Below are 144179 nucleotides of genomic sequence, written 5' to 3'. Positions count from 1 at the left end.
AATGTCTATTGAAGAAACAGAGTGTGCCCATGACATTGAATATCACACCATCATGCCAGTAAGAGGCACCTAACTGTAAAACTTCTTGTGTCCTTCACCATTTATAACAGTTGTTTTGAATGAGAAGACTAAAAAAGAACCAACAAGAGTTCAGGGGCAACATTTTTGTTATTAGGAATCAGCACTAAGATTTGAAGCCTTGAACCTCTACCATCACAACTGACAGCCTTCAAAACTAGCTGTGTTGGCTGGTTGTTAACACAGCAGTGCAGTATGGAGCTCTGGCTGCTCCCAGGGGCTGGGAGAGTGACAGCTCAAGATAGTGCCCAAAGGCAGGCAGGCAACAGAGGTAGGGCCTACTTGTAAGTTTGGCTTGGCTTTGGGGGTAAGAAGGATGTGCTACACCTATAATCTCTACCTTTGCCTTAAAGAAGACCCGTTCCACACTGTATCATTTTCCTTCACCTCATTTGGTACAGCTGCTGTGACTGGCAGGCTGGGCACAGGGGAAGCTGAGCACTTGCGAGACATGCAGCGCTCCTGTGCAGTTGCTAAAATTATCAAAGGGACCAAAAGAAACAGAATGGAAATAGCAATTAACATCTTATAGTTCCCCAAATGCTGATCAGCATCCTGTGTGAGGCAGAAGAGACACTCCTGAAGCCCAGTGCATCTCCCCTGCTGGACATCAAAACCCTGTTACAAACTGAAGCATTATGAGGGCTTCTAAAGGAAAGGCAGCAACAGCCCTTAGAACTTTTATCTCTTGTTGATACAGATATTCTCATCTTCACTCCTCTTCCTCCACTTTCCTTAATAAATGGTTTAAAACATTCAGTGTTTGAACATACAAAGCATTACATTTACACTGAAGTCACTAGGATTATCCTTTTGTCCAGCCAGAGCTTCAGCAAGGGCTTCCTGGTAACAAATTTTCAGACAGCAGAGAACTCTACCACAGGATACAAACAAAAGCACCTTCATGGTACATAAACCATCTTCCTAAAGAAGACTTTGCAGTGTGTTCAGAAGGCAGAGATCTGGCTCTTGCACACAAGCTGAGGGATCTATTTCAAATCATAGGACTCCTGACCTGCTGATGTACAATCCCTTTTAAAGTAGGTAATTTCTAACTCACTATTTTGAATCTTATTTTGTCAAACAACTCAAAGAAGGTGATTTCACAGAGAAACAGCCTCTGTTTGGTTTGTGCTCTCTCCAGCTATTCAGAGCTAGCACTTTGCTGAACTTACAGTTTACATGCTTCTTAAACTTGCTCAGCTTCTTTTAGGCAGCTATTAGTGACAATTAGTCCTTGTCAGCCTCAGGCATAGACACAACACCTACCATGCATCCAGATGCTTCCTTGTGCCTTTGTAGGCATTTCTACCTCCCACAAGAGGCTGACAGACACAAACACTGCTCACATCACATACCTACAAAAATGCCTCCGGAGGAAAAATAGGCTCTCAAGTAACATGTTTGCAGTTTGTGAATAGTGAACTACACAAAGAGAAATATCAAATATAAAAGAAAAGCCATGTTTCTTCTCCCATTTTCAATTTAATTTTTCTTCAAGGGAAAACTTTACAAAGATTGCATTCTCTTAAGTATGTCCCATGAGATATGGATTGTCTATTTCACCCCAAAATTGTACACTGCCTCCTAATTGCCTCATCTTCTGAACATTGGGAGCCCAGAGAAATAGAGGCAATAATGTGCAACTCCCTCATGTCCCAGCCTCCTGGAAACGCAGGAAGACTACTGGTGAGAGAAGAGGATGTCCTGAAGGTCTTATAGGAGCCAGTCATTGATCCCCTACAGGCAAATGTCCTGTGGAGGTATTGCTGGTGACACAAGGAGCACACCAGCCAGGCATCTTCATCCCAGGGCTTCAGGGCCTGGGTCTCCCTCTGGATGCTCCTGTATGCTCCTCCATTGCAGTACACCTTCCAAGACCCAATACTGCCTGGTCTTTTGCCATTTGCTGTATTAATATGAGCATTTCTGTAGAGGGGACCCTGTGAAAGCAAAGGCTGGTTTGATGTGGGGTTGAAAATGTCTGTTCAAAGAAGGGTAAATGTTCTGATGAATGTTAACATAAGTACTATCCTCCCAACACAACCTAGCTCCATAAAGAAATTCCTAACACCCCATCCAGGTGTGCACAGACATCTGGGTAAGAAAAACAGACTTTTCTTCCTCAAGAGACATCTTTCTCTGTAACCACACGGAGGGTCACAGAGAAAGCTCCCCCCTCTCCAGTACATGCAGGAGTTAAGCTTTCCCATCCCCGTGAGCATAGCCATCACTGTGCACTGCTGGAGGGACAGCCAGTCTGGAGATCAGAATTGGAGCAAACTCCCATAGAGCCAATAGCTTCTTTAGCACCAGCTTGATTCCTCTTGAGAAGGAATACAATAGGGCAAAAGGCAGCATCTGGTAGCAGCTCATCCTTTAGTACATTCCTGTAAATGATAGCAAAGAGGGGCCCAGGAAACATCATTGGGAGTTTGATATTTATTTCATTTTTTTCTGACAAGAGGCAGGTATCAAGGATAGGTCTCTCTTTGAAGCAATCTGCTGTAGCATTTTAAATGCAGCCTGGGATCATGAGCTGCAGCCTGGTTAGTAGCTAGCAACTGGAAAGAGCACACTTTTAAATTTGCAGACATGTAGGTCTGTCAAACTGAGAAGAGCCATCACATCAATTCAGAAACTTAGAACTGAAAAATAGTAATGATGTTTTTGAGGTACTGCATGAGGCCCAGTACAGGCAACAGCTTCTGAATGTCCACCCTTAGAAGAAGTTGGAACCAAACCAGTGGGTTTTAAGATGCATTCAGACCCTCTTTTCCTGTCACATTTACATAGGATGAAATTTCACAGCATCAATGCCCACAATGAAACAAAGAATAACTTTTCAAATAACCACTTACTAAAAAGCAGTTCAAGCTTCCCCACTGCTGATGCCTCAGCCTGTTTCCCAAATTGGAAAAGACCATTCCCAGCATCTGCATCCATGCCTTCAACATGGGCAGAATTAGACCATGACAGGGAGTGGAAGAGAAAAAACAGAAAGGATCATTTGGCACAAAGAATCACAGGAACTCCTTATTCAGCTCTACTAAGAGTGATATTCTAGATTTGCAGTAATATAGATCTATGAAAAAGTTGCTTTTGTAAATAAAATATCCATAGCTATTTGTGGATAAGTGTTAATGAAAATCTTGCAGCAGTGACTGGGTATCTTTAGGTTTCAGTTTCTGGTCACGTAAACTATTTCAGCCTTACTAGTTGTTTCTCAAAATCTGACAGTCTCAAAAGTGATTGATATTAAAGTGAATTGCTAATGTGGAAAACAGCCTGTGATGCAAAGGAATTAAACATTTCATGAAAGAAAAATGTGGAAATCAAAATAAATGGTGGGATTGAATGTACAGTCAAATATTCATTGCCAGAAATAAGTCATTCCCTCCCTAACCAGCAGTATGGACAACAACCAGGCAAGAGCCACCACAAAGAGGATTCTGGGAGTCTTTCCCTGTACCTCTGTGACTGTCTAACATAGCCCTCAGGGGATCATCCTGGTCACTAACCTCTCTGTGGGGAAGGGTAGTCAGCCTCTGTCTGGCAGGAGTAAACCCTATTTGCAGCTTTTCAAAAGGAGCACGAGTTCACATACTGGAGTCAGAATCGTTTCCAGGGCATTTCAGGGAGCTGTGCTTATTTCATTTCTGGGAAGTATCATCAAGACCCGGACTGAAGATCAGGAAGATGCAAAAGGAAAATGGCTGGGACAGGGATTTGCACATTGCAGCACTGAACAGCCAATGATGCAGTTTGTCTTCTGTACCCAGATAGGCAGTAAAGTAAGACACAGGGCACCATTCTGCCTCTGTGTGAAACCTTGCCAAGCTCTCATCTCAAGCACAGATATTCTCCACATATCAGGAAGGAAACAGTAAAGGGAGGGAAGGAACACAGAAGGGCAACTAGAATGATGAAAACGAGAGCTCAGCTGCTTTGCAAGGAGAACTAAAAATGCTGAGGGGGCACACAAGTAAAGCTTACAAAGTCATGAAGCAGAGGAAAAGTTACACTCACAAGTTATCCACCAAATCCTTCAAATATCAGAACTATAGATCACTCACTGAAAATAGCGGGGGATCAGTTTAGAATGTATAAACTGCTTTTTATTCCATGGGTTGTACTGAACTTGTGGAATCTGTTGCCATGGAAAGCTGTAGAGGCAAAAGGTTAAAGCAGGTGTTGTACCAGATCCTTGTCCACAAAGAGTTGCTGAAGCAACAGATCAGGACTTTCCCCTCTAGCATCCCTCACACAATGAACGTGGGGAGTGCAAGTGGAATGGATGGCAGAAAGTAGCTAGATTTGTGTGTTGTCCCTAAAGAGCATTACCGATTGCCACCATCAGAGACTGGTCTGACCCCAAAAGGCATTTCTTGCACTCTTGGAAACCCAATGAGATTTCCATCAGGCTTGACTGATTCCTGCCCAGCATCCAATAATAGCATTTGTTTTACAAAACACTACTTTTTGGGGGGTTAGTACCTGAGAAAATACTGTATTAGGGCAGATAGCAAGTCCTCAAATAGTTGTTTGTGGCTTTCTTAAACTCAACAGTTTGCTGCATCAGTTTCTCTTTTACCTGTTGTTTAAGAAAGTGGCTGGCATGAACTTTCAACCAAGTCTACTTCTTTTGGGCTTTAAGCTAAGACCTAACTTAGACACAAGGTGAACCTTACCTTCTCGGTCCTATGCCATGAAATTGTTCTTCCATGAGTCCTTTCGTCATCCAGTAGGGTTTGGGTTGAGTTTATTTTTTGTTATTTTTAAATTCTTTCTCTCACTCCTGTTTTTAGTAGTTGTTTGTCCTTTTCCAGCCTTGGTAGCCCCAGGTTCCAGGCTTGTCAAGCCCAAATAACTAGGCTGTCTGTACCACTACAGAAGCTCCTTTACCTTTTCCTTTCCATATGATCCTGTCATGATGCTTTTTCACAGCCCTCTCCCAGCTATGTCTGCCTGGCTGAACCACAGGCTATGGCCAGAAGCTACTATTACTGTTCCAGATCAGGTGCTCCTTTGCCTCAGCAGCTTAGTTTAGCCAAATGCAACCATATTTGCAACTTTATAAGGACAGCTCATGTTCTGATGCATGTTCCTTTGTGCCCAGAGATTTGCTTGTCTTCTTAATTGAATTTAGAGCCAGAGAAATATGTTTATAAACAATGTAATGTGTTATAAATATATTTTATATTGAACTGAATTTGTATTTCACTCTCTGGTAATGTTTATTAAACACTAATTTTATAAATATCATAAACCACACATGACATAAAAAGTAATAAAAATAGAGAGAAAGGAAAGTTAATATCTCAAATAAAATGTAAAGAAACACAATGCATATCCTTAATTCCATCTTATTATTTATTTCAAACTGCCCAAGAAGTCAACCCCAAATTGCCTACACTATTAGTTATTACTGGAAAAGTTGTCTTCTATTGTAACTATGGTGGGCACATCTGCAAACCCAGATTTGGAATGAATTTTAATAATCAGTCCTGAAAGAAAGTGAGCTTAGTCACTCTCAGGGCTACTTGCAAATATGGAGATTAAACATGGCATTTATTAAAGAAGTGTAGGGTTTTTTTCCTTTAAGCTCAGTGTCACAAGGAAAGTTTAATTCTACAGTTGACTTGTCTCAACAGAACATTATTAAAATTTCATAGTACATGAACCAAGAGATGGACTCAAGTCCTGACAGAGTAATGCTTGGTGTGAAAAGCAGTCAGGTTCTTAATAATATGGAGCCCCATGTGCTTTCCATAGTATGAAACCAACCATGTAAGTGCTTCAACTTCCACAGGTTTTTTTGGTAATAACATTCTGTTAATCCAATCATTTTATATTTACACAGTACAATACTATTTGTCAGATATTAGAAACTGGCTTTGAGAAACTGGCTTTTAATTGGGATTTTACTTTAATCACATGACATTTAAGAATAAAAGATGTGAAATAGTAATTTAAAGCAGCAGATGTGGCCATGCAGGAAAGCAAACCCTTTTTAAAAACCTAGCTGCCTAGTAAGAGCGTGGTCAGCTCTTCAGAAGTTTAAGCTAAAACAGCAAACTCAAGAAACCCAAAAACCCATCTTTCATTACCTACTTTAATGCACAGTCATAGTCTGAGCTAGTTTAAGTGCACAGGAATTATCCATGCAGCATAAATCTTTTCCATTTCATTCCAGAACCGATCAGTAAATGGAAAAAAAAATCATTTTCTAATCAAGACTGCAAGATGATTCCAAATCAGGTTTCACACTTCTGATATACCAATTGATGCGGGTAACGTTTAGCATAAGATAGCTCTTAGATTTTCACTTGCAGTTGTTTAATAGGTTTTCTTCTGCCACTGACAGATATTTTAGATTACTTTAATTTTAAGCCTTCAGCATATGCTATTAAGAAAGAAGTCTGACAGCAGAGTAGCAAAGAAAAGATATGACGACGTTATGTTACACGTTAATGGAGATAGGTCTGAGGTCACAGCTTATTTTGTGCTCTCGTGCCCCTCAATGCAATGGTTCAGGAACACTGAAAGTAGAAAAACTGAAAGAAAAGAATATGGAATATGAAATGCAGGTCATGGTAGGATAATTCTTCTGGGTTTTTTCTCACCTTCATAACTGTTTCAGCCATTTTGATGCCAGTTCTCCATCTATTACAGAACAGATGCAATTCACTGAGAGAATAAGGGCTATATGCTGCCAGTTAAGATGGAAGAAAAGGCCACAAGAGCCATTCTTCCATGGCTGTAAATCACAGGGCTTTGATATGAACTGTACAAGTCCTATCAAACATATACCAGAAACCGTCTGTGTATGAAAGGAAACAGAATGAAGAAAGGAAAAAAAGTACCAGAACCTAAATTTCAGTGATCTCAATTACATTTTCATTTTAAAATTTCCTCTCATATGTCCAGTCAAACTATTTTGTAATACTAGAACAGAGCGCTAAAAATGGATAGTTTTCTGTCTACAATCAGTGGGTGACAATATGAATATTGAATATCTAATTGGATTGTTCAAGATAACCTCTACATCAGCAAAAATAATTGTCTGTGATTAATCTAAGTCTGAGGAATAACAACAGCTGCACTCCAAGTTCTAACAATACAATTCATTTAACAGATTTACAATCTGTTGATAACACCTGGACCTAAGAGCAACAACCAAAAATCAATGTGACTATTAATGATTTGAATTTGACCTGACAAGAATAGTATCTACGTGGCATTCAACAGACTATTAGTTAAATCATGCAATCAAAAATTACCCAAAAGAAATAGTGTTTCAGAATATGTTGTGTTAATGCATTGTAAACATCTTGCTGTTCTCTGTCCGACAAGTCCTGTGCGAAAGTACAGGCTTCAATATCTGTATGCAAGTAAAAATCCATCAGGTGATATATTTTGAATATCCCTGTACCAGACCTTAAATTGAGAGCAAAACACCTCAAGTGGAAAGGTGTAGCTTTTCTTTTAATACTTAATCCATCATTCTCTACGTGACATATGCAACATCTCCACAAGTACTGGAGACTTTCACAACAGAAGGTTGATTTTTTACTTTATTTCCATGCACTTAATCAAAAGTCCCACCTGAGAACAGATTCACCAGAAACATTTCACGTGGCAATAGGAGCCAGAAAAAAAGCTGCACAAATGCAAATAGGGCTGAGTGAAGCAGATACCCAAATTTAGGAATCTTGTAATTTTATCTACTTGGAAGTGGTTGCTTTTACAACAGTCAGCATTCAACCGCAATTCAAACAGAAAGACTATAAATATATTTAGAGTGGTGACAGCTTCAGATTCAACAGATACAGGAATTCAATGTCTGTTTGAGATATATGGTTGCAATTTCAGCTGTGATTGTTGATGCAGATAAGACTATTGCAAGCCAAATATCATCTTACAAAAATTACGTTCAAAAGAGTTCATAAATATCTCAGTTCACTCACCCAAATTGAATTATATCCTCTATGCAAATAGTGCAGTTAGTAATGATGAAGATGCTTTCATCAGCTCACTGCTAAGGCAGTATACTTCTGTGCTCTCCATCACTTTACAATCTGCCTTTTAATCCTAACAGGACAAATAATGCTTGGCTGATAGGTAAAGGAATTAGCAAAGGAATTAATTTAAGAAACCACAGATTAACAATTGTCATCTGAAATCTTCCTAGTTTTGTGTTGGTACAAATTGTGTAGATGTGTACCAGAACTCCACTTGTCTACTGATTGAATGAGATTAAAGACCTTCTGTTACAAAGTGAGAGCTTCCTTTCATTAACAGGATACTAAGGAGGAAGCTGACAATATACTCTGCAATGTCCAGTACAGATAGGCTGCAGATTTAGTGTTATTTTAATCCTCCCTACACAAAACCACTCCATATGCATATGCACTCTGAAACATGTCTGGCTGGGAGCCCCCAGCTATCAGTATTCAGAGGGGTACAACATATTCTGCAGGATAATTCATATGACAGTTCTTGCAAGAAGTAACTTTGCAACAGCTCAGAAGGACTTTCAGTTTTCTTTCTCCTTTTTTAATCAAGTGATGGTGTTGTGGTTTAACCCTGGCCAGCAACCGAACTCCACACAGCTGCCTGCTCACTCCACACCAGTGGGATGGAGGAGGGAATCAGAAAAGTAGAAGTGAGAAAACTCGTGGGACTATTTAATGGGTAAAGTAAAAGCCATGCACACAAGCAAAGCAAAACAAGGAATTCATTCACCACCTCCTATGGGCAGGCAGGTGTTCAGTCATCCAGCCAGGAGAGCACAGCCCCATCACACTTAATGGTACTTAATGGTTACTGGGGAACACAAATGCCATTACTTCAAACGTCCCCCCTTTCCTTCTTTCTCTAGCTTTATATGCTGAGCATGACACCATATGGGATGGAATATCCCTTGGGTCAGTTGGGACCAGCTGTAACAGTTGTGTCCTCTCCCAACTTCTTGTGCACCTCCAGCCTCCACACTGGTGGGGTGGTATGAGAAGCAGAAGAGGTCTTGATTTTGTGTACACAGCAGTAACAAAAACATCTCTGTGTTATCAACCTTGTTTTCAGCACAAATCTAAAACACAGCCCCATACTAACTGCTATGAAGAAAAATAACTCTACCCCAGCCAAAACCAGCATAAATTGAAAATACAGAATTACTTTCCAAAATAGAAAACCTCAGAAAAAGTAATTACAGTTGATCTGAAAACACTGTAAATCAAAAGATTAAGAAGAATCTTTTCTCAAGTTTTCTTCACTGTCCTGGTGAATTCAGATTAAGAAACAAAACCTCTTGCCTATCAGACAGTCAACTCTTCTATCCATAATAAATATGTTGTTTCATTATAAAGTAGCTTGGCAAGTAAAGGAATCCTACTTTGGCACATGTTGCCCTAAACACTACCAATCAGACAGACATGTCTCAAAGACAAAGACTTTTAATGCACCATCCCTGCAGTAACTTGAAAAGTAGATGCTTTCTCTTCTTGCTGAGTTTGGTTCCAGGACTGGATAATCCTGCTCAACTTTGGGCTCCTTTCAAAGACTAGGAGGGACTCAGTGCCTCTCAAGGATAGAAAAAGAGGTATCATTCAAAGACTAAGGCTTAAATTCCCATTCTTTATCTCCCTACATAAGCAATGTTTTATCATAGCAACTTAGAAGGCTTCTAGGTAGGTGCAATGCTTCTTCAGCAGCAAGAAAGATCACGGGCTCTGAAAACAGGCAGCCTGTTTTAGTGCTGTAAGCATGGTCCTTGCAGTGTACAAGCTATCCAAGTGGTCTGTGAGACCAATCTTGCAGTGTACAAGCTATCCAAGTAGTCTGTGAGACCAATCTTCTAATGATCTGAAATATGATGAAAGTCAATCTTCACCCCATGCACTCCTTCAGCACCAGGTGCTGCATCACTTGACAGCTGGTATCCCACTCATTAGTGTGATCTGCTATTGTCCTAATGAGTCCACTCACTTGTCAAGATCCCTGGATCCTCTGTTATCTCAAGCATTTAATCATTGCATGCTATTTAAAACTGCTCTCTCAAGTAGAAAATCATGACTCAAGATGATTAATTCACAAGGGAAATGTTTGAGTGGTACATTTAATTACCTAGACATTCTCAATTTATATCTATAGGGAGATAAAACCATAGTCAACACTTCCAAGAAATGAAAACTTTTCCTGGGTTTGTTTTTTTTCCTTTCAGCTGATTTCAATTGCCAAAACATTCCAGTTTTCCCAAAGCTGGATAGTTCCAGCACACTGTCAGCCAAAGTACCCACTACAATGCCAGTTTTTTTGATCAAACTCAAGAATAATTCAGCTGACACATCAAGATTTTCACCAGCTTAAAGCTGAATGTTACTTCACTAAAACATGATTTTGCATCAGAGAGCAATTGCTGCTGCCTTTTGTCAATAGTGTGATTTTAACATGAGCAAAGTCAGTAACTACCTGTCCCCTATTGACACAGAACAAGTAGAACTTTCCAAACTGAATTCGCTGCTATGCTTCAACTCTGTCATAGAAATTTTTAATATCCTTCATAGAATCATAGAATGGATTGGGTTGGAAGGTTCCCCCTTCTGTTGTGGACGGGGGCACCCTTCACTAGACCACGTTGCTCAGAGCTTTGTCCAGCCTAGCCTTGAATAGTTCCAGGGACGCGTCATTGTATTGGGTTTGCTTGGCCAGGTTTTGGTAGTGGGGAGCATTACAAGGGTGGCTTCTGTGACAAGCTGCTGGAAGCTTCTCCCATGTTCAGAAGAGCCAATGCCAGCCAGTTTCAGGATGGACCTACTGCTGGCCAAGGCTGAGCCAATCAGGAATGACAGTAACGTCTCTGTGATAACATATTTAAGGAAAAAAATGTTACTGTGCAGATGAAAACTGCAGCCAGAGAAGAGCAGAGTGAGAACATGTGAACAACCACGTAGACATCAATGGTCATGTGGAGGAAGGTGGTTCAAAGCACCCCTGCATCATATTCCAACAGCTTGGTAGCATTATATTACCCACAAATGGATACAGCAACTGCAGACATGGCATCCTCCTGGCTCTGAAATGTTGAAGAAATTGGGTACTTCCATATCCCCACAGACCAGCACCTCAGCTCTCAGGGGTAGCCCAAGAGATCAGTCCTCTCCTGCCCCGGTCAGAGGGAAAGGAAGCCTCAAGCACCGGCCACATGGTGAACTCTGGTTCTTTCTGTGTGACCAGGGGGAAGACATGAGGAAGTGGGATGGTGAACCCACCTCTGAGCTGGAAGCCCGGGTAAGTGAACTGAGAGGGAAGAGAGCTGTTGAGAAGGGGTCACCCAAGAAGGCTGTCCATGTAGTTGCCTCAGAGACACAAGAAAGCAATGGGCGACCTCTCAGACATAAAAGGACTGAAATCAACTCCTTTTTATCCTGGTGAGGGGACCTCTGGTCTGGCATCACGAAGGTCAGATGGTGAATACTCTGACCAGGAACAGGAATAGAGAATCCCTGCCTTCAGGCAGGAGGAGGAAAGAGATAACTGGGCATACTGGACTGTGTGGATTCGATGGCCTGGCACATCAGATCCACAGAGGTACAGAGCTTTGTAGACACTGGTGCACAGTGTACACTGATGTCATTAAGACACAGGAGTGCAGAACCCTTCTGGATGTCTGGAGTGATAGGGGGTTGCCAAGAATTGCCTGTACTAGAGGCTGAAGTGAGTTTAACAGAGGACTGTAGTAGAGGCAAGGACCCAAACTGCATTGGAGGACACTATGGCTAAGATAGGGACTCAAATCACAACTATAGTCATTGCCCCAGCAGTGAAAAAAAAATAAATTGATAAGGCAAGCTACAGGTCCATATCAGTGATTAGTAAGGGAGGAAGAAGAGGAAGAAGGAGAATCAGGAGATGAGATCAAAAAGCTGGTCCTTCAACAAAGAAATTGAAAGGAGTGAGACAAATCAAACAGGAAACTAAAGTTAGTTGGTCCCTGACCTCATCAGAACTTGGAGACTTGTGGAAAGATTACATCTGCCAGCCAGGTGAACGGATTCCTACCTGGCTGCTTCGATGCTGGGATAATGGGGCTGATAGTCAGCAATTGGAAGGTCATGGAGCCCAACAGCTGGGATCTCTTGCCAGAGATCAGGACACTGAAAGAAGAATTGGGAAAGAAGGAGCAATTTGGAGTCTCTGGAGATGGCTCCTCTCAATTGTGAGGGCAAGATATCCATTTAAGGAAGATCTTATGAACTCCCCAGGAAAGTGGACCAATGCAGACAAAGGTATCCAGTACTTGAGAGAATTAGCAGTGCTGGAAATTGTTTATAGTAATCTAAGAAGTGATAACACCCCTAAAGATCTAGAGGATGTCCCTTGCACAATGGCTATCGGAGGAGAGAGAGGTGGGAGGGAGGTGTTTTAAAGATTTATTTCATTTCTCATTCTCCTGCTCTGATTCTGTTAATAATAAATTTAATTAATATCCCCACTTTGAGTCTATTTTGCCTGTGATGGTGATCAGCGAGTGATCTCTGCGTTACATTTTCTCTTTTCTGTCCAGTTGCAGAGGGGAGTGAGAGAGTGGCTTCAGTGGGTACCCAGTATCCCACAGCTTCTCTGGGCAACCTGTTCCAGTGCCTTGCCACCCTCACAGTAAAGAATTTCTTCCTAGTATCTAGTCTAAACCTACTCTCAGTTTCAAGCCATTCCCCCTTGTCCTGTCACTACATGCCCTTGTAAAAATTCCCTCTCCATCTTTCTCCATCCTTCAGGTACTGGAAGGTCACAATTAGGTGACCCCCCTAAGCCTTCTCTTTTCCAGGATGAACAAACCTCTATATTTATATACAGTAGGGTAAATATTAATGTTATGCTCCTTCAAAAGTACTGCTTAGCAGTTATATGTCTTTGCTATAGTAAAATTTTGCTTTGCAAATGAATTCAGAGCTTAGGAAGAATAATATAAAGTAGGTTAGAAGAATTCCCTCTCAGTTTGATTTAATAGCATACAAAGCTTAGGCTCTAACCACAGTTAGCTATTATCCTTTAGAGTATACATTTGGTTTGAAAATATAAGATAAACAGAAAATAATTACACATGCTGATGGGCAATTTTAAACAGTTTTATCATGAAAATTCACAGGTTTATGCAGCTCTACAAGTTGTCTTGTCTGACTCTAATAAACCAAAGATGCAACTGTTTTCCCCTGCAGCAGTATCACAAACAAGTACTCTAAAATCTGTTCATAGAAGACAGACATAAAAAGGAACAAGGAATAGCTCTTAAGGGGAAGCTTTCCAATCATTTTCCAATTAAAATCCTAGTTCGGAATGTAGATAATGAGAACACTAAGGCAAGCGCTTAATTACTTTTTATTTCTGTGAAAATTGCAAGGTATTTTCAGTGTAACTGTTATATCTCCTCTACAATATTATTCCAAAGGCACTAGGAGGAGCTCTAATTGTTCCCCAAAAGAGACTAATTACCAGCTAATAGCTATTAAAGTAGGCTCAGTTTACTGGGTTTGTTAATGCAGATTTTGCGTAAAAGGTTCAAAATACATCCATAGCACAGAAACACAAGTTTATTACTGGAGTTAAAAAAGACCTCCTACAGAACAAATGTTATCAATGTTTCTTGTTACTGTAGTCTCTCTCTCTACATATTTATCTATCTATATATCTGTTCACACTGTTCATCCTGTACACATACATTGTGTGTTCCCATCAGAAGTTGAGTGGTGATGGCTACAGGTGACTTGGCCTCCCAGGCTCATAACACATGCCTGAGTGGATACATAATGATGCACATATATTATATACAATTTTTTTTGTTTATTTTCAACAACACTATGTTGACCAGAGGTAAAAGGCAACACTTTGTAGAAACCCAGTTTGAGATAGGCATTTTAATAATGTCTTTAACTCATTAGACATGCATATTTAAGCTGGATGTGGTTAGGTACCAAAAACTGCATTACAGTTACCATAAGTTGTTACCTCTACACAGCCACAAACACCTCCTGTGGTTAGCAGTTTCCTCCTTGCAGCCCAAACATCACCATCCAGACCACATCTACGGTGTCATGTCCACACTGCACTTGCAGTGCTTAGTATCCATTCTATGATCTCAGGTGTCTTCATCTCACCTGTGCACTTCCTTAGTACAACACATGCATTGCATGCACCATTTGCCTGCTCGTGTCACAGAAACAGACACCTAAAGGAGGGCTCCTACCTGTGTGCAGCACTCTCTGCAATGACATCTGCACTCACCTTGACCAGTGTATGCATTTGTCAACTGACCACATTATGGCAAACCTTAAGGGACTGGGTGAATACCAACAGCCCCAATCCTGAGTGCATCCGCTTCCCCAAATATGCAGAGGTTTTGCAGTAGTCCCCAGGATAGTTTCCTAAAGGAAATTACTACAATTTCAAATTGAAAGGTCAGCACCATGAAGTGAAGAGCCATTTGTACACAACTCAAATGCTGAAAGAGGCGGTTGTCACAAGTACAAAAAAAAGGTTTCAGAGGTCCAGTTCCAGATGTAATTTGTACCTCAAAGATTAAAAACTCTGCAGCTGGCACTAGTAACAGTCCGGCAGCCATGAAAGCTGAACAGAATCCTGACAGTCCTGTGGAGATGATATTTCCACCTACATTCAGAGGCAGAAGGTATTGCTACACAGATCTGTGTTTAAGGAAACTGAATTTTAAAAAAACAGCCGTGGCGGCTGTTATAGACAAGGCTGAGAGATCAGTGAGGCCAACATCTGCCCATGCAGCTTGAAGAGGTCAGCCCAGTCAATAACCCTAATTCTGAAAAAGAATCTCCTCTCCAGCTGTTGTAGCACCCATTTTGGGAATTTACAGCACAGATCCAATCACCTCTACCTCAAAAGATGGGCTCTAAGACATCCCATCCTGTACTGAGTGTAAGAGAATCTTACAAGTGCAATGAAATGCCAACATCAGGGCATTTCAATGGCTGTATCATTCCAAGTGTATCCATTCAAAAGCCCAAGACAAACATTTTCTTTCTTCAGTCCAGCTGATGATCACTAAATGCTACTCCCTCAACAATGTGGTTTTCCTGCATTCTACCTTCATCTTGACATCAGGTATCTCACCTCTGCATCTCCCTTCAGTATCCAGCAGGAATCTTCTCATGCATGAGTGACTTGGATGTTTCGTCCAATTCTGTGTTATCTCTACGTTTTTCTAATCTGCCACTTCTTTGGCTAGATAAGGCTACAGAGAGACTGTGGCTTCTGCTTCCACTCAGCTTGAGCATCTTGATCATGCTCAACATTCCCCCAAATAAAGAGGAAAAATAAAGCTGCTAACATGCCACCTTGTCATACATCAAGGCAACATTCTCCTCCTCCTTTGCTACAAGTCCTTGAAGTAGTTAACTTGACAAATATCTACAAATTCAACTTTAACTATATTCAGTAGACACTACTCCAACCCACATTGTTCCAATAATTCTGAAAATATATGTGCAGAAGAAGTTAGTCCTCTTAGGCAAGTAAGCCTTTCTTTACATACCTTGGAGTCAGTGGATATACTTGACAGTCCTTACAGCCTACTGATTTCACATTTGCAGATCTGTTTTTGCAGCATCTGGAAGAACATGGCCATTGCCAGAAGTCAGGAGCTAGTACATGTCAATGAGTGATGCAAATTTTTATTTTGTCAGCTGAATTGTTATCTATGGTAGCACACAGTGAGGAAGCAGAGAAAGGGTACTTCCCTAAAGAAATATTTCAGATGTTTTGGATGCTTGTGACACTGAGCAAGAGCTGGAGAGAGGGAATTAGAATCACTTTGTGGTGTCAGAGCTGTCACATAAAACTGAATTTCAGGCAGGGGAATTTAGGAATGGGAAAGATAAAATGAGCTGTTTGTAGGCAGGTCAAAGGATAACACTCAGAATATCAACAGTATGAAACTGTAGAAAATGACAGCCTTTGCCTCCATCTGTCCAAACAGATTTCTGTGCTGAGTTTGGTTTTGGCAGGGAATAAAGAGCTTAGACAGGGACTCTAGTATTAAAACCTTTTCTCTTAAGTCCAGAGCTGCACTTGAAGTCTGTTGATGAGGATAGCCTTTCCCTCCAGTGTCATTGCACCACCCTTTGAAGCCAAAACTTGTTGCAGCTGGCAGTAACACAGTGCACACATACAAATAAAGCTAAAAAGGACAAAGGAATGAGTTTTCTATGTTGACTACCCATGTCTTCAGTAACGTCCAGGGACTCTACCTGGTGAATTATTGAGTGGTTTGATGCTGTTTATTGACTTCAATAGCAATTTTAGCACTAGCATCACACTTATCAACTCCAACTTGAGCTGCTCAGTATCAGCTTGACTTGTTACATGTCAGTTATTTTCAAGCACTAGCAATAATCTCACACTACTTAGACTTGCTTCAGTGTTGCTTCTTTCCTCCTTCAATTTACCAGCAGAACTGCTTCCGGACTTCCATTTTAGATATTGGCTGGCCCAAACATCATGGCTTCTGTTCCTAAAAACCAATTAGATTCCACAGCATCATCACTGCAGGTTTTATTCTGATGTCTGGTGTGCAATATGGCACAAAGATGGCAGCACAAATGTTGCCAAATGTAACACCATAGAAGGTTTACATGAGTGCTACAAGGGTATGAATTACATAAAATATCTTTAAGAACAGCATAAAAGACAAAGTCTTCAAAATAGTCATCACAGCCTTGTAGGTGTCCTACCCAGGCCTCTCATGAACAATTTCATGTATCACTAAGTTCAATCTATGTAATGATGTAACTTTTTATTGATCTGCAGGGGGAAAAAAATTGGATTTTCAGACTATTTCATACTATGCATTAAGTATCAGCTGAATTTTGTCATTGACTGGCTTACGTTCATCAGTCTGCACTACACACAGCTGCCACAAAATCATACTTGCTGAAAAGTTATGTAATTAGATTCTGTTCAAGCACTGCTGGTATTCTGGGTATCTTCACATCATCCTTTTCTTTTGTACAGTAGATAAAAACATTAAATAATTTCAAACAAGTGATTGAGCATTTATTTAGTATAAAACCATTGTTTTTCTATTTTTCCAGATTGTCGTGCCCTCTCTCATGTCACCAAGCTGTTAGCTTTTTCAATTTTGCATTGGGGTCTCCATAATAATATTTGTTCCATGCTGACATTGAAGTGCCAGGCCCTGAGACAGGCCAGAATTGACTTACAGATGAATCCTGTGCTGTCCCTACTTGATATAGAAAAATGGGTGAACCTTATACATAGCTTAGTTAGACTGCTTGTGCTAAATATGAACCTTACACATAGATTAGCTAGACTGCTTATGCTAAGCATTATTATGCCAAACCATATATTTAAGGAACCTTTTGCTAAATGTTATCTGTTAAACTGGATGCTTAAGAAATTGTGGTATACTCTTGTGACTGTCTGCAAGATATTTTAAGGACCTTTAGGAACCTTGCCCAACCGAGACCTGGGTTGTGGCCAAACCCTGGTCTTGGGTAGTTGGGAAGACTGTCACCAGATGTTTTCCCATAACAAAATATACAAGTCATTCTGACTTGCCAATACAGCCCTATAAAAGCTGGACCCCCTCACAGCAAAGATGGAGACCTCACCTATGAGTGGACACACCGTGTAGGACTTCCCAGTTACCGGGAGTGGTTCTCCAAACCTTCACTGTGATCGGGGCTCCCCAGCAAATGAAGTGGTCTGGATGATGGTAATGTATTAATGGGGTAACTGGTGATGTATCTTTCTTAATCACTGTTCTTTGCTTGTATAGTAATGATTAGATGCGTTACCCTGCTTAGTTTGTTTGTTGCCAAAACGGTGCGTGTGCTAAGCTTATTGCCATATTAAATGCATTATTTTGGTTTTGTGTTGTCTTAATACTGCTAGTAAAGTAAGACCCTTCCCTCTGTTCCTGTCTGTGTCTTCTCTATCGCCCATCAGTTAGTAAAATAGACATTAATACAAATGTTTTCTAGTTTGGAAAGGAAGAATTCAATGAGTTTTCAAAATATAGATAGAGACTGGGATATGCAGTTGAATGAAGTCTGTGTGAGGAAAACAGGACAAAATAAAAGTATCCTTTTTTGATTCAGCAAGAGGCAGTGCCCACCCATCACTGCCCAAGAATTTAGCTGCTCTAGGATCTGCCTCTTAGACATCCACAAAATTAATTACTTCTCCAGTGAGATATACCATTGCTGGATATACCATTGCTGCCTCTGCTAAAAGTTATGTCCATTGTGTCTGAATCACACAATGCATCTGCATCGGCTTTGTACCTGTGTGTGCTCATGAGCTGAGATAGTCCTTCACAGGCTACATATCATGCAGTTCTTATTCCCATACCTCCACAGGAACAAGACTCTCACATAGTTACCATCATTATATCGCCACTAGTCAGATATCAAAAGCCACATAGTCATTTCTAGCTTTATGCAAGCATTTGGAATCAATCCATTCAGCTGACTGTCGTCCTTAACCAGCTATTAGCTCTGGAGAAGGTGCAAGAAGCAGAACATGTCCATATCAAGCCATTAGCAAACTACAAAGCTACCTGATACTGTGTATACTATTCTTGCATAGGCAGGCAATTAACGTCAGTAGGAGAAAGTTTGAAAGCTTTCCATAAATAACACCAATGCTCCAGGAAGCAAGGATCAGAAAGTAAGTGCTCAAATGCATGTTCTGAATTCAACCACAAATACATTTCACCTTAACAGAGACGGAAGCCTTTGTACTGCTAGTACAAACTTCAGTCTTTTGTACCGATAGACTTTTACACCCACTTCTACCCCAGTGCATAGAGATCATTGATATTATTGACATTTCACATCCAAAAGGTGTTTTAGGCTTAGCCAGCTATACTCCAAATATCTCCTCACCCCTTCAAAACAGTGGGGAGTGACTTAGTCAATAAGCAAAAGGTATGGAGTTTTGTGAAAGAAAGGATCACAAAATCAACAATATGGGGCTTAGGCATGGTCACATCCAGCACTTACAGTAAGGCAAAGCAGTTCCTGCAAAGCACCATTATGGAGAAATTCCCACAACCCTTTTTAGTAAGTCAACATGCTGGGGTGCCTCACTGAAGTGCTTCTATGCTGATGCACACAGTAGGGGAAAAATGCAAAGAGTTATAGATCTGCGTGCAGTTACTGGCCTGTCACAATGGTGGGATACATGCTCCGTAGGAAGAAGAAGCTGACTGAGCACTGGCACAGGTTGCCTGGAGGGGTGGTAGAATCTCCCTCTTTGGATACACAGTCATAGTGCTGGGCAACCAGCCCTAAGTGGCCCTGCTTGAGCAAGGTGGGTGTACCAGATGACCTCTAGAGGTCCCTTCCAACCTCAACTATTTTGCGATATTTTTTGCTTCCCCCTCAGCTTAACTGAGCTATTGGGACTTTTTCTCATTGTGGTGATACCTTTCTTTTCCTCAGCTGCACAGACACTTTGGGGCAAATTTCTCCCCAGTATTTGCTCAGCAAAGCCACAAGTATCAGATTATGGCATCACACAAATGAGTAAGAACAGATCTGCCTGATGGTAAGGTTTGATCTGAGCAGTGCAAGCTTCAGCATTGCTTCCAGGAATTATTGTCTCAGGGACTTCCTGAGTCAGAAGCGAATCTTTGTACTTAACAGTCATTGACATATTTCTCTTCTATGAATTAATCCAATCACTTTTGGAACACATTAAATCTTTAGCATCCACAATGTCCTGTGATGTTCCACAGCTGAATAGCATGTTATGATGAATTATATTTTCCATTTGGGTTGAACCTACCATCAGCTATGTGGCTTTGACACCCACTAATTCTTGAACAGAATGAGGATGCAAGAAGTTCCCTATTCAGTTTGTGCCATTCACAGCTTTATACAGGCATAACCCAGACCAGTTCTCTCTTTGAGATTGAAGAGCCTGGATAAAGATTCAGCAAACTGTTCCTCATATAGGAATCATTCCATTCCTTGATCAGAAAATCAGCCACCTATTAGATTGAACATTTCCAGTGTAACTATGTTCTTTTTGAGATTAGAAGACCAATTATAAAATGTTCAAGATGTCAGTACACCATAGATTTATACAGCAATATATCCATTTAGTGATGAACAGTTCAAGAAAGAAAAGAGCACAAGAAGAGGATGTTGCTGAGAGAGGATGATGTTAATTGCATCTAAGCTTCACAATGGAACATGATGGCTTTAGAGCTGTGAATAAGCCTGGGAAATGCAACATTTCTACACAAGGCAGTGAAAAGGACTCTTAGGACAGAAACAGCAGCTGCAAAGAGAGGAATAAGTAGCATCCAGAAAATTTGTTTTAACCATTCATGAGATAAGTCACAGCCACAGTGTTGATGTTCAAGACCATACAAACAAAAGTTACAGCTGAAATATTCAATGACTTTTCAACTGTTTGTACAACAAAATGTGAACATGTGAACAAAGACCAAGTGAACTTTTGGTCCTCCATGTAGAAAAAAAAATGTATTACAGTCCTATTTCATCAGCAAATATAACAAACAGGAGACCAAGAAACTTTATTCCTCAGTTACTTATTTTCAGAAGAACCCAGAGAGACTTCAGATTTTTAGGAAGACCTAAACATCCTTGACTCTACCACAGCACACAGGCACGTGCCATTTACAAAAATGCTGGCTACTCCAGTGTGTAGCAGTACTGTGTTTGCTTAAAATTTGGCAACCACTCAAAATTTCCTTATTCTGACTCCAGAAGAATAGGTCTTCTCATAAAATTTCCACATTTCTTGTATTTTCAGATTGCTACCTTCATCAGCTCTATGCTTCCACTGTCTGCCAGAGCAACTGAAGCCTGTAAAATATCATGTTAGCATGGAATAGCAGGAGTCACTGGACTTTCCCGGTAACTATCTCCAAAACAAGCTCATATTATTCAAAGATGTATTCATCAGCAGGAAATGCAGACCTGACAGCAAACACATGGTGCATGAAGCTTTTCCAAATAAACAATGATTTTAATTTGCTAAAGATAGCTCAACATATTGTGGCAATATCAGGAAGCAATACTCACTCTGATTATTTTCAGTAACATCTGTAAGCAATGTGCACACTGAGCATTTTTGCCCTAATGAAAACTTTCAGGTCTAACACAAGAAGTAAAATAGAAACTGAAGATCTCAAAACAGAACCCTCAGGTTCACCTCTGATGTTTACAGAGGAAGTGAAAAAACAATGCAAGATTGAACAATAAACACAAGGCCAAATAGAGGGATTATTGCAGTGAGTGTAGTGAGGCTGATAAATGAGGATAAATTCAATGAACTTTTTTGTTAACCCTCTCTGCACTAAGAGGATAATACGGATATGCTAACATGGGATGTTTAAGTTTCATTCATGAATTTTTCAATAAGTAAATAAAAAAGAAGGAACAATAATAATTTTGCCATCAAAAACAGACTTTACATATTTTTTTAAAATTCCTAAAGAAAAGGAAACTGACAGAAACAATGATAATGTCAGACCATTGTGATCATAAATATTTTATTAAACTCTTCTTGCAGTCCTAGCCTTGTAAAACCTTGTACTTGAATATTGCTATTTAAATCCAATCACTTCAGTTTTTGTCATCCTTTGGCCAGTATCAGAGTAAATCACTGCCTGCAGGTAGTTTTGGATTATGATGTACCTGAAACAAGGTATATTTCATCCAGAAGTGTTTGTAAATAGTTTATCTGGGATTAGTTCTGTAAAATCAATCTGAATTTTAAGAATTTACTTAAGATTTTGACAGGAAAATGAGCAAGATTTACACGTTCCATGATCCAGATCTGGATCTGTAGTTAATGTTCCACTACAAATATTCTGTCCTATATACTTAATTTTAAAAAAATTCCATTTTTGGTGGAACGATGAGAAAGATAGCTAATTACAGTTTCTTAAATTAAACTAGCTCTGCAACAGATATTTTGGAGGAGTTGGCTATGATACATAATGCTTCACAGTCTCTCTTTATGACTCTGTCCAAAGTCAAAATCTGATTAATTGCACAGTAAAAACCTTGAACAATCTCCAGACAAACAGAAAATACAATATGCCAAAATTGGTTGAATCCAAAATCTTTCAGTGCACATATTTCAAAATAGCTCAAAGCACAATTTTTTACCAATAAAAAGACTAAATCAAATTATAATTGATCAAATAAGGACAAGACTTATTTACAGCCATTTACAACCACTGTGATCAAATGCAGAAAAGTAAAGCTATAATAGCAATACGGGGGATTTAGACTTTATTTCAGTGGGGCAAGCAATACAGTCACATGAAGAAATGTATTCGTAATAAGAGTGAAATCATTTTAGCTAATGAGTATTAAAATTAACTCTCAGCTTCAAAGACTTCTTAATCATGGCCAATACATTGACATAGTACCTTCTATCCACTGTTTTGTGGGAAAAGGTTAGCAAAATGCAACAGCAAGAAGCTGCACAAAACAAGGCTTTAATATGATGCATGTCAAAAAATGAACCAAAAATGAATAACCTAAAGATGGTGCAATACGTTTGGAAACTCTGACAGACTGCAAAGCAATGCCATTCAGCAAGACTGGACCAAGATATTGTTGCCTGGCTGCTGACCCTGCAATTTGGGTGACTAGGTGAAAACTTCAGAGAACTGAGAAGCGATACTAAGTCTTTGAGTATAACATCAGCAGACATTAAGACTTTCTGAAATCTGTCAGCCACTAACATACATTAAGTCCATGTGAAAGAGGCTTTTTTTTCCAGTGATTTTCATAAATATCCTAGTAGCTTTTAAAACTTCAATTATTTTTGCTTCACTGATACTTCAAAAAGAGTTCTGGCAATAATAATTTTTACTAATCATCTAGGTCCAAAATCTTTACTTATGCTCATTCTTACAGAATCACAGAATATGCTGAGTTGGAAGGGACCCATAAGGATCAACGAGTTCAACCCTTAGCCCTCCCCAGAACCATCCCCAAAAGTCACACCATGTGCCTGAGACTATTGTCCAAATGCTTCTTGAACTCTGTCAGCCTTGTGACCACTTCTCTGGGGAGCCTGTTCCAGTGCCCAACCACTGCCCAAAAGGTGAAGAACTTCTTTGTAATATCCAGCCTAAACCTCCCCTGACACAACTTCAGGCCATTCCCTCAGGTCCTGTCACTGGTCACCACAGAGAAGAGATCAGTGCCTGTCCCTCTTCTCCTCACAAAGAATTTGTAACTGCAATGAGGTCTCCCCTCAGTCTCCTCTTCTCCAGGCTGAACAGACCAAGTACCCTCAGCCCCTCCTCATACGGCTTCCCCTCAAGGCCCTTCACCATCTTTGTTGCCCTCCTTTGGAGACTCTCTAACAGCTTAATATCTTTCTTATATTGAGGTTACCCAGATTGTCATGAAACAAAAGAATCCAAAAGCACATGGGTTGGACACAAGCCCTTACTGTGCATGACTGCTGAGAGATCAGAAATGAAATGTAAATAATTAATGAAAGCCTGAGAATTTTTAATCTACAACTAAGGAATGAGATTATCCAGCTGTGAGTTTGGGACTGACCTCTTTTAATAGAATGGATATATTTGAGATTTGGGCTTTGCAAATGAGCCATAACTAAGGAAAAGAAACTTCTGCTGTGAGAGGAGAGGATTATGGTGATTTGGCTGCTGTTCATGAGATCCTCTCCAGCGCTGCACAATTTTTGGGGGGACTAAATTATTCTGGGATGAAAAAATGAGTTATTATTCTGAGAGTATTTATAAAGGTTGATTTTATGGAAAGTACAACTGCTGGCCAATATATTGACAACACAGGAACTTCTGGAATACTCTTGCAGTCTCCAAATACTTACTCCTGTCATTATACCCTCAACTCATGCATCTAAATATGAACTAATTTTAGCTTGATAATAGACACGGGGGGACAGTATTCATCAAAAGGTTGAGACCATACATCAACAATAAGTTACACTTCACTGATTACAAAAAGTTAAAAAAAGAAATTGAAAGTCTTATTGTAGAGTATATTTGCAGGAACCAAATGTCACTTTTTATCATAGAGGAAGGAGGATGTCAGACTTCCTTAAAGTGTTAAACACCAGTTATCGAATGCACAACTAGAAATTCTTCAAGGAAATCACCATGCTTTGAATAGTAACAGAAGTTCATAGGTCTTTTCTATAAGACTCTCTCATACAGCAGACAAAACCAGCTCAAATAATACTGTTAAAAAGTACTTGTGACTGAGAAATTAAGTTTGTGTCATGTGGGACTGCTGGCTGACTAGCCAAGTGAAAGCAATGCTGCATTCTTCTATTCCAATACACACCCTCTGTAACCAGTGTTGTTTAAAGATATTGTCTACATCAGAACTGTGGCTGAGTCTTCAAGCAATTCAGAGAAATTTGCCAGGCAGCCTACAGATGGATTTCACGTTCATTAAGGAAAGAAAGAAAGAAAAAAAGAAGACAAGAAAATAGATCAAATACAGACTTGCTATTTCAGGGCAGGGGGGCAGGAAGGAATAGTTCTACTTTCCTCTTACTTTTTAGGAAGAGAAAAGAAAAATAACTACAAGGTACTTTGTCACTCATAGTCTTATTCACAATGAGTAAGACACATGAAATTCTCACAGGAACAGTTGCAAACTTTCTGAACCAGCAGCAGTGAGTGTTGCTTTGCGCACAATTTCAAAACTCGCAATGTACCACCAACCAATTAAACCATTCTCCCCTAGGAAACAGCAAAAGTGCTTTACAGGCTGTGTCTATGCTAGAAAATAATCCTAAAAAGCAAGTCTGGGAGTAGCCAGACACTTTATCTGCATATTAAATACCCCAGCAATTCAAGTGGCTCAGTCTAGAATGAAACTTCAGAGTGATTGGGGTAAGATACTAGCAGGGATTGCTTTTCAGAGGTTGTATGGAGAAGATCTTGCTAATATCACATCACCTTACTTGCCACAGTCCACCACTTGCCTGTGCCAATAGTCTTGAGGCTTCCTGAGCTCAGACACATCTCAATACTATATCCTAAGGCACCCTATATTCCACCTTCCCGTCTTGCTGTAGAGTCACTAACCTAGCAGATTGCAAAGGGCCTTACCCATTATTTTGGGGCAGAGCCTGTCTTTGCAGCCATAGCAGGGGAATACCAGAGCCCAGTGTTACAGCCTATACCAGCATCACAGAGAATAAAATGAATAGTAAGCTACTAACACAACAGGGAGGATGTTCAGATGCCTTTCCCTGCTATGATGAGCTGCTTCAGCTGCATGCAGATGCAGAAGCACTTGACTGCATGTTCAGTCATCTAAGACCAGGTCTCTACTACTATGGAAACTAAGTACTGGAAAGGGTGATGTGGCCTCTATGTCAGGCCCTCAACTTGACCATGCTCCTAGCAGAATCCCATCCTTCCAGTCAGGCCTGCCTCCCTTTCCTCTATGCAAAGCCTCTCAGCTTCCACAGCGCCAAACTTCTTTGGTCCTGACACCTCTTTATTGGCCCTCCCCACATATCATGTGAGCAGTGGCTTGGGGACACTCATTCCTGAGGCATCACAGTGTTCAGGTGGACACAGCCTTGACCAACACATATGAAGGCCTCATTTTCTTTTCTGTTTAAGAATTCAGCTGAGACAAAGTTTATTTAAATTAATATTTTTCCATAGTAAACATCTGGCTCATATTGTTTTCCTATAAAGACATAGCTACATAAGAGCCACTCATGTATTTCAAATAAATGTTTCGTTCTCTGTGATCCTGCAGGGCCCATTGCATAGTTCCCCTCTAGCAGGTCCTACCAGGAGTTAGTGGACAGGCTTACTAGTGCTGTAGGTAACCAGCCCCTGATATGAATTAAAGTGCTATTCAGCTGAAGTGAATGCCAAGTGAATTCTGAGAGAGGCTTAATTACACTGGTGATACTGAGTGAAACAATAGGGACCTTGTACTCAGTACTCAACAGAGTGCAAGAGAAAGAAATAAAATTGCACTCTTTCATTTCCAGAGTTGGAATATCACCCACTGATGTGGTAGGAAGCCTGCCAGAAAGCCAACCACTGCCAGTATTGATAACACCAAGATAAATGCCCATTAGTGCAAGCAGCTGTGCTACTGGAAGCACTCGGTGCTGCACTCTTGGTGCCAAAGGCTCTGTTGTCTTTCTCATGAGCATTTGATACACACGTCTTCTTTGGAAAGAGGCAAAAACATGGAGGACTTGGCACACTTGTGGTGAACATTAACTAAGATATTTGACTGACTTTGTTGTGGCTTGTGGTTTTTATCTTACTACTAAGATAAGAACAGCCAGCGTAAATAGACTTGATGTCACCACAAGCAGTACAGGGACTACATGAGTGTGCTATGTTTACATGCTCAGTGTCAGTGACAGCACGCTATCACATTATACTGCTCACACAGCAATGCATTTACTGAAGTGATTTAAGTAGTTTTCTGCCAACTGCAATGTAATTTCAACACTACAGTCAGTTACACACAGTCAATGGAATTGTACCATTAGGAAGTTTATATAACACAATGCTTTTCAAATCAGGTTAATAATGCTATATCACAGTATTTGACAGTGCCATTATAATTTTTTTGTCAGCATTGTGGAATACCCAAGACAATCACTAGTGGGAGCAGCAACAGGGATGGCAGGCACCTGGCCAAGGTGCAAGAGGGAGGGGACTGGTGTTACAGCCAGACGTGGCAGCAGGGCTTGACCTTCTTGCCACATGGAGGCCCTGGCACGAGTCCTGTCTTGGGGCAGGCACCCCTCGTGCCTCCAGAGGACCACAGGAAACAAACCTGCCAAAGTCAAGCCAGAAATGTCTTAGGGAATAAGAGGAGTTCTCTGAGGGACAGGAACAGGAGTAGAGAACAAAGACTGGAGAGACTGAGAAGCTGGACTGAGAATATAAGGAGTCTATCATTGAAGAAAAGAGAGATGCTAAGTTATGCTTTGAAAATTATGGACTGGGGTTAAACCAGAGGGATATTCCCTTCCACTCCTGTTATTTGCTTCACCCTTGATTTCTATCACCCTTCTATTGGTGATAGAAATTAAGAATTATTGTGAAAATAGAATAACAGTATTGCTTGATACTAGCAGCATACTGTTATACAAAGCCTTGCAAAAAATAATTAATGCATTTGATACAGTAGGTAATTTGTTGAAATATTCATGTACAGTAAAATTTATTGGGTCTAAAACTGTTCCAAATATCAAGAGAGAAAATATCAACCAGAAGCTCCTTGAAGTGACAAGAGACGAGTTTGAAGCACTTAAACACTAAGCTTCCAAAGGAAATTAATGAACACTACTCTTACTACCTTAACAAAGGAAATAAAGAGGATAGGCCTTACCACTGTCATTGCTGACAAAGGCTAAACCAATTTCAGTCAATACTTTAAGAAAAGTACTTGACTAATTAAGAGCATTACCAACTAGTACTCCTTTATTTTACTTTGAGAATGTTAGTAGATTGAACTTTTTTTCCAGTTTGAAAAGGCAAAAAATAGATAAGCAACTAATTTAGAGAGATATCCTCTTGGTAAATGGAATGGGAAGTTTTACACTATTTCAGTGGTAAGCTAGGACCTGCTATGTGATAGCTTAACTTTTACATTTCAGTTACTTGATACAGCACCAAAATGCTTGGACAGGTATAGGAACACTGACTGTCTAATTATCAATCATTTTAGCTCCTTGCAAATCCAGTGAGTGCTCCTTTGAACAATTGCTATATTTAAACTAATGAAATGGGCTGTTGTAAAGAATCATAGAAGCAAAGAATGGCTTGGGTTGGAAGGGACCTTAAAGATCATTTAATTCCAACCCCACTGGCCATGGGTAGGGACACCTTCCACTAGATCAGGTTGCTCAGAACCCCATTCAACCTGGCCTTGAACACTTCCAGGGATGGGGCATCCACAGCTTCTCTGGGCAACCTGTTCCAGTGCCTCACCACCCTCACAGTAAAGAATTTCTTCCTAATATCTAATCTAAACCTACTCTCAGTTTGAAGCCATTCTCCCTTGTCCTGGCACTACATGCCCTTGTGAAAAGTCCCTCTCCATCTTTCTTGTAGGCTCCCTTCAGGTACTGGAAAGCTGCAGTTGGGTCATTCTAAAGCCTTCTCTTCTTTCATGTAAAAAAAATTACTTTGATTTATAGCTAGTGCAAAAACACCTACTGGACAACAATGTATCCTCTGGAAGAACTAAAAACAGATCTATTAAACCTAAAAATATTTGTAGAAATTAGAAAGCTCATATTTTATAATCACAGGCCAACCCAATAAGATATTTTTTCTATAAACTGACAAAGTAAATACTGAAGTAATATGAATAACTGTCTATATAAGGGCCAAGAATCTTCTTCCTTACTAAAACCAGTGTATTCAATCGACCAATAACTGAACAGACAGAGAGGGGGAAAATTACGTTGCTGGATTATGATTTAATGTGGTGCCACATTCTTAAATTCTGCTTCAGGGATTTACACTCATTTGCATCCCTATCTTTATTTGTACTCTTTATAAAAGCTGACGACAGATAGACGTTATGGTACAATAAAAGAGACCCATAAAAATCAAATTAAAAAAGACAGACAAAACTCTAGACACAGGCAAAATGCATCATACTTGGCCCTGTAAACCCACCGGTGCTGTATAGTATTAGCTCTAGTTATTAAGAAAGAAGTGAAATAATCCCAAGATGAGCAGTGCTACTCAGGTCAGACACACTGTTGGCATCTATCTGGTGAGCAAAGCCACTTCTGCAGGCATTGTAGTGTACATGGGATTGTCTACACTATAAGAAAGCAGCGTAAGTAAAGGTAGTACCTTCTAGCAGACCAAACGTTATGAAGCTGACCATATTGCATAAACCAACAGCCCTATTATATCCTATTATATCCAGGGTCCATATATTTCAGCCACTCTGAAAGTGCTGATTCCTTCTTACTCATTTTCATGCGCTCGGTGCTGTTTTATCTCAGCCACAGGGATCTCCTTTTTAAGCCTACATCACCTTGCTAGTTATCATGGCCAAGTGCTACATCCCCACAGATCAGCTGCTTCCTCTGGATCAGGTGGCCCTTAATCCTCCTCCTCCCAGCTCTCTTTAACATAACCTTGAAACCAGTGAACGAGAAATTTAGGCTTTATGTTGCACCTCCTGAGAAACCAGCAACAAGTCCCACTTACTAATTTTCCAGTTGTGTTTTTTTATTTAAAGGTCTGATCAGCTTTAGGAAAGCAAAATTCCAGCTCTTCAAGGAGCTAGTCAAGATGATCCCCAGGGAAACTGTCTTCAGGGACATGGCAAATTTTTAAGGACATCTCCCATGGAGCACAAGAGTCAGGGATCCTCAGGGACAAGAAACTGGGCAGGGAAGGCAAGAGACCAGCATGTCTGAATCAGGACCTGCTGGTCAAACTAAAGGGCAAGAAGCATATGCGCAGGCAACAAAAGCAAGGACAGGTAACCTGGGAAGAATATAGGGACACAGTCTAGTTGCATAGGGATAGGGTGAGGAACACCAAGGTGAAGCTGGAGCTGAATTTGGCAAGGGATGCAAAGAATAACAAGAAGGGGTTCTACAGATATGTATGTTAGCCAGAGAAAGAAGATCAAAGAAGGTGTATCCTCTGATAAGCAAGGCTGGCAAACTGGCTAGCAGATGAGGAGAAGGCTCAGTCTTCAATGGCAACCTCTCTTCCCACATCTCTTAAGTGCATGGACTGTAAAAGGAGGACTGGGGAAGCAAAGTGCTTCTCACTGTAAGTGAAGATCAGGTTCATGACCACCTGAGGAATCTGATTGTACCTAAGACTGTACCTGATCATTGTATCTGATGAGATACATTCCAGAATCCTAAGGAATTGGCTGATAGTTGCCTGTGATACTTGAAAAGTCATGGGAGGCAGGTGAAGTTCTAGCTACTGGAAAAAGGGAACATATCTATCTTTAAAAAGAGTAGAAAGGAGGACCCTGGGAATTACCAAGCTCTCAGCCTCATCTCTGTGTTGGGAAGATCACGGAACAGATTCACCTAGAAGCTAAGGCACATGCACAACGGGAAGGTGATTCAGGACAGCACAGCTTCACCAAGGGCGAGTCCTGCCTGACCAGCCCAGTGGCCTTCTGTGATGGAGCGACTATATCAGTGGACAACGGAAGGCTACAGACGATTCCCATGAGGCCTTTGAGATGATCCTCCATGACATCCTGGGTTGTAGGAGTCGGGTTTCAGGAAGGGTGCCGAACAGCACCCTGGGAGATGTAGTTTCCCAAGTACTCTATCACATGGACAGTGAGATACCCATGGTGATTGGTTGTTAAGGTCACGTGGTGTGACGTGTTAACCCTTATATAAGCTGTCGTCTCGTTTGAATAAAGAGGATTTGGCAGTGAACCCCCAAGCTAGCTGCGTCTGTATGGTTTATTTACTTATTATGTTAATAAGCTATACTGGGTGGACTGTTGGTGGATAAGGAATTGGTTGGACCGTCACATCCAAAAGGTAGTGGTGAAGGGCTCAGTGTCCTGATGGACATCAGTGACAAGTGGTGTCCCTCAGCGGGTTCTGTACCGAGACCAGTGTTATCTAATATCTTCATTAATCACATAGACAAAGGGATTGAGTGCACCCTCAGCAAATGTGCAGATGACACCAAGCTGAGTGGTGTGGTTGACACACCTGAAGAATGGGATGCCATTGAGAAGGAGCTGGACAAGTGCAAGAAATGGGCCCATGGGAATCTCATGAGGTTTAATAAGACCAAGTCCAAGGTGCTACACCTGGGTCAGGACAACCCCTGGTATCAATACAGGCTGGGGGATGGACAGATCAAGAGCAGCCCTGCCAAGGGGACTTGGGGATGCTGGAGGATGAGAGGCTGGACATGAGCCAGCAGTGTGAGCTCACAGGCCAGAAAGCCAAACGTGTCCTGGGCTGCATAAAAGAAGGGTGGCCAGCAGGGTGAGGGAGGGGATTCTTCCCCTCTGCTCCACTCTGGTGAGACCCCCACTTGGAGCACTGCATCCAGCTTTAGGGTCCCCAGCACAGGAAGGACATCAACCTGTTGGAGCAAGTTGAGAGAAGGGCCGCGAAGATGATTAGAGGGATGGAACACCTCTTCTAAAAGAACTGAGATTGTTCAGCCTGAAGAAGTTAAGGCTCCAGGGTGACCTAACTGCAGCTTTCCAGTACCTGAAGGGAGCCTACAAGAAAGATGGAGAGGGACTTTTCACAAGGGCATGTAGTGCCAGGACAAGGGGGAATGGCTTCAAACTGAGAGTAGGTTTAGATTAGATATTAGGAAGAAATTCTTTACTGTGAGGGTGGTGAGGCACTGGAACAGGTTGCCCAGAGAAGCTGTGGATGCCCCATCCCTGGAAGTGTGCAAGCTGGATAGGGCTCTGAGCAACCTGGTCTAGTGGAAGGTGTCCCTAACCATGGCCAGGAGAGCTGGGACTAGGTGATATTCAGGGTCCTTTTCAACCCAAACCTTTCTATGATTCTATGAAGTGAAAGCTTTGTCCCTTTAACAGAAGCTGTTTAATCAGCTGGATACTGGCAGAAAACATCCTGAACATCATCTTCAGTTTCTAATTTGGAACCACAAAGTGCATCATCAGCTGTTCAGCAGGAAAGAGCTGAAAACTTACTTGGGCTTTAAACTACCCATTTGCTCTGTTAACATATAGACGTATGGCAAAGCAGTGCACCCCAAAGGATGATGAGAGGGGAAAAGCAGGCAGAAAGAAGACGAATTTCAGGAAAGATAAAGGGAAAGAACTCCAGGGACAGGTTTTCTTTTGAGCAAATCCAAGTCTTCTCTGGCCTTCCCTAAGAAAAACATAGTTTCAAGCAGCCTTAGTTTAACTTAGAGGGTCCACAGAACCAAAGGATACCTGGACTGTATACTACTGTATTAGAAGCATACCCACCACTAGGTGTCAGCCCAATTTAAGATACGTACAAATTTCTTTAAATAAAATCTCACTTTCGTTATACTTTAATCTTTTAACTATATAATGGAAATCTTCATGCATATTTATATAACACATGTACATTTATAACACTCAAGCTGACTTTAAGGAACATATCTAATGACAATTTCAGAAAAGCATGTCAAAAACCTTTTTGAAGCTGAAGTAGTACACCTGCTTTCACAAAGCTACATTTCATAGAATCATGTAATCATTTACATTGGAAAAATACTTTAAAACCATCGAGTCCAACCATTAACCCAGCCCTGCCAAGTCCACCACTAAACCATATCCCTAAAGGCTACATCTACATGTCTTTTAAATACCTCAAGGGAGCTCCACCACTTCCCTGGGTAGCCTGTTCCAGGGCTTGACAACCCTTTCAGTGAAGAAATTTTCCCTAATATCCAATCTAAACCTCTCCTTGCACAGCTTGAGGATATTTACTCTTGTCCTATCACTTGTTACCTGGGAGAAGAGACCGACCTCCACCTGGCTACAATCTCCTTTCAGGTAGTTGTACAGAGTGATAAGGTGTCCCCTGAGCCTCCCTTCCTTCAGGCTAAACACCTCCAGTTCCCTCAGCTGCTCCTCATCAGACTTGTGCTCCAGACCCTTCACCATCTCCATGGCCCTTCTCTGGACATGCTCCAGCACCTCATTGTCTTTCTTGTAGTGAGGGGCCCAGAACTGAACACAAAATTTGAGGTGTGGCCTCACCAGTGCCCAGTACAAGGGGATGATCACTGCCCTGGTCCTGCTGGCCACTTGCTGATATAGGCCAGGATGCCACTGGCCTTCTTGTCCACCTGGGCACAGTGCTGGCTCATGTTCAGCTGTCTGTTGACCAGGACACCCAGGTCCTTTCCCCCTGAACAGCTTTCCAGCCCCTCTACCCCAAGCCTTCCATGGGGCTATTGATATCCAAGTGCAGGACCCGGCACTTGACCTTGTGGAACCTCACACAATTGGCTTTGGCCAGCTTCCTCTGCAGAGCATTCCTATTGTCCAGCAGATCAACATTCCCACTTTGGCACCAGCTTGTTGCAAACTGACTGAGGATGCACTCGATTCCCTCATCTATCATTGATAAAGATATTAAACAGGACTAGCCCCGGTAGAGAGCCATAGGGAACCCTACTAGTGACAAGCCACCAGCTGAATGTAGCATTCACCACTACTCTCTGGGCCTGGCCATTCAGCCAGTTTTCTACCCAGCAAAGAGATGCCTGTCTGAGTCCATCCGTTTGGGGGTTGTGAAGATTATGCACCTTCATGTACAGAGAACAGTGAACAAGCTCTGGCCTATGGACAGTACTTCATCTTTTTGAAATTTAAAGCCCTGACAGTTAAAACATGAGTTGAAAAGGTTAAGATAGAATATCTGCTCTGCCAGTGTTTTCTGAAGCAATGAATCCATTAACACCACAGAGCCCCTGCTGGTTACGAGATAAAAGCAGATGGACAATTTATCAGCATTTTGTCCAGGAGAGAATCAAATAACTGTCATATCACTTCTGAACAGGCTCTGCCTGAGCACTTTCTGTCATTCAACTTAATACTACCCACTCTCCAACTGCAGGGTTAAAACAGACACAGTGGGGATATAACACAGGAAAAAAAAAATTCAAGGTATTATGCCTTCAGTCATAAATATGCACGGGATCTTCAAAGCAGACTTCAAAAACAAAAAAGGTGTTTATGAAGTCTCCTATAATTAAATTTTCATTCTCCTCTCTAGGGAAAGTATGATGACACAAAACTGAATGTGGAAAAATGGACCTGACTGACATTTCTTTCTGTCAGAAAGAGCTTGCAAAGAAGAGTCCTCAGACAATACCTAACACAGCATTTGAAGGCTCATCAGGTGATGTAAAGCACTGCAAATAAAACAATGGGAGAGCGGGAAGAGGGGGAAAACAACAACAAAAAAACCCCAAACCAACAACAAAAAAACCCACTCAGAACAATCCCCCCAAAAAACCCCAAACTCATTCCCACCCACCCATCCCTGCAAAACAAAACAGAAAGAAAATCCAAAAAGAGTCTCCCCCAAAAAAGCCCTACAGAACTAGAAATGGTCCAGGGAAAAGAACTCTTCCAGAAAAACACCTTCCTTTCCAGCAATGCAGAAACAACAACCTACAATCTTTCCTTGCACACAGCCTCCCTCTCCTGTCAAAAAGATGAAGCTTCAGTTCTGAAATAGGCTTGTATTACACTGCGACACACAGTCCTTTCACAGCTGACCCAGAGTCCCTTTCTGCTTCCTGATATCTCACCTTATCAGCATCCTAAAACATTCAAATCAGTGTCAACACCAAAGCTAGGAATGATGAAGAACTTAGGGAAATGCTACACAATTGATAGCAAAAGCCAATCAGAGATGGCTGATATCAAGGACAGACTGAATTAAAACACGAAGTAGAAAATTTTATTTCAAATATGATAACGGATGTAGCCAAGAGGGGGAGAAGGGCCCAAGACAAGAAAATGATTTTCAGAAGAGACATCAGAGATGACCAAGAACAAAAGGCAAAAATGGCCCCTTTACAGTCCCAAACAATCTGGAGCTCCAAGTGGGATTTCATTTCTAAACCTAATCCTAGGAATGGGATGAGCCTCATTGCCAGACGTGGGCATAACCCGGACAAAAAAATTTCTTGTGAGGCTTCAGGTGTGTCTTCTAGAAGCTTGCCCTTTCCTTTGGAGTCCCCTTTGCAGCCTTACTCCCACAGAAGCTCTAGGATTTACCCTTCTACTAACCCTAGGGATGGGCACAGAGCTTTAAGCCATGTTCTCAGAGGTGTAAAGCTGTTGGCAGCCCAAGCCTTCCCTTGACAGTTCTCTTCAGCCCACACCACGTGTAACTTGAGGCTTTGCTCTGCTCCTAACCCTAGCCCTTCTCTCAGCCTCAACTCTCAGACTCCAGCTCTGACTTAGACCAAGTAGGTCTTAGGAAAGAGGTCTTTTAGCAGCCTAAACCTTCTGTTGGTGCTCTCTTTGCACAAATAGTCGAAATGAAGCCCTAGACTTTGTCCCTCTCCTAATTGTGTGCTATGAACAGACATAAAGGTGGTCTAGTTAGGAGGAAAGGAAAGTTACTAAACAAAAGAAAATGTCTGCTGAAAAATACTGACAGAGAAATGCCAGCCAGCCTGGGAAACAAGAACCAGCTGCTCTGCAAGGAGACCTGAGCCAGGAGCCAAGTGTGAGGCAGGCAGCAGTGACCTCCCCAGTAAGAACAAGGCAATTCAGTGCCAGAATGGCATCCAGAGACAGATCTGGGCCGATATTGTCCAGTAATCACACAGTAAGTCCACAGTGGTGAGGCAGGTCCAAGGCCAAGCCAGGAAGCCAACTGCAGGCCCAGGTCAGGACTAAGGAGCTCTCCTACACAGCTGTAATGCAGAAGATGCAGGGGCCAGCAGTAAAGGCTCAGCTTAAAAGTAGGTCCTAAGGGAAAGCTTCAAAGTGCTTTTCTGATGGGGCACTGGAGATCTCACAGATGTAGAACAGCTGAGCAGGACAAAATTGCTGAGAAATTGGGATGGTCAGGAAGATAATACTAAGTGACTGTACATGTTAGTACACACATACTCCTGAGCAGAAAAAAGTCTGGGGGATTTTTAAGTCAAATAAATACATAACTCAAGCCCATCTTTTCCCTTATGAACATTACTTGAGTGTTAAAGATGTCAGGAAGGTAGGTGAGGCAATAAACTTTTGTAAGCATTGTTTATATATTGTGTGGTCACTTTCCCAGCAGAATTATAGCCCACTGTGCAGTTAAAACAGGCACATGAATATGCAGTCCTAACTGCAGAACAATGTGCAGGTCTGGGAAATATTTACAGAGGCACAAGGCTTTGGCTATTACAAAATTGGGATTTTTTTTTTCCACTAGCATCAATGCAAGTTCTAGGTGAAAAAGCTTCACCTGTGTAAAGACTGGAAGTGCGCAATGTCCTATGAGCAGATCTGGCACAAAAATCCAACACCAGTGCATCATGTATGTGATCAAAGACTGAGAAGGAACACAGGGCTCCCTGTTCTATGACAAGATCTATACAGAAATGCATTGGTGTATACCAAATTACATTTTTGCTGGGTGGTCAAGCATGGCAATGGGCTGTCCAGAAAGCCTTTAGTCCATGGAGATATTCAAAACCCAACTGGACACGGGCCTGAGCAACCTGCATTTAGTGACCCTGCCCTGAGCAAGAGTTGGACTGGGCAGCCTCTGGAATTCCTTGCCAACCTCAGCTCTTCTGTGATTTTGAGATTTATTATTCTTGAATACTGACTTTGTGATGAAATAACAAATGTTGAAGTCTGAAATAGGTGTATAAAACTCAATGGTCAACAAGAAAGCACTTCCAGATCCATTTTACATAGAGATAAAACTTAAGCTTAGTCACAAAATAGAAATCACAATGCCACATTGTCTGGTTAGATATATGGGAATTAGCTGTAACAACTAAAAAAACATGGACGCAATATTAGTTAAATGTTAGTAAAAACATACAGCCTTCATAATAATTTCTTTTTTTCTTTGAGGTTATGCAAACTTAAAAAAACGGAAGTAAAATTAACAGTTCAACTGTCACAAGAGGTCAGGTCACAACAGTCACAGATCTGTTGAATATATCAATATGAGCAATTGTGTTTACTTTGCTGACTGCCCCATAAATTGCACCAAAATCAATTTAGAATGAAGATCAGCAACAGAAGGGCAGTCTATTTCTCACCACCACCAACTCACAGTCCTGTCTGGACAAAGCCAGAAGCAACCTGCTGACAACTGCACACAGAAGTTCTGTTCTGTGTACTCCAATATGATGTGAAACAAAAGATGAAAATCTTATTATCACCAACTGGTTTAAAATGACAATCTAATTTGGAATTTTGCCCATCCACTAATCATACAGTCATGTGCACTGTAGATTTTACTACCATTTATTACTGAGAAATGCAAAAGTGCCTGATTAACTATTGTATTAGCTCTTCAGAAATTCTGTCATCTAACACAAGCATACTGACAGATGTCAGGAATCTCAGCATTAAGAATTCCAAATTCGACAAACAAAAGCTTGTCATGTGTGGTCTGCAGCTGAACAGAAGGGAAGATACTTCAGATTGGAAGGGATGTTTCTAAGTCTCCAGTCCAAGCAGACTCCAGATTGACTGCTCCAGGCAGTCAGCTCTGAGGTTAGGCCAGCTTCATCTGGGCTTTATCCAGCCAAGTTGTCAAAGCATCCAAAGACACAGACCTAACAACCTCTCCAGGCAACCTGCTGTACTGCCTGACTTGTCTCAGTGAAACACTCATTCCTTATATCCAGTCTGAACCTCTCCTTTCAGTTTATGCCTGCTGGCCTTCATTCTCCTACCATGTACCACCTACATCTCCTGGCTTCACCTCCTCAAAGGTACTGGAGGTTGCTCTTAGGTTCCCCCCACAGTTCCCTTTTTTGGGTGCAGACATTCCTTCAGTCTCTCCTCACTGGGCAGGTCCTCCTAGTCCACGGCTGGAGGAATTGCTGGCCCAATGCTGAAAACAGATTTCACTTAGATTGACATCCTCAGTAACTTTCTACTGTGTGTTCATAACCCACCTGTAACACAGAGAACTACTTCACACTGTAAAGGTACGACAACCAAATAGTAAGAGGATCCAAACAAACATCAGTTTCTATTACAGATATAAAAGGCAGAAGATAAATAGATTATGTGGAAGCAGGCATATGCAATCAGCAGAAAATAAAGAGCTTGTTTAACCACATTTGTAAAGAGCAGGAGTAAAAACAAACAAAGACAAATTACTTGCTTATGCAGACAAGAGCTTCTTGCCCTCATGCCTTTAAAATTTTTGCTTCTGGACATCACAAAAAGGAGACTTGATATTTTTGGCATTGCACTTTGCCATTTGGGACTCTGGGGTAATTCTTCCTTATTCCTAACCTATAACCCCCAAAATATCTGAGAGGACATTTTGCTATGTTTCAACCAAGTTTGTGTTGCTCACAAGCACCGTGTAATGGGAATTTTCTTTACTATGAGCAAGCTACCAGTTGAAAATGAAACACTGAAACTCCTAAGCTTTGTTTGGATCTGTGACCCTACTATATGCACCATTTTCTAGGGGAAAAACAAGCTTAGTCTGGGAAAAATTCCTCATGAATGTTAAGTATAGTTAATGCTTAATAGACACCTAGTGGTAGTCTCAAGTAAGATTAAGAAAACTTTAATGTTGCATTCTCAGTAGTTAAACCCAGCCATAAGACTCATAAAAAAGATATTGTAGATAGTTAAAGTTGCTGTCTCTTCACTGAAGGCAAAATGAAAGAAAACTGAAGGTCAAGGAAGAATGGAATTGGCTACCTGGGAATAAAACTGTGTAGCTTCCAAAAGGCTGAAGAGCAGCTCATCATGACAATGCTTTATAGAAGAAAAGGAAGTAAAACAGTATCACTTCGATTAAAATTTATTGGGACTCCCACTTGCATAGGTACAGTCAGAACCAAAAGTGTGAGGCCAAATCCATATCACACATAATCGGCTTCAGAAAGGGTCAGTTCACCATATCGACAGGTTATTGAATATGTGTAACTAGTCGCCTACCATAAGCATACAAGGCTAGTACATGCAGACAGTTTCATCAACACTACCTCTTTTCTCTCAGAGAGGAATACCATAGGAAAACATGGGAACTATCATTCCCTCTGGATCTGATGGCAAAGGACCACGATCATACATAACTCGTACAAACACTAAGTAAAGGTAAAATGGTATCAAGATCAAGCCTATGAATTTGTTTGCAAGATTATTAGGCTACTGTTTATGAATATGCTGAGCAGGACACTGTCCCTTCCTGGTCCTACAGCTGAGGACAGTAAGGAGGCACAGTTTAAACCAGATGTCAGACGGTCCCATGATCTGCAGTCCCTCATCCCATAGCCCATATACTGACTCATTATCCCCATGCTCTCATGTCCAGGCAGCACCAATGAACGTTTTGAAGGTTTTCTGAATTCTTACCCCCATCAACTACTACATAGAGATAAAAGAAAGTTCAGTTACAGCAGACCCAAACCTATCATTTCATTCACTTAGGAAGTTTCTGTATGGTCAATGTCTTCTCCATTTATGCATGACATTATGCTAATTTCAAGAAAGTATAACAATATGCATTATGCATTGGATAATGAGGCCATGGAAATTGTTCTATCAAGCCAGAAGACTGGCTGATCTGGAATTATAGCCTGTGGCCAACAAGAAATGCTTCAGAGAAAAGAATAAAAAACCTTGAGTGAGACTGGAAAAACTGATTAAAAGTTCATTCCTCAAAGCACATATCTTTAGCTCTGGAAATTTTTTTGAGTATCCTGTGCTCCTTTAACTCTGCTAAACACTTGTACTGTAAGGCAATGAGTCCTATTGCCCCATTAGGATATTGTGAAGTCATTGTTCCCTTTTCATTCATATCACATACCTTGACTTTCAGTGTAGGGCTAGAGTAATGGCTGTGCTTAAGCAAATGAAAATAGGTAACATGCAGAGAAATAAGAATGTCCTGCGGGAACTGTTGTGAGGCAAAAACACAGTCCACACTGTTGAAAAAAGTGATAGGAGATCAGAAAAAGGAATCAGAGTCGCTTCTAAGCATGAGTGGGTACCAAGCAACACAAACTTATGCAAAGAAAAATAATCGTTCAATGTTAACAAACAGGTAACAGTGAATACTACTACAATATGGAATTATAAATATATTTGCTTGTAGATTTGAGACTGAACGCAGAAGTCTTTGTATAACCTCGTCTTTGCTAGCACTCATAGAGGTTTTTTTGATCTACACTTTACTCTGTCATAACTCTTCCCAAAAGTGTGACTCCAATAAACACACCATCATAGTAAGAAAATTCCTTGCTGCTTTTATAAGGGAGATGCTGTGTTAATACTTAAGACACTGCCACCGTCCATGCCTAAGCCACACCCCAAACCACACTGACTCAGTGAACAAAATACACAGATGATTCTGGCCACCATTTTCGCTTCAATGTAGATGTTTAATATTTTTATTCAGGTATCAGACTGACCTTAGGGAACACATTGTCCTCTTCAGGGGAGCTCATCTCCAATTCCTTCTTTCTCTACCAGATCATTGTAACGTGCACATCAGTTCTAGGGTGCTTACTTGAGGGCACAGTCATCAGTCTCCTGTGAAAGGCTGCAGCTCTCAGAATGAGATGATGCACACAAGTCACAATCCCAACAAGCACTTTGCATCCAACCACATTAGAGGTGCAGCCGCACTACCGCTTGCTCCAGTTCTCCAAAGGTGTCATGGACTGCTGCAAATCTCACCACACCTTCCTAATACATCAGATACAACAAATGTGGCCAAGAACCAACATTTGTTCACACAACTGCAAAATATTAGTGACATAACCCAGATGAAACAGCAACCAGAAATCATCTGCAGGAACCATAACTTTACGTATAGCCAATGACCCATGTAGACCTCTGCACAAACTAGAATATTCTTGAAGGTGGTTTTAATGTGTCCAAAACCAGCTATTTTGTGTTCTAGGAAAAAGCTGAACTAATTAAGGACTAATTAGCATTTCCTGAGCAATAAGTTAGACCAAAACCTTGTCATTTGTGAAAGTTCTAATAAATTTTTTAAGACAAGGATTTGTTTGTTTTTTTGTTTTTTTGTTTTTTTTAACACAGCACAAAATTCAGGTCACACCAAAGCAAAACTGCTAAGAGTAACAAAACCCACTGGAATGTTTGCTTAAAGTTAGTAATCCTCACATCAACTATATGACACAAACTGTAACACAATACTAAAGCCAGTAAATCCAGTGTCAAATTCAGTGTCAAAGAACTTCAACTACACGTGTCCCTAGCTGTAAATTACTAGAGTGCACTAAACATTTATTCATGAAAAGGAGGTTTTAGATTGATTTTTTAAGTCTATTCTTAAGTCTCATTTAAGTGTAAAATCAAAGTTAGCTTCACTAGAAGCAGAATTCATCTTCTGTATCTGTGGTACCACTTCCGCAAAGCTTTATACATCAGCATGATGGGGAAAAAATACTCTTATATTCCACACCAGAGAGATAACTCCCATTTTGGGGAAACAGTTCTGTGGCCTTAGTGATGCAACTTTCTGTTAGCCTTCTTTGAGTGCTATATGTTTTCCTGATATACTACATATTTATATCTATATACTACTACATATTTATAGATACTGCAAGATAACTCAAATTCATTCAGTTAGCAACTCCATTTTTCAAGACTTAGGGTACACAACTGCTATCACTGCTTCTGCTGACTCCTATGAAATGTTAGCTCCAGCAAATCACAAAGTCTTTGAGCCATTGCAAGGAGATGTATTGACAAGTCAGTCTACAGTGAAAACCAAGCACCAGTTAGAGATGGAGTGGCCCTTTGTTGGTCTTAATGGTTAGACAGGACATTCACACTCACAGACGGAGCATTAGAAAGAGTGCAGAAATATATGGAACTTCCAGAGCAGAAAAATATTAAAGAGGTGCTACAGAGGTAAAGGGCTTTGCCCTTTTCCCATATTCTGATGAGAAAGACATTCAGACAATCACACTTTACTATGAGAGCTCAACCCTTCTGCCAAGACATCAAGACACCACCACTCAGTCTATAACCCCTAATCACTTCTACAGATAGGAATGATATCTTCACCAGATTTTTCCAGGAAAGTCCAAGAAAACTGTACGATATAGATGCTTACCAAGACTACCTTGTTCTTTCCACTTTCCTCTGATTTAATTAATGCACTGCAGAAGTGCATTAATTCCCAGATTCATAGAGACTTATCAGAATTTGGCATCCTCTCCAACCAGTCTCCAGGGAACTACCACCTGCAGAGGAATGAAGCTTGGGAGACACATTACAAGTCTGGGGCTTGAGACTCCCGATCTCAAGTAGCTGCTTCCTTCATTTTTTCAGACACCTCAGAAACACTAGCACAATTTTTTGTTCTTTACCAACACAAGCGGAAAGAGGAGGAAACATTAACCCAGGCCTCAAATTGTCTAGCTCAGGAATCTACCATTTCAACGAATTATTTACTTGAGGAGCTACAAATGGTCCAAGACAGCATGCCAGCTGTCTACAGCACCATGGAACAAGCTGGGAGACTGCAATTACACAACATTTATTATAAAGGTGGGTAGAAGACAAACTGATGATTTCAGACATCTGTGGTTTCAGGCAGGAGTAACAGGGTAGAAGCCAAAAAGGACCGTGTTTGACTGACTCTGGCTGGCCACCAGGTTACCACCAAAGCTGTTCTATCATTCCCCTCCTCAGCTGGACAGGAAAGAGGAAGCATAACAAAAGGCTTGTGGATCAAGATAAGGGCAGGGAAAGATCACTCAGCAATCACCATCACAGGCCAAACAAACTCAACTTGGGTAAACTAATTTATTGCCAAACAGATTAGGGGAATGACAAATTATAATGAAACCTTAAAACCCCTTTACCTCACCCCTTGAGCCTTCTTCCATGGCTCAACTTCACTCCCTCCCACAGGGTGCAGTCCTTCAGGAACAGACTGCTCCAGCACAGATCCCCTGTGGGGTCACAAGTCCTGCCAGCAAACCTGCTGCAGCATGGGCTCCTCTCTCCACAGGTCCTGACAGAAGCCTGACCCTGCATGGGCTTCTCATAGCATCACAGCCTTCTTCAGGAATCTTCCTGCTCTGGCATGGGATCTTCCCTGGGCTGCAGGGGGACAGCCTGCCTCATTATGGGGTCTTCCCTGGGCTGCAGGGGGACAGCCTGCCTCATTATGGGGTCTTCCCTGGGCTGCAGGGGGACAGCCTGCCTCATTATGGGGTCTTCCCTGGGCTGCAGGGGGACAGCCTGCCTCATTATGGGGTCTTCCCTGGGCTGCAGGGGGACAGCCTGCCTCCCCATGCGGTCTTCCCTGGGCTGCAGGAAAATCTCTGCTCTGGTGCCTAGAGCACTTCCTCACGGGTCCTCTGCACTGACCTCGGTGCCTGCAGAAGACAGGGTACGTTCCTGTCACATATTCTCACTCCTCTCTTCCAGCCTGCTATTGTGCAGACTTTAGGAAGAATACATCAAGCATATGTGAAGCAATGAACGTACGCAGGGAGAGAACCACCTCGATTCCAAGCAGCAATCCCTCAAATCTCAGCCTATCGATACCGCCAACAGTCCGGACGCTTTCATAGAGGGTATGTGCAGTGCTGGGCGGACCCCGGGGTCCGGCTCGGCAGCTCTATTGGGCCGCTGTCTCGTCAGTCACCGGGCAGGGGGAGCTGTCGGCGGGTCTGTTCTGTTTGCCGGGCGCTTGCGCGATTCCCGCGGGCGTTTCCCGGGGGGCGCGCTGTGCCCGCGGGGCCGGCCCTGGGCCGCTGCCGTGTCCATGGAGCGGCGCCGTGGGAGGGGCCGGAGGCCGCGGCAGGGGCGGCTCGGCGGGGCCGGGTGACGGCACTGCGGGACTGCAGCGCGGGACAGGCCCGCACCGCCCAGCCCAGCCCAGCCCAGCCCAGCCCAGCCCAGCCCAGCCCCGCCGCGTCTCCGCGGACCGGCGGATGGGGTGAGGGCAGCGGCTCGGCCATGGCCAGCAGCGGCCCCGAGGAGGGGGAGGCGGTGGCAGGGGAGGAACAAGCCCTGAGGAAGCTGGTCGTCCGGCTCCAGAACGTCCAGGAGAGGAAGCGGCTGGAGACTCTGGTGCAGACCCTGAGCGACCTGCTGGAGCTGGCGGCCCGGCAGAGCGGTGAGCGCCCTGCCCTGCCCTGCCCTGCCCTGCCCGGCCCCGCCGAGAGCCGCCCGCCCGCCGCTGGTCGCTAACGCGGTCTGTCTGTGTGTCTGTCTGTCCCCCACAGCTCCCCGGCTCTTCAGCGGCAAAAACGTCCACGTGCCCGTGCTGCTGGTGGTGGATCTGTACCCGGGAGCGGCGGGCGTGCAGCAGGTCAGGACCGGGCAGGGCGAGGGCCGGGGCCGCTCCGCGGGATGCGCCGAGCGCTGCGGCCCCTTCCCGGGATGGAAGTTGTTGTTCCGCTTGTTGATTTCTCCTTAACTTGCTTTCTCATGGGCCGCTTCGTGAAGTGTTGTGATCTGTAGAAGGGCGCTGTCACCGCTGGCATTTAAAGGGACCAAGTACTCCAGGTCTTTGCAGACGCCACTTGGCTGCGTCTCTGTTTGAACGGCAAAAGGAGGCGAAGTAGGAAATAAAAATTAAGCGATGTGAATACTGTGTGCTGTAGGGTTCTGAATTACCAAGAATGTTATCTAATATAATTTTGACGTGTCAATATTGAATTTTGCCATGGTTAGACAAAGTTCCGAAAAGCAGAATTTTACAATATGTATTCATATACGTGCAGCCCTATCCTAGAGACTTGTACTATCACAGCTTTTTAAAGGGAGGAGGGAATCTTTTAGCTAAGAGTAGGTTCTGCAATTTAAGGTTCTGCCTGCTCCTGTAACTCAGCACTGGCCCATTTGGATTAGGTGTGGCACTTGCACGATTTGATGTTGTACTTACGGTACAGCTGCCAAACTCGTCATACAAAACAGCTCCATCCTAGCAAGCATTTATTAAATTTCTGACTATGATATGCTTAGAGGATGTTTATAAACTCCAGGCTTCTTTAGAACTCATTTTCTTTTTATTATTAAGCCCATTCGTATGGTAACAGTGTTTTTTAACATGTTTTGTTTTTTCAATTCACCTAGAAGGCAAAACATAAATTACATTGCAAATGCCTCTTAAATAGAAGTATATTTTAAGGGGGTTTGTGTTTTGTTGTTTTGGAGGTTTTTTGTTTGGGTTTTTTTTTGTCTGTTTTAGCTAAAGGTCAAAAGCTCAAAATTCAAATTAAAATATAAAACTGTGTTTGTGTAGTGATTAATCTGGAATAACAGTGATTTGAGGTTTTCTTTTAAGACTAAATATTTGTGCAGTGTTTGGAATTTTTACTTATTTTACTATTCAATTGTCAGGTTGTTAAGAAATACAGAAAAATGAATCAGCAGTTATTTTCAAGATAAAGCATATTACATATATATAACAATTTACAAAACCTCTGCCCAGAAGTTTAGACTAGGAAGTAAAACATATGAAATCCAACCACACCAAGCAGTAGGTGTGAAATGACAGCACAAGACTCTCAGAATTGCATAAGGAAGATAGTGATTGTTTAATTTACATTTTAACTGTGCTGAAATACCTCATTCCAAATTAATGCATTTAAAATTTATTATAATCTTCTATCTGCCTACATTTGCAGTCAAACAGTGTTTCAGTTTAGAAGTTCTGGAGCTCCTTTGTATTACTTGTCTTGTACTGGAGTATGAAATTCATAGCCAGTGCAAAGCTCAAATCCTGTTCCTCATAAAATGTCTTAGGCAACTCTTCCTTCACATTCAGTTCTGCTATTTACAAACATTCACAATATGTTAGCAGAGCTCTGTCTTGTTGCTTCATTCACTGTTATTTGTTTACAGTCTTTGTGAATACACAATTCTCACTTTACAGCAGTGATGAAGTAATGAGGTCCTGATTACAGTGAAGTCTCTTTGCACTACCAATGAATTTTCATTGAATAAATGAATTAAACAACCTCTTTTGCTTTCAGCATTGTAAAAAAATTGTCTCACATAAGAGAATAAAGGCAGTAAGAGACACACCTGAAGTGAGAATTTTCTTTACCTACCCTCCTTAACTAGTGACAAAGCATAAGGTGGTGCTGCTGCTCCACTGACTTGTACAAAGTAGGTTTCCATAGTAGATCAATATTACAAGTACTGGTGCAAGTCAGACTGCAGGCATAAACCCTGCAAGCTTCTTCAGAGGTAGGAAGGTACCAGTCTGGAAGGTCAGTGGTGCTCGAAAGTAAAATAGGCGTCCTTAAGTAAATATGGTTGTTTTCTGCAGTTGCTTTGGCAATGACTGGAGCAGCTTAGAAACTCTACAGCAAAATAAGAGTACACTTGAGTAAAGAGCAGTCAGCAGAGCTTTATTGTCTCACATAGAAGAGGTGACCTAATGTAGTATAAATTCATTGCGTGCTAGAAACAGAAGGGGTTTGATTTAAAAATAAAGAGTTTCAGTGCTGCCACCAACTGTTTCTGTGGGACCTGTTTGAGTGTTTATAAGGACATCTTTATTTACTTTTCCCCCCTTCCCTGTAACCTTCAGGATTTCTATTATTTAAAAGACTCTGACTTTCTTACATAGTTATTGAACAGCTAATAAGTTCTCTGTTATCTCAGGTTGTGATTGTAATATTGAAAAATAGACTACGTATCAGCAGGGCAGATGTTTCCATTGGTCTTCTCTAGATCCACCATTTTTATAGTTGTCAATAGTTGTGAGTCCTAACAATCCAAATAAAAATGTTCAATGGGAATATGAATTTCATTAGAAACAGTTTTAATACAAAAAGGAATCTTCTAAAGTTATTAAGCAAGTTTTCATCAGATTATGTATTTTATAAGAACAGTTAGGATGTCCAGAAGTGGGACTTCTAAAAAGAAATCTTTTCTAAGAAATACGCAGTTTGTGAATTAATAGTCACCTCTACAATGTTTCTGAGATTTGTACCTGACTGACTGTCACTGATAGACTTTTATCTTGGGGAGGACTGATGCTTGGCAAGACTATTTGTTGTACCTACATTTAGTCAGGGCTCAGTTATGCAGACTAGCCCAGTCATCCTGACTGTCCATAGTACATGATTTGTAGCTCATGTAGAGCAAGCCAGCTTGCTTTCCAAGGAAGCAAAGAGCATGGAAATTGGCTTGTGGTGAAGATCAATCTGTAGGCATTAAGATTGTAATTTGGCTCTGCAAATCTGAACTCAAGCAGAAACAAAACTACTGCAGATAGCATGAGCATAGCCCGTGTAAACAAGTACGTAAAAGACAGAAGCAGAATTCTGATTCCCAGGGAGCTACATCAGCTTTTTTCTACTCTCCAAAGCTGTCAGCTGTCTAGATTGAAGCCTCTGCTGTTCCTTTGGGTGACTCTACACTACCAAACCTGTAATTCCATGTCTCTAGTCTTACTGATTGCAGGGTTAGGGATCATGCACTTTCTGTGAACTTCACTGTTAAACTCTTTGAAGGTAGCCATTTACATTCCTGTTGTTGGCTGTCCCATCTTGACTCCTTTGCTTTACATAACTCTTCTGTGGAAAACTGATCCAGTTACACATATAGTTTTTGTGCCATACTTATCTTCTGTTTTGACCCTATTCTTAAAGTACACAGGCCTGCTTCCACCTTTTTATTTATTTATTTATATGATCAAGGAAGCTTTTATTCTTTATTATAATTCCTCTTTGTAAAATCTGCTTCGTCCTGGCTTTTGACATTTCACTACTTCTCTTTCAATACAGAGCAGATTTCTTGCTCATCAGTTAATTATTTGCACAGATTTTGCTTACTGTGTCCTCACTGCAGCCCATTTGATCATATCAGCCTGTAGGCATTCATAAGACAGCAGCTTTCTCCAATACAGAAGATCAGAGAGGAACATTTTTAGGTTTGGCATTATTTACAGATGTTTGAAAGTCAAAGAATTTGCATAGAATGAAACATGTAGTTATTAGGAACAAATATATTGGGATTAGTATTATTTCATTCCTTATGAACTCAAAATTTCCACTGCCTTCATTACATTTTGAAAGCACACAGTATTGATGATTGATAGCAAGCATATGAAATATGTGCTATTGTTTATGTATCTCATCCCTATTTAAAACATTGAACACCTTTAAAAACCTATACTTTATCCTTATAATTTGCAATTAAATGGCAAATTCTTATGGAAACACACATTCTTCAATAAAGGTGGACTTGCAATAGTGCAGAGCTTTTTCCTAGCCTGTGATGATGTACTGTGGATTCCATCATGTTTTTCTGTCTGTCAGTATCTCATATAACTGTGTGCCCTTTATCCTCAGGCAGTGCTGAAGCAGATTGAAAGTGGTGTGTTCCTACAAGCAATGCATTCAGAATCATCTTATATGTTTTACCTCCATCTTTTAACTTTTCATGCCGTTTGTCTTGTCTTGTGTCAATTAATTTTCCTGTAGTGATTTAACTAGGTAACTTTTCAAAACAGCTGTCTTCCAAAAGTCAAGAATATTAGAAGATAATGTATAAATTCCAAGCAGAGAATTCTAAAATAACTGCATTTTCGTTTTACAGATGGGCTGGTCACTTCTTTGTAAATTAATAGAAATTTGTCCAAGCACTCTACAGAACCTAGCTCCTAAGGATGTTGGGAAGGACTGGGAAGTCCTGAGTGTCCACCAGTAAGTATTTTGTATGCAAAGAGTCTGTCAGAATGCTTGATTATTGTGGCAGCATATATATATGCAATGAAATGTATTTATATATAGTTATTACATCAACTTCTTTTTTTGTGAGTTTCTTCAGCCTTCAGAATGGGAAAGTCACTCAAGCAGGGACCTTATCTGTGTATATAAATACTTGATGGACAAAGTAAAGGAGACTGTGCCAGGCTTTTCTTAGTGCCACTCAGTGATAGAATGAGAAGCAATGGGACCAAATTGAAATACATAAAATTCCACTTAAACATAAAAAAACACCCCAAGCAACCTTTTTGACAGATGCAGTATTGCCTGGATGGTTGTGTGTGTTCTTTCCAAATGTGAGGAATTGTATCCACAAGCCTAAAGTAATGTAAATCAAGAAGAGGAGGTTTTGTCACACCTAATATTATTGTTTAAAAATCAAGTATTTAAACTGATTGCCTGAACTACCTGTGAAGTCAGTGGACATCATAACCTTCGCAAGGGATGGTTTGTTCCATCTTTTTGGTGAGTTATCCTGGAGAAAATTGTGGTTTGGACTTGCTCTTCTCTGTCCTTTAACTGTCAAGGGAAGCCTAAGCAAGTGGTTTCTGGATGTTTGTGGTTAGATGGGATGAAAACCCACATAGTTTAGCTGAGTGGTTGTCCAATAGCACAAATGCTGATTGTAGGTGTAGGTACGATACAAATGGGGGTTAATTTGGGCCTTGGTTTGATGTTCTCTTCTTAGACAGATTGCTTCCTTCAGGGCTGATAATGACAGCAAGCTGCAGCCTTATAACCAAGTGAACATACCTCTCTAGTCTTCACCAGACCCTTCCTTGGATAGGATAGCATGAAGATGCATTTTGGCTTCTTGGGGTTTTGTTTATTTGTTTGTTTTCTGGTGGCTAGAATACATGGTTGGTAAGGGAATGAACTCCCTTGAAAGATGTGTTGGCAGTTTTTGTTGGAAAGTAAAAGCCATTTGGGTTGCTTTTCATGAGCAAGAAATAACTGAGCTGAAGCTGTACAAGCTAGTTATAATTTCTTTGAGAGCTTAAAGGCTTGTTAATTGACTGAAAGTTGTTCTGAAAGCTGGAGATATTGCTGTTCATTCTCAGGTCCCAGAAAAATTTTGAGGGCTGATCTTTCCCAAAGCCTCTTCAGAGCCTGCACAGTGCGTGTGGTTGAACAAAGCATCCATTTCAAACTTCACTGAAGATCTGATGATAGTATTGCTGTACACAATACCTTCCCACTACCAGTTTTTGCCAACTGTGTATCCCTGTCTGACATGTTGACAGTTTTACATGCTGTGGAGAAACTTAGTGGGGGAGTGGGCTCAGACATTTTTGTCAGTGCCAAAGGCAGAGCAAGCCAGCTAAATTATATCTCATGTTCCCAGTGCATGGATTGGACCAGAACTGTAGTGAAACAACACCACAAAGAATATGTGCTGTTTGCAGCAAGGCAGGAAACAGTTGTGATAGAGAACAAAAGGTCATTTTTTTTTCATGAAATTTTACCTTTCGTGTGTGTGACTGTTTTAGGAGAATAGAAATTTTAAGCTAGAAGAACTGTTTCTTTCTTGTGTCTCAGCTATGATCATTGCAGTCATGTTTACAAACAGTAGTTTGCTATTGGTTTAGGTGTTCTTGACAGACAATGCGATAAATAATTAAATAGTTGCTGTCACTTGAAGAGAAAGGAAGGAAATTCCTTTTAGTGTATTTGCATCTTTTCTACAAGTTTAAAGAGACTTCCTGTTTTGTAATCTCTTATGTTAAACTCTCATACAGTAGAAGAGTTTAGAAAATTTTACATCCTCCTTCTTGGTTATACTTGAAATGGGAGGGTATATGCAGGGAATTTTCTAAAGATAAAGGATGTTATATCTCCCATCAGATTTTGCCTTTTGTGTCTCCTTTGGTCATCATAACTACCACACTAGTGCTACAACAGAGGAGAGAGAAACTAGCAACATCATAGTATGAAGGGAAAACAGTGATACATTCATTCCAGCTTATAAAATTAGACTTCAACAAGACAAACAACATCATTGCCAGAGTTGGGGAGTGAAATTAGAATGAAACTTTAAGTACTGTTTATGCTCTTCAAGACAGATCAAGATTATGAACTGAAGTATCACGAAGTACTGCACAATCCATTTTTATTAAATATGATATATACAATGACTCACATTTGAAGTTTATTAATATTGCAGTTCTCTAAAATAATGAAAAGTAAAAAAAAAAGTTTCTTTAGGTGGGTTTTTTGTGTATGTGTGTGTAAATTATCCATTTCTATTTAGTTTTTAATTATACAGTCTCTTTTTTTCCCTTCTTTTGAGATATGCTTCATTCAGTGTGAAAGCTAATCTCACTGTTACTCTTGTAACATTAAAATTTTTTTGAAAAAGTATTAACTTTGCTTTTAAATTTTTATTTATTGAAGAGGTGTTACAGATTTTTGGTCACTGTTTTACAGGTGGTAGTTTGAGCAAAATATGTTAAAATATCGACTGAATTTTAGGTGCCCAGTTTGATACATGCCCTGACTTTTGCAGTACTTGGCATTGTTTGTCTCTCTCTGTTTAACAAGTCAGCTGTGGTTGGCTGTGCTGCAGCATTTCTGAGGTTTATGTTCGTGGGTCTCAGGCTGGGCCACACAGAAAGCAAGGCGTGTGAAATCAGCAGTGCAGGAAATGTTTCTTTTTAGTGATTTGTCCAGCATCGTGTAAATGCTGTTTGGTTGGATCCTTAGGTAAGGTAGAGTTCTCCAAGATGCTGTTCAAGTTCTTTAACTGGGAAACTGCTACTTCTCTTCCAACAAATCCATGATTGTTCACTGTAACTGAGCTCTTGCTACAAACAGAGCAGTGCCCTACTGTCCACAGCCCAGTGCTCTGTAGAATAACCACCTCCTGGATGACACTTGTCCACTGTAGAATTAATATATAACTAGCTGAAAATGAAAATAAATTTGATAAATTATACAGAATTATTTTAATGAAGTATGATCATAGTTAAAATTTCAACATTATTTCATTGCTAACTTGAAAAAAATATAAATCGAAATAAAAGTTTTTTTAAAAAATTAATTGAGAGCTTTTTAAGCTTTTGCTAATTTCTGTAATTATTTCTGGATTTATGTAAATGTTAGATTAAAAAATTGTATATGTTAATATTTCTTTAACCATAACTCTTTTTCCCCCCCCTTTTTTTTTGTTTTTAATTTTTAGGCAGATTCTTAAAATGCTTACAATCCACAAAGGAAATACAAATCTTGCTGTAATAGGACTAAAAGCGTTAAATCTACTCCTCACGTCAGGTATTGTGTGTTTTACTTTCCTAGTTTGCCTAAGCCTTTAAAACACAGAGCTGTGATATAAAGTGTGTGACATGTCAGACCAGAATTTCCTCTGTGTTTTATTCCATGAAATCGCTTGTCATTTGTACTTGTATACAAAATACAAAGTACTGTTTTGCACCATTTTTACCCAGTTAAGTGTGATTGCAAGGCTGAGAAGAACATGACCGATTCATTATGTGAACTTGTTATTAGCATAGACACAAATACTTGCTGTTAACTACTTAAGTAAAATAAGTAAGAGCTTTTTCTTACCAAAGTACACATTTGGTGACATTCTGACTTGCTTCCTTTAGCACTGGCTACTACTTTTGAAAACAGTAAGTTATCTCTGACTTTTCTGTTTTTCTGCTCTGCAGAGAGAGACCCAATCTTACCATTCTTGATCTTCTGTTGTAATTAAAGAGACAACCTAAGGGAGAGATTCTGCTCATTTTATTCAAGCGAGCATATAATATTATGTGATACAGGTCTTGTTATAAAGCATTACAATAATTAATAATAATAATAATAGCAAAATCTGGCTATTGATGAGTTAACTGTAGTCTTTTAATTGTGAGATATTGAAAAGGGTCTGGCTGCAGCTGAAACACTGAAGCAGGCATTATGCATTCTGTTGTTACTGCTGTAGCTTGAAAATTGTCATGAAATGGATCTTTTTGCCTACATGTGCTATGGAGTTAATATTTTTTCAAAATTTTTTTAGTATTATAAGAGCAATAGTGAGTTTGGCTTTCCAGTTTCGGCCAACAAAGAGGGTGAGAGGGTGAGAATGATACAGATGGACTAATTTCATGGTTCACTGTAGTTGACAGGCACATTTCAAATCCCGTATTGTTTTCCTCACAGTGCAGTCCTGCCCCCTTTCTTCCATCAGCTTTGCTTAGTGAAACTTCTTAGCTGCAAAAGAGGGGGGGGTCGATGGGTTAATTTTCTACCAGTTTAGAGAGGTGAACTGGCTCATTGAAGAGTCAGAGAAGTACCAAAGCAGTGCAAGGTGGGAGCAAGAGTGGAGAGGGAAAACTGTCTTTTTGACAGTAAAGTTTTAGAACATCAGTTCTGTTGTAAAATACTGCCTTAAAAGATAACTTTGTTATGGGTTATACAAACTTGGATTTGAACAGGTGAATTTTAAGGACAATATTACAGAATTTTAGATTTTAATGGTTAAGTACAGTGCTTCAATGGAAGTTGAGAACTAGTCAGTGCAACATGTCATCTCTTCTGCTATTCAGACATAATTGCTTTCCTGCTCTTGGAAGAAGAGGTGGATGTCTTTTCCTTGGTATTTAATGCCATGCACACCTTCCCTAAAAATGAAGAGGTCCAGCAACATGGATGTAAAGCATTACACAAACTTTTTGAGAAAGGTATTTATATCTTGTAGTTTATCAAGTTAGAAAAATGTATGGATTGGGAGGGGATGGCAAATGTTGAAATGCACTAAATGAATTTTTGCATTCCAAATTGGTTTGTGTATTATGTCTGTTCTTTAAATGAGTTAGCACAAAACAGACTTTCCAAGCAATATCACAAATTTGCTAAATTAGAGCAATGAATATATCATCTTTTTAAAAAATCAAAATGTGTCTTTATTTCTTACTCTAGATTTAACTGAAAAGAGAGGATTCAACATAGTTCAGTAACACTGGGATAAAGAGTAGTGACATTTGGTTTTAATTCTCAAAACCAAGATTTAAAACAGGATTGAGTATTTAAAGACTGGTAAATTTTAGTAACGTGAACAGTTCTAAAATCAAGCAAAATATTTGTACTTTAAAAAATACTTGGTTCTGCTTTTGATCATGACAATGCTAAAAGATTGTGTATCCTTATGATATTCCTCTGTTTATTCTGAAAAATGAAGGCACCATGTATTGAATTTCTGCAAAATTCTCAGGAACTGTGTGTGTAATGGCCAGCAGTCCCCTTGTATTGTCTGAATTGAGTTTCTTGTTTCAAAACAGTGAGAAATGCCATCACTTGGTGTACTCCTTTGTTTCAAAGATAGTCTCCAGTCCTTCAGATTGGTTCCTTTTGGCGCCATTTTATATTGCTTTTTCTAAGTTTTTCTCCCACACGTGTGTGCTTGGAATTATCTTCAGCGTTCCTTCCCCTCTTCCACTTTCCCTAAACACTTTCGTCCTGCTGTATTTTCTCTTCAGCCTCCATAAAAGGCTGAATGTGTTAGATTTTCTGTGCCTGTTTCTTGTAAGTGCCTGATTTTTACAGATCTGCCTGGTCTTTTCTACCTCTGTGACACCTTGTCACAGTGTAATGTGGATATTTGCCTAGCCTTAGCTTGAACCAGACTCAGAAAATGATCCTGCTTATGAAATTTAAAAGGTGCTCTTTCTCAGCCTGGGTCAGTTCCCTTATCTGGCTCATTGCACAGCCATGCAGTTATGTCAGTGTGAATAACAGGGGCCAGGAATGGAAAAACCTGAAGCCATTAAAGTAACATACTACTGAAGCATGGCTGAAGTCTTTATGGGAAGAAGTCCATTAACAAAAAAAATTTGAGAAATTAAATAAAATCGTGGAGTATGAAAAATGACATTCCATCAATTTTTTTTCACTGTATGCTTAGCTTTTCCCTCACTTACATACTGTCTTGGTTTGGAATATCTGATGTTCGTTCCAGGAAAAAAGGTAGAAGATTTTTTCTAAAGTACTGATTCACAGGATAGCATTTAAAAGTCAGGACTCAGTTATATGAAGTGTAGGCTATAAAGTAGCTCACTTTTTAGTAAAAGGAATTGTGGAAGATGGTGTGTATGGAGAGTACCTTACTTTTGGTGAAACGCAAAAAATAAATATAAGGAAACTTGATAAAAACAATTGTCTTTTCTCCTTAATCATTTCCTCTTATTTCCTCAAAACACACTGTATCTCTTGTTTTTCAATTTAGTTCCAGAAGAGCAGCTGACTGAATTTGTGGAAAGCAAAGATCATATGATCATACTGAAAGTATTTAAAGAGTTTCCAGAGAAAGAAGAGGTGATTCTTCCTGCACTTTATTCATTACATTCCTTAGCTGGTCCACGTAAGTATATTATTAGAAGTTATTTTCAATTCCTCATCTCCCAGAGCAGGCATCAGCTCACATTGTCTGTGCTTGTAAACAGTAATCTTTGTGTGATTGTAAAAAATCAGTGAGAACTGGTTGGGAGTTGCCAAACAAGTCACTTTTCTGTTTTCTTTGGGAAATACTTTTTTTTCCATGGGATGTTTTTTACATTTAGCCATTGATACAGATATCTCTCATATACTTTCTTCTGCCTGGAGTAAGTAGTAACAGAGATGCTTATCACGACTGTAGAGACTGAAGTTCAAGATCCTGCCCTGTCATCTTTAATACTTGAAAAGTAAGATATATTTATTGACAAAATAAATCTTCAGTGAGTTTGGGTAGCAGGTAAAGAACACTTTTGGCAAAGTCTGTTCCACAAGGGGAAAATTGCCTGGGCAAATTCAATGACCAGGCCTGGGAAAAGATGTCTGAGCTCAGACACCTGCTCTAATCATTCAGTGGTGGCTGCAATGTCAAGCATTGGTAGCACTATGCACATGATAGTCTTAAAGTGTCCTCAGGTGTTGTGCAGTAAGACTGGAAGAAAATGTCTTTGTTATGTTTTGCCTCTGATAACAGCAGTCCCTGTTCTGGGCAAAATTGGATCCTGAGAAGTGTACTTGATTTGCGTCAGTTTGTTAACAGCAATTTGATCTTGTTGACACAGAGGCAGTTTTTGTCAGCTTCCTGCTGGTAGTCACAGTTTTGAGAAGCATAGAGCAGAGTTCTCCATGTCTTTCATGAGGTACATAATATTGTGCCTCCTGCAAATGTTTTGCCTTACAAAGCCTTGCTCATACATCCTGTCTGGCTTTGTAGCAACTGTCTTGGCCCTGTGGATGCCACTAAACAAGAACCACATTTCATCAGACCCACATTTCATCAGACTCCAAGATAATTAGTTTCTGTTTCTCAAACTTCTTGCCGTTCCAATCTGTGTTTAAAAAGTTAGGTATTCCGTGAGTTAGAAATAATTTTACCCTAGCCCAGAAGTTATTGTTGTTTTCTGGGAAAGAAGATGCCAGATTTTAAGTGCTTTTCAAAACAGTAAATAAAAGTAACAAGAGAAGGGCATGAAAAAGACCTCTGTAAAGTAGGTATTTAGTACTCTCATTTCTAATATGAAAGATTGAAAATAGCCAGAGAAACAAAGACAGCTTGCACATGAATGTGCAAAGCAAACATTCATACTCTTGGTTTGTGGCATCCCACAAAAACTCAACAAAATATATTTCTTTAAGGCCACAATGGAGAAGTTAATTCACTGTAAGTAAACACTTTAACTTATCCAGTAGTAAAACGTCTCCCCACACCCTGAAGTTCCAAATGAGTACCTCACTATGCCTTCTTTCACTACTACATACATAAACTTTGTCCCAGCTTACATGCCTTGAGAAATTGAAGGGTAAGAGTTTGTTCCAGTATGGTACAAGAACTCTTTTAAATCTTAGTAGCCTCGATGGCATGAGAAAATTTCTTTGCTGCTGACTGTCCTCCAAAATCTGTAGTGGAGTGATGGGTGACAGAATGTTAGCCATCTAAATGATAGGCACAGGGAGCCAACCAGGCTTCTCCTCTTTTTACTAGGGAGAAAGAGGCACCTCAAGAGGACATTTACCTAACCCTAAACAGGCTGTATGTTACAGTTGGGATGATACACCATACAGAGTGCTCAGATCTTTTCATCACTTACTGAGAGAACCTAAATGACCACGTTCTGGTGGTTAAGATTAAATGAAATCTGTTCCACCTCCTTTTCTCTAGCTTGTTCTGGGAAATGGTGACTCCCTGCGAATGTACCATTGCTTGAGTCTTACAGAATTTAAACATTCATTTCATTGTGCTCCCTTTGTAATAATAAATTTTGGAATCTTCTGAATGTTTTAATATGTTCATAATTGTCACCTGCAAAATTATATTCTACTGTGAAGTGATGCAATACTGTGGAATATACCTTTGAAAGGGTGATTTCAGTTGAGAATGACATGATAAATCGCTGTCATATTAAAGCATTGTAAAAGGTACCTTCCTTCACTATCAAATAGAATGCTTCAGAAGTGCTTCCTTCTCAGCTTGCTTTTTCGCCTTGAAGGTTATCATTATTTAATATTCAGAGATATATTATTTTGAAGATCTTTAAAAAGACTAATTATCTTTAATAATACAGTTGTGAATATTTTTCTCATGTTGCATCCAGGAAAGCCAAGCTGTTGAAAGAACAATTAAGAAAGTTTATAGACCTCAGCAGAATAATGCTAGCTGCCTTGGAGTCAGTGACAGGACTCCTTTTCATTCATTGGGGTCAAGATTTTGACCAAGATTTTTTGGGTTCATATTCTTCTTATACCCTGGGTAGACATGCTCCAAGGATGTTTTCATAGACTGTGTTTTAACTACCATGATGCTATTTTGTCTCTAAGTAATACATGTAGGATCCCTCTGTCCTCAGTAGGACTGGATGCATTCTGTCTTTGTACTGGCTCATGTGATTATCCTGTTGGTTTCTGTATCTGGCTTGAGTAATAAGCAGTAAATAGGTTGAGAGTGACAAAGCACTGACACAGTTTTCTTGGAGGGGTTGTGAAATTGCCACCCTTGGAGATACTCAGAAGCCATCTGGCTGTGGTCCTGGGCAACCTGCTCTAGGTGGCCTTGCTTGAGCACATGGATGGTACAAGGTGACCTTTAGAGCTACCTTCCAACATCAATCCTTCTGTGATTCTGTGAAATACAGGATTTGCAGTGACTTTCAAAATATTGCAGGAACAGTAGATGAAAATTTCTGTACCCTCAGTACACAATAGGTGAACAGTAGAATTAATTTAAATTAAAATAATAACTTTTTTTTTTTTTAAGAAAAAAGTTACGTAAGATTAGTTGTGAGGAGGTTCCTGTTACATGGCCTGATATAGAATAGAAGAAATCCATAAATGTTAATACAAACTTTGACTTTAATGAATTATTTCCAGATGTTCATAGTTATTAATATCTTCTCTGGCAATACCAAGAAATAAAGCCACTTTTCTCTCAAGTTGCAGGGCAAAAACTGAAACATAGTTGCAGTTTTCTACATAAATCATTTAACTAGGTCTGAATTTAACTAAGGTCTGAATTAGAATCCAATAAACTTTTCTTTTTTTTTCTTTTAATTAAGAAGCAATTTTTGTGTCTGTTTCTTTCTTTAGCCAGTAATGTCGAAGTGCTCATGTCTGGAGATGTTCGCTGCTACAATGTTATAGTGGAAATGATGGAAAGTTTCCCCAACAGTGAAACAGTTCAGGAAGTGAGTTGCTGTTTGTTGCACAAGCTTACTTTAGGTAAGTTCACAAAGTTGTTTATAGTCAGCTTATTCTGTGTAAGAGTTGGAGTTTAATGGCAGCATTACAGGCAACAAGGCTACTAAAATTCCAGTTAATCCTCAGGGTGGTGTATAGATCCATGTCTCTAATGATGTAAACATCCTGAGGTAACACTGGCCACAGTCAATATGGTATCCTTTTGTGTTAAACATTAGTTAACAATCAGAAGATGCCATGAACGACTCAGGTGGAGGGGAAGTAAAGAGGCAAAAAAGGGAGAGAATATAAGAATAGGAAATCAACAGATCCCATTCTGTATAAAGTTACTGTAGAAAGGAAGAAAGTTACTTCTGGATTTCTTTTTTTGAAGTGGAAATGCTGAATGTGTGGGAAACAACTGGTGCTACAGAATTACCTGGAAGGTGTTCTCCAAGTCTGTGTTTTTCTTCCTGGCAATGTATTTATCTTCTGAGACCTGTGCTGCCTTCCTGACAGTGATGCTGCCTGTCTTGGGGCCCCCTGTGCTGCAGCAGTGAAAGAACCACTGGGTCCTGGACTTGCCTTAAGTACTTCGGTTGTCTGGGCTTACAGGGGCTAGTGTTACATCAAGAAAAATTATGCCAGTGGCAAAATGTTGTGCCTCTTAGCAACTCTGTACTCTCACTTGTGAATATAATAAAATGATCTGAGCAGTTGCCAAGAACCACATAATAGGAAGTTCAAATAGGAATAAATATGTTTTCCCCCCTGCTGCATGCAAAACCACTGTGAGCAGCTGCCTGAGCAGCCCTCACTCCATGGCTTGTTCTTCATCAAGGACTCAGGCAAGGTCTTTCTCATGAGTTAGACTTCCCAATTCTTGCAGGTGGTGGCCTGAAGCTACTGCAGATGCTGGTACCAGTGCATGACTCCCCTTAAGCAAGTCAGTCTCATCCTTTCACCACCTGTTTCTGCTTTTTTTTTGCAGATATTGTAGAAAATACAGATCAGACTTAAGTGCAACCCAGAGCAACTTCCAGTTCCCCTTCAGAAAGCCAAATAAAATTTTCAAGGAAACGTGGTGGCCACTCAGGTGGTATTTGCAGAGTTTTTTTGACAAGAGGTGATGCTGCCCTTGACTAGTTTCCTGTGCAAGGCTAACTGAAGATAGGCAGGGAAACCAAGCACTTGTGGGGGTGCAGCAGCTTACTTGGTTGACATACCTTGGTCTTTCCCTGTTTTCAGCCTGTTTTCAATCACACATCTGTCATGTGTTTATACTGACCAACAAGTGAGAGTGGCAGAAAAGCAGCCACAAGATCCATTTCTTCTTTCAGTGAACAGATGCCCCTTATCTTAATAAAGAACAACTTTAGGAGAGTTATGGAAGAGGTGTCCACAGCATCACATAGTTAGGGAAACAGGTGTGAAATTGCTAAGTGCTCCTGGAAATAGTCTGGAAGATTTCCATCTAGCCAGTGTGACTTCTTGAATTTTTCTGGTGGACACTGTCTTCCTAAACCCTTGTTAACTGGCAGTGAAATGGTAAAGTCAGCATCTACCAGCTTCTGAAATCACCATTGCTCAGTTTTGCTAAGCTGTTAATGACTATCCTAGATTTGACTCTCTTTGGAATTTTAACTGGCTGATACCTGTTTGGCCAGCCACAAGTCCAACAGAATTACTCATCAATTAACCTAAGATTATTAATTTTTTTCAGTAAGTAATGCGTTTACACAAACATACCATTTCCATTAAAATACAGTAGGAAACAGCAATGCTGATATCACGCTACTGATTTTTCACATTGCTAGTGTGATTTTCATTTTGCTAATGAAGATTTAAACAAAACTGAATATCAAAATAGAAACTATAACTATCAAATTATATTTGAGTATTGCTCTGGTTTTTTATGCATGATACATGTTTTTACAAAAAACATGGAAGTTATTTTAATTTACTTGCTTTTTGGAGAGTTCATTATATTCAGGCCATAACAAAATACTGTACAACAGATAATAATAGTTATGTTTTAAATATATTTATCATCAAAAGGTAGTGCTTTCTGCTATTCCATAATGTATGTATTTATAATGCTGACCTTGATCTATTTAATGAGGAGGTCAAAAACAGAGAGTAAACCATGGTTAAATGACTTGCTTCATAGCATAAATAGAATCACTGTAAGAATTCAGGACCAGGACTGCATTTCCTTCCTGGCAGGAAGTCTGCAAGTGATACACTAACTGTAATTTTCTTATTTTGATGACAATGTGTACTTCATTTTGCATTAAACCTCTATCTTTTGTAAAAAAAATAAAAACAAAAACCTCAAAAAGAACCTAGATCCCAACTGTTTTTTGTCCTTGACCTATTCTTTCCACAAATAAAATGTCGTGTTGAGCCCTGTAATAAGAAGCACAGTGTTTGCCTCAAAGTTTGTGCATTGTGTGCCAAGAAATTTATGTTAAATGCATGTAAAACTCTAGAAATGTGTTTATATTCATTTAATATCTTATGTGTTTTCAGGAAATTTTTTCAACATCCTTGTGTTACATAAGGTTCCGGAAGTCATCGTGAAGGCTGTTGCAGCATATCCTGAAAATGCAAAGTTACAAGCTGCAGCTCTCAGTTGTTTAGCTCTTCTAAGTGAGTAAATCTCTGAACTTGTTAGTTTTTTGATTCTGGTAATTTCCTGTAATAATTTCAAACTCCATTTCTTTAACACGAAAGCCTCAGGCAAGATAAGTTTCACAGAACTAGATTTCCTACATGCTTACAGTTTGTTGTTTCACTTTGAGAAGGCTGTATTCATATCATATGCCCAACATCTGCACAGTGTTCAGAGCTGGTAAGTTGTGTTGACAGATCTGAACAAAACAAACTGTTTATTCCTAGGCAAATATTGAATAATCCCTAGTTAACATAAAATCTCTAGTAATAGTAACACTGATTTGGTGCTGTGTTTGCCAGGTATGAGAGTACTCATATTGTGGCAGTTGATAGCAACACAAAATCAGTGCTTGTGCTTGCATTCTGAAATCAGTTAAAAGATTTAAACTTTTCGTTGAGTACACTTCAGGTATTATTTTGAAACAGAGGTTAGATAGTAGCAAAAAGCTAAGAATCTGATCCCTTGTCTTTGACTAATTGTCCCATACAAAAGTCAGTAGAAATGCTGTTTAAGAGTCTCCAGAATAGCAAAGATTAGAAATCAGTACATTATGCCTCAGATATATTATGGTCAGTGTTGGTATCTTTTTCTTCCCTTAAATGCTGAGAAAATCACAGGTATGAAATGATTTATTTTAAATTCTCTTGCACTTTCTGGGATGAGATATTTCTCTCTTAGCAACTACAATTTGCATTTTGTTTTTTAATGGTATTCCTTCAGAGTGCTGATGGCTCTATAATAAGTGGTTACATGCAAATGGTTCACAGTTATATTCTATGTTTGTGGTATTCTGTATGTAAATACACGGGGAAAAGTACATGCAGGTCTTTTCAGCCAAAGCCTTGACTGATCCGTAACTATGTGACTCATTTACTACACTAAAGCTTTTTCTCCATTTATAACCTTAAAGACATTTTTCAAATCTGTCATAGAGCTTATGTCAAAAAACTTCTCCCTTCCCAGAAAAGGCTTATCTTCCCACTGATTTTTGCACTTTTGGCAGCATGAGCACCTCCATGACTAAGGAAGGTTTAACCATAAGTGTTTTGTTTTCACAGTAAGAATTTATTGTAAATATTTTATATTTCAAGCTGAAACAATATTCTTAAACCGGGACTTGGAGGAAAGAAAAGAAGAGGAGGAGGAAGAAAAATTATGCTGGTTGGAAGCATGTTACAGAGCATTAGAACTGCACCGAAGAAATACAGATGTGCTGGTGAGAATTTCTGGATGATGGGAGTATGGGAAGACTATGTTATAAATTGAATAAAATGTTTAGCAACATCCTTTTCTCACATATATCCTCAGGCAAAAAAAGCTTTGAGGAGTGGATTAGATTTAGAATAAATCTTACCTTTCTTGCCTTTCTTATCTTTGATCATTTTAAGAGATTTCAGTTACTCCTTTGGATCAAATGTTGGTAGTTAAGATAATACTTGTTACCTGAAACTTTGGCCATGCAAAGATTGTTGTTTACATGTCTCCTGTGTGTCCAGCAGCCAAACACAGGCCCATCAACAGAAGAATTAGTCTTGGCCTAAAATAGGTATCAAAATGAAAATCAAATAATGAGAATGTGGCACATGTTTGTAACTCAGGCCTATTCCAGCTCTATACATTTTGTTCTATTTCTACATAAAGCACCTGATACCTTTGTTTTGGACTGAAAAGCAGTCAAACTATTTAAGTTTTTGCATATGTTTTAATCTTCTAAAGGTATATTTTCTTAATATTTTTTTCTGTTTATATTTAGGAGGCTGCATGCTGGGCTTTGAAAAATCTGTTTCTGTATCAACGCAACCTTCATGAGAAGATTGGAGATGGAGATAATCAGTCAGTGTTATCTTGAACTGGATTTTTGGAAATGAAAAAAATGAGTGCCTATTGTTAGGCTATTCGGGAGTTCATGTTTCAGTTATTTTTAGTTTTGTTTCCTGTTTTCTAATATATGATTAAATGCATGATGATCTACAAAGTTTCTTCAAAAGTGTGCTAACCTTGGCTCAGGCAAAACTGATGGTGTTTTAGTAAAGAGTCAAAACACAGCCTATTAGAACTAATTTTTACAGTTTACAAGGAATTTTGTCTTCAGATGCAACAAGGATAAAGAATGTAAGAATTGGGAAAGTAGACAAGATTAAGATATCTAGCATGTAAGGAGTGTGGAAAAGCAGTGCTCTTTTTCACAAATCAGATGAAAGGGCATTGTAGAGGGAATGCTGCCTCATCAGGTAGAATCTAGGCATGGATAAGACACAGATTTCCATTTTACTATTTTTTTTTTTTACTTTTTACATTTTCCATTTTACTTTTTTTCTCAGAGTTGCTTAAAATTTTAGTCATTCCATTTTTAGTAAGCCTATTTTTACCCCTTTCTGGGCCTCAAGTCACTTGGAAAGCATGGTTCCAAGTGAAATCAGTGAGGTTCAGGCTAAACAAAGTTGTGTAGGTCACAAAGGGCTTTCTGTCAACTATTGCTCTGGTAACATATTAGAAGCCAAGAACAATCATCTGAAAAGTTCATTATGTCACATAATACCTTTTCAGGAAACTACAATCTTGAAGGAACTTCTGTGATGCAGTCAATGTGCAGTGATTTTTTTTCTCTCCAAAAGGTTCCCAGTAGACAGAGCAGTGATGCTCTCCATGCTGATGCACTCCTCTTCAAAAGAAGTGTTTCAGGCAGCTGCTAGTACCTTGGCAATTCTGTCACAACAAAACGGTAAGGGACTTTCATTATCTTTACTTTCTAATTCAGCAGAAAGTTATTGCATTTATATTAAGGAGAATTTAGTGTGCTGTTGAATGAATACAATATTCCCTGTGATTAGAATATTACGCTGTTGTGTTCAGTAGGAAGTTTGTTCCTTGCTTTGAAAAAGCTGTTCTTGGCTAGTATCAAAAAGTATGTGGAAGTAAAGAGTACTCTGCTGGTTCATGTGTTGCAATTGCTGCTTTTTGGAGCAGGAGACATGAGAAGAGTGTGTTCTCTCTGTATGCTTGTTTAAATATTTATTGTATGTTTGAATTTCGTCACAAGCAGCATTTGTTGAAAATCATGTGAATAAGGAACACAACCCAACAAATAACATCTTCTTGCCTATCATGGGAAATTTGAACAGTCCTGTGGACTTTAGTGAATCAAATTGTGTAGAAAGTTAAGCATGTGCACGACAGTTTTCAAGATTGCTTTAGTCCTGATTGTGTCCCTAACATGGTTTCCTAACTTTTTTCGGTTTGCAGACCCCCTCAAAATTTTTCAGTGGAGATGTGGACCCCTGGGTAGAGTATTTAAGCCTTTTAAGACAGTTGACCTGCTTTTATTACCAGAATCCTTTGAAATGGTTATGGACCTCAAGTGGTTTGCAGACTGCACATTGAAAACCACTGGCTAGATAGGAAGAAAAAGCCTAGCAGTTAATTACCATTTTCTAGGTGAGAAAGCACTGTTCTATCACTAGTTTACTGAGCCATCCACATAAAACCTAGCACTTAAAAGGTTTTATAGTTATTTATGAGATCAATATCTATCTGTATTGAGAACTAGATCTCATAAATGTGTGCATACTGTTATCATATAGCAGGTACATATCCATGTTACTGACAAGCGGGCCTCTGATTCCTTTTGGAAATCTAAAGCAAGTTTTTCTTTTGTCTTTTTTTATTATTCCTTTTTTTACCCCTAAATGAATGTGCTTACAGCAGAAATGATAGACATAAAGAAGCTTAGTAAAACGCTCTGTTGCTTGAACTAACCATTTGAAATGAATGTACTGGACTGGGAATAACAAGATTTGGTGGTAGTTACTATGATAATTTAGAATGTTTTTATAGTGTTCTGATTTGTGTTGGTTAGCTATAACATGTGCTTGGATATTTGAATTTTAAAAAATGAATTAACAAAGTCAATAGAGTGAAATAATTTACTTTTTGAAGCTTTATTATGGAAGTTTGAAGATTTTTTCAAAGTTTTAAATTATAGCTTTCCTACATGATCACAGAGTGTGATTACAAGGAAAAAGTATAAGAATAAAGATTTTTGAAAATAAAAGTAGTCATACATATTCTCCTTCCAATATGCTAACTTTATGTACCTAAAAATAGCAGATGTATAGAAACTTATTAGATGATTGGGAATTACAATCTGTTTGCTTGAGCTGTGCAAACAGAAGTCAGCTTCAGCTCAAATTGTTTCCCATTCTAATTTACACTATAATATGTGTGTTTGGTGAGGGGAAAAAATTGAAAAAAATTAGGGGAAAAAAGCAGTTCTGTTGGTTTTGAGAACTATACATAAAGAAAGATTTACTTATAGGATGCTTGCTATTTTGTGTTGTAGTAAATATTAGGAAGACACTTCTGGCAAAAGGCATACATATGAATGTTTTGGATATAATGAGGAAACATCCAAGTTCTCCTGAAGTAGTTGAAAGTGCCTGCAGGATTCTGAATCGTGTTTTCGAAGGAAGGTAATATAATTAGAAACGCGTGTCCAATCCCAAAGTGAAGGTTTGTGAGATTCAGTGCTGTAAGCAATTGCATGTAAATTATTGACTGTTTCACTGATACTAAATTGACCACAGGCTGACAGCCCTATTTAAGACATGGAATTCTGTAAGCCCTGTAGTCAAATGCCTAGGTGGATGTGTGCAGGGAGAGGCACGTTCTTCTCTTCATGGTTCTTGAACAGTGAGATTTGAATAGACTATCCCTGGGTGGTCTCCCCTCCTGTTACCTGCACTGAATTCCACTGAGAGCTAAGAAGTTTCCCACAATATCAACTTAATAACATTATGTTAATATTACTTTTGTGTTGGCTAGGATGGAATTATTTACATAGACTGAGTTAATGGAATGGCATAAAAATAATTTGCTATGATGAAGAAAAATGCCGTAGCTTAATTTATATTTCGTAGCTCAAATCGCATTTGCAGTATTCTAAAGGGTTATCACACAGTATTAATTGAGGAAGCCAATACATGTACAATTTAGAAATGCATTCTTTTTATTCATTTAATAAACAACATTTTCAGTTTTCCTCATCTGGATATAATGACAGTAGCAGTATCAGAAGTTGTAAAAGCCATGAGGAAACATGAAAAATCACTCTCTGTACAACTGGAAGCACTTCGAGTCCTTTTACACTTTATGATGCCTGGTAAGTCATCCAAAGTCATACACCAAATCAGAGAATAGAATCAGCTGGTTTTTAGTCTTTCTTGTCTAATGGGACTGCCTTGAGTGGGACTTCAAAAAATTATTGCAGTTTCTGTACATGGCAGAGGAGAGCTTTAAATCTTTAGGAACATATAAGATGGAGGCAAATTTTTGAGCTATTGAAAGTAACAGACCAAAATTATCAGTGCTGATTTCCTCTTGATTTAAAGATAAAATATACAATTATATACTATTTTCTACCAAAAACAAGAAACCAAACTGACAAGCTTAGAAATTCCTTTCCAAAAAAACCTCTTTAATGGCAATCCAGAGGGGGGAAAATGTTCTTTAGTAGAATTTAGGTATAGTTTTAACTCTTTTTATCGGTGTACTCTTGTATCTCCTGCTTTTTTCCTCTGCTATTAAGCATGAGAGTACAGCCATGGGGTACTGATTTTTTTTCAGAACAACTTTTTGCAAGTATCACTCTGCAGTTTTAGTTGAACATTTACAAAACCAGTAACTCTGAAAATAGTAACATGGCTAATATGCACACTGATGGCAGGTTTTCAGATTCCTTCTATTATTTGTGTTATAATTCTAATACTTTCCTTTTTTTTCCAATGAACAGCAGGATTAAGACTTGATATATATATTCTAACATGTAGGCAGCGTGATTTGTTTGCCAGTATCCTGGAAGGGGGGCCCTTCTAAAGTGTAATCAGACACAGAGAGAGTCAACTGGATGTTGGAACTTGCAGGTTAATTAGGGAATAAAAAAGTAATTTATAGGAAAAATAGCAATCAGAACAAATATGAATGCTGAAGTGACTTTTAAAGGATTTCTGGGTACTTTCTCTAGTGTCACTTGAGTGCAAGTGCCAAAAGCTACAACAAAGGTAAATCTGAAAGACCTTTTTCTGTTCTTTTATATGTGGTCACATTCCACTTAATGTCATCTGTGTGTAAAATTTGTCCTATGATGTGCTGCCAAGTGAGCAAGGACAAATAGTTCATATACTTCTCCATAGTGTCTCCTTTCCAGAAGGAAGAGGCATTCTGAAGTAGGTATCAGGAACACCAAGAAACTCCATAGCTCAAGAAAGTAATATATTGCAAAGTACCTTAGGCCAAATTCTTTGGCACGATTTTGTATTTTTATAGTAAGCAGTGAGCAAACATGTGGTGAAATCGTCCCTTCAAACTGAATATACTCACATTACAGTGTAAATCTGGAGGGACTCCAGTTTCTGATACAATGTTCTGAAAATGTCATAAGATCTGAAATACGCCCTCTGAGTCACCTCTGTGTTCAGTTTGATTGTTAGGTTGTTATATGGGGTTAATAGTGGGAAGAATATGAAATCTGCTGTTCTGAGGAAGGCTGTTTTCTGTTGTTGCAGATACAAAGCACGAACACCAGAATGGTTCTTCCAGAGATGTGGGAGATGCTGCTTTTGCACTTACAGTGAAAGTCATTAAAAGCCAGTGTCTCTTGGAGGGAACTCACTCATTGGTGCTTAATGCTTTGAACAGGGTATAGTTAAAGATTTATTCTAATGGATATTGTCATTATTTTACACTTGTAATGGTGAAGCATTTATAAGTTTTAGTTCTGCATTGATTTTCCTATTGATTTGATAAAATTAATCTTAACTCCTGAGTTTTAATGATCTTTTGGAGTTTCTTCTTACTTTCTTTCCTGGAGTGTATTAGATGATCCTTTATACAGTAATTCTAAAGGATATTTATAAAAAAAAGGTCATTTTTTTTTAAAACATACAGTTTATTTGTGATTTTTTTTTAAGGGACTAGTGTATACATGAAAAGTGTCCTCATCTACACTCAGCTACACATAGAACTGAGTGGACAACTCAATTGTCTCCATTCCTTTCATTAGCCAATTCTATAAGTTTTTCCAGCCACTGGAAAACAGAATGTTCACAGTGCCTTGAAGGGGAAGCTGAAAAATGAAAGGCTGAAGCAGACTCAGTCTGTACAAAGGAAACACTGGGCAGTTTGCATGGCAAATAAACTTTAAATCCTAGTGATTGGAAAGGTTTAACTTCATGGCTTTCAGAAGAATCCCATTTCTACAATGTTTTCAAGCTTCGTATAACTACAATCAAAAAGTATTAATTCATAATTTTTTAAAAGTCTCTCAAGAATTTTAATTTGAAAAAGAAATTTCAAACAGCTTCAGTCAAGGAAACTTATGTCTCTTACATTTTTTACAGAAGTCAGAGCAAGTAACGTATCAGTGAAAGAGTTCTAGAGTGTCTAAAGGACATTTCTTGACCTGAAGATATCAGATATAGGAATTAACAAGGGAGGTAAAATAATTTTTGCTTAGAGAAGGTATTACAGTGTTCAGTGCTTTGTGACCATCCTGATCGCATTTTCCAGCCCAGCTGGTTTGTGTTTTGGGGTACTACAGTATCAACCAGAAGGGCTAAAAATTGACACATTTTAATGAAAAACTACAGACAGAACAGGGAGGAAGATGGACATGACTCCACTGAAATAATTTTGCAGATTTGCAAGTCACAGTGACAGCTGTGACACTCTCAGATCTAGGCCCCGTCTAGGTTTCCTCCATCTAGAAGTGGGGGGAAATTGGGAAAAAATATCACAAATAACCTATTGATATGCTGTATAATAAACCCAAAATACTAAAAATCTTGATGAGGTGTGGTAATAGGTATGTTGTTTCATATCTTTTTATTTTTGTATTTTTTCAGTTGTCATCATGTTAATCACCTGTACTAGTTCTGAAAAAAAAAACAACACATTTTTGTTCCTTTTTAACCACAAAAGAAGTACATTTTCTCCCTCTTCTTGTCCTTAAAAAAATGATATGAACTTATCAATGTACTGAAAACTTGAGGAAAAAAAATCCCACTCTTCGTCAGAAACCTAGCTAGGGAATATTTTCAAAATCAAAGTTGAAAATCTGTGGGTTATGAGCAGCTGAAACTGATGGTTGATAAGGAAATCTTTTTGAGATCGTGATTATTGTTATTTATTGTCACATCAGATGTAATTTCACATACTTATGAGGAACAATCGCTTGTTCTTACAGAACAGCTTTAAGAACAAGCAACTCTTCTGTTACCATTGTAAGCAGAATAAACTTCATCTGATTTTATATTCCTTTCTTCATTAGTTTATTGGAAATCCTAGCATTCAGAAGTGTGGATTAAAACTACTTGCTTCTGTAGCTGAGTGCACTGGTGCACTAGAAATCTTAATCCAGCAAGGAGCTACTGACACTGTGCTCCACACCCTACAGATGTATCCAGACGAACAAGGTAGGGAAGGTCTTTTGTCAGTAGAATGAGAATGACATGGCAGGAGGGTCTGATTAACCTTAGAGGCTGTAACTGGTCTATTGCCCTCTTTAGTGCTGAATGTCATGTAGGTTGTCTGTAGCTCTCTTTAGTGTTGGATGTGATGTAGGTTGCATGGCAAGAAAAGGCTGCAATACTGCATAGTCCTCAGGTTCACCCACATTGTAGTTATGCCTGGCCCTGTAATAGCTTGTGCCAATAACTTTGTGGAACGTTACTAAAAGACTACTTAAATCTTGGGTTTATTCAACTTAGAATGTCTGAATTATCAATGTCTGAATAATATTTATTTCCATTCCAGACATACAGTGTTTGGGTTTGAGTCTTCTACGCTCTTTGATTACAAGAAAGAGTTTGTGTATTGCAACTATGCATGTCCTGTCAGCAGTTCTGGTTTCTACTCTGCGACGGTTTAAAGAAGTCACTGAAATCCAGATGCATGTACGTGTCATTTCTATGTGCAAAGATGAAAACAAAAGCCAAAGCCTTAGAAAATTATTTTAATATAGTTATATTTTAAGTATAATTCCTTATTTTACTTCATTTTGATTGTATTGCAATTACTAGATTAGTGTAAACTTGTGTAATTAAACTGGTATGTTTGTTGTAGAGGTGGTTTTCTTGGAGACATATATTCAATCCAGAATATGTAAGCACAGATTAAATGTTTATCTAAAACTTCTGAGATCTGCAAACTAGAACAAATTTCTCAGTCATGGTCCATCATTCTGTCAATCTATAACCATTTAATGAAGTAACCATCATTATATTGTTGATTGCCCTTCTTTGAGAACTCAAAGAAAATAACTTAGTTCCCAGCCTTGTCACCAGCAATAAACTTAGTGTAGGAATGGTGTATTTAAGAAAGGATATTACTGGAATACTGTGTCAGACTTTGGAGCCACATCTGTATATGGAAGGAAAGTTCTTTTTCTGCAAATACACATTCAGTCCTCCTTGTGTGAAAGTTCTGTTTCCTCTGCTTCAGAAGTTTTCCCTGTTTGTTGCCAGTTTCATTTTTCTAGCAGAATGGAGATTGCCCATGAGATCAGCTTTCTGTGAGAGTTTCTGTACTTCTGTTTCAAATCAGTATGAAAATATCAAAAGTACAGCCTCCCTTCTTTGCTGCTATTTTTCCCCCAACCATTCCCCATTTAGCTTAGCAACCAATGTAGAGAGAAGTAATGTGCTGAAATAAGGAACTTACTTTAAGTGATTTAGTCTCAATTAAGTTTGGACAGGGTCCCCAGTTTACCCAGTTCACCCTTCTAGGTGAACTTTACTTGCAGAACTGCGGGGTAATTTCGTGTTTCTTCTTAGTTTTTGGATACAGCTCTTAGGTTTTTCATTTAGTCCATGTATTTTTTTCAAATTCAACGATTACTGAGCAACACATGGAACGGGGATGTATCTTCGTTCCATATCTTTAGAAGGAGATTGTTTCCTCTCTACGTTTTCAGGAAATCACGAGTACATTTGTCACTGCCAGTGTCAGATATTATGGTGCATATTTGGCTTTTCAAAGTGTCAGTTAATATATGTTTAAGAGGGTCAGCTAAACAAGCATGAAACTACAGTTATATAAACACAGAGACACCTGGTGTTTCTGCCTTCTCTCCTGATCTTCTCTGATTTGTGAATTATTGCATGTTTAAAAGCAAGACAAAAAAATTAAAGCACATATCTTTTGGTTGAAATTTGATTTTGTTGCCTGACCTGTTTTAAAATGACACCTTTTAACACTATACTTCTTTGAATCTTCTCATTGTGTTCTTAGGGACTTCATGCAATCCTGTCAATTCTTGGTTTGTCACCTTGTTTTGCAAAGCTGCTGGTAAATGAATCATTTGACACAGTCATTTTCTACCAGATGTCTATGTGTTTCACTGACCAGCGAGATCAACAGGTATCTTTTACTTTGACAGCTCCACAGCTGAGAAATGTTTGTGGCTTTTTTGTCCTAACTTTTATTGTTTGTCTTCCCATTCAGTTTCAAACCCTGTGTTGTAAATGTTTTGCTAAAATAGCTGAAAATGATGATTTAAAAAATATGATGCTGGAAAAAGCATGTATGGAGTGCAATAGTATTATGGCTGAATGTTTACTTCTACTGGGAGCTGATATTAATAAGAAGACAAAGACAAACTCTTTGATCTATCAGGTAATATGTGGAAATATATATATAATTTTATTACTTTAAAATTTGTGCTTTTGGGTTCTTTTCTATTTTCCTTGATTTGACAGAACACAGTAGCAATGTAACTGTGACCTGAGTGTTGTTAACTGTCGTTACTGACAGTGACTTCAGGCTCAGTCTGATGGTCCCTGAAACACCCTTCCCTTTATTGAAGCTCACAGGGCACTGTCACATAGAATGTGCCCCCACTGTCAGTTCAGTTCTCCTACAAGTTCACTTTGAAGTCCGTGCTTTCCGACTGTTTACCCTGTTGTTGTGCAAACCTGTGTTCAATCAGGTACTGATTTAGCCTTAGCTATGGAGTATTTTTGAAGAAGACTGAAGATCAAACTTTGCAAGTTGGCATTTTTTTGAACTAGTTAGGTGTAGAATGTATCAAGCCATTAAAGCCCAGACGGGAAACTGGTATTCCAAATTCAGCTCTTTCCAAGCTCTGTGAGGCCGAAGTACCAGTGGACCAGCAGCCAGCTTTATCCAGACAGCAGCCACATCCAGAGCATCAACTAGCTGAAGTACATAAGTATCTTAAAAAAGGCCATAGGCAAACATTCCATCTGGATTCAGCCCTGCCAATGTAAAGGCTGTTCCCACATGCAAGTACTCCTTCCTTAATGTGACTGCCTTTAAATTTGGGGGGTTTTTTGAGAAGTGGTATGCATAAGCACTTCTTAATTTTACTTCAGTGTCAAAGTTTTAAATAGTCTGAGAGAACCCCAGCAATACTCCCTACAGGAAATTAGGAAGTGTTCAATTCTGCTGGCAGAACTGGATGAGTGATGAAATACAGATTGATTTGGAACCAATCATCCATCCATTAAATGTGAAGTTTGCAAGTCAGCATTAGCAAACCACAGTGGACAAATTGAAGTAACTGGAAATATTGCTAAAAAATATTTTTAATATTCACAATCAGCACTGCTCTGTGTAGCAGTGCAGGCTTGGAGATTGGGATGAATCATAGAATCATTAAGGTTGGAAAAGATCTCCAGGATCATAGAGTCTGACCTTCAACCAAAAATCACTATGGCACTAAGTGCCACATCCAGTTGTTTCTTGAACACTTCCAGGGACGGTGATTCCGCCACTTCCCTGGACAGCCCATTCCAATGCTTAACTACCCTTTCAGTGAAGAAATTCTTCCTGATGTCCAACCTGAACCTCCCCTGACGCCACTTGAGGCCATTCCTCTCATCCTGTTGCTTGCTGCCTGGGAGAAGAGACCAGTCCCCACCTTGCTACACCCTCCTTTCAGGTAGTTGAAGCCAGTAGACCTGGGCTCCCTAGCACTAGGGCAAGGCTTGATGAGTCTCACTGTTGTTGCCCATTCGTCAAATATCCAGATGATATGGCAGAATAACACCTGAGTGTCTTTTTTCCACTGAACAGATCAATAAATGGAATTGCCGTAGACCGCATGCAGTAACCAAACCAGATAAATTGCCATATATTTTTGACTGAAAATTGTGTGCATTCATGGAAATAATTACACTTGCAGAACTCAAACATTTGATACATTTTGGGCAAAGACTTCATGGAAATGGGAGTTGGTACTCAGATGCTTCAAGGAGTAAGAAGTTGCGTAATTGAAAAAGAGTCACAATCCTAAAGATAAAGTGAATCTGAATTTGAGACAAGCCTCTTAATGCAGTCTGAGGTGTTGTTTAAATGCCTCACATGATTTTTTTAATTGCTTTTCTCCTAGGTTTGTGACAAAGGAAATAACCCTAAATTGGTGGAATTGCTATTAGCCAATGGTGCTCGAGAGCAAGATGTTCGGAGTGCTTTAACCATCAGTATAAAGAGAGGAGATAGCCAAATCATCAGCTTGCTCTTAAAGAAGCTTAGCCTTGATGTCACCAACAGCAGTATATGTCTGGGAGGATTTGGTATTGGGAGACTAGAACCTTCCTGGCTCATTCCTTTGTTCCCAGATAAACTTACTCCAATAAAAAAACGAAGTGAGTATATATAGAAATTGTTACATCTCTTGATGGTACTATGAAGGTGTTTTAGATCAAGACTTTCAGTTCAGGCTCTCATAGCATTCAGCTTGTTATAGAAAGTCTGGCAAAACTTGAAAACAAATCAAGACATTTCAGATATTTTTTTAAAGCTATTTGAATTTCTTGGAGAATATTCTATAGTTTCTGTTTCTTATACATACAGATGCAGGTTCTGCACTGGCAAGAATGGTGCTTAAATTCCAGATGAAGAATATTTCAGAGGATAGATCAAGAGCGTCCTCTGATCCAAACTTCTCTGAAGATGGAGTGGATAAAAACTATGATTGGAATTTCATACCCGACCCATTAGTGGACAGTATTTTTCCTTTGAGTGATGATATTGATAGTGAAGGTAATTGTATTTATTTTCTTTTTTCTTTTTATAATCCCAGTCTAGCGTACCAGGGCAAGACTTACAGCCACAAGTCAGTTGCTTATTTGTATTTGACATATAACACTTCCCATGAAGAAAAAACTGTTGTGTAAAATTTCATTTGTGGTAACATTGGAAAATAGTTTATGATGAGTATGTACTTTATCTACAAAATTAGGACCTTAAAGAATTTTATTGTCCATTTAAAATTAGTTCTTCATGCATTCAGTTTTTTGTAGAGAGAAAGAGTTGGATGCGTACAACCACATTTAGATTTTGACTGTTTTAGATAAACATTTATGAGCTGCCTTTATAGCAAAAAGCAGTTGTTTCAAGAGCCCAATTCGTCTCATCATGAAGTCAGGTGTATTGCAATATAGAAACCCCTGTGTTCCCTGGGTTGTCTGTAAATAAAGTTTACACAACCACATCTGGTATAGAGGACTATACTATTAAAAAATAAAGTAGGTGAAACAAACCCTATCCCAAAGATAACTAATTGATCGGCAAGTGTAAATGACAGGTTTATGTTCAGTCCAACATCATTCTTGGTAACCATGTCAGGACATCTGAATGCCTTTAACTTCTAAAAAGGCAGCATTTCTGTCCCTAATATCAGCAACTTAATAATAAGAGTGACCTTAATTTGTAACATTTTGTTCAAATGTCGCTCTTGTTTTAGAACAGTTGGCTACTTAAAATCGTCACAGATGAAGAATTTGAATTTTAGAATCAGAGAATCCTAAGGAAGTTTTTTGTCCTGTTTTGTTCTTTTCCTTTATATCATTCAGTACTACTTTTCATTTCTGTAGGTCTTTTTGTTGTCCCACATAAAAAAGTGTATTCTTATTATCTTAAGAAAATACATTTGTTACTGACAGGAGTGATTTTAGGAGTTTTAAAAGTAGCTTTGAGAAGAGGGACACCAAATGGGTCCATATAATCCTAAATCACCAAATCCAGAGTGGTATTTGATGTTTCATTCTCAACAAATGTGGGAGTAAAAATTCATCTATTAAAATACAACCTTTTTCTATTTTCAAAAGCTATTTACACTGCAGTAGCAGAAAGATATGCTGTGAAATGTGTATAGTAATCCCAACACAATGGAAATTTTAAATCATAAAGCATCAGGGTAACAACCTGGAGGTCACATTTGAAACATGTCAGATTAGTATGGCCCATGTACTCTAAAAAACATTGACAACATTCTTGGCCCGTTGCACACACAATTCACCAGTGAGATCCTGCCAGTATTGATGCTTTTGAAATGTATCTCTCCTTTGTATGTCAGCATCCATATTACAGTTGAATTCTGAGCCTCATTTTTAAATACATTTTTCATACTTATTACTTCTCCTGTGTTATGGTTTTGTTCTAGGAAGTGAAGGTTCACTCTTTACAAAAAAGAAGTCCAATTCCATTGCAGTTGCTGATGTATATTGTAGGGAAATGGCATGTCAAAGAGGTTCTCCTACTTTACCGCGACATTCCTACTCTGTGGTAAGTTAGATCCTTGTTCATTCCAGGCTTTTAAGTCCATCTGCATTGCCTACTGCAAAACAGTCAAGTGTTAGGAAAGGTCATATAACCATATAGGCTTTTGTCTCACTGTTGCCATTTAGTATTTCCTTCTATTGCAGTGCACTTTATGGATGAGAGTTTACATCAGCAAAAATTTATGATCACCTGAAAGTAAATTATTCAAATTTCCAGTTCTGGTTTTCAAACAGAAATACAGGAACTATGGACCTATTCACAAAGACTTAACTACCCCTTAATGAGCTGATCTTCAGCTGTAATCAATGGAGACTGTTCCATAAGACATGAGGACAAATCTGTGGAATGAAAGTCACATTCCTTTGAAAGGAGCTTGTCTTCTTCCACTGACTTTTAAGGGGAAACCAGAGAAACTGACTTCCCTAGAGAAGGTTATGTTTTGTAATATCCTGCTCCATCCTGTCTCCCCACCCTTATGAAAGTCATTTTAGGTTGTCAAAAAATGCACTTCTTCCATTGCACTTTAAATCTACCATTCTTCCACATTGCATGGGTCAGTAAGTTTTATAAAGATGCGATCTATGGTTATTTTGAGTTGAAGTGTACAGTTTGTTTGTGTTCTCCCTATAAATTCTGATAAAAAGAAACCACAATAAAAAGAGATTACTGAATTTGAATAATTTCAGATATCTGCATATGTTTGTAACTGTTTTTTCTCTTTGGGATTTTGCAGGGACCTGGCTCAGATTATGAACCATTTATGAAACAAAGAAGAAAATTCTTGCTTTCAGATGAATCCCTCAGTAAGTAAACTATGCAATTTAACATATATAATGGATTTTTCATCCTTAATGCTTTCACAAGCATACCATGCAGATTTTAGTCAAATTAAATATTTGTTTACAAATAAGAGGATACATTTTGGAAATACTGCAGTGGAGTACAAATAATGAATATATAGGGATTTTTTTTTCCTGAGCTTCACAATTAGAATTAAATGGCCAATGAAATTTCAGAAGTGCTCTTATTAGCTTTCAAAAGCTCCTTCTGTTGTGCAGTGCATAAGCATCCATCTTTCCCCTACTGACTTATAAATTTTTGTGGCTTAATAGAAGTCTTCATGGATTTGGATCTTAACCAGTATTCAAACATTCAATATCTACTGGATCTTGAGATCCCAAGTTGATTATCTTAATTTTACTGAAGTGATAAATGAAATTATGCTGTTTTTCACGTTTTTCTTTTAATAGAAGGCATCTCAAAATTTTCACCACATATAAAACCATCAGAGAGTCTTTCTTCACTGATCTCAGAGAAAGAATATATTAAATCACTGGATCTTTCATCAAATGAGCTGGAGAACATTGATGCCATCAGCCAGAATAGCTGCTTAACTAGTCATCTGGAACACCTTGAGAAACTGGAGCTCCACCAAAATGCTCTTACGAACATTCCAGAACAACTGTGTGAAGTAATTCTGCATAATTTTATGTAATACAAGTTGAAATTAGTTAAAATAAATTGTTTATATCTAATAATGTAATCCATACATATTGTAATAATGTATCCATAGTAATATTACTCAAGAATATGAGTGTATATTTTTGCATATTTCATACATTCACAGAATTTTCATTCAGTGAATTTATGTTCATCTAGAAATAAAAGTATTTTCACAGAAATGTTTTAAGTTGTTTACTGCAGAGAACTGCTTTAAAACATTTTATATTAAGTAGCATAATAATGTAAATGGGACTGAGAACTGCAGGCAATTAATATTTGTTAAATTTTAAGAAACTGAGCTAATCAATTTTAAGTAATTATTTATATTTTATATTGTAATAGAAATATTATAGGTTACATTGGTATGATTGCTATTTTCTATTTTATTGTTGTTTTTCCTAGTGAGATAAATATAAGTAGATTAATAAATTGCATAAAAATGTAACTCAATTATAAACTATAAATTCACTTTTTTTTTCCAACTTCTTAAAATCAAATTATCCTTTTCTTTCAGAACTTGAAATGCGTGACTTACTTGGATTTGCACAGTAACCGATTTACTTCTTTTCCAACTTATTTACTGAAAATGAATTGTATTGCAAATCTTGATATCTCTCGAAATGACATTGGACCTTCCTTTGCTTTGGATCCATACCTCAGATGTCCAACTCTAAAGCAACTTAATCTTTCATACAATCAGCTGGTCTGCACTCCTGAATTTCTTACAAATGTCGCTGAAAATCTGGAACAGCTGTTGCTAGAAGGGTGAGTAGCATTAGTAAATAGGCTGTAGCACAACAAACATAACAGGAAATAATATATTGATCATCCAGAATGATGACTATTGTAGCATGGAAAGGATTATTTAGTCACCAGTGAAACATGTACATTGTCTTCCAAATGTGTAAATTGCTCCAGTTTTCAGTGTTGTATTGCAAAGTACATCTTTGGGCATTGTTAGAATCTAATAGTGTTGCCATTCCAGTTGCTTACTAAACATGTTATTCATGTAGTATCTTTCTACTGCCATACTATTAATCCACAGGCCTGTCTGTGTGGTATGACATATTCAGCTAGGTTTTCTATATACACAATACAGTTTCCACTGTATTTCATATTCAGAAAAGCTTTTTTGGAAGTAGTATTCATGGAATTTTAGGTAGGGGTATGGATATGTTTTAAATGACAGAAATATGAGAAAATATGTAGTTTTTTGTTTACCAGCACTTATTATCATATATGTTAGTGAGTGAGATAATTCATACCTATATAGCATTCTTAAGAATGTAGTTGGTTATATTTCTGTAAACTGCAGAAACTGTCCCATTTATTTCCTACAGTTTATGCTAAATAAGATGGTGAACTTTATTAGTAATACTACCCTTGCAAAACAGTACTGCATGATTCTTTTGTGTCTGTATTTTCAGGATCTTTGTCTCTTTCTGGTGCTCGTCTCCCCAGAATACATTGTTTGTAACATTATATACTCATCCTGAATTGTATTCCCCACATATGGAACTCATTTTTTTAACTTTTTTTGGGTTGATAGTAATTGTGTGACTGTAATCCTGCAAACACGTATCTTAAGTACACAGAACCCCTCATAAATGCAACAATCTTCTTTTGTGTGGGATTGAGCTCCAGTATGTAATCAGAAAATGACACCTTGTAATATATTCTGCCACTTGCTCTCCAAATTAATTTAACCAATCTTAATATCTGTCACATTATTCCATGTTGCCACATGTGCCAGTGTTTTTGCTGACTGGTCAATGTTTATATAGCTAAAGTCTTCTTTTTGTTTTGCCAATGTAAGGATGACATTGTCAGATCAACACTACTTGTTTTCATGTTCTACCTAATAGTTTCTAAGTAAAACATGGATTATTGTCTTTCTTTTTGTTATCACAGAAACAAAATTTCATGCCTGTGTTCACCCATATGCTTGAAAGAATTGAAAATTTTAAACATTAGTAAAAACAACATTTCATCCCTTGCTGAGAATGTTTTCATGGGCTGTACAAAACTGGAGCAGTTCAACGCCAGGATGAATGCTCTTGGTAAGTGTTGCCAAAACAGAATCCACCTTCTAGAAACTGCTCTAAGTCACAAAATTCCTCTGCCACAGCATTTGGACTCTTGTGACAACAGGAAAGAATACCACATATGCTTGTCCTTGGTTATACAGTTCCTTAAGCTTCAGCTTTTCATCGCTGAAGGATGGAGTATGCGTCCAGCCATTTGATGTGACTCAGCTAACTCCTCTTGTTTCTACATTTGTAGTGGATGCCGAAAAAATGATGGAGTGTAGTTGAGATTGTACATGCTGTTGAGGAAGGTTCAAGAGAGAGGAAATTGTTCAGATTTAGCTTGCAAATCTAGTATTAATACTGTACTGAAATACATAGAAGCATCCTAGCTTGTGCCAGAAAGAGTTTTGGGCCCCTCACTACAAGACATTGAGGTGCCGGAGTCAATCCAGAGAAGGGCAACAGAGATGGTGAAGAGTCTGGAGCACAAGTCTGATGAGGAGCAGCTGAGGGAGCTGGGGTTGTTTAGCCTGGAGGCTCAGTGGAGACCTTATCACTCTTTACAAATACCTGAAAGGAGGTCATGGCCAGGTGGAGGTCGGTCTCTTCTCCCAGGTAACAAGAGATAGGACAAGAGTAAATGTCCTCAAGTTGTGCAAGGAGAGGTTTAGATTGGATATTAGGGAAAATTTCTTCACTGAAAGCCCTGGAACAGGCTGCCCAGGGAAGTGGTGGTGTCACCATCCCTGGAGGTATTTAAAAGACATGTGGATGTGAACCTTAGGGCCATAGTTTAGTGGTGGACTTGGCAAGGCTGGGTTAATGACTGAACTCAGTGATCTTAGCGGTCTTTTCCAAACTTATATTCAGAATAAGACAGAATGTTTGGTTCAGTTGCCTGAATGCAGGTGTCATTTGAGAAGCCCTGAAGTATCCCACTTGGCTTGCAGCTTGTGGTCTAGAAAAAGCAGGTCTTCCATAGCTCTTGTGTTTTATCTTTAAGCTTTGTGCAGACAGCTCAGGTACCACTAGGCAGATCCCCTTCAGTAGAACCCAGTGTTAAGGAACTGAACTGAGTCCATCTAGAGTGTGTGTCAGTAACTTAGCTTATTTTATGCAAAGGTGTCAAATCAATTTATCTATGGAAATTACAAATTGCATAACTTAGATTTTTAATGATACTGTGGGAGTTCATAAGTTACTGTCATAATTTATTCTGTCTTCAAGGCATAAACCCTTCCATTTTGAAATTATTTTCACATTATTTCAGAAGGTAACTTATAACTGCATTAAACACAGCTGAACCATTAGACTCATTTTTATATGAATAAGACCTAACACATCCTGAGTCATATGAGAATCTTATGCATACTGGCAATACAGTAAAGTGTAAGTAAGATTATTTCAGTGCTTAATGCCACTATGAGATGAAGGATAATAATATGTAATGTGTTAAAAGCCAATATATTACTTAATTTTGGGAGTTTAGTTTTAAATGGGCTTTAAAAAAAAGATCTGAATTCTGCCTTGATAGATGGTACAAAGACCTATGTATGAAAATGATAGACTGACATTTTAGTCTGTCTTTGATTCTGGAAAATTCCAGCCTTAAAAATAATAAGATTAACCTCTTTTCTGCTCTAGAAAGAATACCTGACTTGTCATCCAGCATAACAAGTTTAAAATTATCCCAAAATTGTTTTGTTAATGTTCCAGAAGCAGTTCTTCTTCTACCACAGTAAGTTATTATTTTATTTATTGAAGTTAACATCAAATTCTTGATGAAGAAAATCTGGTGGCAAGACCTTTGTTAAGCAGAAAATTCTGCATGACTTTGTTAAGCAGAAAATTCTGCATGCACTACTGATTCTCAGGAAATCCTTTCTAACAGGTTAAATCCAGAACATAGTAGCTTTTAACTGAAGACAAACTAGTCACATTTTCTTCATGATTTTGAGAAATTCTGTTCCTCAGATTCAAATCACTATTGTTGAAAATATATTGCTTGACAGTTGAAGCTGACAATTCTTGCTGAGAAGACCAGAATTCATTTAATATTTTCTTGTAACCAACAATAAAAAGATATTGGCAATTTTTCCTTTTTGAGTTCTGCAGACTTTGCACAAGGCTACTGAGGTTGGTTTTTCACTCCCCAAATAACACAAGATACTTATTCTCAAAGAATAACACTTCCTCTAAAAAGAATTGTGATAAAGATGCATGTGACATTTATTTTGCTATACCTTCAAAGCATTACTCATGTGAAAATTGCACTTCTGCTTTTTTTTATAAAGTTGATGACCTTAACAGATCACTAGAATCAGATTGTGGAAGGAGTGCTTGGAAGGGTTGATCAAATCAGTTATGTGATAGGTGTGGGTAGATGTGAGTGCTGGTGGCACCATGGAGAGGGCAGATCCACAGATTTGTGAACTTACATTAATGAAATTTACGTATTTCATGTCATTATTAATGTGATATTACACAGTTTCAGCATGCTAACATTTATATTCATGGCAGCAGAGTTAATAGATGTGTTGAAAAAGCTGCATCTTTCAGGTTCTACATCTCCCAGCTCAGACAAATCAATAAGGCATTGCATGGAATTTTGTATGCTTCATGTTTCACAGTTACATAAACAGCATATTTGTCCAACAGATGTAGAACTCTATAATTTATGCACATACATCTATTTACAAACATGTCTACTTCAGTCTGCATTTCTGTCAGAAAACCATCTGTTCTGACAGCTAATCCATTTATTTGTTCATTAAAAACTAATATATTTCCAATTCCAGTTAATCTGGGTTTTATTTTTTCATTTTCTAACTTCTCTCTTTTTTATTTTCATGTTTTTAGTTTGCGATCAGTAGACTTAAGCCAAAACAAGATTGTAAGCCTGCCTGGACCAATGCACTGGAAATCATTAAACTTAAGGGAGCTGTTATTTAATCATAATCAAATAGACATCTTGGACTTGAGTGAAAAGGCATGTGCATGGTCTAGGCTAGAAAAGCTACACCTGTCCCACAACAAGTTAAAGGAGGTAAAGTGTAAGATTCCATCTAAAGAAAATTAAGTCATCTTTCAATTGAATGCAATTTTTCAATGTTCATTTTATTTTCGTGTCACCTCTCATACCATTGTACATTGTATAGTGAAATGGTATGTAAGTGCAAATACTACTTCCTGTGAATGAAAATCACCATATTCTATTCAGCTTTTCTGCCTGGAATGTGTCCTATAATCTGTTTGTATAATGAATTACTTATGCATCCTTCCTCTATTAGTGTGGGATATTAGGCCTGTTTATTAAAAAACCCTACACTGCAACAAAAGTAATACCTAGTTTTGTTAAATATTTAATCTATTCATGCTAATAACTTTTTTTCAATGTATAATTGTCCATTAAATGTTCTTTTATTTAGATTCCTCCTCAGATTGGCTTCCTAGAGAACTTGACTTCTCTGGATGTAAGTCATAATCCCGATTTGAGATTCTTTCCAGATGAAATGGGAAGACTGTCCAAAATCTGGGACCTTCCTTTGGAAGGACTCCATCTTAATTTAGACTTCAAACATGTGGGATGCAAAGCCAGAGACATTATCAGGTTTGTTGCCCTATTGTTCTTGAAAATCCCTTTTTTGCTTTCTTGGGATATGCAGGAAGCATTAGTTTTGAAAAGACGTGCTGGTTTGTCATGTGAAATCCAGCATGCTGCTCTATGGAAGGTTTCATGTCATATCAACACACACACATAAAATAGATTAGAGTGATTTAGACCTCTTGATTATTATCTCTTTAATTTGATGCTTCTAAAAACTATGCAATAAATGGTGCTTACCAATTATTTGTAGTACATTTCTTGTGTTTCCCAGTACATTGCACAGAACACAATTTTGGGGTAATCACAAAACAAAAAAGGACACATTATGAACTAAACTTTAGCTTTCAAATCATAAATTAGAATAGAAAATTAAAAGATGTTGAAAATTGGAAGAAAATGGTATGGTTTTAGGTATTTCCTTGTTCTTGAGTTCTGTTGATATTTTTCTCTATTATACACTTCTGTGAGTTTTGCAAACTTTTTTTTATATCAGATTTCTTCAACAACGACTGAAGAAGGCTGTACCTTATAACAGAATGAAGCTCATGATTGTTGGAAACACTGGCAGTGGGAAAACAACCCTGTTGCAACAACTAATGAAAATCAAACGAACGGAGTTGGGCTCTCCGAAAGCTACAGTAGGCATTGATGTAAAAGACTGGATCATTCAAGGGAAAGGCAAAATGAAGAAAGAGCTTATATTAAATGTGTGGGATTTTGGAGGTATTTCATGAGCTTATTGTCCTTTACTTTTCTAACATGTTAATGCATTACTTAATCCTAGAGTCAGCTGTGGAAATTTGAACTGGGGACAGTATAATCACACAAATTTACACCTGAAGTCCAGTGACCACTTACAAATTAGTGTATTCTGTAAATTAGCAGCTGATCCCTCAAATTTAACTAAAGCCTCAGGAATTTCTCATCACCAAATGTGGTCTGACCACACATTTCAACCATAGCACTTTAGAATAGTCATTTCAAAATAGTAAGAAACAGCTTGTAATCACCAAAAGAATCTTCCACTCAACTCTGATTCTCCCTTTTATAGTCTGGGTCTCTCTAGGCTCTACCATATCACAGGTTTGTAAGGTCACAGAAAACAAAGCACTTAGGAAGAGTCTTTGAGCCTTGGATTTTTGGGAAACTTTCTAAGTTTGAGGTACTACAGAAACACTTCTAAAATTCAGGTCTATTTTAGGCTATAGAAAAGTTATTTTTAAACAGTGGACTGTTATCATTTAAATAGAGTCTATTATCACAATGCACAGATGAGCAGTATTCAAGTTGGATGTCCAGCTTCAACTGTGATGTTAAATCATGTGAATTTAGGAGTCTTATTTTGAAGTTGCATGAAAGATAGGAGAAAGGGAAGGAAGAAGGTAGAAGGGATGGAAGGAGTGAGAGGGAAAATCAGTATTGGAGTTTTAAAAGAATCATGACCTTTCAAGTTGTCTTTGCAGCGACCATGTTTATCCAGTTGTTAAATCTTACACTTCTTGATTTAAAACTAGCTTATATGTTTCAACACTATACTTCAGTCAATGAGCTACCACAGAGTACCTACCTAAAACTCATAGTTACTATGGGCTTTCTCTCAATTCAGATAAATTTCTGCAAACATTAATTTCACTGATAAATTGGTGGTCTGAGAGTAAATGTTCTGCTGCCTTTTTGTGATCTGAAGATGTTCAGTCAAGGAAGTACTAACCAATGGAAATTTCTGATCATTAGGACAAGAAGAGTTTTACAGTACCCATCCTCATTTTATGACCCAAAGAGCTTTATACCTTGCTGTTTATGATCTTAGCAAAGGACAAGCAGAGGTGGATGCTATGAAGCCATGGCTTTTTAACATCAAGGTAAGCCACATGGAGTGGAATTCCGCTTTCCAGGGAGCTGTATGGGGACAGCAAATTAACCACAAATATTTTTAGATAGGGGAAGAGGAAAAAACCTCATCAGAAAATAAAAATTAAGGTTATACAAGAGCTGAAATACATTGTGTGTTGGATATGAAAATATTTTTAAACATACGAAAATGATCAGCACCATTTTTTATTTAAAATGGTACAAAGTGATGTGCAAAAAAATAGTTTGTATATTCTGGCAATATTTTGAATTGACTGATAAAAATAAGAAAGGGATAGTATTAAAGGAATGGTGAGTCAAACCTGCTGTTTTCTTTTACAACAGTGTAAATTCTGGTGAAATCAGAATTAGACTAATTTAAAACTGACTAGATGCAGGTTTTAAATCATGCTATTAAGTGTATGCTTAGCATCCTGTTCTGAATAGGAATGATTCCAGAACTATGGTAGGGAAATTGATCTAAGAATCTGCCTATATATTTTTCCTTTGCTCTCTGTGTTTTCTGTGTGCTCTATGTGGAGTGAGCATTACTTGTCTTTTCCTTTTGAAGGATGGTTAACCATGACTGGGCAATACAATCACATAAAGAGTTTTTATACTGATTCTGTTTGGTAAACTTGTCTTTTTCAGTCTTTGCACCTTGAGAAGAGATACAGGACAGAGGGTAGCAGTCAGTTTAGTGTTGATAAAGACCATTTCTGATGTGTTCTCCTTTGCTATGTAGTACTTGCTGATGTTTCATCGCTGCACTGTTCCAATGACAACTAGAAAAGTGACATTTCTTTTAGCTTTTCCATTTTGTTGGATGTTCTCAATGAAAAGTGTCTCTCCTACTTTACTGGCAATGCTGTTAATTTGCAAAGAATTAAATCCAGATCTACACTCCTTCCATTTAGAAAAAAATGATTTTTTAATATTTCTGTTTTGAAATAGACTGCTCTGTTGAAAAATATGTTTTGGATTTATAGGCTAATGCATCCTTATTGTCTTATCCAGTCAAGACTATTATATGGGATTGCAGTTTAAACTTAGTCTGAATAAAGACATGAAATAGGAGATTTCAAAACTTAGTTAAGAGAGATATATTTAAAAAGGGAGAAACAGTAGCTATTTTCATTTTATTGATTGTTTTTACTAAATTGCTCACATTTTATGTGGATATAAAACACTAAAATCAACATTCACTATTGAGTTAATCAACAGTATGGATCTTACTAACAGGCTCGAGCTTCAACATCCCCCGTCATTCTTGTTGGCACTCATTTAGATGTTTCTGATGAAATGCAACGTAAGGCCTGCATGAGTAAAATTACTAGAGAGCTGTTGAATAAGCGAGGCTTCCCAGCAATCCAAGATTGTCACTTTGTGAATGCTACAGAGGAATCTGATTCCATTATCAGACTTCGGAAAATAATAATAAAGGAGAGTCTTCATTTCAAGGTAAGCTACATACTGTTTGTAATGTTGAAAACATTCTAGTTTTAGTTAAGTGAATAAATTTTTAAACATTAACACATAATTAAATACATTTTAGTGTGATAGCAAACTCATCTTGCCTTCATAAAACATTATGCAAAGCAAAATAATGAAAGAAAATCACCAGGTTTGTTTTAATTTCACTTTCTACCAAAAAAACCCAACTTAGTAAAAATCCCAGCTAAATTCTGTTTTCAAGCACTAGGAACATAAATTGAATACTTAATTAAAATGAGCCATCTTCTTCTTACAAAGAAATTTAATTAAAAACTGGTTTTGTTGGGTGTCTTAAACATGTAAAACTAAATGTTTGCATCATGTGTTAATAAGTGCAATAAGTGTTGCAAGATTTCAAGGGACCAGGAAATATGATTTTGTGATTTCTGAAAACCAGCTAATTTTCCATTACTGATTTCATTTTACATAGCGTGAAACTATTCCTAGAAAGAGGAAAGTGAATTAAAGCAGGAAAATAAGATCTTGTGCACTGAGTGATCCTCCTAAACTGGAGAATCTGCACTTGTAGTTCTATTGTCTCCAAAGTCATCTTACCCACTAAGTCATGTTACTCAATAAATGAATGTTCCTGTTCCTTCTTGCTGCTACTATTGAGTGGACATACCCACCTTACATCTTGGGTTTACTGTCTGCAATTCACATGAATAAATTATTACATTTAATATTACTGTTCCTAATTTTACAGATCAGAGATCAACCAGTGGTTGGTCAGCTGATTCCTGACAGCTACCTGGAGCTGGAAAAGAGAATTTTGCTGGAACGCAGAAATGTCCCCGTTGAATTTCCTGTGATCGATCAGAAACGCTTACTGGAACTGGTGCAAGAAAACCAGTTACAATTGGATGAAAATGAACTCCCTCACGCAATTCACTTTCTCAATGAATCAGGTAAAATGCTGTCTTCAGTGTGTGTTTGTTAGCACTTTTTTGCAAATCTGCAGCAGACAGACTTGTACACCTTTTTAAATCTTTCACAAGGTTGCCACAAAGTGGTGAGCTGAAGTGTCTAAGCTTGGGTAACATTAGTGTGTTAAACCAGGTTGTTAGGAAGGGAATTCCATGGTATGAAGGATCACTACTGTAACAATTTATATCTCTTGTTCCTCCTTGAAAACATCATACCTGCTTGTTAGACAGCACAATTGCTGGAGAAAGATGCAATTGTTCCAATAGCTCAAATACAATAATGGTTAGAGGAATACATGTAATAGCTTATGTCAGTGCACTTCCTAAGATTGAGTAATAAACCACACAGAGCTTGGCAAAAAAGCAAGTCAGATTACAAATCTAATGAAAAGTCTGAAAATAAATGTAAAGCTGAACAAACCATGATTTCATTCTACTGTTCTGAGATACTGACATAAATTCAATAGCTGTTTTTATTATTCAAATTGCTTATGTCAAGTCACATAAGGAAAACAGCCCAGAGTGGGGTGTTTACTTTGCTTAATATGGAGCTTGAACAATGCATTGCTAATTACAGTATTCTTTATGCAGGTGTTCTTCTTCATTTTCAAGACCCAGCACTACAGCTAAGAGATCTGTATTTTGTAGATCCTAAGTGGCTCTGTAAAATCATGGCACAGGTTAGACTCTGATTACTTTCTGGGTATGGATTCATGGTATATTTTCCCCTGCCTGAAACCACTGTACCTTGTCAGTGATTCTTCTTTACCTTTTCATTATTTGTTCATGATCTAGAATTTTCTCAGGGCTCAGATTGTTTTATCCATCTCTTTCTCTTGCCTTCTGGACAAGTAACTATCTCATTGCTTCTATGTTCTTTCACTCTAATGTCCAACATAACTTAAACTGCAATGGACAGAAGAATACTTGTAGAATAAAAAGACCCCATGGATGCAAAGTAATTGTACAATATGTTGTGACAGGTTGAGATGAAAGCTGGAACTTTGGGTTAAAGATGTAAGAAGGGTTACCTGTAGACAGGTTACATTCTGTCACTGCTGTTGTCATGCTGTTCTAGCATTATGGAAATGTTTGGTTTCACTGTGAAAGGGAGTCCGTTTCTAACCCCCTTTCCCCCCTCCCAAAATATTAGGCTATACCAAATATTTCAGGGAATAAAGTTTGTCAGGAAAATACAATCTAATGATGAATGTACACCTAAAATTTTTTTACTTTTTTTGAAAGATTCTGATGGTGAAAGTGGAAGGCTGTTCTAAATATCCTAAAGGAATTGTAAAGCGTTCAGATGTAGAAAAATTCCTTTTAAAGAAGAGCAAGTTTCCTAAGATCTATATGTCACAATACTTCAAGCTTCTGGAAAAGTTTCAGATTGCTTTGCCATTAGGAGAGGATCAGCTACTAATCCCAAGCAGGTAAGCAAAGAGTTAAATCCACAAATGACAGCCATAGAGATAGATCAAAATAAAAACTGATCATCAGAGCAATTTGGTGTATGAAAGCATGATACATACTTTGTATAGTACACTTTAGTAAATGCTTTTGGAAGGGGCATGTTAAGCTGATCTTGTAACAGATAAAGCTTACACTTTATCAGCATGGTGGGTAAATGGAATCTATAAATGCTAAAATGCTTTAAGAGGATAATATTTCTTTTACAGTTACCATGCTTCAAGACTACAGCAGGGAGATTATAATTTAGCTTCACATAGCAGTTTGCCAGCATTACAGATATTTATTGCAATATAAAAGATAACCATGAAATTCTATAACCTATTTGCTTGAAGTGAGAACCACAGACAAGTTATTCATAGGCAGTATGTCTTCCAAACAGTGCAGATATTAAATGTGGTGACTAAAAAAAAGCATTATGACTCTGAATGTGGTATTTTTGTTATATCTGAAGCAGATAACACAGTTTCTCTGCCTCAGTTACAGATTTCCCTGGTATGTTTAATAATGCTTATGTTGCTGATTAGGCTTTCTGTGTCCTTCAGAGTCCTGGGATATGAAGATTTTATCCTGCCTTATATATGTCTCGGATTTTTCTCACATTTACATTCAATATCTAATGATTGTTAGTGAGGTTCTGATGGGTTTAAATTACAGCAGAACTTCACTTTAGCACAAGCAAGCAGAATAAGCAGATACACTGTCAGCTCCCTGATCATCTGAATCATATATTCATTAATAAATAATACATTTTACATAATAAATAATATATGACAGTAGTCAGTTTGGATAAAGTACATAATCAAATACTGTCTTAATACTTTTATTCTTTCAGTTTGTCTGATCACAGACCTGTTATTGAGCTTCCCCACTGTGAAAATTCAGAAATTATCATCAGGCTTTATGAGATGCCGTACTTTCCTATGGGATTTTGGTCCAGGCTGATCAACAGGTTGCTTGAAATATCACCTTACATGCTGTCAGGAAGAGGTACAAATCTTTATCTTCAAAAGTAATAGTGAGCATGTTTCCTTTGAATGCCAACACCTGCATGTTAAAGCTCTAATCCCCAACGTTGTTTTGCATTAGCTAATCTCTGACCACTTCACAAATGTGATAAAAGGACAGGGGTCATCTTTGTAACTTAGAAATATCTAGGAATAGATAGCACCTGATCTTCACAGTGGTGTGCAAAAGAAAGTGAAGGTTGTAAGCAGCCTATTTCTCTCCTTCACATGCTAGACATAGAGGAAATCCTTATGTTTATGCAATATTGCTGTTTGCTTCCACAAAGAATACTGGAAAGGATGCGTCTTCCACACAGAAAAACTAACTGCTTTCCTTCAGATTCGTTGATCCTCCCTTTATGAAAGTCTAAAAATAGAAGGAGGGGATGCATCTTTAGTGTCTTTCCAATAATTCTGTGTTTTGTGTAGACCTATCTGCTGAACTTTGCAATTTCATTCACCTTTGTTTCCTTCATGTGTGATTTTTGAATTTCAGGTGTGAAAAACGTGCATTGCTAATGCTTTACAAATATCATTTATGCCTGCTGTCCTGGCATTCAAATTTCTTCTGAGTGTTAAATTCCAGACGCATCCTGCAATTTCATGAGTCTGTGACAGGGGAAAAATTTAAATAATTGGGTTTTTTCATTTATTGCCTAAGATATTCTATGCTTGAACCTGAATGTACCTAAGCATTTCTGTAATGCCTACCTGCTACATGACTTATCATCTGATTAAATATTTATAGTTTGTGGATATACCTTATAGAACTGAGCACCAGTTGATATATATTCAGCTTTTGTGGGGCTATGCTGCCTGCAAAGTTTTAGCCTTTATTTTGTTTATTGTTTGGGTAGGTATGATCCTACTATCATAAGTTAACATTCAAAGTACTATGAATTATTCTGAAAATTTTAAAGTTGACATTCATATTTGATATCAGATTTTTAATCTTATTTCGTATTTTCTAGAACGAGCTCTTCGTCCTAACAGAATGTATTGGAGACAAGGCATCTACTTGAATTGGTCTCCCGAGGCTTATTGTCTAGTGGAATCAGCAGTATTTGACAACAATCCTGACAGTTTTTTGAAAATTACGGCACCTTCTTGCAGAAAAGGTTAATTATCCCTGAGCCTGATTTTTGCTCCAGTTTGATTGCAGCTTGGCATTTTGGTCTGTTGTGCTTTTGCCTTTGGAATGCAGAGTTTATCTTCGTAATTAAAAGTATGGCAGATTGAGTCTGTAATTTCCCTTCTTTTGGTTTCTTAAAGGGTGCATCCTTTTGGGGCAAGTTGTGGATCACATAGATTCTCTTATGGAGGAATGGTTTCCAGGTTTGTTGGATATAGATGTATGTGGTGAAGGGGAAACACTGTTGAAGAAATGGGCTCTGTACAGCTTTCAAGATGGTGAAGAACACCAAAAAATACTACTTGATGACTTACTTAGAAAGGCTGAAGAAGGTATGTATTTATGCCATTTGAGGTATATAGAGGTACACTTGTATGTAGACAAATATTATGCAACATCCCCTTTATAACATTTGGGTACTTCATGTTATTTTAAAATGTTTCATTTCTTTAAGAAAGAATTACAGTATAAATCAAAAGTAACTTATTCTTCTTTTGTGTAAGATCTGTCTAGTATATATATAAGTACAGAATATGAGACAGATTGCAGCTACTCTGTGTAGTCGTGTAAAAATGGCAATAATGAAAAGAATCATTTTGTTGTAATATTGAGAATGCAGCTTCATTCATGGAACTGAATCCAACACATTGTAAAACTGATGCTTGATCTTTTGGTTGGATCATGTAGAGCAGTAATTTAAAATGCAGTATTCAGGGTGACACTCTACATACAGCATTCTTTCTTTTTACAGACAGAAAAATAATCTCTTGGTTAGTTTGGTGTTGTTAAGTAGCAACAGTTTTTATCACATTTAGTTGGTACATATACAGAACCTTGAAAATACTTAAATGTGGAAGATCCAAGAATTTGAATGGCAAACTTAATTAGTATTTATGTATGTGTGTGCATGTGTGTGTATATATATATATATATGCACATGTATGAATCTAATTTTAGGTATGGTGGTCTTATGCACTCACAGAGATCCATGTACCTCTCAGTGCCTTTTGAATGATGACTGCCCTTCTGTTTTTTTCATTTTCTCATTTTTTTTTCTTAGGTGACCTTTTGGTAAATCCAGATCAACCAAGACAGACCATTCCAATTGCTCAGATTGCTCCTGATCTGATATTGGCTGATTTGCCTAGAAATATTATGTTGAACAATGATGACCTGGAATTTGATGAAGCTCCTGAATTTCTCCTGGGTAAGCATTATTTTGTAGAGTTTGTTGTTTTTAAAAGAGATTATGTAAACAAATCTACTGGAGTTGGTTCTGCAACATTTTATAGATTTCTTTTCTGAAGAAATGTATTATCAAATTTTTAATTTTCCTTTAACTTGTATGCTAGGATACTGTTTTTTATGTGTTTAGATTACTGATTGTGAAGCTTAACACAGTAGATGATCACACATTTTAAAACTGAACCCTTTCAGGTAATTTTTTTGAGAAATGGTTGTTGTCTCTGTTTATAATAGTCTTTTCAATTGTATTGTTCAAAAGGTGATGGTGGATTTGGATCTGTGTACCGTGCATCCTATGGTGGAGAAGAGGTTGCTGTAAAGATTTTCAATAAACATACTTCCCTCAGGCTCCTAAGACAGGTAAGAAATATTGCCCTTTTTTTCTGTAGTGCTGCTCTTGGAATGCCCACCCTAGCAAAGGGCTTTAAACATTTAAGTAAATTGCAAGTCTCCAGAACATTCCCTAGTTTACTCCAGAGACACAGAGGTTATGGTATTGGCATTATTTCATCTGATTTTACAATTTACAGGAGCTTGCAGTGCTTTGTCACCTCCATCACCCCAGTTTAGTGTCTTTGCTGGCTGCTGCAATCCGGCCCCGGATGCTGGTGATGGAATTAGCCCTTAAAGGATCTCTTGACCGTTTGCTTCAACAAGACAATGCAAGTTTAACTAGAATACTTCAGCACAGGATAGCTCTACATGTAGCTGATGGCTTAAGGTAAATGTGACTTTTGCATTGCTGTAGAAACAGGGTATAGCTGCATATAAGATACATTGCAGATGAAAGGCTTCTATTTTCTCATATCCCAAGGAGAATATTCCCTGGGTCAGACAAATGCTTTTATTTTTATGGTTGATTAGCTGATATATAACACGGACTTTTGTTACCTGTGTTTTTTTTCTGCTGACAAATAATCCTGAGATTAGCTCACTTGGTTAGAGCATATTGCTAATAATACCAAGGTTGTGAGTTTAATCCCTCTCCAGGCCATTCATGTAGGAGTTGGTCTCTATGATCCTTGTGGATCCCTTCCAACTGAGAATGCTCAGTGATTCTGATTCTGTCATGCTCATATAAGCAGGAAAATTGCAAGAGCTCTAGGTGCAATTTCTATGCGGCTGTTGATTTTGTATTGAAATGTCAAAGAAATTAATTTAGTGCATTTCTAAAGTTCTGAAAGTCCCTGAATGACCTTGGGATCTAGTGCAGTGTGACTTTAAAATTACAAAACCTGCAAAGGGACTCAGGAATCAATGAAACTTAAACTTCTAAGATTCAGTTTTCAAACTGCCGACAACTCTTCAAATAAGACTTGGTACTAAAATACTGCAATGTGTATGTGCCAGTAAATAGTATTTCAGAACAATTCTAAATCATCATGCAGTAAAGGAGCATCATGTTAGTGATGTTTGACATTTTTAACACAATAGTTCACATCTGAAAGCACGATTTACTGTTGTGGGAATATTGCACTCAGTGTGTGTGTACAGATGAATCCCTGACTTATGGATGCTTTCAGTAAATATTTTTTCGATTAATAGGTACCTGCATTCAGCAATGATCATCTACCGTGATTTAAAGCCTCACAACGTGTTGCTTTTTACCTTATATCCCAATTCAGCTGTTATTGCAAAAATAGCTGACTATGGCATCGCCCAGTATTGTTGCCGAATGGGAATAAAAACCTCAGAGGGCACACCAGGTATGGAAATATGCTTTGATTTATGGTTCATTATGTCCAAAAATAGCTAGTATGATTTTTATGTAGTCTGTAAAAAGTAACTCAAATCTGTACTTTCTAGTCATAATCACCATAAGTAGTCCTAATCATATTACAAGTTGTGATGCCAGATATATACCTCTTGCATTTTCTTCCTGTTCACGTTTTAACCCCTTATCAAGGAATACACTAAAGGTTTAAAAGGAGAACAAATGAAATTACATGCCTTCATCATCATTTTTTGCTGTTTTCATATGGTTACTGTGATATTGAAATTATACTGCTAAAATGTGTTGTTTAATTTCCAGTAGTCCATACATAGGTCTTAATGATTTTTAAAGGCAATAAATGCTTGCACTGTTCCCCGACTTAAGAGAGAATCTATTAGCATTCATTCTAAAGCACTGAGCAATGCAACCACTTTGAAAAGTGCCTTTATGTCTTTTAAATTGTGCGTGAGTGTGACCTCAAGTGTGAAATGTTAGGCCCTCAGTAACAACTGCAGACTTGCCCTTCATTTTCAGCATTCATTGATAAAGTAATTATTTTATGTAATGGTGCAGGAGCTCTGTGATTGATGTACTGTCCCTTTCCTTTATACTTGCTGCTGATATTTTTGGATGTCTGCCAAATACAAACTATTGCCAGCCCAGAAATAGTGTGCTGTTTTTGGTTTACTTCCTGTGACGTTTTCATCAATAATTTACTTTTTAAAGTATAAAGATGGCTTCATCTTGATATGAAAATAACTATTAATGAATGATTTATTTGCAGGATTTCGAGCACCAGAGGTTGCCAGAGGAAATGTTATTTACAATCAGCAAGCTGATGTTTATTCATTTGGCTTGCTGCTTTATGACATTTTAACAGGAGGAGGTAGAATAATGGAAGGCTTGAAGTTTCCAAATGAATTTGATGAATTAGCAATTCAAGGGAAATTACCAGGTATGCCTTGTTTCTTAAAGTTTTAATATTTGTCCTGCCTCTTTCAAAAATAGCATCTCTTTTGAATTGTGTTGTATCTGGCAGTGATCAGAGAAGGAGACTAAATAACAGCAATTTTTAGAATCTTCCCCTAATTTCATATCGTCTCGAAATTGTGAGAAATAGACATATATTCAGTATCACATTGATTGTAATTCCACTGCAATTTCAAAGAATCTAGCGGGTTCACTTTGTAAAGAAATAGAGATTTTGTGTACTTGGGACTTCATCCAGAGCCAGCTAAAATGGATGTTGCTGAAGGTACCATCTATAATGCATGTCATGCACAAAGGTAAACACAATTCCACTTTTGTTCTTTGATTGAGATATATTATATTAAGATATCCATTACTTAAAAGCTGTATATCTTAAAATCTCTAAAAAACCCCCTTGAATTCTTACTTAAAAAAAAAAAGGCACCACTACCTTAAAAGAGCAGCCACCCCTAAATTAAAACCTAATTAATTAAAACTTAAAGGTTTTATTAGGAATTTCCTTTTAACTTGTAAAGATTGTGAAGTCACTGCCCAACTATGTAACATTCTTCATATTCCATCTGCATTACAACATGTAGTTGTTGACTGCTGGAAGGAAGATTAAACAGGCTGTCAGGCTGGACATTATGTAGTCATCTGGACAGTGTAACTCAGTCTTTGGCAACTTCTACCAAAGTATCAAGAGCTGCTGAATTTTTATAGTACTACAAGCTTAGTATTTGGTGTTCTTATTTATTACTTGCAATAGTGCATATACTCATGGAACATTTTTTAAGAAATGTCTCACTCCATCTAGGAGTGAGATGTCTTTCCATATAGGAAAGAGCAGCATCACTTAATCTGGCATAGCTTCTCCATTACAAGAGACAAAGAGTTCATACATTTTCAACTCCTTAAGGAAAATCGTCCAGTTCTAAGCTCAGAGAGTTTCAATGCCCTTCCTGAAGGGGATATCCCAAGAACTGATGACTAAGTATCTCTTGAGTGCTGTTGTCCATTTGACTGTATTATGAGCCCTATGAAATAATCAGAAATATTACTATCTAAGGATAGTGCAGTTCCATCTGTGCACATGCTCATCATTTATGTATTTCCACCTAAAGAAGGGCCGGCTGATCTCACAAGTAAATAGTGCCTGTCATTTGTTGAACTGAATATGTTCATTTACAGGTATTTATCATTAATGTTACCTCTGTCTAATGTAGGACTGGAATATCTGCTGTGGATTGTGATGAGCTAAAAGGAAAAGCAATACAGGCACCATTTTTCATGAGTGATTTGTTCTTAGGTCAGCACCTGTAGTCATAAGATACATATTCAAAGCACTGAGTGGGGATTTGAACTTCCATATTTCATAAATACTGTATGGCCTTGTTTATCTAATATATTTTATTGGAAGTTCGTCTGTATTCCATATATTATGCCCAGACACAGAAGAATAAATGTGGATAAAAGTGTTCACGGGAGTTTGAAAGACTACAGACTGACATGACATGTCCTTGAATGGTCAGAATTGATCAAAACACAACCCACATACATCTGTGATTCAGTCCTAGGTACAGGGACATTAAAGAAAAAGATAAAGCAAAATCCATTTGCTTTAACTGCTATTAATGAAAAGGACTCTTTCATGCTCTAGCATTTAATGGCAGATGAGCAATCCCAAGCTGTTCATGCTGACATTTTACCTAAGAATGTGATATTTCTTAGTGCAGCTCAGGAATAAGTTAGATGAATTATTAAAATAAGTTACTCAGACCTATGGTAAATGCTGGTTAAGAAGTTATCTAATTTTACATTTTAGATCCTGTAAAAGAATATGGGTGTGCCCCCTGGCCTAAAGTTGAGAATTTAATTAAAAAGTGTTTGAAGGAAAACCCTCAGGAACGACCAACATCTTCCCAGGTATTACTTGCTGTATTTATTTATATTTTTATGACAGATGATACTACAAAGTTGTGCTTTCTGAAAAAAAATGGGACATTAGGTTGTAAGAGGCAAAGAGTTTTTTCTGTTCTTCTTTTCTGCAATGGAAACAGACATGAAATATTGCCTGCTCTTGCCATCCAGAATAAACTGTTCATTCAAATCTACCAGCCACTAACCTCCTGTTTTCCCCTGTGTTGCTGTATAGTGATTGTACTGAAACATGGTTTGGGTTACTTCTTGGTCTTACATGGTCTCATACTAGAACTATGCGAAAAGGACTTTGTTGTATAGTATCAGTGCACTTACACGCTGTTCCGTGCATGTGAGAGGAGCAACAGTGTGGATCTGAAACCTGCTGTCTATTATCACACATTGCCTTGCTCATTGAAAGGAGTTTTCAAACATGCCCTAATCTCACTGCCTAGAGTTGCTCAGTGCACAGATTCCCCATCAGTAGTGGCAATACAGATGACCAGACCTGCTGAGATACCGCGCCCATATTCCATAAAGTATTGTTATCCATTGCTTATTATTTATCACTGTACAAGCCATTGTTGTGACCATGTGCATGCTGTGGCTTTCTTTCTAGGTTTATGAGATGCTGAATTCTGCAGAACTTATCTGTTTGATGAGGTATGTCTCAATACCCAGCACATCTACAGCAGAGTGCATGGTAGCTGCCAATCAAAGCTGCAAGAAGGCAGGAGTCTGGATAGGCAATGGGAACACAGAAAAAGCACAACTTTCGTTTGTTAACCTGAATACAGATGGACATACTTGTGAGGTATGTGGGAAAGTTGCCATTTATTCTATTTTTTCTGGCATCTAGATGCATTTCAGAAGCAGGATATTACTTCTGCAAAGCTAAGCTTTGAGAGAACAAATATCATAAGTGAGTCATCGTTGTATTCACAAAATAAAGTAGAAAAGCAGTTGCTTTTTCCTCTCTTCCTACCATCCAGACTGAAGTTTTTCAGCATACTCTCTTTCCACTACTGGATAACTTTCTTCCACTCAGATGGAAGCTATTTCTAGCATGGAGGCCACAAAAAAGGAGTAGTAGTTAGACAAGCCTTCATATCTCTATCTCCCATAACAATCCAGGTAGTCTTTTAACAATTCCTCACTTCCTGTGAATGCCAGCTCCTTTGTGCCATTTTGGGTGATGCCCTCCAGTTCTTTTAATGTGATTTTTGTACATCTCAGTGCCATCAGAAAAGGGGAAATGTTTTACCCAGGCTGTGATGAATATGTGTGCCAGAACCGAGCATGACTCATCATCAAAGTTGTCTAAGTTCTATTTTTGTCTGCCATCTGTTGACCATGATACATCTGAGTTGGTAGCTTTGGTATAAATTACGTGGGTTATTCTTCTACAACTAAAATGAGAAAAAGAAATATTCAGCCAGTATGTTTACTGTTCACAATTAAACTGAATGTCTATTGCAGTGTACTTCCATTTGCTTAATTCTCTCATGGCTTTGAGAGAATTATTAGAATAGAGAGAATTTTTTTTTTTCAGCATTCAGCTTAGAGATTTTCCTGTGTACTATTTGAGGGGTCCTTCCCAGCACTTTGAAGATAAATGGCACAGTTGAAAATGTTCTGCTAATAGGGAATTATATTTCTTAAAGGGGAGGTTAGGCCTTAGGTCTGTCAAGGATCCAGGAAGATTGTAATTTATTTTTATCACTGGTAATTTACTAGCATTTACCCTTACTGAAATTATGACCAGGTTATTTTTTCTTCTTTTCTTCTGACTCAGGATATTGCAGATAGTAAAATTATAAGTTTGGCCTTAGTGACTCTTCCTACTGAGAAAGAAAACTGGATTGTAGCAGGAACCCAATCTGGTTCTCTATGGGCAGTTAACACAGAAGATGAAACAAGAAGGCATCGTCTGCAGAAAATGTCAGATTCCATCACTTGTTTATACTGCAATTCTCTTTCAAAGCAAAGGTATAAATGAGTTTTAAATATTTGGGATTACATTTCGAAAATAATACTTAACAGAGATGTTCAGAAAATTACATCTGTAAACTATGCTGCTTTGTTCAGACAACTGCTTATTTTGCCTATGTTTCCACTTAATTTTACACCCAGTGTAGCTGGGGACTACACTGCTGATCACAGGGGTTGTGTTTGCTTTTACTGTTTAATTGAATACTTGCAATACTAGAGACTTCTTGTTTATTTTTTTATCCGATTAAGACATTTCTAGAATTCATTATTTTATTTTATTTCAGCAAACAGAAGAATTTCTTCTTGGTAGGCACAGCTGATGGCAGACTGGCAGTTTTTGAAGACAGAGCAGTAAAGGTAGACTTGTTCTCTGCTGTTCTACAAAGTGCTATCAGGAATATCTAAAGCAGCTACCAAGAGTAGCTTTATTTCATGCTGCTTATTTTTTGATTCCTTCTCTAAAACTATAAATCATTTTCTACTGCAGCCTTAGAGGAGCTGCACATGTTTTAACGAGTAGAAGTAAGAGGCAGAAAATTCCTTTGAAAGGCCTGGCAAACTGGCTTTAATGTCAGTCAAGAGACTGACATTAATGATTGCTCTTAAGAATATTCTAACAGTTTTAATCTCCTTTATTTATTGTTGTTATAGTTCCTTTTTCTTCTCATTTAGTAAATTTTCGTAGAACAGCTGTGTTCAAAAAGAAAGTGTCATTTAGGTTTTCTGTAGGTCAGAGTTCTTCTCACAGAACAGATGAAGAAATACTGGGAGCTGTTTATATCAGCTGGTTCTTGAGGGTTAGCTCCTGGCCATATGCAGTTTAGAGCAGTTATGGAATTGCAGTGCATTGCAGAACTAGAATATGGTCCAGTGTGAGATGCTCCAAAGATATAGATGTGACTTTCCATCCAGTTCTTTAACTGCTCCAGGGCTTGCAGAAAGTGTCAGTCCCTGTTCTATCCTGTTTCCACTCACACAGGCTGTTTCCCTATGAGACATGTGTAATGGGAATATTTTCAGTCTGTAACATTCTGGAAATGTTCTGAACTATAAAGGGTCAGAAAATCTGGATGTGTAAATTTAATTCAGCAAGGCTGTGTGGCCTTGTTTTAGCAGTTTCTGAGTGTCTGCATCCTCCTTGTTTCTAATGCAGAGTATATTTTTTCTTGCAGTGTAAGGGTGCTACACCTTTGAAGATAGTGACCATAGGAAATGTTAGCACACCATTGATGTGCTTAAAAGAATCCTCATGCTTATCTGAAAAAAATTTAATCTGGGGAGGCTGTGGAACAAAAATCATTGCCTTAACTAGTGACTTCTCTGTTCAAAAGCTCATTGAAACAAAGACAAGTCAACTGTAAGTTTTTCTTATAAGTGATGTTACTTGGCACTTTTGTTGTTTTCATTAAAGATTTCTGACAGAACTTTTTGATGTAATGTCTTGTTCTAGAACTCATTCTTTGAATTTGCTTGTTTCTGTTCTTTTCCTTCCATAATACAGATGGAATATCAGTGAGTAGTGTCGAAAGTATTCGCTGCTGCTTTTAAACAAGGGTTATCCATTTTTACTCTATAAAGGATTTATGAAGTCAGTATCTATTCAGAAAATGTATTAATGCAACTGATCAGTTTTTGTCCTCCAATTGCTTTAGTCCAGGCCTTGTTTGCTTTATTTAAAATTATGGATACATACTTAGCATAGTATTTGTCCTTCCATGTTTGTCAGTATGTGTGCATATCTTTGTCCTATATATATTTAATCATTTATGATTGCTGACTTCTGACTGTTTAGAAATTATTGACTGATGCTTTTGGACTATTTGATATAATTCTCACATGGACAAATCCTGCTTTGAAGTTACGGGGAGTTTTTCCTGAGTAGGGAAACCAGGGTTTGATGAGAAAGATTTATTAATAGCCTTTGAGCATTAATGCACCTCCAAGGATATCATCAGCCCAACACTGTTACTTGGAAAATTGATGTAAAACTGTAGCAAGATTATAGCAAAGCCTTTCAGTTGTATCTTAGCCCAATTTGTTTTTAAGGCTGAATGATTCTCCAAGAGTCAAAGGGAAACTAACCTCACTCATAATAGTCAAGTTTTTCTACAAGGTATTTTCTGTGTAGCTAACAGGAGTTCTTCTCTCTCTTAGGTTCTGTCATAATGCTTATAGTGATGCAAACATTATTTCAATAGCAGTAGACAAATCCATCTACTTGGCAAAGAAAAACAGCCATTTTGTGGAAATTTGGGACAAGAAGACAGAAAAACTTTCTGAACTAATTGACTGTGCACATTTTCTTAAGTAAGTGTTTTATTGCAGATTGTTGGCCTGATGGATAGAAAGCTGAATATCAGATTGCCTTCTGTAGCATGGTACCTTAACCTGCCAGAGGTGAGGGATTTGCCCAGATCTTTGAGCAAATGTGGATTTCCTTTCCTCTCCATTGGCCCAAAACTTCAGAATATTCCATGCAGAATCCCAGTTTTTTAAAACTCTCATATTTCACAATTTTCCTGATATCAAGAAGACCCATTTAACTCAAGAAAGAAGAAAGTCTTTTGCTGTCCTTCAGGTACTAATGCTTTTACATGCAGTTACTTCCTGCATCCCCTGATTAAGAATGTCTGATCTCTCCAGTGCACAGATTCAGTAGGATATCAAAGTTTTATTAACGGTGACAGTGATTTTCATTTGCATTTAAGTTGTTCCTTTCCCTTAATGTGCCACATCCATTTTTTTTATGGTGAGGTTAGGAGCAGGTGTAGGTGTGCTCTTCCCATTTGCAGTGACATTAATCTCCTTCAGACTGGGAGAGAAGAGAGAAGTATACCTGGCTTCTATTTATGGGCCTTCTAAAGCTGACCAGCTGGCTCTTAGACATCCAGTAGTTTTCATCCCAGTTTGTTAGCATGAGATTTTTGTTGCTTGTCTTGATGAATGATTGTTTAAAAGTCTGGTATCGAGAGAGTTGTTTTATTAGTTGTGGAATAGTGTGCCACCAGATTTCAATACAATTTTTCTCCATACTCTTAGGAACAAAGTGGAAAAACTAAATAAGGAATCAAAACATAACCTGGCTTATTCTGGAAGAGTGAAGACAATTTGCCTGCAGAAAAATACTGCACTGTGGATAGGGACAGGAGGAGGACATATCTTGCTGCTTGATTTATCAACACGTCGTCCTGTACGAGTTATAGACAACTTTTGTGATTCTGTTAGAGTCATGATAACAGCTCAGCTGGGTAAGTAAAACCATCAAATGACAAGTACTTTGAAGTCAGCGCCAAGTTTAGGTGTGCTGTGTCCTGTTTGTTGAGGTGTTCCAGGAACAAATTAGTACTAGCCATGATCTGTTCATTCATTTTGTTCTGCTGCAGTCCTCTCCGGTCAGGGTCAGACACTCGGGTGTTAGCTGAATACCAGCAGGCTGAATACCTGTGCCCACATAAAGCAACAGCTCTTCCCTGGCTTCTCACTGATCAGCACATGGACAGATCCCCAACTTCACTGCATCCCTGTGCCGTGTTTCAGCACACACCATCTTCTGTCCCATAGTCTTCTCTTACACGGGTAGCCTGTGTTCTTTCTCCATCCTAATTGTTACACTTCTGGCTTCTCTCTCTGTGGACCATGTTAGATTTGAATAATTTTTCCTTAATTGCTTATTGCCTTGTTTTCTTCTCCTATCCTTATTCAGGGATGGTTCTTTTAGATTTGTGTCGCAGGCAGATCACAGTAAAGCTGGGAAAGTCTACACACCTGAACTCAGGGTGTGAACTTGTACAGATGTGCTGTTCCTGTCAGGGACAGGTGTTTTGAGCTGCTGTAGGCAGACAGGAGCTGTGGGGTTTCAGTGGTAACCACAAACAAACAGCCAGAGGAGTGCAGTTGAGTATGGGGTACTCCTTGGCTCTTGTACCTTCCTTCACCTGTACACTTTCCTGCATCTCTCCCAAAAGTAATAAAGCCCATGTTGACTCAAGTTCATGGTACTGCAATGGGGAATACACTCAAAATGCACATTATTTCAAACAGTGCTTTGTGGCACAACATGTGGATTCCCATCACTTTACACCGAGTTTTAAAAACAACTCTGGAGTTTCCCTGTCAGTGTAATTTAAAGCGTGTTTGCTGTAAAAAAACAAAAAAGACACTGAAGCTGTTGCTGTGGATTCAGAAGCACACTGTAATCCTGCTAGCAAATTTCTTAGTTGCAGGCTGTATATGTATTCTCATTACTATCATGAACTTATTCTGGAGCTGTTTTTTTCCTTTCTGGCACCACAAGAATCTGTAGACTGCAGTTAGCTCATAGTGCTGGCAGTGTTGTATGAGTCAAAAAACCTCCATCTTCATCTGACTTGCCTCTGCCTGAGACAGCAAGTTTGTGCAGTCTGTTCAGTCCTCAGCTGTTATGGTGCCCAGTATAGCATAGCATTTTTCAGTCCATCTGGTCCTGATAGCTACAATGCTAGTACTATAAAGGGACATTTTATTTTTAGCATTTTGTAAATAACAGTTACTATGAAAATGTAATTTCTGCCTCACATATCACTGTCATTGATAGGGAAAGTATATTGTATAGAATAGTACACTGTGATTTAAAAAGCTTTGAATCTGAGTCACCTCAACATTTTTAATAAAAATTTTATGTATAGAAAAATTATTATTCAGGAAAAGGAGTTTAGCTGTGTTTGCACAAATCTCAAGATGAGCAAATAAGATGGATATATGCAGTTTGATATGTACTTTTCTCTTCTGATCGTCTTTTCACAGCAATTATTTATAAGGGCTGGGTGTTTTTTACTAAATTCAAGGCCTTGGTTTCTACTGGGATTTTCACAGAATCGGTGAAAATAGCACTGAGACTGCTGAGCAGTTCTTCAACAGAATCACCTTGCTTCTGTGAAATAAGAGAAGATAAATGGAAATATTTTTGTATGAAATAGTTTCATTTAAGGTTAAAATATATAATGTCAATTAGATATAAATATTTCAGGAAAAAAAGATTGCCAGACTTTGAGACAGTAATTTTATCTGTGGTTCATAGATGAATATGAAATATAGTACCATTTTCCAATTCTGTCACCTAACACATTGATGTTTAATAGATATGAGACTTCCCATAGAGAATAATTTATATGTAAATCTGTAGTTCATTTTGCAAGTACAAATTTAGACTTCTGTATAGTAAGACAGGATCCAAGTCTAAATAAGAAACATTATACTCAGGTTCCAATCACTTTTGTAAGGAGTATGGATAGGTCTGGTTGCAGAAAAAATTAAAGTAATGAAAAATCTGAGCATGGAGGGATGTGTATGCTTCCCACCATCCCTCATCTATTATAACCAGTCTTTTTTGGCATTATTCAGTAGGCATTCATCCCCTATTTCCACTTCCCTGCTAACTCCCACCTATGTGCCATCATTAGTTCAGAACATTTTTATTCAGTTTGTGTCACATTTCATGGTTCTTTTTCATAACCGAACTGATAACTGGTACTTTCTGCTGTGCACTGGGACTTCATTTGCCACCTGTCCCTTTGCTGTGACATCTGTTTCCTGTGACCCTACTACCTCTGCCTGTGCTATATAATAGGGTGCTTTGTTCTTGGGCTTGTTCAACAGGCTGGTTGGCTGATCCTGTGCTTAAGCCTTGGAACCTGGATAAACCCCGACATTAAATGGAGACATGAACTATATTGTCTTCATGTCTGGGTTTGTCATGGTCAATGATTTTGAATAAAGGGTCTGATTGACTGTGCTCTGCTTTCTGTCCTCTTAGTGCCATGATGTCATCTACTCTTTCTGACCTTAAATTAAAAACTTCCCATTAAAACTAAAATTTGTCATTTTATTTCTTTGAAAAAGGGAGTCTCAAGAACGTGGTCCTAGTTTTGGGATACTGCTATAAAAGTGACACCGAAGACAACAAATACCACAAAGGTATCTGAACTGTGTTTTATTAATTTGTATTAGTGGAGTAGACACTATTGTGCTTGACTACCCACTGAGAGTGTAGAGTTCATGATCATCATTTGACATAATTTTATTTAAACATTATTATTATATACTTTTTGTTTTCTGTTGCATATCTGGGCTCCATACAAACCGGCAGTAACTCCAAAAATGGATCAGAGGAAGCCACTGTTGAAGTATATAATATAATTTGTTGGGAAACTGTATTGGAGAGTAAATATCATTGCCTAATTGGAGAATGTATCAAATGGATTTCCAGAGGGATCTGTGCTAGGTCAGGAATTCTCAATGTCTTTATGAGTGATGTGGATGAAAAAACAGTAATGTGCTTTTCAGATTTGCAGACAACATCTTAGCTAAGACACAAGCTCACTGGAGGGCAGGATTAGAACTCAAAGTGACCTTGACAAATAGAACAAATGGTCTGGAAGGAAATAGGATACAATTCAGTAAGGACAAACACAAGACCTTTTACTTAATTAGGACTGATCTGTTGTACCAACATGAGGAAATGATCAGCTTAAACAGCAGTGCTGCAGAAAAATGGTTATAATTGATAGGAGGCTGATCATGAGTCAGCCATATCGTGTGGCTGCAGAAGAGGCAAACACCACTCTCACAGCAATTAAAAAGTGCTGTATGTAAGACATAAGCTAATTCTTACACTCTGCTCAGTGCTCATATGGCCTCTGCTGGAGGAGCGTATCTGTTTGGGACATTGCTGAACGATCTGGACTATTTGGAACAGTTCAGAGGAGAGAAATGCAACCTGTGAGGAAATGTTGTGGGAAGTTTAGTTGGTTAATATAAATAAAGCTTAGAGAGGACATGATAATAGGCTTCAAATATGTAAATAAAGAGTAAGGGAATAAAGAATTCTACATATTCCCTCTGGGTACAATAAGAACTAACCAGTTTCTGTTACAGCAGGGGAGATTTAGGTCAGACATTGGTAAAAGCTTCCTGACAATTAGGATAGCAAAGTACAGGAAGATAGAAAAACTCCATCTTTGGATTTTTCTAATAACAGTTACAGTTGGTGCTTTGATCAATGCCCTTGTTCACCTTTATCTCATTCCAGTTTCAGTAACTCCTAAAAATGTGGCAATGACAGTATAAAGTTAAGGGTGGCAAGTGTAGATGAGCTGACTGAAATAAAATAAGACTCAAGCTTAGAGCACTGGGTTTTATGTTATGGTATTCCCCAATTCCTGTTACCATAAGAACACTTACTGCCTCTTTAGCATTTTTGCTTTATTTAAGAGTGACATTAATTGTAGAGAGGAATCAGAGAGTCCCAGAATCATTGGGGCCTTAGTTTGTGAGCCCCTACTTATGCAGGTGTTCTCAATTATCCCTATTCCACTAAAAGCACTGTGAATTCTTCATGAATAAAGAGTTGTTTGCATGAATGGAGATTGAAGAAGTGACCTTTTCTCAGTATATTCACTGGCTTATGAAATCAGTTTTTAGTTAACAGTGAATGGGATTTGAGTCTCATAAGCATTTAAGGAATATCTGCTTGGGAAAACAGAGATGAAACTTTATGCAAGCACTTCAGTACAGCTACATTAGCTGTAGGTCAGGTCAGTACCTCATGGCCCACAGGCTCCAGAAATGGTATTTCAAGTACTTTTAAATGGGGTATTCTAAATTTAGGAACTGGAATCCAAACCATTGTGAGTACAAGTACAAACAAGCAAGTACAAACAGCTTGTAGCCTACGACTGCATTCTCTCACACATGAAGTGTCATGTAACTTGTCTTCCAGGTCCTAAGGATCCTGCTTCATTGAGTGAATTTACAAGTAATTAAAATAAGCAGATAAGCAAAACCACTGCTAATTATGCAATAATTCATCTCTGTTGCAGTTTTAAAATTTTCTTTTTTTTTCCCAGAGTTACAATCCTGTGTGTCAGTGTGGGACATTAACCTGCCCCATGAAGTGCAAAACCTGAAAAAACATATAGAAATGAGACAGGAACTAGCAGAAAAAATGAAGAGCTTTTCTTTGGACTGAAAAGTCACCCTGCAAGTGCCATACTCTTTTCTAGTCTTTCATCCTAACATACTGTGCAATAATTACAACTTCTTGCTGTTGTTTTGAACTAAAACCAGGAAGAAAATTGCCATGTGAGTATTTATAGGATACCAAGAAGAAAGAAGTTATTTGTAGTATTTGAAAGGACAGAAAACTGTTGAGAATTTCTGAATCTAAAATGCTATTGTGCATCCATTGTTTACTTATGAAGTTCTGCTCTCAGCAACTACGGCTCAACTGCAGTATAACGTTGTTCATCCGGTTTTTGATCCCAGCTAAACTCGGAATAAGCCAGGAGACTATAAACAGCTCTAATTTACTTCATTATCTCTACTGAGTTGACTCTCTAATAAGAAGCAAAATTTAAGCCTCTGTGTGTTTACTGCAGTTTGCATGTATGAGCTTGCTCTTATGATTCATGTTCTAATAGTAAGTCAGAGGTCATGACCCTGAGTATATGAAAAAAACATAGTTTATCTAAGAGCAGTGTTTAAAGGAATATATAGTGACTACATTACTCTTTGAAAACAACAGGCAGAATAGTCTTTATTTCTCCCATGAATAATTGACTGTTTTTTTCATTATGACCAGAAAAAGCCCATTGTGCTACAATAATAGAATAGCTCAGAATTTAAATACACTGACAGGCTTCTGCAAGTCGATGTCCTCTTGCAGTCCTGCAGTCTGCCTGGTTCTAGATGTAGTCACACCACTGGGAACGTTATCACTCACACTGATCTCTTGTGCAGCTCACTTGGAAAAGCAAGGAGAGAGCACAAGGTGAAAGCTCTGATCCAAATGCTGCTCCGACTTGTGCCACACAGAGAGCAGCATCCTGCTGTGGGCAGACCACTGGCTCTTGGTCCAACTTGCTGGTTCACTTACCTCAATCTAAAAACAAAAGGGAACTTTCACTTTGATATTTCAAACATGCAAAGTTTCTACTTATTAATTCTTGGTTTAATTTATATTGTTATTTTGGGAGGTAATTGGGGGAACCTTGAGGAGTGTAAGAATTGGCTGCCTCTTGCAAATTTGTTGCCACTCATCATCGTTCAAGAGTCGACTTCTGCTGCTCTCTGGCTGTAAGTCCAAGCTGCTGCTTGCAGCCAGCACTGACCTGCCCTACAGAAGTGCCTTATTTCTGTCCATCTGAAGACAGACATCAGTTTCTTTTTTTGATACCAAAAGAATCTACAGGGTGTTCCTGAAATCTCTAGGAGTGGAGTATCCAGAGCCATTCCTGAGTCTATGGAGCTGAACAAGGTTGAGCAACCAAAAAGTTCTCAGTTTTATTTTTTTTTTAAGAAAATAACATGCTGGGACAACAGCATTTCTTGTGTCCAACTCTACCATTGTTCTATTTTCTGCCATTTTTTGAGTGCATACTCAGGATTCCTTTCAGATATACATCCCAGTTTTTATGTGTTCTTGTAATCTGCATACTGAGAATAATTTGCTATTTATATGGGATTTTATAACTCAGAAAATATATATTATAATGAATAGTTTTTTAAAAAAATATATACATTGTGATTAAGTTTATTTATAAGTCATTTTGAAATGTAAGCCTTAAACATTTTTATTAAAACTGTGCTTTGTTAATAACCTGTCTACTTTCTCATCACTGAATTTTCAAGGAAAAGCTTTTGTGTGCAGCTTTTTTGGCATTTAATTCCTTCAGGCTGATGCAATATCCCAGTTCTGTAGGTGGTATTGACACAGCTGCATTCGAACTTGTGCTCTGTCTCACAGTGCACATCTTGAGCCCTTTTCTATTCCCCGATTTGTCTTCTGCTTGGTGTTCCATGCAGCCTTCTCCCAGAGATGGGAGGTGACCTGTAAGCAGTACTGTCCCTGTGGCCATTCCTTACCTCTCTAAGACACTCTGGATAAGAATGATCTGAATCAGGACATGTATTGGGTATTACAGGGAGGGCAAAGAACAGAAGAGACAACAGCAGCCAAAGGAGAGTCGGGAGCTCCTGGCAAACCTGACTCAACTGACCACTGTGGTGGGAAGAAAATGAGAACATCCTGTGTTGGTGCTTCTTGTTAAAAGTGCTCAGGGACTGGCATCCCCTTCCCAGCTGGGACCTGCCAGCAAGGGGAAGAACAGTACCACTGAAACCTGCACTATAAGGAAACCATTTCCAAGAAACATCTCTACTGACAAACTATAAGGAAAGAGAAAAAAAAGATCCATAACTTCATGTTCACTCTGGTTTTAGTGGAGCTGTTTGGGAACCAATAGAATCTGATCACATAAGAGGACAAGCTCTATTAGCTGTAGCTTCCTGTATACTTAGGATAATATCCAGCACCTGAAAACAGAGATAGCCATTATTTCAAAAAGGGACTGTTTGCTCCTGGGAAAGAAGCATGTGGTGTGGCTGTGACTGAACACCTGAGCTGTGACAGGTAATTAACCCTCAGTGCAGGTAAAAGGGCATTGGGGTTTAAACCTAAAGACAAGGAGGAAAACTGTACAGAGTGAGCTGAATGCTTGATTAGATACCAATTTGTTTGGTTTGTTTTAAACTATTTTTTCCCTCCTCTGCTACTGACTTTAATTAGAGTCATTCTTTTTTATTGGTTGCTTGCTCTGACAGATTACATATGCAGATTCACCTGTTCATTAATTTTAACCTCATTTCTTTTACAAGTGGTTCCTGGTCAATCCTACTGTAAACAAGTAGGATTGTTAATCCACTTGTTAATCCACTTTCTGTATTATATCTTGGCTTTCCTTTTACTCTGAAATCTCATACTGCCTCTTGTGTCCCATATTATTACCCTATTACTTCTTCATGCACCACTTTGGGGCAAAACTGGGACACATAAGGGAGGAGAGAGAACGAGGCCTCTTAGGTGTATCTTGATCCCCAAACACAGGCATTTATCATTGCTGCCACTTACTAACTATCCCCATCCACCTGCAGCAAGCAAGACAAATAATCCATTTTATGATGAACACTTCACATACCAGAGAAAGTAATAAGGGTGAAGAATGAGTCTCAGTGCATGAGGAAACACAGTGACAGTCACATTTTTCTGTTAGTCTTTCAAGTAGAAAACCATATGAACAATTCCTCTTCTCATTTTTTTCCTTTTAAGTCATTCATTAAAAGAAATCTGAAAACAGCTCCTCTTACCTGCCTTAAGAGAACCAAATTTTTGATCAGAACTAGCAACTGTTATTTGTGTCTCAGTTCTTCATCTATATTATGAACTCATCCCAGGACTCTACTGACCTGCAAAGTCTCTTATATAAAGCCTCCTTCATGGCCTTTGAACAAGTATAATTCATTGACTGGCCAGCATACCATTTTGGTAACTTTTCCAAATTATTTCTTTTTAGTAGGCATGTGTGTTCTTAACAATTAGTTTATAAATACAAAGTGGCATAATCACATGAAAATGGAGAATCATACTTATTGCATATCTGTATTTTAAGATTAATGATTTTAAAAGGAAAAAATGCAAGATATATTATTGTTGTATTAGCAAAGGGAAATCTCATTTACCAAAAATTTAAAAGTGAACCCAAGTGAAATTTCTAGCAGGAATCTTTGAGCTTCAGGAATGTTCTTTGCTGTATTAGTGAGCTGTGCAGGCACTGTGTGAGGACAGCTCTGCCTCTAGCTGTAGGTACCTCAGTAAGACTCCTCAATACTTACACTAGTTTTTGTTCAATTAAGTAGCAGCATTATAGGAATGACCAAACTGTGAAACAATTTTTTACCATGCAATGACCTTATGCTGACTGGTACCTACCTTTTACATGGGTTACTTCGACAGAGCAGTAAACCGAAATGATTTTTTTAAATCATCCCAATATGACTCTAGTAAAAACAAGATGAAAGTAAAAAAGCAAGCAATAGCCTTTTCGTTTTTTCCTTCTCCTCTGTGTTGCTTTGCTTTTCCTGCTGCCAGAGGTTTGTTAAACCCAGCAGTCAGTCCCCACAAAGGTTGTCACTAATTACTGAGGGGAGACTTAAAAATCGATGTGCTGCCTCTGGCATATGCCATTATTTACTTCACTTCCACCACAGCCCATTAATGTCACTGACCTGAAAAGTTAAAGCAGACAGAAAAGGCAAAAGAAACTAAAACCTTCTTCTGTGGCAATTCCAGTTTTCTTTTTCTGAACCATTTTTTTCCCGTGCCTTCTGCCGTGCTTTTACTACGGTCCCTCTTGGCACTTCAGGCCGTGCTTTTCCCGTGCCACCCCTTGGCACTGGCTCCGGACGGCACAGCTGTGCCTGGGGGGGGCTGGGCCGTGACCCTGCTCCAACCCAGCCGAGAAGCACAGAACGGTTTTACAGAAAAGGGAAGAGGGGAGAGAGGAAGAGAAATAAATAAGAGCAAGAATCTGGCAGCGTGGCAGTGCTCAGCAGCCGAGCCGGCAGCGCTGTGGGGGCCCGGGACCCGCTTCGTGCTGCCGCTGCTGCCCCGAATCCCCCTGTAGGGCTGTGCCCGGCAGGGAGGGCAGGGCACAAAACGTGGCCACACAGTGCCCAGTCCTGAATGGAGGACGCCCGGGCAGGAGCAGCAGGCTGGCAGTGGCACAGGGTTGACCGGTAGAATCCCCTCCAGGGATGGGGGGCTGCATCCCAGCAGGTGCTTCCAGCTGCTCCTGCGCCATCACCTCCCGTGCCAGGAGCGCCCCGGCCTCAGCTCCCTCAGGGGGTCCCCAAGCCCGGCTCACTCTGCACCGAGTCCTGTTTAACGAGGCTGCGGAAGGGAAAAATCCTTCACGATGAGCTCCCTTTTCGCGTCCTTTCTCAAGGAAAGGATGACTCACAACGGAGTCACAGCGGGAAAGGAGATGCCTTGGGCTCGCCCGCAGGCCCCGGGTCAGCCCGACACGGTGACAGTGCAGTGACTCGGCTCACAGGGTCACACAGCTCCACATCGCCTCCTCCTCCCTGCTCCAGGTTTCGGCAGAGCCCAGCCTGCACAGCACCGCCGTGCCATGAGGACACAGCACGGCAGGACAGGCCTTTACATTGCAGCAAGTGATTCAGAGAGTGGCAATGGAAACACCTGGCTCTTTTTACTGTAAATACAATAACCTTAGGTCAGTGATTCTCAGTTCTGCTTTTTCTTGCCTTGACGTCTCTGCAATTGCCTTGAAAACATCTGTTTTCTGCGAAGGTACAAGAAACATCCACTCCTGCCACCACCTGCCAGGCTCCTGGGCTCTGAAATTTGGACTTCAAATCGACTGAGCTAAGGCGGAGGCTCGAAAACGTTGATTTCACACCAGTATCCTCAGAGGTCATGACAAATTTTTTTAAAAAGCTGCAGAACTGCTCTCAGAGCTACAAGCCCTTGGAAGAGCAGCAGCAGCATCAGCAGCATTTGCAGCTTGCCATGCAGAAGGTGGGGAGGACCAAAAGCCTGTGCCGAAAAAAGGTGTTTCCTCTCTCTGCAAGCCTTCACAGACTGCCACAGTGACAACTCTTTTGCATTAGTCAAACACTGTCAGGTTCAGGCAAAACTCAAAGGATTCTGTTAAATTGCATACGCACAGTAAAGGTTTAATGAGTTTCCTGTTATTCCAGTAAAGTTCAAAATTTGCAAAGTGAGTTTCTAAACTTTAAGGAGAGGTGCCCACTACAGCCCACACTCTCAGGTGAAGCAGTGCAACAGCAGCTCCTGATAAACAGAGATCTCGGGCCACCCAGCCCTGTGCAGCAGCCCTGCTCAGTTTAAATGCCACGGTTGTTTGCAGTCAATTCTAATACTCAACCACCAGCCAGGGAATTAAGCTTCGGTAAATAGTAATTTTCAAATATCATCCATGCGTCAAAACTCACCTCCTCCTCTTTTTTTTTTCCTTCTCCAAAATAGTAGTATCTGCTGAGCACTCTGCAACTAGAAAATTTCATGGCAAAACACACTCCCACCTCATAATTACAGGAAAATGTGCAAGGGAAAAAACACAACAACCCCAAAACCATTCAATTCTGGTTTTTACAGCTATTACAGCTAAACCCAGGAAGGGAAACAAACACTTGCACTCTGCAGGGGCTCAGAAGTAGCTGGTGCAGAGTAATTACTTCTGCTGAAGAGTCTGAAATCCCCTTTGCTCCAGCAAAGGGGAAGTGAGGTGGGGGAGGTTTTTTGGCTTGATACGGGCAGGGGAGCACAGAGGAGCATCCGTGACAGCTCCAGTCTGTGATGGCGCAGGCAGAGACACAGCCTGGAGAAGTTCTGCTCATCCAGAGCCTGCCCAGCATCTGTTTGCCATGGCCTCTTGCCCCCACACCACACCAGGGTTCTCCTGACCTGAACCTAGTCTGGCTTCCTGTTTTTCACACTTCAAATTGCTGGCCCTGGGGCTCTGTACATTTCTATCTATATACACAAAACAAACCCAAAAAGCCCCAAAACCAAGCCACAATGAGATTTTGCTTGATTTCTGGTATGCAGAAGCCACAGAGAGATGCATGTTCTCAGAGAGTGCCTTCAGCTCTCCCCCTTAGAAGGCTGTACCATCCAGCCTTGAAGGTTCCTGTTTTGATGAGTTTATGGACCAGCTCTCAGAAAACTCCTCTGAAAGGCAGGGCAAAGTGACACTGCCTTTCTCCTGAGCCAGCAGCGACCAGAAATGCTTTGGAAAGGACACTAAGCCATGTCAGAAGAAAAGATGAAACATTTCATATCCCTTTAACTAAGCCAGCTGAAATGAATGCCAGTGCTCTAGCAAGGTGTGCAAGGGCAGGTGGACAGACCTGCAACATCAAACCTTGCCAGGGCACTGAAGGCAGCAGGCAAAGTCCCTCAGGGCTTCTTGAAGCATTAACTACTAAACCCTAACTACACATGCAGGCATGGACATTTCTTTAAACAACAGACCACCACCAAAGCCAAATACTAGACATCATTTACGTTAACTGAGCATTGACAGGAAAAACAGTGTCTTTACAAGAAGTAACTTTGCACCAATCTGAGTAAGCAACACATAAGTAAGTAAACCTCCCACACCCCCACCTTCTGGGTGCCTTTTAGAAACAGAGATCTTTGCAAGTATCCCCAAACAAGCTGTTCTCATTTCCCATCTTCCCAGAAAAACAGGCTGCAGCACTTGGCTACCTCTGAAGAAACAGAGAGCAGAGAGCTTTAGTATCATCCATACCACCAGAGGTGCAATCGAGGTGATGACATCCCTACTGCTTCACTGTTATTGCATCGTAACACCAGACATCCTGAGCACCAGATCTTCTCACAGAGAACTCGATAGCAAAAGGATGAGGCAACAGCTGCCTGCCTGGCCTTGGTTTTGTCTGTACAGTTAATCACAGCTGCAGTTAAACACCAAATATATATCTGCCTCTGACCGTTCCTAAGCAACTACACCGACTACTTAGGGATGAGTTTGTCAAATCAGTCCCTGAAAAGCTTAAAAAGATCTTGGGGAGGGCAGGAGGGAAGTCCTTGCCTAGCTCCAGGCAGGACTGACTCCACCAGCACATGTCCTTTCCCACCATGGTGATTTTACAGCATCTTCCTGTCAATGTTGTGTGATTCTGGCTTGCAGGCAACAGGGCCAAGGATGGTCTGGTCTGTTAAAAAACACCACCTCCCACGGGAGAGCAGGGCAGGAGCAGAGCACAACCCAAACCATCCAACTGGGAGTGGAGAAGACTTTTTGGCCAGAAAGACAGCAGTCACAAATGGCATGCTATGAACACACCTGATGCAGGTTAAAACTTTCTTCCCCTGTGCTGTTGCCAACAACGACAAAGAGCAAAGGATAAAAATATATCATTTTGACCATCTTTTCTGACCCAGAAAATGGTATTTTTCATCTGCTATCCCCCTTTCAGAAAATATACATCACATCAACATCTGGGTTCCTGTTTCCCTTGGGACACCCATTCCTTTCATTTTTCCATACTATTCTCACATTTACACAACGTAACGAAATGTAACCAAAAAAGTCCCTGCAATAAACTACTATTTTCTGTGGGACACTCCTGCACATGCTGGTTAAGCCAATGACATGTGCTACAAGGGTGAGCAGCACTGCTCCAACAACCAAACCTGCTGTGGAAAGCAAGCAAACAGCACAGCAACACTCCAATGCAGCACTTCACATCTGGAAGTGGATCCCAAATTTTCTTCCATTACCAACCAGCCATCACACAAGCTTTGTTCTAGGTAACACAAATACACCACACAAGGATTTATGACACACCAAGCTGCTTGGCTCTTTTATGTGAGAATAGAAAATAACATTTAAAGTTCTGGTACAAAAAGTTAACTGAGATCAGCCTCTCCCACCTGTACAGTCTGTTCCAGGCAGGTAAGAAACAAGTGTTAGGACAAAGCCCAAAGTAGAACCAGTCTGAGTAGAAGTAGGGAAGAAACCTCAGAAGGAAATGCTAAGGAGAAATGGGAAACAAAGAGTTTCTCAAGTTGCTGGAGTTTTAATCAGTGTTAAAAAAAAAGCATAAAAGAGAAGCCCCCAAACCTGGCTGTCAGCCCCAAGGACCCAGCTTCCCGAAACTTCTCTCTCAACAGTCAAATTCAACAAAGGTCTTTCCTTACTTCCCACATTTTATTTACTATATTACTTCTGTTTAGGAAGCCCTTTGCTTTGCATAGCAAATGAGCTGTGTTATTTACACTATGCTCATCACCAAGATCCAAGTGTCCTGTAAAGTACATTAACAGAAGTCAGCAAAATCTGACACCACAGAGATTTTTATTTTTCTGTAATTAGTCCTCTCAATTATAATATTCATTCCATGGTGAGTAAGGCCAGGACCAGCATCATCTCCTAATATATTATTAAATCAGTTTTGCCGAGAAGGAATCATTATTGAGTTTTTACACTGGTGGAGTAACTGTTCAACCACAGTTGTGTACCAGCAGTTCAGCAGTAACACGATGTTCCATTTCTCAAAGCACCATCTGCATTAATAACATTCATTCTCAGTAGCATATTTACAATATGATATTGCTCTCTTAATTTACAAATACCTTCATGAACAATACGGATTAATTTTGCAGATCCCTTCTCATCACTTGTCTGCAGCAATAGGATTCAGATTCCCTGAAGTCACCTACTTCAACTCCATACTCCCTGGCCTAGCAGACCTCCCAACTGCCCTGAACTGGTAGCTTCCTGCTCTTCCCCTCTTCCCCCACTCCATTTCCAGGAAGTAGATGCTCCCATGGCTCACATACCAACAGCAGGGGTACAACAAAGGTTCCATCCAAGCAATTTCTTTACCCAGAAAGAGGCGTACAAAGATTTCCTGATCTTTTACTAGGGAGTCTTTTAACAAAACTACAGTCAAATGCCTTATTTAAAAGCCTTATTTAAATGCCTTATTCCAAGTTATAAAAACTGTGCACACTGGAGGACATTCTAAGAGTCTTTAAGCACTTCCACACCGATGCCAGAAGTGACACTCTCACTGCTGGCACAGTGGATGTGTGGAAACAGAGGGACTCCTCTGCTCTGCAGGGTGTTTCTTCCACTAAGGAATGGTGGGACTGCAGAAAGGACGCAGCTATGACCAACATCATGGCTTGGGGTCCACCTTACTCCAAGTTCTCTCTCATCCCCCTTTTCTTCAGGATTTTCTAGGATTGCTCCCCACCTGTATGAGGCATCTTAGCACTCAGCCTCAGCATTACAAAAGAACAAGAAAACCCAATCCCCCGTTTGCATACCTAAGAGAAACCCCAGCTCTACTGCTGTCCCTCTGTGCCTTCCACACATCCCACTTGTTCTCTTCTCTCCTTGAGGCTGCAGCCTTCCCAGGCATCACTAAGATGCTTCAGTGGTCAACAGCAGCCACCACGAAGATGTTCAGCTCGACCATGAATATTGTGTTGGCAGTAACACTCCTTTACTCTCCAGATGGTCCACCTCACTGGTCTCACAACTTTCTATGACTCCACGTGCACTCAGAAAGACAAAAAAATTACACAAATTGTTTTGCTGTTGTTGTTGGTTTTTTTGTAAAGGCTTTGTTTTTTTGCTGCCCATCAGCGCTGTCTCAGCATATTGCACAATGTTCATTATAAAAAAAAGTCTTCTGTATCAGGCAGGAAGAAAGAAAATTTTCTCAGGAGGCTAATGTGTACTATTGTCTGTAATTAGAGGTAAGTGGTTGCTTGTGTGGCCATCAGAAAGTGGGACCTAGTGAAACAAAAACAAGGTGTTATTAATGGCTTGTCCACAGAATCTCCACTCCCTCCCCCAAAAGCACATACTTGGGCATTTCTTGGATGTCTTTTACCTGGTCTCTCATACAACAATTATACCAATCTGCTTACCTTCCCTCCTCTCTCTCCACTCACATAATCTTGCCAGCTGGCAAACATCAACTAAATATGAGAGAAATGCAGAGATCTCAAAGACTATCTACAGGCTTAAATAGGAAAAATAAAAGTAAATTGACATCAAGTAGTTGCTAGAGGAGTAATCCTATTAATGACCAATGAAGGGAAAGGTGAAGATAGCTCAGCTTTTTCACAGTGCTTGGCAGTAGCCTGCAGACTAATAAGGAGCACCACTGAACACCTGCAGCACACAGTGTGCCTTCTTCAGTCTGCAGGTCAAGCAGAAGAAAATGTGAAACCAAAACCAGGACAGGGAGACTGACTAGGCCTGGGAAAACATGTAATTTTTGGAGCAATATGAATAAAAAGAATAAAAAGAAAAATATAATACTAAGGACAATGGAGGGAATGTAGGAGAAAAACCCCCACGACACTCAGCTGCATTGATTCAGCTTGTTTCCTTGCTTCCTTATGTTTTAGGTTTTCTGACTGTTTTTAAAAGCTGTTGAATCTGTGCTCATATGCATGTCAAGGGAGAGTTTATTGCCAACATCTTAAAACTTCCTGAGACCAAGTCCAAAGCTGACCTCATCATCCATCCTCAGCTGTACCACTTAATACTTAGAGGAAGTTTTCCTTACCGATGTGGATTTGTAAGAGCCCAGCCTGAAACGGCAAAAAATAATTTCTGCTACAAATCTTCCAAAGCCATGTAAAATTCCTGCAATGTCAAACAAGATTTAAATTGTCATCAGTAGTAAAAATGTATTATCTATGGAAGCATTACAACAAAACTCTACACAGAATACAGTGCAGTAAACCTGTACATAAAGCACTGAGAAATTAACATACAGAAAGGAAACATCAAGGGCAGGGGAGAATTCTAACATTCTGAAATGCACTGAGAAAAGTAAAGCTATCCAAGTAAATGTCACCCTCTGCCAGCTTTCATGGGTGAAAATACATTCTGTGGGACAGAAATATCTACTTCGAAAGGCAGCTCTTAGTTCAAGGTCTCTTTACTAAAGCTCTCTTCAAATGAGAGCCAAGAAAAGAAATGACTTGAGATCAAGATACCCTATTATGTCTTGACTAGTAAGTGGATTGTGCCTTTTCAACTTATTTTCTTTGAAGGAGAAAATCCTGCAGTACATTGACAACAAAAATCCTCCCAATTACTTCAGATGGAAATTTTATCTCAACTTTTGTCACTGATTTAACAGTGGATCCCAGTTAAAGGAACTACACAGAATATCAGAAGTCAGGGCGTATCTGTATGTATGTGTGTGTGTGTATATATATATACACAAACACAGATATATCCTTGCTCTTCCAGAAGAAAATAAACTATGCTATAGTTATCAGAAAGGAAACAACAGGCTCTCAGAACAGCAGAAATGCCATACTGGGACACTGAAACTGAGTAGCTTCCATGGCACATTTCGGTGCACACAAAATAAGCACTTCATCTTAAACCTATTAGAGGTTCAGGACTCCCCTGTAATTTATCCATAACAATCACCATGAAAAACCCCCAATTCTGATAGAACTTAAGAGGGAAGGCTCTGATAATCACCTGTAGTTGAAAAAATTCCCCCAATAATGCCACAGAGCCTCACTAAGAACTGCCAAAAAGGCATATGTTCTTCTGTCACTGTCACCATGAGTGAACTGATATCATATTTCATGAATATTCCTGACACCCCATGGCTGCCAGCTGCATGGTTGATTACTCTTTCCTGAAAGAAAAGAGAGAAACACAAATTAGTCACTTGTTATTAGCCACAAGAAAACCCGTCTTACTAGATGTGGTAACAAAGAGCTGTTTAATCAGAGTTAGCAATCAATAGAAGACCAGGGAACATCAAGGTAACTTTGACCAGTACCTTCTAAATGTCAAACACCATTAAGTAAAAGTTTACTTTCTAGGTCACTGGTCTTCTGTGCTGCATATCAGTGTTCACTATCATACTCTGGTACTTTCTCCCAAGACTTGCTCACATGGTCCTTTAAACAAGGATGTTTATAACTGGATTGTTTTCAGTACCTGTGATAATAAGTGCCACAGTCTTGGTCTGGCCTGTGAACTCAGGGGACTGCACAGGTATAACAAGGTGCTGCAACTCTTCCTTTATCCACTGCTATGAATGACATCAGGGTGAGACCCTCAGGAGACATTTCAGTTGTTGTACAGCCTTGACTACGGCAGTTTCCCCGGAGGGTGTATATAAATCATGGAATACCAGGTTGGAAGGGACCCTGAGGATCTTCCTTGGCAAAAGCCTCTTTTCAAAATTTTTGTCTGTTATGTCATTTCAGACAAGTCACACACGCATCTCAATAAATAGAACCCCCAAACTCACTAGGACTACCGGGCATCTCAGTCCTAATCCAAGAACTTCTACAGTTTCTTCTCATTTGGTCAAATTCTTATACCAAAAGACCCCAAACATGACAGTGTGACTGCTGTAAATACCTACTTTTTAAAGGAGAAAACACCTCAACACAGCCTTAAGCTTCTTTCAAAAGTTTGCTGTCCTTTTGTTGTTAGGGAAAGGTGTTGAAAAATACACTGCCAAGTATGTCAGACTGAAAATACATCAGGGGAGCAGAAAAGAACACAACTGACTGAAGACAAACTCAGCCATGTCCAAGTTAATAAGAACAGAGAAGACAAGTAGGACTGAACAGAAAAGCAATATATCACAGCTCCATTTCATTTGTAGGTTTAACACTGTGCTCAGAAACCGTGCAGAATACAGTACAAAATATAAAGCAGAACACCACTTTGTTGAGATAACAGAAAAAGCTGGTTTGTGTCAGTGTTAGTTGACTGAAGAAGTTGCCTGATCTGTACTTTTCAAAGTAAAAAGGAATCAAAATAATGTATCAGTAATGATACCAGGCCACAAAAACTTCGCAATGGTTAAATAACAAAATGCGGAATGCTTTCCGTATTTCAAAAGCATGACAACAGTCAGCATTCAAAGACAGATGACGAGGCACACTAAGAAGGAAGACTGAAGGTAGCTAAACAGATCCTTGCCATTGGCAAGTGACACAAAAGCCTTTGTACTGTTTGTTTTCCTCTGTTGTTTCCCTAAGCGTTACTGGTCTTTTGAGGTCAAATGGTAAAAAAAGAATATGAAGTTAAATAGAACACACAAAATTCCATCCTCAAAAGATACAGAATTCTTTTCCTGCAAACCATTTTGGTCTGCTTCCAGCTTCTACTGCTGCAGATTCAACTTCTGATTGCTAAAACCTGCTGAAAATAACTAACCCTGCATCAGAGAGCTTAGTGAAGCCTTGCTAGAATTAAATCTTTTCGATATAGATAAACACAATATCTCAAACACCAACAACAGTGGAGATGATTCTGCCCACACCTTTCAAACTCTGTTTCCCCATCTGCTCACCACTGGTAATTAAACTTCACTGCATTCAACTTCTAGCCATGCCTGCCTGACCACGTTTTCCCACATCTGCATGTGTCTCTACTCTCATAAAATAAGTGCACTAAGTTGTTCAGTCAATAGCTGTTCTTAAAAGCCTTCTCCATCTTATCTGCTAGGACTATTTGGTGTCCTAAGATTAACACAAATAAGCTTTACAGGGCTACCTCCTGAGCAAGAGCAAAGAAGTACATAATGCCACTTTACCTCTGCTATTCCAAGCTTTTCCATTAAGCAACCTGTGGCTGTTGCAACTTTCATAAAAATAGATCCCCACAAAAAAATAAAGAGCTAACTTAGACTGGAGAGGTAATTGATAGTACCATCTTTACAGCAGGAGGAGAGAAAAACTGAATACAAGATAAAAAAAAGGAAAAGTGTCTAAGACAAACTTACAGATGTCAGTCAACAGCTTAAGGAATGCCTTGGTTGTTGCAGAGATTGTGCAGAGAAAACACAAAGCAGATTGCTAGACCAGCAGGAGGTGGGGTACACTGCACTATGAAATTCCTCTTCATTCCTCTCTGTAGTCCAGCTTTCATGAGTTTCAGAGTGAACCTTTCCCTTCGGTGGTCCGCACGTCCCAAGCTGAACACCAAGACATCACCTCTATCCTACTTCCCCTACCCATGTATTTTTCAGAAGCATAACATGGAATTGTGAGGAAATAAAAACTTTTTCTCCCTTGGAGAACACCACAAGCTGTAATTCAGTGAACTGCCACTCTAATCCCTGAATTTCCTTTCAACCCAAGGCTTCTTTCTCACCTCTTGCTTTATCTGTCATTTTTAATTACATTTTCTACAGGGATTTTTTTCTTTGGCTTTTGAATAGAAGATAAAAATCAAGTTCAGTCTCTGAAAATAAGACATGTAAGCAGTACACCCAAGGTTTTTTTCCTATTTACAGCAATCTTTAAAATTAGTACTATGCTGCACTATTTTCAGTATGGATTCAGAATTAAATGAAGTGGAAGCTCTCTAGTCTTGAGAGTAATTAAAATTGATGGTTCAACAAAGGGTAAACAAGACAGCTGAGACATATACTGTTAGATTAGTTTTTCATACAAACTACCTTTGTTTCCATTTCTTACACTCCACAACCAAATTCATGATATTCACGTGAGCTGCATTTTTTGTTTGCCTCCCACATGGATAAAAAGCTAATGGTAGATTAAATACTTGCAAGGCTACACACTAGGCTACAGACCTAACACTTGGAGGGTTTCACCACCACCACTATTAGCATCCAGTGAAGTGGAAATTACCAGATTATCATTAATTTTAATATCAGACTCCAGATCTACAGATGCAAAGTGCTAAGGCAAGAAGTTTGCACATGTCACCAAGCACATATATATTTCACCATCAGTACCGTATGACTTACAGATAAATCCAGTGTACTAGAATGTTCTAGAAAGAGTCTCTTCACTCTAGAGGAATTTTCACAACCATGGTACAACCAAGTCTCTGTTTTCACATTTGAACTTCTGTTATGAACAACCACTTCTAGATTTTTCTCTCCATTTCGTTTATTACTTCTACTTACCCTTTCTGTCACTGAGAATTGATGAGTTTCTGCTGAAATCTTATACGTATGGAGTTTGGTTGGCACAACTGTGATAAAATACTGGAACATCTGGTTGTCTAGAAGAAAAAACATCTCACTGTTGAATCAAATACAGAGTCAAAGACCATCTGAGACATTCACAAATAAATCAAAGAAATAATATTAAAACAGTTAATCAGCTAAGCCATTTACACTAGGGACATTCTTCCATGAGTCCCAGCACTGCCAAGACTACTTCAGCACCATCTGCACGAACAAAGTTAATTTCCATGGAAAAGGCATATGTCCCACTTGTACTCAGAGAAATTTAGATTTTACCCATGTAATGAAAAGACTCATTAAGGTCAGGCCACTCAAAGCTTCAAATGAAACACATAGGTAGTGTTTTCTAGGGCACTAGAGCAAGTTTCACGCTGTCATATTTTTCATGATATATACACATCTCACAGTGGTCTCAGTAGATTGAATTGTATATAAAATGCTGGAAGCCCTCCTAAACTGGTTATGGTTTTTCTCTTGATTAGACTTTTGGAGAATTCTTCTTGTGCAATCAGCATTATCGTGCATTTATGATTGCTCTGTGCAATTCCCTAGAGAACAAACACCAACAGACTACAGCAACTTGTTTTAACTACACTAAACCATTCTGGTTGTACCAGCCAAGGGACTGGCTCTGAGACAACAGCAGCTGTAGAAGGTTCTGGGGATCACTCTCACAGGTAACATCAGCGACAGGATGAGGCAGGTTATAACTCTCCTTTATTCATACAGGAGGAAACAAAGTGATACACAAATCCATCCTGTAGTAGCCTCACAAAACACACTGTGGGAGACACAACCCAAATACAGGAATAGAATCCAAGACTCCTGGTGCTATTTTTTTAAATCAAATCAGACCTATTTTTCCCCATTATGACAACAATCAGATCTATGATTCTCCACTGTAACATACCCCTGCAAAACGCTTTGCAGTGTGTTCAGATATACTGTAACTTCAACATAGCACAAACCTGGAAAAAACTGCAAATCAGCTTCAGGGAAACAGCAGAGTACAGTGATGCAGATATTGAAAAGAAATGTCCATTTAAATGCCATGTAGATAAATTAACAGGGCATTGCTCACTACCAAATTTAGCCTGACATGCTGCTTATAAATCACAACATTCATGAAAAAATTATAATATTTTAAATGTAACTATTGGGAAACTATAGAAAACAATATGCTTTTTTAAACACGCAACACTTACGATCGGATGCAATTTTTTCTGTTCCATCCAAAGGATTAATAATTCCTGGAATAAGCTCTCCAAATGACAAATGATCTATTCTATGGGAGAAGTTATAAGCTGAAAGATAATACAGAGGAATGAAACATTTTTAAACTATGAGATTCTGTACGTAGAGAAAAATATTCACCCATTTCTCATACTGACATATTCTAACTAATGCATTTACCAAGCAAGTTACTGGATTTGTGCCTGTGACTACACCAATATATCTACACACGCTTCAAAGAAAACTCAAATCCAAAATATTTAACAAAAAAGATAAATTTCTCTAGAAAAGAGCTCTAAACTAAATTACTACTCTATTTTAAACAATACCAGAGCTGAACAGTTATAATTTGATGACAGAGAATTTCTAGTTGGTCAAATAATTAAATTATTCTAAAATTCAGGTTCTTGTATGCAATGGCATATAAAAAGACTAAAATTTCATAAATCAAATTTACAGAGAAGTATAAGGCAGTTTCCAAGATACTACACTACCTGATTTTACAAAGGTATTTAAGATCTATAATACAGCTGTGTTAACATAAATTCATGGGCAGACATTTAGAGGTTTAAGCAACCTTTACTGGCTTAACCAAGTTAATTTTTCACAGTGAGTCACCTTTGTCTCACATTAAGTAAGGCACAACACACCTTTAGCATCTAGACTCATAATCCAAAAATTAGGTTTCTAGGGACAAAGCTCAGAAATTTTTAACCTTATAAAAAGATTTTCCAGGAAATAGGTACTTTGGACTGAAATACAGGAATTTTACATGGCATTTGTGTTACAACAGAGTACATCTGAGATTCCTGTGTTATCATTACTGTAGAAGCAATCTAAAGATAGTCCTAATAGTGTTACATGTATAAAAGAAAGTCGCTACTGAGTCAGATCATTGAAGAGAATATTCTTCACTGTTTTTTACAATGCAATTGCACAGCTAGAACATCTTTGCAACAGCAACTTCACATGAATTAGGAGACAGCAGTCTGACTGAAACGATACATGTTCATATGGAGATGACAGAAGGAACTTACACTCATGGCTTACAAGGGCTGCCAAGTGTGCATGGCCTCGAGGGTGTGGTATTGCCCTAAAGAAAGCAAGAAACGTTTTACGAATCCACACAGGACTATGCAGAAAAATTACCTTTCCTCCTCAATTTCCATAAATATTTTATCTCTATATAAAATGTGTATTTATGCACATATGTATAACATATATATGCTTAAATATATGTTATATATGTGTTTTAGAAATTGATATCTATAAAAATTGAGTATATCTATATACAGACAAGTACAGACAGCCTGAACAGTAAGTTACAGAAACCCTGGACTCACAAAAACCCTCTTACAAAAAATTACTGTCTTTCATTTTTAGAAATATCAAAACCACATCAATTGTGCTATTAGAAGAATCACCAAGCTCTACCCCACAAAAAACTGCAGAACTGTTCAAGTGACTAACAAAAATTTGACCCTATTTGTTCCATGACTAAGCAAGTTAACTGCACTCTGCATTTGCTCTCTGACAAAGCAAGTTTCAAGAGTTTCCATCCCGTAAGACATGGAATTCATAAAAACTACATTACACGCAACAATGCACCGCACTGCGTTGTTTCAGGAAATTAGGAAGAAATTTCATTGTGCAAGAAAAGGTATTACTACATGGAAAAAAATATCAAGCATGAGTACAGAAAGGCTAATAAAAACCAGTCACTAATTCTGAAATATAAAAGCACAAACAAATAAATACATACATGCACTATACAGAATGTAGAAGTCAAAGGGGTTTTTATTTTCAGGAATTGAACAGAACATACTTGCCCACAGTTATGTGAAAGTTCCCTGCCACTTTATTGACATAGAGATGACCATGAATTCTGCATGCATCTGGAGACTGCAATGAATTATCTTCCCTGTTTAAGTAAAAACAACATTGAGAGTACTCGAGAATATTCACTGTCTAGTAGAAATAACAGCAGTACAGTTAGATTTCCTTTTCCTAGCAAAAGATACAGCATTATCATCTACCTCTCCTTACTGTATTCTTCTGGAATTACAGGAGAGATGTGGAAGGGAGGAAAACTAGTAAAGGTCAGTTTGACAAAACCAATAAGCTTTCATCCCTACTTGTATTCACAGATCTGGCCTACAATGCTGGCTTACAATACCTGAACAAGTGAGCAGAAAACATAAGACCATAAGTACATCTTGTTGCCCTGGGGCTTTTTATTTTCCCACTTCGACCAAAAATGGCTCACTGGGAAAGTTTTAATGCTACAATGAACAGAACCAAATACATTCTGGTCACATTAACAACACTGCAGCAAGAAAAGCTTTTAACAGTTATTTTTTAGGAAACCTTCCTCTCCCCACTCTTGTTAGGGAGTCCACAACTCAGAACATATTTACAAATCTGCTCCCTAGAGGGAAATGAAAAAAGAACATTTTTTAATACATCTCCAGCATAAGTACCACTTCAAATACTGCACTAACAAGTAACATAGAAGCAAAGAAGGATTTAATTAATCTGAAGACATCAAGCAAATGAGGAAAAAAAAAAGATTTTTTGAGCTGTCTTTAGGTTCACCTTCGGAAGAAAGAATGTATTTGGTTCTCATACAGGCAGATTACAACATGAGAAGTGTGTAAGGCAGTTTTGGTGTTTGTTTTGTCTTACTCAGTTTTTTGTTTTAGTGGGGCTTGGGGTTTTTTTTTGTGCTGATTGTTTGCTTGTTTGTTTTTAAGGGGAGAGAATTTCAGCTTTCATTTGGAAAGCATTTTCCCTTGGGGAAAAAATAATTTAAAAAATCATATAGCATTTAGATTCAGGCAGACCAAGCATTCCATGCATTAGTCTCTCAGCATTTGTGGATAGCTGGAATAAAGTGAAAATAGTAAGGCTTCTCTACACAACCTCAGCTGTGCTACCTTAGACACAGAATTTACTAACAAAACACATTTGGACTCAAAGGTTGATTCTTTTAAAACTATGAAGCTTTAAGTCACAGCAATGTTTTTAAAAGTTGCTGAACAGAAAGACACTTTAAAAAAAAGACTCTCATTTAGCATTGCTCTGGCATTACTAGTTCCCATTAAGAAGGAAGCATCAGACAAAATGGAATAAAAGAAGTGTGTGCATTTATTTCTTTGTGTGTCTGTATCAGGCATACACATGTATGTGTAAGTATACACACAAAACCCAGAAACTTTCTCCAAACTGGAAACCCCAGACTGGAAACAACAGTTCTCAAGCTGTATCAAGCATACTATTTTAAAATGCATCCAAAAGCAGTGACATCTTCTTTTCCTACAACCTTGTCTTCTGGGGCAAGGGGGGATCATAACCACAATAAAATGTGAAGTCTAATTAATGGGGGGGGGGAAGGTGGAATAATGACCCAAAATCCCACTTACCGTGGTGGTAGTGCTGTAGAAGCACTTTTAAATGCACTTTTGAATATCACATCTTGAAGAGAATGTTCTTCCTGCAGTCTACTCTGAATTAATTGCAGCATCCTAAAGATCAGAGACAAGAGTGAAGGCATGCAACAACAAAACAAACTCTGGCTTCACAATCAATTATTAGCTTCAGCTGCAGGTTGCAAATCAAGAAGTTAGCAAAGTTGATGTAAGTATTATAGCATTACTTTATTAGAAGTACTATTGCATTACTTTATTAGAAGTATTGAAGCATAACTTTCAGAATGATGTTTTATACAGAACTTAAAGTAGTGTGTTACCAAAATACCAAAACTAGCCAGACTCCCAAATAAGTTTCAGTTCTATTACAAAACTATCAGTGTATAGGGCATACACAACACCAAGCTATCACAGTTTAAATGATGAACAGTGAGTCAATTCAGTTATATGAATGACTCAAATATTTTGTTTTTGCAAGAACATGCCAATTCATTACTACAGCTCAGCTTGGACATTTAGATATCTGTTTTATACATTTGATACCACAATTATAACTTGTGCTACCAAACACTCATTTGGAAATATAAGCTGAGTGAGTCCATACATCCTGGCTTGCAAATGCATGACCCAATTGCACAGATGAGTACAAAGCCAATTTTTTTCCATACAGAGGTATCAAATAATGAGAAAAGCAAAGTAAGTAGTATCTTTTCACAGGTTTGCACTCTTAAATTACAAACAAGAGTGGTTAGACCCAAGACATAGTTGTGTCATGAGACTCTGGTGTACCTCAAGATCACTCCCAGTACAAATAATACAAGCCATAAGCATGCATCTCAGTGGTTTACCTTTGCAATTCTTTTTGTTGTGGGGTGAGATCAAATACTACCTGAAACAAAAATAACACCTCTAATAAAACACAGAGAAAACTTCCTTCCAGGAAACCCAGAAGAAAACTGGGGTGTGGGAAGAGGTGGGGAGTTATAATCAACTTCACACTTTGTACTTCTAAGGGAAGTTTATGAAAGGACTTTGCACTTTAAGTAATAGCTTTAGTGTTTAAGTATAAAAAATTCTGTCCCTTTCAAGAGTTATTTACTTGCTTGCATTTATAACTACAGTGTCTTTTCCTAAAGCTTTCCTAACTTGAGTCAGCAGTCACCTTCTCACCTTTGACTAACAGGGACTAGAAGCAGTGAGCAGCAATTTAATTCTAAGTGATATAACTGATTTGCATGGCTTTGATGCAAACAGCAGTAAAACAAGCAGAGGAGCAATCCTTGAAATACAAGGGTCCAGATGCAGATTGTTTATTTCTAGGGTCATCCCACATAAAGCACTAAAGACAAGCTACCAGACCTGCTATACTTCATCAGCACAGGAGTATCAACAGTAACCTCTGTGCACAGACTTCAAATCTAAGTATTGGTTAACACTAATGTACTCCAGGCAGCAAATTCAATTGCAATTAATGCTCAAACATACCCAGAAGCTATGGCCAAGAGATCAACTGCAACCTCTTTCTAAGAGGTTGGAGAAAAACACCACACGCAAGCAAACCAGCCCAGTAGTGCTTCACACCAGGAGCAATTTAATTTTCAAACAAAAAAAGGTAAGAATCAACTTACTGGCTCATAGATTAGCCCATCTGCAGAGGCAACCATTGTTTCTGCTAAATCCAGAACATCAGCCCCCACATCTGTTTGAAACAGAGAGAAATGTTAAGTCACACAGATGATCAGAGACCAACAAAAAAACCCCTTCCAAGTCGAAAGAAAGCTTCACAGTACAGTGGTAAACTTCAGTATGTCATTGTTTCTTCAGCCTATCTAACCTTCAATTTGAACTGATGCACAGTGACCAAAAACTCTTCAGATCTGCAGTATTTTCTCACTGAAGTAACACCTACAGTGATGTTGTATAAACCACACATACAAGCTTTCTAGGATCTGCTATGCATAAATATTTTCTCCTGTTTTACAAGTAGTGAATAGAAAGCAAGACTAGTCAAAAAAGAGGAAAAAGTTTTGTTTATTTCTAAAAAAAAAATAAAAATAAACCGATGTACCATACAATTACTGCAAGGTTTAAGCTAGCCAAAAAAAGTGAGTCACAAAAATTTGCTTGCATTCCTGGTAGAAGTAGTATTCTCTGTCTTTCTCAGTCCAGGACAAGCAAGACCACTGCATAGAAATAATGGTTCATTTGCTAAATGATGTCAAAATAATAGTAAGCATTGCCTTTAAATAGGAAGGCATCCCTCATATGTTCATGAGGAGGATGAAATTACTTGATGGTTTCAGTACTGTTAAACACTAGACCAGGTTAATATATCCCAAGTTCATAAATAAATAAAAGTTGTTATAAATTCCTGCTGCTGAGTTGTGTCTCACAATGAGCTTTTAGAATATTCCAGCAAGAGAGAGTGGAACAGCAGATCCTTTTCTTGCCGACAGACAAAGCAAAGTTCTGTGAGATGCGAATGAGATGGTGCAGATACTTTTCTTCACATCTCTTACCAATTTTTTCAGTGAGTCATAAGCCATCAAGATCACTACATGCCATCAAGATCAGAAAAAAATCACACTGGTAGAATATTCTGAACAATCTCCAACTATATTGCAAGCAAATGCATACTCTGAAGAGGCCTTAAAATATTTCAAAACTTTTACTGATGGAATACTTACACTGACACCTCATGGCAACTGTAATATCAATATTGATTCTTAATTTACTGGAAAAAAAAAGGCAAAAAGCTATTAAGTCACATTGAGTACAAGCATCAAGAGACATACTGCTAAAAATATCAGAGTACTTGCAGAAACATGGTCAAATAACAAAATTTACACCAACAAATATAAATTTAATCTGTTCAACATTGAAGTGAAGCTAGATGGACTTTTGGAGCACATTAAACCACTCATAACTTAAAAGATAACCTCCATCTCACCAAAAGTCTGATGTGTGACATTCCCATATATTCTGGGCATTTCCTATTGGTTTTCATGTTAGTTTAACAAAAGCAATTTAAATTATAATGAATAAACCCTGTGGTTACAGTCACATGGCTCTATTACCTCCAGAGCTGCTTCTGGAACTTAGCTGACCACAAGCAAATCACGTAAGCAAGGGATCCCACACTGGCTCAACTTGGGATCAGAAAGGGTCAGCAGAGAGGAGAAAAGTAGTAACAGTGATACCAGTCTCCATTGGTTTTAACTGTCAAGAACCACAGGCTGAGTGATTAGCCCACAGTCAAACCAGGAAATCTGTAGTAGGCCGTCTCCCAAATCCCATAATAGTCTCTTAACTGACAGACTACCCTTCCCATGTGATAGCTTCACTGGGGATATAACCTACTTTAGCAAAGGCCTAACTGAAACTCCCATCTGTCTGAATGGATTTACTTGAGCTTTTGATGCAGTTCCTTTAAATTTTTCATATCTTTTTCACTACAGGACCCTTCGTTATTTCTGATGTACAAGACATCCAATTAATATATCTATCTTTAGCTTGTTACCACAGCAACTAGTAAAACAGCTTTTAAAGTTATTTCAGTCCCAGACATGTGACATTTAAAGGTGCTCAGGGCACGAAATCTGCATTTATTTCACAGGGACTCATAGGTGCATGACCACCTCTTGAAGAAAGGCAAACACAGCCCACACAAGCACATGAAACCATCAGTAAATGTATCTTCATGGGGGCTGTAACTGGAGACAAGATCAATAGCAACTTCTACATAAGACAGTCAAAGTTCTGAGTGCTTCAGGTTCACCTCCAGCACACAAAATATAATGGCAACATACAAACTATATGAACTAGAGTAAGAATCATGCCAATGTGGTGAGTTTGCCTAGCTGATGTGGAGTTAAGTATTACAATGTTCTCTGAATTGTTAGCAAATAATTCCTCAGGCAACTCCTTCAGCAACAAGCCTACACTACTTTGATTTCCTCATTGCAGAAATCTCAATTTATCTTCCTCACAGATTTCAGAAAAGAAGAAACCCAAATCAATCAACAGAAGAAAAATCAAGTCCCTTTAGTGTTTTATTTTTAATTTCAATCATAAATTTCTTGCAAGTTACATGAACCTTTTAAATCTATTCTTCCCTGAAACATAGACAACTTAAGTTTTAAAAGGAATTATAACAAATAAAGTTACCTAGTAAAATCCTTGTCTACTTCATATTCATATTTCATCCATGTGTCCCGGTACACCATGAATTCCATCACAGTCAGGAAAGCTATTGTTGTAAATGCTATCAGAGAAACTGGTCAGAGGGAAAAAAAGGTAGAATTTTAGATTGTGAGAAATATTATTCAGAAACAAGCAAACAAAATTCTGACATCCCAGGAACTGAGCATGACCAGTACAATGCTGGTATCTTTGATTTACAAATCCACAAGCTGCTCTTAGAAGGCTGTTTTCATATTTACTGTATTTGTTTTTACACAGGAGTGGAAAAGAACAAGTCATACCTTTGCATCAAGAAAGTACTTTTTAAGTACAGTCAAATTCTAGAATGATGAGGAGGTTGTGAAACTCCTAATATGGAACATTTAGGAACAGGCTATATCCTCCTCCACATATAAAAAGCCCACAAATCACTGTCAGGAATGGTCTAGGCAAACTCAATCCTAAACTCAAGCATGCAAGAAGAAGGCAGAGCACCTTAAAATTCCTTCAAGTCTCCCCTTGTCCACAACTTAAGTTTTTATAATAGTTTTTTTTCATATCAAGTTTGAGAGTCAAGAAGCTAGCAGATAAGAGAAATAATATGCATTATATTACTTATGTATAGATGCACAGTCAGGATTCCCACCCCAATATCTTGAACTATTCTCTCTCTGGTGATCAGCAACACGTAGCTATCCAATTGTACCAACTGCTAAATAAGTGAAGAACTGACTTGAAATTGTTTTTAGGATGAAAACTAATTGGTTTATTTTAGTGCTGTATGTGCCTCACTTATTTCCAAAGCAGTCTATTCATCACACTTGCAAAGTTGTACAAAGCAAAGGGAAGATCTTCCTTCCTGCTGCACATAGTCAGAAACACAGTAACAGGTACCCAGAAGCACCTGCTATGCCCCTTTTATTAAATCATGGCTTTTGTTAAGTTGAAAAAACTTCAGTTATAGAGCATACTGATTTGTAGAGCTTAGACACTGATTACATTTTTCATTTGCATTCTGTGGAGCATTTCTATGGAGTCTGCAAAGGGCAACTTGAGAAAAAACAAGTCCATTGTTGATAGGCTTCAACTCACTACACACTGGTCCACAGGCCACAGGTGGGAGCATGGGAATAAAGGCACTGTCCTTCAGGATCAGGAAAGAAATCATTGACTGTTGCATTGATTAGCAACATTTCCAGTTTTAGCTTTCAGCTGACACATGTAACAATCACATATATAAAAACCTTCATGTCAATGTGAACTGTGAAAGCAGATGAACTAATCATTTAATTATTCTGGCTATCAATATCCTTTTGGAGCCCAGTAGGACAGACTCACCCCAGCCAGGCAATAGGAAAGCTGGAACCATACTGACTACCCAGAGCCACACAGGAACAATTAGAGCCATTGCTGCTTTCTGGGTAATTCTGTGTGAAGGTATCTGTGGATCTGAACAGGCAAATAAAGTCTTGTAGAATTTCCAAAGACAGATCCTCTTGTCTCAAGGGTCTCCCAGCTCAAGAGCTGGAGTCTCAGCCTCTTTGAGAGACTGGTACTTCTTTTGTAATGGGTTTGAAGGCACTGAAATTCTGAGAAGAGTCTTGGTATGTTTTGGATCCCTATCACACCAGAAAGTAAGCCTGGTATGTCAATCCTGAATGAAACAGGAATACTATTTCAGATTTCATAATGGTACAGAATAAGATAATCCTATATTGTCATTTATAAAGTTATTGGGATAAAACCAAAGAATACTAAAGTAATTTCTGGTGTTGAGAAATCCTTAAGGCACCATTCACCAAAGTGAAGTTCTCATGAAGGTGCTATACTACAAAAAAAGGACTTTTTTAAGCATTTATTGTTTTTCTGCAAATTACAACATAGAAACAACTTTCTCAGGAACTGAGACATTAACAAAGAGTTATTTAATCACTTCTTAGGGATTATTTTATATGTAATAATCCTTTAATCATTAACAGTGCAATTCAGGAAATGTAGCAAAGTAATACAGATCCTTGTGATATTTACTTCTACACTACAAGTGGTGTAACAACTTCAAAAGCTTTGAACTTTTTACTCAACTGAGTTTCAGACATAATCACACAAGAGAAAGATTTGTGTCCTCCATTTCAGACTAAGTGCTAGCAGTTTCCTGTCTAACTGCGAATAATTCCAATAGTCCAATAGTCCATATTTCCAGATAAGGCTACCTCTAACTCAGCTCAACTTAAAAGCACAATTTTATGAGCAGATACATAAAGAAAATGTAGTCTTTACAGCTACAGCTTTTTCAGAGAAGCTTGAGTGACTAATAAGGCCAGTACAAGCACATGTCCTGAAATGAAGTGTTTAGTTCTTCAAAGGGCTTTCTTTATTCTTAAAATCAACTACACCTTTAAGAAAAAAGCTTTAGAAAGCTGCTCTTCATCTTGATGTTCAACTTATCTGCCTCTGGAGAATGTTTTTCCTCTTTTACAAAAGCACAGTGTTGAATCCCACCATCATTTCAGTTCACACTCAGTCTCACCAAGAAAAGGGCTTAGTGAGACAACAAATGAGAACATTTTATGACAGCCTTGGCACAGTGCACTTCCAATTGTAATGGGGTAGAAGTTTTTACAGTGAACCTTCACATTGGATTGACTCTCACCAGCTTTATATAAAAAATCTCCCTTCAGATGAGTGATGGATGCATCTGTCTGAATAAGATATTATGTATTTACTTGAAGGGGATGAGCTCAGACAGTCCAACAAAGAAATCAAAAACCAATTTTGGCTAGTTTCAAGTGAACGCAGATGCCTGTCTTCCTCCTATTGAAGCTGCTGTCAATGTCAGCATCTCAACAAGGCCTACCTGTGCCTCCACTCGCTGAAGTCTCCACATAGCTTTCAGGAACCTTTGGAAAGGCATCCAATTCTTTCATCAAATTCAAGGTCTTCTTGCGATTCAGTCGCCTCATCTTCAGCACACTCCTCCACCTCCTCCTTCATATATTCCCTCTGATTTGAGAATAAATTGTTTTGATTAAAAAACACAAGCAATACTGCTCAAACTGACTGGCTATAATTATAAAGTGATAATAAGACAATTAAAACCTCATAAATATGTTTTCAAGAAACACATACTAGACAACTGGATGGTCACTCTTGCTTCAATAAAATTGTTAAAGTTGGCCTGAACACTGCTGCTTACATTCCAGCCACATCCAGCACATTCACCATTTAATTACTATGATTAATTTCGTTCTCCATGAAGTTCTGATTGGTAACGAATATACTGAATTTTAAATTGATTTAAAAAAAAAAATAATCAGAAACACCTCCACTAACTTAATCCTGAAGTAAGCTTACTAAACAGACCTGACAATGCGTGGAGCTCACTGATTTAGCAGGAAATATCTAATAGGCTGCATAAACTTGGGAGGATGTCAGCCTGCTCTGGGCCCCTATATTCAGCCAATGCAGGCACAAACTATACCCTAAAGGAAAAAAAAAGAAGTGTATTTTGCATTTTTACAGCTGTAGAATATTATTATTATCATAAAATGAGCAATTTTTTTCTCTATAAAAATACCTCCCAAATCAAGTTATGTATCAAATCCTAACTCCATCTTTCATAATCATTTCTGTCCATGACATGATCTCCACTCTCTTTGGAGTCATGTTAAGCAGCAGGATGCCAAGAGAAGCAGTCTGCCCAGGAAATAGTGTCCTAAACTGTTTCCAAATCATGCAAATATGCTCACAACCTGGTCCTGCCAATACGCTGCATGTTTTAACAAGTTGACACTGTTGTTTTTCTTCTGAGAAACTGCTGCACTTCACCCAGAATTTCTGAAGCTACAAAAACCATCATGCAAAGCTTTATTGGAAATGGAAGTTCACACATGAAGAATGATCATCTATGCCTACAACTTTCTCACTATACGAACTGACTTCAGACGGAGACTCTGCACTTGGTCAGGCTGCAGAAATCAGTAAAATGGTACGGTGTGTGTGTTGCAGAAGATTCAAAGAAACAGTTTCTGGAGTGGGCAGAGAAGATAGGTGCTGGAACAGGCTTTTGGTTATACAGCATAAAAAGATCCCAAAACATCAGGGAAGCAGGGTTCTGTCCTTACTACACCCCATAATTGTGTTTTAAAGAATTATCTCAACTCACTCAGATTACCTTAAGGAAAAGCTGGAAAACTTCGGAGCACAGACATGGCAAAGCAGCTGCTTGAACACAAGTGGAACCATAACATTCCTTAGCACAGAGGAAACACGGGCCAGGGTTGCCTGCTATCCTACACAGACAGGCACTGAAGCCAATTTAGCACCATTTCATTTTCCCCATATCTTCTCTGCTATCACATGTGTAAACACGTGTAAACATGTGATAGCCCACCGTAAAGAGGCGCAAGCTAAATACAGGAAATTTGGGAGCACTTTACTAGGAAACTTTCTAAATCATCTTTCATCAGTAAGTACATGGATTTTTGTAATCCAGCTAGAAATACCAATCTGTTCATCGGTTTCTTTAATCCCATACAACATAGAGACTCACTTTCCCTTACGAACCCAGACGGACACCTGATCCCTTCCCTCTGCCCATCTCAATACAAACACCGCAGAAACACCAAGTACAAAATTTGGAATGCTGTGAAAGTAAGATATTATGAACCCAAGGACTAACTGCGTTTAAAAAACATTGTTTTTGTTATTATTATTAGCTAAAAAAAGGACAAAGCATAGCACAAATGCCACTCGAGACCAGAGCGCCCACTCGAAGCACCCTGAACCCCAACCTGCGCGAGGCGTTCGGACAGTTCTCCCTTACTCGGACACCTCCGTAGTGAAGCCGCTACCGGGCAGCCCAAACACCCGCTCCCACGGGCGCGGAGCGGCCCCACGCCTGAACCCCCTCCCGGGGGCTCGGCCCCGGCTGCCCATGCCGAGGGAGGGCCCGGCCGCCAGCCCAGAGCCCACACGCCCGTGCGGGCCACAGGAGCTCGGGGCCGCCGACAGGCACCAGGAGCCGCGGGATGGGGCGGGACAGGCCGCGCCCCTGCCCTCCCCTACCTCTCGGTTCTGCCGCCGCTACCCAGCGCCGCGGGCGAGGCCGCACGGGGCGGACGAGGAGCCTCAGGGCGCTGCTCGGCGGGCGCCGCGCTGGGCATGGCACCGCCGGCGGGGCGGGCTGGCTCCGCCGCCGACACCCGCGGCAGCCGCGGGCCGACGGGAGCGCCGGGGCCCCCCGCCCGCCCCTGCGCGCATGCTCCGAGCGCCGCGGGCATGCGCCGCCCCGGCGCGGCGGGACGGGAGACCTGGCGAGCGGGAAGGGATGAGGAGAAAGAGGCGCCTACAGAAACAGCGGGTGTAGTTCCCAGCCCGTGCAGTTCCCAGCCCGTGCGCTTCGCATGGAGCGGCGGCTGCCGCTGGGTCCCCGCGCGGCCGGGCTCCGGCCGGAGAGCGGAGCACTCCGGAGCCGCAAAGAGATCGCATCCCGCGGGAAATACGGCCCCGCTCCGGAGAATTTGGGAGGCTGCGAGGCACTGAGTGATCGTTAAAGCGATGTGCAAGTACCTTCCGAAGCTAACTGAAAAAAGCACGATAACGGGGCCTGCAGGGATAATACTGTTTCGAGCACTATGGATATAGAAGCAGGCAGTGTTTGAAGAGAGGCGATATCTTGGGTTAACTACAAAGGACAAGGATTTAGGACAGTGGGCTATAATACTGGGTAAGGGAAGATTTTAAGCTCACAAGCCAGTCTTCAGACCTGAAGTGAAAAAAAGTAAGAGGGCTTACGTATGCCCAAATTCCCTGTTCCACGCTGATGGAGTTAATAAAAAGGCACTGCCTCACTACAAGCCTTACCCCTTAGTAACAACATTAGTCTGTCTCCAGATTTTTCCTTACAATTCCAGCCAGTCTCATTCTCTATGCGAGTCCCCTGCAGTCTTTCCAACTGTGCTCCTGCCAAAACAGTCGATTATCATGGGGTTCCATTATGCTAGTGCCACCCTGCCCACAAGTAGCTGATCATAGACATCTTACAGTCAAAAAGGGAGCTCTCCAATATCTTCTGGGAAGTACTAACATTTTAGGTGACATCAAAATGGTTCAACAAAAGTTGCTCCATGTAAGATTTAATGAAAAGAAAAAAAAATTATACTGAACATTTTTATTCACAGATCAGAAAGGAGACCGAAAACTCCAGTATTTTTTATAATGAGGCAAGCAAATAGAACCCACCCCCCATAAATAGATAGTGATGAATTCCACAGCATTAATTCAGATTTTCTCTTTTTAATGGTTTAGAGGAAAATGTAGATCCCTAAAAAAAGAGTTTCAAGTAGCATGCCAAAGTATACACAATTTGAATTAAACAATTGTTTGGATATCTACAGCATTTGAGAATAAAAGAAACCTGAAAATCAGAAAGCAACAGGAACAGATTCAAAGAGTATTTTTTTCTTTTTAGGGATAGGCGGATAGTGGGTTTCAAGGAAGGAAAGATATAGCAACCTGCCAATGTTCTCACTGAATTCTGATCAGTCTGTTTCCATCATTTTAGCATCTATAATAATTGGATCAGACAGCAAGGAAAAAGGTGGTAGGATGATGATACTACAAGAGATAAATAACCAGGCTAAAAATATGTTTCTCTGTACATTTGTTCCCTCATCTCAGAAAGAGCAGGCAGCTTTAGCCACAGCACATAAAGCTCTTATACTGACATGCCAGTGGCCCAGGCTGTAATTCAGCAGCCAGGGATTTTGCTAGCTAAGCCCTGTTTTCCCTTGACATGCTCTCAGCACTGAGTCCTGGAAGGAGAAGCTGATAGATCTGATTATTAGCTGTGCAGCAGAGATGCTCAACAGATGTTCTCACAGGCTATGAGCTAAAGCAATCCAGTCTGCTCACAGACAAACATGGGCTTGGCACTAGTGCTCAACACCACATGGAGATGGCTCTTAGAGACAAGTGGCACGGGACAGAACTGCTTGCAGCTTTGCACCATTATAGTCATATTTGTAACTACAGATGTCTCCATGGGATTTTATGAGGGAAAACGCAGGAAATAGTTTTCAGAATTTAATAAAAATAGAGAAAACTTACATAGTGATAACACTGTACATTACACTAACAGTATATATTTGACTGCAGTGTGCTAAAGCGACATAACAGTGATTGTACTTCACCCATCAAGCACCAGACTACTAATTCCTTTCCTTATGCCTCTGTGTGCCTGTTTTCTGCTCTCCTGATCACACTTCAGTGGTGGCAGCCTATAAGCATCTGCCAAATTACCTTCAGGAGCCTGACGAGGAGGAAGAAATCCAGCTGCCAGCAGCAAGCCACGCAGGTGAGCCCAGGGGCTTTACGCACTTTGTTTCAGTATGGTATTTAATAAGATCCCAAAGCACCCTGAGACTTGAATGCAGTCATCTATGAAAAAATACAACTGCCTTCCTAAAAAACCCAGCACTTCTTAACACTGGTGATTTATAAAGTCCCTTGATGTGTGTGAAGAGAGGAAACCACATCTCAAATCCGTACAGCTGAGCAAACCACAAAGCAAGCAGGACAGAAAAAAAAATCTCCCAGGAACGCTGGGCTACAAAGGACGTTGATATCAAAGACAATAACAAAGAGGATGGTAGTAGACTCAGCAAGAGAAGCAAAAGTAAACATGCACAGATACCGCCCGCCTGCACTTCAACACACTTCTGCGTTAGTTAAAATGATGGAAACCGTATGCAAGGCACACAAAACTAAAAACCTGGATAAAGCACGACGAGGCTCAAACCAAGCCCTCATCGTTTGCTACTGCTACTGTCGCCTGCACAGGTGGTTCACGATAGCTGAAAAAGCACTTTGTTAGCGCGAAAGCGCGAGGGAAAGGCCGGGAAGAAGGAGCGGGGATCGGCCGGGAGCGCCTGGAGGGGTGAGGCGAGACAGGGGTTGAGAGAGCAGCCGCTTTACCTCGTGGAGGCATCGAGGTGGCATTTAGGGAGAAGAGGAAATACAGGTGCAGACGAGCAGATATGGAGATGAGAGATGGGAGTGGTTGGAAAGGGGGCGGAGGGGTATAAAATCAGTCCCGCGGCCGCGGGGCGAGAGGACTGGAAGGGCTGGAGGTGGGCGGCCGTAGTGTCTGTGAGGGTGGCCGTGAGGGAGAGCAGCCCGGCACCCTGGAGCGGGATGGGGCGGGATGGGGCGGGATGGGGCGGGATGGGGCGGGATGGGGCGGGATGGGGCGGGATGGGGCGGGATGGGGCGGGATGGGGCGGGATGGGGCGGGATGGGGCGGGATGGGGCGGGAGCGCCCTCGGCCAATGAGGGGGAACCACGCTCCAGGAACCGGGGAGGAGGCGGTGGGACGGGCGGTGTCTCCTGTCCCGGGCCCGCGCTCGGACTGCCCACGGTTCCGCCCGCGGAGGGGCCGGGAAGTCCCCGCTGCCCGCGGCCGGAGCCGCTGAGCCTTGTGGCGGAGCCGGGATGGAGGTGCCGACCCTCCGTGAGGGGAGCGGCGGGTGCAGTGCGGTAACGCAGGCGGCCACCGCCGTGGTGTTTATTGATGGGCTTCCATTTTCCTGGTCCGTCTGTACCGGGTTTCAGTAAAGACAAGCTGTTGATGAAAGGAAGCCGTGGTCTCCCTGTTCTCTCACGTCAGTTTTCCAGTTCGGCTTCACTTCTGGTCTTTTGAGAGATCCTTTTTTAAATTATCTGAGTGAAGATTTCTTGTCGTGGGGTCTCAAAAAGCAGAACAATCCAGTTCACTGAAAGGAAGACGATGCTAAAGCAACTGGGGCTGTCTCAAGCAATCCTATTTACCACTAAATACATCGTGTAAACAGAATGGCTTTATTCTGCGTAATCACCACTCTTTTAATACATACATATTTACGATTAAAAATCTCTTTTTTAAAAGATAATTCAATCCTGGTTCTTATTTTGAATACTTTGTGACTTAGCTAATGTTTAAGGTGCAATTTATGCAGCTGTTTCATGAAGCTCATGGGGAGCTCACAGGGGAGCAGGGATAAGTCCTAAGCCCTCCAGTGAAGTACTGTGAAAGCTGTAGTTAAAAATGTTAGTCTAATCCCTGGTTGTTTTTTTTTTTCTTTTCCTAAAAGTTTAAATTGTTTGGTGTAGGCAGATAGTGGACTCCAAGTTGTGTCTTTCATTCAGCAGAGATGCTGTATATTGTTACTAGATTGTATGGTGTCCATGGAGAAGAAGGGAACATCAGTTACTGAACTGAATTCCTGTCTAGATTACAGATGTCAGGTTAGTAATAAATCCTGCTCTTTCACCACTTGGCTATTTTTAGTAATTAGACAGTGATTACAAAACAAATATTTTGATAATTGATAAAGTTACATAAAAACACTAATCCTTTTGCATAATGCTCTTGAATTGTCTAAACATAGCACAAGGCCAAATCAGGAAACAAAGACACTAGTATATTTTGTGACCTTCAGTATTTCTTTGATTTTGATGTTCTGGTTTCCATTCTTTGGCACATAATTTTCCTGAAAAAACACATAACCATTAATGAATAGGTTTCTCAAAGCTTCTCTGAAGTTGTATTCACAAATACAGTACTTTTTACTCATTTGCTACAAGTTTGCTTTGTCCCAGCATGAAAGTTAGTCTTGAAAAGTATTGCTAGTCTTAAAAACCTGGATGGTAGGAAGCATTTGGCCTTCTGCCAGGCTACCTGATTGAGAATGGTGTTAGATGGCATAGTGGAGGGACAAGAACCATTTGCCTTGATAGAGGAAAAGACATTGCTATGTGTTAACTGCATAAAAGACACTAAAGTCTCTCTGAGGGTTTGGGAGAGATCTGGGTAAGTCATGCATGAGCTGATACTAGGGTATTCATAATAAGTTTGACATAGTCTTACTAGTATTTCATCAAAATTTTTCAAGTCATTGTGACCCTTGTGGTGTTAGAATTATACTAGTAGTATGCATGTAAGTTGACATTTAATCAACAGGAATCATCAGATTTCCCCAAACTTATAAACTTGTAAACTTTGTGGTGTAGGTAAATATGCACATTTACTTTTTGGGTTCTATAAGAAATAAATCTTGTGAGTTTTCTTGAAAATTCTTCTCTTGCTGTTCTGTCAGGCCAAACAGGTTTAAAGAATTCTTGCCAAATTGCTAGAAAGGTTTTATTTTATAAGAATATTATTTTGATTTTTAATAATAAAGAACATGAGCTTCTTCTATTGGTGATTTATTTATTTATTTTACCATACCTGTTGCTTTCTGTAACAATTTGAATATGCTTGGTGAGAGCTGAACCTTGCAAAAATAAGAACTGGTAATTAAGCTTTATCTAGTCAAAGTGTAATCTGGCAACCATCAGGGTTTCCATTAATTTTCATAACACTTCTACAAGGCAATCTGAAGGGGTCAGGATACTCTTAGGTGAGCACCTCAAAATATCCAGTAGGTCTAATGCATCCCAGCTCTTCAAACAACCATTGTATTTCTACACAGACCTGCCCACACAGGGAATGGAGACCCTGTAGCCACATCTGTGGAGTGTCCTCTTTCAGCCTCTGTTTCTGCATGGCAATACTTTTTTTATGAACTGTTAGCACATGACACTTCTTTGATGCCCATCTGACTGAGACCCAACTTCTGGCGACAACTTTCAACATACTCTCTATAATCCCCTGCCCAGCTCTGTCCACATCTTCCTTGCCCAGTCTATGGCCCTATGATTACTGATGGACCTTTTCAAAACATTAAATCTTTTCTCTGCCAGGATGCTTGAATCAGCTGCTTCTCTTCCCTCTCCCACCCTCTCAGTCTCCAACTTTGAATCGACCTGGCTTCCCCAAACTCTGGTCTTTTTTCCTACCCTGTCTTGTGTTGCAGGCTACTTACCCTTCAAGATACAGCAGAGACTCTGAAGTACCATCTGGCTTGATATTCACAGACACAACTCCCTTGACTCCACTCTGGCAGCTCAGGGTAATGGTCACAAACTACCTGGCCGGCAACATGTGAACAAACCAATTGCTGTTGAAATGTGCTCCACACAGGTGGTCAGCAAGGGAAAGATTGCTTCCTTCCTTCTTTCCCTGAAAAGGAAGTGCCTCAATAATAGCTTTTGAAAGCAAGAGGTATTTCCTTCTCCAGCTTTGCTGTTGGCATTTTCTGTGCTTGGCTGGGTTTCTGTCATACCCAGCTGCTCCTGCCTAGTGGTGATAACGCTTTCCTTCCCTGTGACAAGGGGAGATCAGGAAAGTGAATTGAGACAAATTTTTTCTGCTTTCTTCCATCTGGTGTAATTAAATACTTGAGAGAAAGCAGAGCTTATATATTCTTGATCCTGGGAAACTTATATAAATCTATCCAGCAGTCTCCAACTCACTAGCATGTAGTGTTCCAGCCATGCTACTGCTATGTTGGTTATATCATTAGGATCATGACAAAAGCTAATCATTCCCCTCACTTATCTTATGTGTGACTTTTGTGTGATGCTTCCTGTATTTGTACAGATTCCAGATGTTACAGGATAGACGCAAATAAAATTAAACAGCTGATAGTCAGCCAGCCAGCATTCTGTCATGCTTTTAGGTAATTAAAATGTGTATGTTGATAGATTTAGATACCTCCAGAAGCCTTTGTATTAAATTTCATTTGGGACCGAAAATGGAGAATCTCCAAAATGTCAGTTTAGCTGTTTATATTGCCAAGTTAGGCCAAAGAAGGCATGTGTAGCTGTTGATGCTTTTGGCTGAGCTCAGATTCATCTGACTCCTGTCTGCCCTGTGCTCGCTGTCTTGTGCAACCAGGGACCTCGTGGATGACCACAGGAGAGGAGCCGTGTAAGGGTGCTGTTATGGTGCACAGCCAGACACCACACGTCACAGGTATTGGTGACTTCAGATGGAAAACTTCAGATTTCCCAGTTATTTCACCCTGCAGGCAGACCTTTCTGAAGCTTCTGCAGCTTCCTGAAGATTTATTCATTTCAGTCTAAATGTACTTTTTCTGATTTCTATTGATTTTGTGCTACTTTTGTTTTCCAATTATGTAAGAAAGAAACCATTTCTTCCATTCAATGAATTAATGAGAAAGAAAAGTGATTTCAGTCCATCACAATTTTACGAACCGAAAAGAATGTAAAAGAACCAAAATTATTTTATTCCCTGTCAATCTGAAACATAATATTTAAATCTGAAGTTCCTGTAAAAAAATAAGGAGAAAGTATGAGAGCAGATTTTCTTTCATTTCAGAGACTTGTAGTCCAGATGCTTCCCAGAATAGTGGAAAAGCCAGTTTCACTTTGTGCTTCCAACTGGAGGACCAGAGCCAGTGGCTCCTATGGAAGTTCTAACCACCAGACTTTGGTGCTGCTGCCACTGCTGTTGTCCTCCAGTGGACAAAATCTTCTTTCCACTGTTTGGTCTTCTCAGACTGAAGCTGTCGTCCTTCTGTCTGTGAGGTTCTCCTTCTGAAGGAGAATTTTCTAGTTTTTTTGGGCAGGGAACTTGTGGAATTGACTGTTTTCCCTTTGTTTCCTCTTTAAACTGTGATCTTCTGGGTTCTGATTTTGTTCATTCACACTCCCCCCTGCCATAAAAAAAACCAAAACAAACCCACACATCCGAGTTCCCAAACAGGTTTCTGTGTTGGTAAGAAAACGTTTCTAAGCCAGTCTATTGGGTTTGCGTGATCAAGTTTTGGTAGCGGAGGGGCTACAGGGAAGGCTTCTGTGAGAAGGTGCTGGTTCCACCATGTCTGGTAGAGCCAATGCTAACCAGCTCCAGGATGGGCCCACTGCTGGCCAAGGTTGAGCCCATCAGGAATGACAGTAATGCCTCTATGATATAACATATTTAAGAAGGAGAGAAAAAGTTATTATGCAGGTGAAAATTGCAGCCAGAGGAGAGCAGAGTGAGAATGTGTCAACAACTCTGCAGATACCAAGGTCAGTGCAGAAGGAGGGGCAGGAGGTGCTCCAGGTGCCAGAGCTGAGGCCCTGTGGCCTGTGGTGCAGACCATGATGGAGCAGCTGTGCCCCTCCCATGGAGGACCATCGGGGTGCAGAGACCCACCTGCAGCCCATGGAGGAGCCCATACCAGAGCAGGTGGATGCCCGAAGGAGGCTGTGACCCCGTGGGAGGTCCATGATGGAGTAGGGGCCTGGCAGGGACCGGCTGACCAGTGGAGAGAAGAGCCCATGCTGGGGAAGGTTTTTCTGGTAGGACTTGTGCCCCTGTGGGGACCCACGTTGCAGCAGCCTGTGCCTGAAGGATTGCACCCCATGGAAAAGTGACCCATGTTGCTGCAGTTTGTGAAGAACTGTTGCCTGTGGGATGGAGTCATGTTGGAGAAGTTTGTGAAGGACTGTCTCCCGTGGGAGGGACCCCATGGGGAGCAGGGGAAGGACTCCTCTCTGAGCAGTGGCAGAAACAATCTGTGATGAACTGACCGTAACACCCATTCCTGTCTCCCTGCACTGCTGGGTGGGAGGAGGAGGTAGAACTTGGGAAGGAAGGAGGGGTGGGGGGAAGTGTTTTTTTAAGATTTATTTTATTTCTCATTCTCCTGCTTTGATCCTGTTAGTAATAAATTTAATT

At 39.3% G+C, this 144179-nt stretch overlaps 2 protein-coding genes across 5 annotated transcripts; one reads left to right on the top strand and one right to left on the bottom strand.

Annotated features, from left to right (window-relative positions):
- Positions 1-43056: 43056 nt before the first annotated feature.
- LRRK2 (leucine rich repeat kinase 2) lies at positions 43057-107954 on the top strand. 2 transcript variants are annotated; one of them, XM_051805204.1, is made up of 52 exons: positions 43057-43941; positions 44051-44136; positions 48384-48490; positions 51735-51823; positions 53098-53232; positions 54774-54908; positions 58121-58252; positions 60743-60862; positions 61979-62103; positions 62641-62720; positions 63503-63609; positions 65227-65356; positions 65921-66045; positions 67448-67581; positions 69211-69355; positions 69696-69835; positions 71172-71300; positions 71385-71555; positions 71972-72103; positions 73294-73549; positions 73758-73946; positions 75349-75470; positions 76201-76270; positions 76718-76938; positions 77485-77735; positions 78882-79030; positions 80645-80738; positions 81860-82046; positions 82429-82610; positions 83101-83330; positions 84342-84469; positions 85701-85919; positions 86659-86860; positions 87470-87558; positions 88124-88311; positions 89184-89338; positions 90327-90473; positions 90628-90819; positions 91548-91694; positions 91992-92092; positions 92263-92453; positions 93278-93438; positions 94231-94401; positions 96241-96341; positions 96955-97149; positions 98131-98324; positions 98612-98684; positions 99500-99684; positions 100482-100634; positions 101367-101575; positions 104205-104279; positions 106211-107954. In XM_051805204.1, the coding sequence occupies exons 1-52, from the start codon at positions 43782-43784 to the stop codon at positions 106330-106332; spliced, it is 7731 nt and encodes a 2576-aa protein (XP_051661164.1). In that variant the 5' UTR covers positions 43057-43781; the 3' UTR covers positions 106333-107954. The 2 variants fall into 2 exon arrangements, with proteins under 2 accessions (XP_051661164.1, XP_051661165.1); XM_051805205.1 differs by lacking the exon at positions 71972-72103.
- Positions 107955-114550: 6596 nt separating this feature from the next.
- On the bottom strand, positions 114551-138623 carry ERGIC2 (ERGIC and golgi 2). 3 transcript variants are annotated; one of them, XM_051805210.1, is made up of 14 exons: positions 138548-138623; positions 133428-133573; positions 130559-130667; positions 129079-129125; positions 128020-128090; positions 127240-127280; positions 126386-126487; positions 124789-124884; positions 124001-124056; positions 122936-123034; positions 121668-121765; positions 118241-118403; positions 117306-117385; positions 114551-116521 (listed from the first exon to the last, which is right to left on the bottom strand). In XM_051805210.1, the coding sequence occupies exons 2-14, from the start codon at positions 133531-133533 to the stop codon at positions 116456-116458; spliced, it is 1134 nt and encodes a 377-aa protein (XP_051661170.1). In that variant the 5' UTR covers positions 133534-133573; positions 138548-138623; the 3' UTR covers positions 114551-116455. The 3 variants fall into 3 exon arrangements, with proteins under 3 accessions (XP_051661170.1, XP_051661169.1, XP_051661171.1); XM_051805209.1 differs by lacking the exon at positions 138548-138623 and adding an exon at positions 135638-135808; XM_051805211.1 differs by lacking the exon at positions 138548-138623 and adding an exon at positions 135364-135429.
- Positions 138624-144179: the final 5556 nt, after the last annotated feature.

Source organism: Manacus candei, unplaced genomic scaffold (genome assembly GCF_025592945.1).
Source record: "Manacus candei isolate 608988 ecotype Guabito, Panama unplaced genomic scaffold, ASM2559294v1 h1tg000063l, whole genome shotgun sequence".
Classification (NCBI taxonomy): Eukaryota; Metazoa; Chordata; class Aves; order Passeriformes; family Pipridae; genus Manacus; species Manacus candei.
This window is presented reverse-complemented; position numbering and strand designations above follow the sequence as displayed.

Bases quoted from the DNA above. Each gene is read 5' to 3' on its own strand.
- ERGIC2 (XM_051805210.1), bottom strand. From the start codon at position 133,533: ATGAGGCGACTGAATCGCAAGAAGACCTTGAATTTGATGAAAGAATTG. The intron at 124,057-124,788 runs GTATGTTCTGTT...TGCTTTCTTTAG, and splicing joins TTTCACATAACTGTGGGCAA to GGCAATACCACACCCTCGAG. The intron at 123,035-124,000 runs GTAAGTTCCTTC...ATTATCTTTCAG, and splicing joins AGCCCTTGTAAGCCATGAGT to CTTATAACTTCTCCCATAGA.
- LRRK2 (XM_051805204.1), top strand. From the start codon at position 43,782: ATGGCCAGCAGCGGCCCCGAGGAGGGGGAGGCGGTGGCAGGGGAGGAA. The intron at 72,104-73,293 runs GTACATAAGTAT...CTTTTCTCCTAG, and splicing joins CAGAGCATCAACTAGCTGAA to GTTTGTGACAAAGGAAATAA. The intron at 92,454-93,277 runs GTAAATGTGACT...TTCGATTAATAG, and splicing joins CATGTAGCTGATGGCTTAAG to GTACCTGCATTCAGCAATGA.